The 144179-nt window shown below is 40.9% G+C and overlaps 1 protein-coding gene and 1 non-coding gene across 3 annotated transcripts; both read left to right on the forward strand.

Annotated features, from left to right (window-relative positions):
• The first annotated feature begins 15090 nt into the window (after positions 1–15090).
• On the forward strand, positions 15091–15165 carry Trnal-caa (transfer RNA leucine (anticodon CAA)). Its single transcript has one exon. It is a non-coding gene; the product is annotated as a tRNA-Leu (tRNA).
• Positions 15166–16095: 930 nt separating this feature from the next.
• LOC126486454 (F-box only protein 21-like) lies at positions 16096–118703 on the forward strand. Of its 2 annotated transcripts, XM_050108949.1 has the most exons (11): positions 16096–16333; positions 18780–19025; positions 19604–19769; positions 33100–33369; positions 48468–48601; positions 49224–49377; positions 71421–71630; positions 74692–74787; positions 93087–93143; positions 109939–110161; positions 116524–118703. In XM_050108949.1, exons 1-11 carry the CDS (start codon positions 16164–16166, stop codon positions 116715–116717), a joined length of 1920 nt encoding a protein of 639 aa, XP_049964906.1. In that variant the 5' UTR covers positions 16096–16163; the 3' UTR covers positions 116718–118703. The 2 variants fall into 2 exon arrangements, with proteins under 2 accessions (XP_049964906.1, XP_049964907.1); XM_050108950.1 differs by lacking the exon at positions 93087–93143.
• Positions 118704–144179: the final 25476 nt, after the last annotated feature.

A 144179-nucleotide genomic window follows, 5' to 3' on the forward strand; every position in this document is an offset into this window, starting at 1 on the left:
GGTTACAGCACACAATGTTCATTATCTGAAAAATGAGGCAACTAACCTGCTGTCTGTAGGGGAAATTGTCAAGAAAGGAAATACAGTCACTTTTCACATGCAGGGTGCAAGAGTAATCAGTGAAAGTGGTGAAGTTATAGCTACAGCAAGTAACGAAAGGGGTATTTTTAAGCTGGATACCATTGACAGTAAACATAAAAATTTTAGTGATTCAGTATATTCAGCAGAAAGTTTTTTATGGCACCGGAGGCTTGGACATCTAAATAGAAAGAGTATGTCTATAATAAAGGATATGGTAAAGGGAATACAGAATTTTAGTATGTCCAAGGATCCTTGTGAGACATGTATAAAGGGAAAACAAGCAAGGTTACCCTTCAAGACTAGTAAGAGTAAATCCAGAGAAGTCATACAGTTAATCCACACAGATGTATGTGGCCCGATGGAGAGTGAATCCATAGGTGGGAGTAATTATTTTCTTATGTTTATTGATGATTACTCACGATATACTCATGTTTATTTTCTTAGTTCTAAAGACCAAGTGAGAGATATCTTTGAGGAATATTGCAATATGGTTGAAAGGTGGATGGGAAAGAAGATCAAGATCATCAGGTCTGATAATGGGAAAGAATATATTAACCAGAAATTGAAGAAACTTCTGGCAGAAAAGGGAATCAGTCATCAAACTACCATAAGGTACAGCCCATCTCAAAATGGGGTTGCTGAGAGGGCTAATAGGACCATTGTTGAGAAAGCAAGGAGCACGATGACTGACACTGAATTATCCAAAGATTTTTGGGCAGAGGCAGTGTCAACAGCTGTATATTTGAACAATAGATCACCTACAAAAACATTAAAGAATAGAACCCCTTATGAGATATGGATAGGAAAGAAACATGATCTAAGCAATATAAGGGTTTTTGGGTGTGATGCAATGGCACATATTCCAAAACAGCTAAGAGGAAAATGGGATCCGAAAGCTAAAAAGTATATTTTTGTAGGCTATTGTGAGAATTCAAAGGGCTACCGATTAATGGATCCATTGACTAAAAAGATTGTCACAAGTAGAGATGTAATATTCTTTGAAAATAGAAAGGACTCAAAAGAGAGCAAAACCACTAAGTCAACTGCACCTAGTTCAGAAGGTGAAACCTTGAGTGAGGAAATAGAAAGTGAAGAAGAGGAAGACGACAGCCAAGGACAAATGGATACAATTTATGATGACAATGAGTTAGAGGATGAAAAAAATGAAGAAAACAATGTAAGGCGTTCTTCTCGTGTACCAAAACCGAAGGAATATCCGGATTTTTAGATGTATACAGCACAGTCTTTTAATGATGAGCCAAGGACAGCAGAAGAAGCAATGAGTGGCCCAAACTCTCAAGAATGGAAAGAAGGGATGGAGAGAGAATTAGAATCTTTATATCAGAACGACACATTTGAATGGGTAGATATGCCAGGAGATAAGAAACCACTGCAGGCAAGATGGGTATTCAATTTGAAGAACCCTGAAAGCTCATCACCAAAATACAAAGCAAGACTTGTGGTAAAAGGATATTCACAAAAACAAGGGGTAGTTTACGAAGAAACTTTTTCACCTGTAGTCAAGTATGCATAATTGAGATACCTTTTAGCCTTGGCAGTAAAACGAAATTTAATAATTCATCATATGGATGTTAAAACGGCATATTTAAATGGGAAATTGGAGGAGGAGATATATGTCATTCCACCAAGGGAAGCCATAAAAACCAGATCAGAAAGTAAAAAGATTTGGTGTTTGAGAAAAAGTATTTATGGACTTAAACAAAGTGGACGTTGCTGGAATCGATGTCTACATGAAACTCTAATACGTATATATGAATACGAAGCAATCCAAGGCAGATCCCAGCATTTTTTATAAAGGGAGAAAAGAAGAAATAATAATAATGGCGATATGGGTGGACGATTTTTTTATCCTGACTGAAAGTGAAGGCCAAATGAGAATTTTCAAGAAACAGCTGCAAACCAAGTTTAAGGTGCATGATTTGGGAGAAGTTAAACGTTATTTAGTTATGAAGATTACTAAGGATGAAGAAAGACAAGAATTGAGCATAAGTCAATCATCATACACGGAAAAAATATTAAAGAAATTTGGCATGAGTGATTGCAAACCCATAAGTACTTCAATGGAAGTAGGAGTGAAGTTAAGTGTAAATGAGACTGATGTAGAATGTGACAAGAATGTTCCTTATTTAGAAGCAGTAGGGAGTCTGTTATATTTGTCTCAAACATCACGACCCGACATTGCTTTTGCCACCAATGCAGTGAGAAGATATTGCAGAGACCCAAAGGAAAAGCACTGGAAAGCTGTAAAGAGGATATTCCGATACCTAAGAGGAACCTCAAACTGTGAGTTAAAATACCATAGAGATGGTAACGCAAAACTAGAGGGATATAGCGATGTGGACTGGGGGAGTTAATTGGGAGACAGATACTCCACCACTGGCTGCTGTTTTAAATTAATGGGAGGCCTCACATCATGGTCCTGTCAAAAGGAAAAACTGTTGCATTGAGCACCGTAGAGGCCGAGTATATGACACTATCTTACACCACACAGGAAGCATTATGGCTACGAACATTAATAAGTGAAACAGAACCCAAGCGACAGAAAATTGCCGTGGACTATCTGCGCACAGAAGACATGTTAGCTGACCTTCTGACCAAACCCTTGGAAAGGGAGAAGCTTGAGAAGATTGTGGGACTATTTGGTTTATCTTGTGGAAGCAACACACAAAATATAAGTTCAAGGGGGGGGGGGTGTTGGAATTGTGTGAACAATATGTTTCGTGTGTGACGGCGCAAAGTGCACTGTGTAAAATAGACCTCTTTGGCATTGTCTAACACTCTTTGTGTGCGCTAATTATTCTGTTGTGTTCGCCGTAAATTTCTTTTTGTTCTTGAATGTGCAAATATAGTTATTAGTAAAATGTCCTTTTTTTCTCCTTAATACTTATTCAGCTGCGCAAATTCATATAATTTCGAAGAAAAACTCATGACGAACCATGGAAAGTATGCATTCCAAAGGAACATCTGGAATCATTACTGTGGTATACACATCTGAAGTGGGGACAGTTTGGACCTTTAAAATGCAAAGCCAAAGTTAGCCCAATATTGCTACCATCTGAACTTAGAAACGCTTGGCTAGATTAAATTAGATTGGATTAATTATTCATTCCATAGACCCATAAAAGAGGGAATCCTCCTGGGTGAGATTTGCCAGAAAACTAAACCCATCAACTATTGCCAAAAAAATTGAATTTCATCCAGTCATACCACCCCAACCTTTGACATTGATATCTTGTGATGAGAGTGGACCATGTCTTACTGCTCATGGAAGATTTAAGTATATTCTGGCATTCCACAATATTTTTTGAAGTATGTGAAATTGTATCTACATGTGAATCCTATGTTAGAGAAATTTGTCAATGATTTCAAAACAGAGGTTGGAAAACCAAAGATGATATTAACAGACAATGCTGCCTATTTCACCAGCAGAATCTGGAGAGAGACTACAAAGGAATACAATATTCTACATCTACATCTACATCTACATCTACCTGATTACTCTGCTATTCACAATAACGTGGCTGACAGAGTGTTCAATGAACCACCTTCAGAATGTCTCTCTACCGTTCCACTCTCGAACAGCACATGGGAAAAACGAGCACTTAAATATTTCTGTGCGAGCCCTGATTTCTCTTAATCGTGGTGATCATTTCTCCCTATATAGGTGGGTGCCAACAGAACGTTATCATAATCGGAGGAGAAAACTGGTGATTGAAATTTCATGAGATCTCGTCGTAATGAAAAACGCCTTTGTTTTAATGATTGCCACTCCAATTCACTATCATGTCTGTGACGCTATCTCCCCTCTTTCGCGATAATACAAAACGAGCTGACCTTCTTTGTACTTTTTTCGATGTCATCCGTCAGGCCCACCTGATGCAGTTCCCACAGCATGTAGCAATACTCCAGAATAGGACGTGATGTAAGCAGTCTCTTTAGTAGACCTGTTGCACCTTCTAAGTGTTCTGCCAATAAATCGCAGTCTTTGGTTGGCTCTACCCACAATATTATCTATGTGATCGTTCCAATTTAGGTTATTTGTAATTGTAATCCCTAAGTATTTAGTTGAATTTACAGCCTTCAGATTTGTGTGACTTATCACGTAATCTAAATTTAGCTGATTTATATTAGTACTCATGTGAATAACTTTACACTTTTCCTTATTCAGTGTCAATTGCCACTTTTTGCACCATACAGATATCTTATATAAATCATTTTGCAAGTCGTTTTGATCATCTGATGACTTTACAAGACAGTAAATGACAGCATCATCTGCAAACAATCTAAGACGGCTACTCAGGTTGTCTCCTATGTCATTAATATGGATCAGGAACAATAGAGGGCCTATAACACTTTCTTGGGGAACACTAGGCTGGATACTACTTCTGTTTTACACACACACACACACACACACACACACACACACACACACACACATATATATATATATATATATATATATATATATATATATATATATATATATATATATATATATATATATATATACGTCACGTTTTTATCCCTGCAGGAATCCAATCGCAAGATTGTTCCATGAATTAAATCGATTTCTAAATACCTATGCCACACAGCAACATTACAAATGGATCGAGTGGTTATCAGAATTTGAAAGGATTTATATCGACTTGTCTCATTCTTCTAAAGGATATTCTCCCAACCAAGTGATGTATGGCAAGTATGATTCTCAAGACTGGCTAAAGGTTTGGCCACAAATTGAAGGAGACAATCTCACTAAGAAGGACATTTTGAAGAAAGTTTACTTAAATCTACAACAGCAAGCTCAAGTATGAAAGGCAAAATTCGATAAAAATGTGAAGAAGGTATTAACCTATGTTGATGGAGAAGAAATATTGGTGAAAAAGCATCCAAAGGCCTCGATAAAGAAAAAGTTAAATACGAAACGGCAATATTTACATATGGGACCATACAGAATGATACAAATTCCCCATGAAGGAAGTTATATACTTGCTGACTGTAACTCTGATGTGATAAAAGGTTTATTCCACCACACAGAGATAAAGAAATATTATCAATGAGAAGACATGTACCATTTGTGAAGAGAAAATGGAGGAAAAGAGAATGAGAAGAGTGTTTACTAACAGGACACTGATATTAGACTTGAAACACAGGATGAACTGTAAGATGCATTATTTTCTTCATTGTTTTATATATAGTTATGAGGCTTATTTTATTCAATTATTATTAAATATAATGTATGTGTTATGGCAAACATGCCACAATAATATAATTTTAGAAGATTAAAATGAAAAAGTTTGCAGAAAAGATAATTTCTGAAAAGAGAAAGAAGCAGTTAATAGATTGAAGAAAAAGAGAAAGCAAGATTAACTGATTTCATGATAGTTAGCTAAATTTAAAGGAATGGTACCCTAGAAGCATAAGTATTTTATGTTTATGAATTGTTGAAGAAATTTTATATGTATTAATGATTGAAGTATGTTTCATGTATGAGTAATCGGCATGGTCAAAGCTAAAGGAAATATGAGAAAGGAATGAAAAGAAAGCTGATGTAACTGTCTAATCGATGTTATAATCTGGAAAACATAATAAGAAGAAAACCAGGTGTTGAAGACAATGAAAGTATGATACAAAACATATGGAAATAATTATTTGAATTTCATGATGAACTGATAACCATTATGGTAAGGAAAATGAATACAAATCTAATGAAGGTACAATGGTAGGAAGATGGAAGAACTATTGTCAAACATAAACATAGGACAATTATGTGACGGAAGAAACTTCAATACTGGATGACAATGTATACGACAGAAAAAAGGCACCAAAGCAAGCACAGGTGAACAATACCCACAGTATTTATGATGAAGACGCAAATCTGCACAATAAGGGGAAAACGCATAAGCAAATCTGTACCTCACTTTTATAACAATAAGCCATCACTTGAGGGTTAATGAACGAAACATTTTCAACACAGGAATATATTGCGATACACATATCAACGAGAATATTCCTAACCTGCAGTAAGCAGCTTCAAGCTGTGAAACAGAAAAGAAATGCTTTAATCCAAATTTCAAGGAAATAATCTTTATTAAAACAATTATGAAACACATTCGCCGAATAACTGGAAGAATTTCGCATTCACTTAGTTTTCTTGTTGACAAAACAATTTCAGGCAAAGACACAGCACTTTCTCCAGAGAGAATCGCAAGACACACGGTGGAGAAGCAGAGATGATGTTACCAGCTGATATGTCATGCGACCCAACAATGTACATGGTTCAGCCATCCCAAGAAAGAAGACGACCGAGCCGACTATACCTGTGTATACAGATCGGTGGAGGTCACAGTTGTATCCATTTTCTATCAGAACTGGCTGCAATCCCCTTTTGCAGCCAGTTGAAAGGGTTCAAATGGTTCAAATGGCTCTAAGCACTATGGGACTTAACTTCTGAGATCATCAGTCCCCTAGACTTAGAACTACCTTACACACATCTATGCCCGAGGCAGGATTAGAACCTGCTACCGTTGCAGCCACGTGTTCCGGACTGAAGCGCCTAGAACCACTCGACCTCGGCTGCCGGCAGTTGAAAGGGCTTCTCACCAAATAGTGAATAGCTGTGTGTGTGTTGTGTAGTAAACGTGAAGTGCATTGTGTCAGAAAGTGAAATTCGAACAGATTGATTGACTTTTGAAGATTCATTTAAACGGCAATTTCTGTTAGGCCCCCATTTACAATTATTATTTAAAATTTGATGTAAAGTATATGTTACAACTTGTGGTACGAATCTTGGGATGGCTGAACTAAGGTATAACAGCACAGTACACAACCCTAGTACGCTCCAGTGAATCCTGTAACGTCTTCGATCTTATCGCGACATTACATAATCGGGGGGGGGGGGGGGGGGGAGAAGGCAGTTTAGCAATGCAAGGGGCACCAAATTTGTTATAAAAGTCAGTAAATTACTCAAAGGACATTATTTTTCAGCACAGGTATTTCGTTCATTCCCACCAAGTGTCGATTCGTTATGTCATCGTTCAGACACTAGTTGACTAAAAATAATAATTTCTCTCAGGCAATAAAATTTTATTGATTATGAAATACAAGTTCTTGATGTTTATTCATAATTGGAAATATTTAATTAGTAATTACATGCCATAATTTATTTGTGTACTATAAAGGGTTTTGAATTTTGTATGCAAAAAAGTGTCAATTTATGTGTGGCTTTTACTCTGAGACAAATCATCACTTAGAGTGCTAAAGGTGCACACGTGCAGTTCGCTGACCTATGTGGTGAATTTTATTTGTGATCTTGACCCGAATGGAGTTTCATTTAATCTATACATGAGATAAACACATCATGTTATATCAAAAGAGTCGTTCAGCCCATTAGGAAAAACTGAAACATGCCCGCTCGATTTGAAATACGCTACACACCAGTGCGTGATCGAGTTATCCAGCAAAGTGCGTACAATAATTGCAAATGCGTTTGGACTTAATGCACGAAGTTGGAAATCAATTTTGAGACAAGCGTTGATTTTGACAAAAATTGAACCAGAAGTTTATTCAAAATATCGGGGTCCAGTTTGAACTGAGACATGTATCACCTTGTTGATTACATTGCCTACCAACACTGCACAGCAGCTTAACTAATTCATTAGAACGATTTGCGACGTAGTAAGGCCCTTTACACACACAACAGGAAGAAGAAACAGCCTCAGAAGAAGCATCGGTATAGCAGGTAATAGCTGCTGTAGCCAGCTGTAGACGACTTTAGCTACTAGAAACGTAAACAGCTGTGGTCCTTTTTGTTGTGTGCTTTATTTCTATGTGCGGTGAGTTTGTTTTGCGCTGCAGAATGTCTGAAGCTTGTGTGGCTGCTAAACGGGAAGTTCAGCGATCTACAGATGTTTCGTGTGGTCAGACACGTGAGTTTGTGTGCTTGGTGAGGGCAATATTTCGAAAACGAGAGAGAGAATGGTGTAACTCTATTGCATTTAACAAAGGTAGTCGAAAGAACTGCAGACACCTTGGAGATACACAAAAATACTGTCGTCAAAATTTGTAAGGCGAAATACTGTGCAGAAGGGGAAGAGCCTGGTTCATCGAAACTGCGGACAGCCGGAAAGAAGAGGAGGACAGAACCACATGTAACAAACTTTTACTCTTTTCAATAAAATGCTGTACATATATATACTATTACGAAAGAAAAGAACATCCAACTATAAAAATCTGTGAGTTACTCTTCGTGAGGCAGAGTTATTGAACAGCAGCAAAACGTGCTTTTAACGGTTGTCAGAGCCCTTCCTTTTCGGTACAAAAATATTAATGGACCGAACATTATAATGGAAAGAAGTGATATCGTAGTTTGACGGTGTCGATTTTTAAGAAATATCATTAAAGTGCTATTTGAAGACATTGTGTGGCTCAACGAAACCTTGATAAACTCTGGTCATTCAGTCAGAAAAGACTGGACAGATGATAGCATATGTGGAAGATCTTCTGTTCCAGTGGGAAAGGGCGCAGGAATTATTGTCTTGCGTGCTGGAACTTCATCTGGTTTCGTACCTGTCTCCTTGTTTACAAATCGAGGAAAACAAACGACTGCAATGAGGAGATGAACAACGATAGTTATCTGGAAAACTTAAATCGGATATCTGTCACTGTAATGGATAATGCCCCGCACCATTCAGTTACAAAAGAAAAAGTTCCAGCGATGGCAACGAAAAACTCCGACCTTGTTGAGTGGTTGAAACGCCACAATGTGAAAATTCAGTACGATTTATGTAAGGCGGAGCTCATGGAAATAGTAGAGAATAATAAGCCACAGTTTCGACAGTATGTTGTGGACGAGCTAGCTAAAGAACATGGCCACAGGGCTCTTGGGCTTCCACCATACCACGCCTCTTTAACGCCATCGAAATGATTTGGACACATATTAATAAATTACATGGCAACAAATGTCGAAAGTTTCACTGACACAAAAATTCAAAGACTGTTAGAGGAAGCAGTGCCACAAATAACGCCAGAGAAGTGGAGAAATGTGCGCCACACAGAAACAGTTGTTAAAAAAGCATGGAAAAGTGAAGTGAATGTCGAGAGTAATATGAAGATATAATTGTATCTTTGGACAGTTCCAATGGCTCGTCCAGATAACGACAGGGTTGAGTGAGAAAGTGATTCTAAACTAAGAGGCATTTATCCTTTGCCTTAGCTAGTCTTTATTTTTGTGTTTGTATTCCTTAGTTTTGACTGAATGGTGTGTACAGCAGTTGCACAATAAATCTCATCTAATTATTAAGAAGTACTCCTCTGCACAAACATACACACTACAGTGATTAGTAAGTACTCAAGCAGTTTATATTATTTTATTGTTGTTAGTTACTCTATTACATGAACGATTCAGATCCAGATCGAATACGATAATTGAATGTGATTCATTCTGATTATTGTAAAAACAGTATGCTTCTTGTTGCTTTTTTTTGAGATATACAAACAATAGGAACGTGATATCATTTTATACACAGAAGTATGTTTGTTGAGGGTTAAGGATATAACAGTTCTGTAGAGTGATCTCAATACCACACACTAAAAGGTGTTGTGAGAGGGTAGTTCAGTAAGGAGCTGTACAGCTATTGCTTCTACAGCCATAATGTGCACACACGCACCGGCAAACTGACAGCATCGCCCCCTTCCACGCTCAACTGTGCTTCAGTGTCAATCACTTTTTTATTCCGATCTGGATACAGAGACCTCTGCGAGAAATCATGATGTTCATGTCCCATTCCATTCTGTTAACAGCCTATAGAAACGCTGCCATTTGATATGCAGTATGGATTGTGTTGATGTTCTATTCTTGTAATCAGTCGCAGTACATGAAGGTCCATTACAAGCCTGCTTGCACAGGCTACAGCCATAATGTGCACACATGCACCAGTAAACCGACAACTCGCCCACTTCCACATTCAACTGTGCTTCAGTGTCAATCACTTTGATATTCTGATCTGGGTATAGAGACCTCTGCAAGAAATCATGATGTTCATGTCTCATTCCATTCTGTTAACAGCCTATAGGAATGCTACCATTTGATATGCAGCGTGGACTGTGTTGATGTTCTATTCTTGTAAACAGTCGCAGTACATGAAGGTCCATTATAAGCCTGTTTGCACAGAGTTTATTGAAATGCCAGGTAGTTATGATTAAACTTCCCATATTTAACACTTTATAACATGGAAACTAATTACTGTATGAGTACCAAACTTGGTAACATTAATGTCCAGATTATGGGATGCATGATTTCCATGTGTCACAGTTCCATCGTCCAGTTCCAACTACGGCCACCAGTTGCCGTGATCAGTAATCGTGATTCACAGTCTCATTCAACTGAACAGTTGCAGCTCACTTGTTGATATGTCGACATGAGCTTGGACAATAGGAGCAGGGTACTATTAGTGGAAGTCTGTTATCAAAACAACAGTAATGCTGCAGCTGCGCTTCGAGAACATCACTGACTGAAAGGATTATGGAAGAGTCCTCTTTCTCCACCTGCTATGTGGTGCATGGTGAGGAACTTCGAATCAACTGGAGAAGTGGTCTCGCTCCAGGAAGTACCACAGGTGGTTGATGAAATCGCTGTTGCTATGGCAGACAACGCTGCGCGCAATTCCCGATTGTCAGGCAGTGTGCATGCTGTGTCATGACAGTTGAACATCCTGTAGTCCACTGTATGGAAGATACTTCGAACCATTCTCAAATGGTATATGTACAAGGTCCACATTGTACAGCAGATCGCACCAAAGGACGCGTATTGACTTCGCTCTCCACTTTCTCACAAGGCTTGAAGTTGACAAGCGCTGGTCCTAGACCATCCTATGGACAGAGGAAGCTCATTTTTCTCTGATGGGTGAGGTGAACACAGAATTGCTGAGTGTGAGGCTCTTCACTTCCAGTAAAGGTGCTTGAAGTTTCTGTGTATGGTGAATGTACCACTGTATGGTGTCGCTTCACTGCTATGTTCATCATTGGCCCATTGTTTTTTGAGCAGGTTGACGCTCAGTTACCAAAGATGTGCAATGTGACTGGTCAGCGTTACTGTGATATACTGCACCAGCATGTCATACCTGTACTACAGGAGAGACATTGAACTCAGCAGTTTTCATGTAAGATGGGGCCCCACCGTACATCGCTCATGCAGTTCACCTGCTTCTCCAAAACACATTTGGAAATGATCGTATTATCAGCCGATTGTTTCCAAATGATTGGCCAGCACAATTAACTGATCTCATTCCCTGTGATTTCTGGTTGTGGGGCTACCTGAAGGACAAGGTTTACCAGGGGAACATTCACACATATGCTAATCTCAAGTGCAGCATATCATGAGAGGTAGCCAGCATAACTATGGATATGATTTGTTCTGTTGTGTAAAATGCAATACTGCCTATTCAGACTCTTCTGGACACTGATGGGCGCCATTTGAGCTCGTTTTGTAGCAGTAATGGTACTGGTATGTAATGGTATGATGTACTGTAGTAACACATTGAAAGTGTTTCAATTGAATTGATTCTGCATTATTTCTCTTCCCCATGTCCTTGACATTAATGCTATCAAGTTTGGTCCTCATATGGTTATTAGAGTCCACGTTATAATGTGTTAAATAGGGAAAGTTCAATTATAACTACCCAGTATGAAATAGTTTACACTCAATGGTGGATGACGATGATGCACACAGAGTGTAAAAAAAAGCACCTGACAAATGTAAATTAACACAAACCAAAAGAACATTAACATTGTATCATTAACACCCTCTCTCAATGTTAATTATCGGCGTTACAAAAACAAAATTACAAACTTTAAGCAAGTCCTAACAAGGCTCCAAATTTGTCAGATTTTACTCTTTGTAGTGACTATGTCAGACCATCAACTTGTTGCTCATTTGTGCTAAAGTGCTTTTACATAACTTTCATAGCAAAATCTTTTCCAATCACAAGTAAAATTTTGACTTCTATATGCTTTAGTTTACGATGGAACTGTGGGTTCTTGCAAACATTTGTTACTGGCATATTGTCTTCATAAAGTACAATAGCTATTTGACTGTCAGAAAGACTACAATACAAATTACTCGCTAGCTGCCATGCTTAAGGCTACAAATTCTTATTCTGTTAATGACAGAAGCACTGTGGGTTTCTTCTTAGATAACCATGAAACGCTACAATCCAAAGCTTTGGAAAGATAACCATTTGTGGGCTTTCTATTTACTCTGCTACCAGCCCAGGCACAGTCAACGTAACCAATTATGGGATTGGTACAATTTTTCTCCCAAGCATATAACAGACTAAGTCTTAGGGTTCCCTTAACATAACACATGTTTTGAACGTTATCATAAATCCAGACTTGCACATGATTGGCACCTGTTTAAAATACTTATTACTGCACAAATATCTGGCTGGAACCTAACATGGCATACATCGGTGCAATATTAATTTTTACATCTTTTCTCAACGTCTTCATTTTCAGATTTTTCTCTTTTTGACACTGTGATCAAAATTTTCCTCTATAAGAGCTAAAACGGAGTTACATTCAAATATATCAAACACATTCAACACTTTTTCAAGATAGATAATTTGAAAAATAGTAATAGTACCCTCCTGTAATTTCTGAACAATATTCATGCCCAAATATTTCCGAATCAGACTTAAATCTTTCATTTTAAAGTGTTCACTTGAATTATCAGCTTCAGTCTGGGAATTTGAAGCTATCAGCAGGTCATCAGAGTAAACAAATAGGTATTTTCTATGACTATCTTCTATCTTTATATACAAGCCATACTTAAAATCAGTTCTTACCAATCCTGAGGCAGTTATAACTGTGTTGGATTTAACATCCTAGTTTTAGGTGAGTCCAGAACCTTTCAAGTTCACAAAATTTACCATTCATGTTACTGAAATACCCAGTAGGTAATTCAGCATAAATGTCTCCGGTTATCTCTCCATAGAAAAAAGCACATAGGTGCTAAAGTTATCCTCAATACAAAAAAAAAAAAAAATCGAAAAGAGACTGAGAAATCTCACTGAAGTTAATTTTGATACTGGTTGCATATTTCTGAATAAGTCAATCTTTGATGGAAACTATTAGCTATAAGATGAGCTTTATAAGAAACAAAATTTCGTTTCTCATCTCTTTTTTGCCTAAAACCTCACTTTGTGTCAATAACATTACAATCATTTGGCTTCAATGTATGATCCCACATATTATTTTCTTCCATATTATTTTCCCTTGCTATCTCATCTTTCCCATTTTCATCATCACTATGAGACATCACTTCAATGTAGGTGCTGCAGTCATCCCCTTTCACTGCAATACACAGGCCCAACTCTTTATCCTCTAAGTAATATTTTCAAATCTTCCTAGTGCAATTCTCTGGCATAAAATACTTAAAATGTAGTTTTACCTCTGACACGACTTGGACCAGTTCACTATATACCTATGTCAAAGTTCATAAACTTTAGACTATTATCACACCTTACATGCTTAATATTCAGATTGGTTTCTCTCTGAGCTTTTCCAGTAAAGTTCTTGTTCAAAGCTTTAACTTCATCCTTCTGTTTCTTAAAGAATACTTTGAGGTAAACTGAGTGGTCATCCTTCAAATGCCGAAAGTTTCTCACATCTCCATCAGTCCATAGACTTCTGCATGTACCATTTCAAGTGGAGCATTACCACTGGACGAAAGGCAAGCGATGTTGTTTACCCACCGAACACTCTTAACAAGTGACAAAGTCGATAACGAAGTCCATTCCTATACATGACAAGAAGTCCCTCATATGTATAATGGTCTGAGGGCACATTTTTTTAATGCCAAACATTCAAGTTTTCAACATGTTTACACAAATTCACCAGACCACTATCAATATTGATCAATGGAAGCTCATTATTGTCAACCACAGAGTGTGCGTAACAGCACGCGTGAGAGTAACCATTGACGGTTATGATTGTATTTCAGTTAGGGAAAACAACCTCGATACGTTGTATTGACGTATTTGGATGATGGTAAACTTCACTGTTCAAGAATTCACGTCGTTCCTTGTTTGAAACTAAACACATACTTTTGTCCAACGCAGTACCTGCTTAAACAGATTGAATTTCAGTTCAGGCACAAAAAGTACTCGACTAAGCACTGTTGCCCCATTCCATGCATACAGTTCCACAGTACCATGCCAAATTTTACCACCAAGTTTACTGTTACCCACAGTCACTTTCATTGATCTTTGCACATGATCAGGTTTCTTAACCAGTTCTCTCTTACTGCAATATGCTCTCTAGCTCCTGTATCAATGAACCAATAATCTTCTAGGTTAACTCCTTGACTCACATGCAAAAGGCATTTATATCCTGAGCCTTTTTTGCCATCCTTGGACTTCAACAACCTGCAATATGACTTCAAATGGCCTCTTTGCTTACAATAATTGTAGCTCCCCTTTTCTCTCTTCGCTGTATCTTTGCAATCCTTTACAAATTGGTGCTCCTTGCCACAAACATAACAAGTAATTTTTTTCTGCCCGCTTACACTGTCCAAAGCTGCCTCCTGCTGATCAGACATTGTTTCTCTCTTCTTCGATAAGCAATCTTGAACTTAATTCGTTAAGTGTTTGCTTCTCAAAGGGGACAGACTCCCATGCTGAAGAGAAATATTGATATCTCTCTGGCAATGACATCAACAACTTGGTTATTAAACTTCCTGGCAGATTAAAACTGTGTGCCGGACCGAGACTCGAACTCGGGACCTTTGCCTTTCGCGGGCGAGTGCTCTCCACTATAGAGTGAAAATTTCATTCTAGAAACAACCCCCAGGCTGTGGCTAAGCCATGTCCCCGCAATATCCTTTCTTTCATTAGTGCTAGTTCTGCAAGGTTCGCAGGAGAGCTTCTGTAAAGTTTGGAAGATAGGAGACGAGGTACTAGCGGAATTAAAGCTGTGAAGACGGGGCGTGAGTCGTGCTTGGGTAGCTCAGTTGGTAGAGCACTTGCCCGCAAAAGGCAAAGGTCCCGAGTTCGAGTCTCGGTCCGGCACACAGTTTTAATCTGCCAGGAAGTTTCATATCAGCGCACACTCCGCTGTAGAGTGAAAATTTCATTCTAACTTGGTTATTATTAGTTTCTCTGAAACCCCTGCTATAATTTGGTGTTGATTTCTCATATTTTCGGCATAACTGCAACCACCGAGTTAGCACTTGGAGCAAGAAAATCATTTACGGAAGTAGGTGGATGCTCACGGCTGACTCTTTCTCATACGTTTTTTTAGTTTAGTCCACATGCCAGTGACGTCGTATATGAAATTACATGAGCTACCTTCATCTGCATCACAATAAGTACCTTGCCTTTACGTCTTTATGCAGTAATGTTTTCTCCTCGCATTCTTTCTGTTTCGGAGGCTTAATAGCTATGTCATTGATAATATCTAGAAGGTTTTTTCCTCTGAATGTTACTTCGATTTGGAATTTTCACACAACCCAATTGTCCCTTCCAGACAACTTCAAATACTTACGCGTTAATTGTTCCACTGTGTCATGCCAACACTATGGCGGTAAAGTCAAATTTGCTATTACTAGCGGTATCACCAAAAAACTCTGCCACTACACTACACTTATTCACCTGCGCCTATAACCTGTAATCAGGTGCAGTAAATGCAGCTCTATTGTAAGTCTGTTCGTACAGACTCACTCAAAATTGTAATATGTAAGTCAATGGCAGACGACAATAATGCATACAGAGGGTAAAGAAAATTAAAGAACACTAATATTGTGCCGCTGACACTTACGTCATGTGTAAATCACCTCTAGCGTTTCTGTAAGGTCCCAACATACAATCTGCTGGGGTACATGTATGCCTGCACGAATTGCTTCAGAGGATGCATGTGCAACTTTTCGTTGTCTGTGGGATTACTGCTTCTTAGCCGGATTTAATAAGAGTTACTATGAAATCTTCTTTTGAAGTTCTTTGGTAGGCAGCTTTGACAGGGCGATTGAGAAGGGTAAATATTGGGAAGATGAATGGTTGAAGTCAGTTGACATGGATGGTGCTTTGTCTATAACTTACTTACCCAATGAGATAATAGAACATATCCTAGAAAGTGAATGTTTAACGGCGAAAGATTTATGCAACTTTGAAGCAACATGTACCAAATTCAGAAACCTACTCATCAACAACAATAAGCTGTGGAAAATCAAGTTTCATCAATCGTGAGTACATCGCTTCGGACTGTAATAGATACCAATTTTTGGTAATAAAACTCAAATATTTAGTGAAGCAAAATATACTGTCATTTAATTAAGAAACACGGGTGCTGATTTTCAGTCCTTAAATTAGAACAGGTCTTATTTAAATAGTGTTAAAAGATCTATTTTGTACTTGATTCACAATATTTTTGTTTTCCTGTCCATTGTGTAATGAGTAAATCAAGGGATGATTATATCATTTTCCCCACTTAGTGCAGTATATTTACGTGTTAATATGATTGAATGTGAGTGCAACAATTATACATTTAGTGATTTTATAGTTCCGGCACACAGAATGTATTTAACGGAGACGTATGTCGTGATGTTAATGTATTTTTTGATGAGCTGCAATAATGCAGCAGTTTTTAGTAAAAGCGTTTTCATCATTCGCTGGAATTTAGAGGCGCAGAATAATTTGTATTGCAGAAATCAGTGATACACGTCGTATAGTGGAAGCAGCTAAACTATACGGAAGAGAACTAAAAATGACACCATTCCATCATTTTAGTCACCAAATGGCCACATTGAAGTTGAAGAATCGACAGTGTTTTGAATAATTTGATAAAGTTTTCTTTGGGCTGAACGGGGCTTGTAATTTTATCATAGTGTTCCCACGCATCCTCCTAGTAACATTTAAATTTTATAAGATTGAGTGGTCACAAGTGACAAGCAAAAATTATTTATTTAATGTAGTTTTACCATCGAAATTCCACTCATTATCATTCTTGCACAAATTTTAGAATTTACAAAGACCTCTAGGAAATTGAATATTATCTGCACCATCACAGTTTGTTTTGTGATATTAACATTGTCTTTTTGTTTTGTAGAACTTAGAACACTTTCAGAAATCAAAAGTTCAGCTGATCCGGGATATCGGCTTCATTCTGTGGTGTAACTCCATAGTGTGTGATATCGTAGATATGCAAACAGGAAGAGAACAGAACAGTGACAAATATTTGGCATCCTTTATTTTTTGCTATATATATTTTGATAGCTGGCCGATTTCTAGTGTAGCCAGAGGACTAGGCGAAGTGGTATCAAAGGCTTCAGTTAAAATAACTTCAAGCTATCAGACTGTTTAGGAGAGTTCGAAGTCTGCCCTGAAGAATAAGTTAAGGAATAATGTGACAACACTTGTCAGAGAAGAAAATTTGATCTTGCCAAGCTATACAGCTTGTAATTCAACTCAAGTACTGTCGGATCATCACTGAACTACATCAGATGATGATGTTACTGTTCTGTTTGAGTACTTTAGGATTATCACTGTCATAGCACAGTCCAAACACTAGATGATTTGCTCATATGATTGCTATTGTTGAATGTCTTGAAACAGCAACTGGAAGAACCTATCAATTTTTGGAATAACTCCAGTAAATGCGTTGTGACATACTGAAATATAATTGATGTAGATGCAGTCAGATCTGCAGAAAGGAGAACTAGGTGTCTCAGAACATAATCTAATGGAAGAGGTCAATATCATACTTCTTCGAATTGCAGGATTTGTTATAACCTTCAGTATGCCAAAGAAGCATAAGTATCTTAAGGCAGATTTTATTCGGATAATGACAAGACCTTTCATCCAGTAGATAAGATGCGATTGGGATGTGAATTCTCCATTTGATAAGATTCTGAGAGTGCTGAACCCAGCGGTTAGCTTGGCGTTGAACTGTTACATTACCTGAAAGTAGGTAAGTGAGCAACAACTTTTGTTATGTGAGGCTACAACAGGCTGTGGCATAACTCCATCCAGCTGCATCCATATCGAGTGTATTTCACTGGTTTAAATAGAAACCAGTCTGCCATTTCAGATAATAGTAGAATGAGTGTAGTGTATATTTTTAATATTTATTTTGATCGTACTTCTCCTTAAAATAGAAAGTGAGCAGAGTTTTAACTGTCAGTGATTGGTTGATACCATATTTTGCTTGAGCACTCAACAATGTACTCCTGCATATTTAAGATTCAAGAAACCCCAAATGTGAAACCACATTCCTAATAAAGTCTATGGCACTTGATGTGAAGAAATTTTTGGGTCTGCGCATTTGTTAATCTTGAGCTCTCATAGTGATTGTTCTGAATTTTGGGATAGGTTGTAAATTTATGAAACTAAAATTTTTATAAATTTTACCTTTAAAACATAACATTTAAATATTTAAACTGTATTCGTCCAAAATTATTACCTAAGTACTGATGCTGATTTAAGCTCTCTAATTATGCAACAATTCATAGAGTTGAACTGATAATAAGGTAGCTTCTATTCAGTGATGTTACATTGTTGTCAATATTACTTTCTTCAATGGTAAAAAACATAAGGTTGTAGGATTAAATTATATTTAATGGTATCTGTGAAATTTTATAATGCCTGGTTCTTGTGAATCTTGTGTGTAATTAGTGGTATGTGTGTGTGAAGGTGGCCACGACTTGTCTGCAATTCGAAACGGCACTATGTTGCTGATTGGAGAACGGAGTTTAAAACCAGACTCCACTTTGGGTGGAAGGTTAGACAACTGTTATCACAAATGTCTGCAAAGTTTTACAAAAAGGAGGACATTTCTCATGCACAGCTGTCAGATTTTTGGGCTTTGCTGGAACATCATCCACATGCTTATCCTTTCATGATCAGTGAACTGATGCTGATACTGTATGACCATAGTGTGTAAGTAGAAAAACATTTCTGTAGCTAATGTAGCCATAGTAAATTATTGACATGGTTGATTTATATCATTGTATGCACTATACATTAATGAATTTAAAGTAACGAAAGAAATTGTGCTTTGGAGTTATTGTGCTTGATGTTATACGATTGCCTTGCATATTTCCCACTGATAAGTAACCTTCATATGAGTGACAGAACACACTAAATTAAAAAACAGCCATCATAGACATCTTGGGTCTAGTGTAGCAGGGGATACAACCTGTCGGCTTTGGACAACGACGTCACAAGTCGCCAGAGAGCAGTTTACCATTTTCGCTTTTGCTGTTATGTTTCAGTTTCGTTTTTTTACTGATTGCTTAATAAAGTGGATCTGTTTATTCTATCTCGTGAGATTTTTTTAAAAAAGCCAAAAAAACACTTATCAGCTACTGAAGGGAGCTACAACACTAAGAAGAATCGCTTCTCGTTTGGCGACTTGTGACGTCATTGTCCAAAGCTGACGGGTTGTATCCCCTGCTACACTAGTCCCGACATCTTGCACTTATCGTAAGTTACCGTGTACTGAATTTCTATTACAGTAGCACAGATCTGACTTTGAAGTACTATGCTGAGAAGGTTACTCGCTTGGTACGCCAAGCACATTTGACTAAGAAGTGGAAGAATTTCATTGCATTACCTCCTGAGCGCCAGATCCTGGAGCGTGGGGCAACAATGGTAGCACAATGGTGTCAACCTCTTATAGAGGTCAGTAGTTGAGTTCTTCATTTAATAATATAAATTAACTCGGATATTATTGTGTAAACAGAGGTGGACACAAATGTCTGAACTAATATAAATTTCTGGGAGATGCATTAATTTCCCAAGTTTCTTACTAAGAACAGATGAGCCCTGCAACTGTAAAAACTATATAGAGTTGCACTGACCTAACTTAAAATTGCAGTACCACCCATCGGCTTTGACATGTGACATCATCTGTCTGGCAGACACATCTGTTTCGAGCTTGTACATCCTGGCAATCATGACATCATTCGTTACACATGTGAACATACACAAATAATGCGAAAAATGTTTAATAGCAGAAATAACATGGAACTAATGGGATAACTGTGGGAATTAAGGGGTTTAGACATACTAAATGTATGAGAATCCTTATAATGAAGGTATATTAAAACAAGTAATACAAAAATTGAGATGAAATCCTTAAAAAAAAAAAAAAAAAAAAAAAAAAAAAAAAAAAAAAAAAACTGAATATTGTGAACTTCAACTAAGAAACTCGCCCCCCTCTTGTCCACCCTCCTCCCAGCCTCACACAGTTCACTAAAGGAAACAAACTAACAACTGTTTATTAAATCCGTATCCAGCTAACCCTAGCCCCATAAATACCAACCAAACCACTGGCCTACCAACACAATATCCAAATGAAAATATAATAAATAAAAAAATTAACATTTATAATATTTTTGGCAAAACACACTTACATAATAATTACATAATAATTCTGCTCCATGTACATGTTCTACTACATTAGAGATGCAGCACCTTTTCTCAATGTCATTACTTCACCGTGCCGTTGACACTTAAAAACATTCTGCCGTACCATACAAATGCAGAAAATTGCTTGTAGAGGCCATATTGTTGCCCATAGCAACATAAAAATTATAAATCATGAATTTCATCATAACATCCATAACTAGTAACATAGGAAAAGCAAACAATTAAATTTCCAGCTAATAACCACACAGTGAACTTAACAGTTCTGAAACCAAAAACAAATGAGTAGCCAATAACTAATGACATGAAAGTAACTCTCTGAATAAACCAACAAAAACAAACTTCCAGAACACAGTAATAGACAGTACTAAGTCAATGTTTCACTAACATTATTCACTTAAAAAAACATGATGCGTTTGAATTTGCCACACAAACATTTAGTCATGTAACAAATCGTAGCTAAGTCGTGCATCAAAGCCGATGGAGGGTACTGCGAACTTAGGTTGACCTGTTGCTTCTCTCTTGCTATTCATATTTCTTAATCAAAAGTCCTTATAAAAAAGTTTATTATGTGATTGGTAGAAATACTTGTACGTTGTTACCTGATGTGTGCATGTTCAATTTGTCTTGAAGATTCTCTCTCTCTCTCTCTCTCTCTCTCTCTCTCTCTCTCTCTCTCTCTTTAATAGCTTAATTGGACAAGACTAAGAACTTCAGAAAGTATAGCAACCCAATTTTTTAGCAATCTGCTTGAATTCTTTTATTAATTTCACAGAAAGCCACTACAATGCTAAAAATTTTGTAATCGTGTTGAATAAGAAACATCTGATGCTTCCCCCCCCTCCCCCCTGTTCTGCACCACTTAGGCAGCTCTGTGTTTGAGTACTAGCTAATTGCTTGTTATTTTACGAGATACATCCCTGGCCTCAAAGGTGTTTCTATTTAATGCTGTTGCTTTTTTTTTTTTTTTTTTTTTTTTTTTTTTTTTTTTTTTTTTTTTTTTTTTTTTTTTTTTTTTTTTGTTAATATAAGAAGTCATACTTAGCAATGGTACATGTTTAAAGCCATATTCTCATGACTCTAAAATGCAATCTGAGCTACATCAGTCATTAACACTACTGTGTAACTGCAAACAGCTCGCCTTCTGCCACATGTGGGCAGACCATGAAGTTTCCCAACTTGTGCTACCATTTGTCCGCAAACAACATCCTTACTTTATGAGAATTTATTTAAAAAATATTTAAGCCTTAGATTTTCATAAACATTTTTATAGTTAATTGAGGCTAATTAATGAGAACAGGATACAATGTTTTAGGATTAAGTTAATAGGTAGTATGGGGTGAGGCATGTGTAGAAAGAGATGATAATGTCAAACTTATTTTGTGGTAAATTTGTGTCAGTATTTGAAAATTGCTTTCCTAAAAGTTATTAAAAAAGTCCAACTAAGGGAGTTAAAATCTCATGTAAGAGGAAGAGGGATAAAGACAAGATCCAACATCACTTGCATACTACAAAAAATACTGTAGCATTTAAAGGAAAGTCATCAAAATAACCAGAAGTATGCATGTCATGACAGAAATAAATAATGCAGGTAATAAGATTTAAACTGTATGCGATATTGTCGAATTAGACACAGGACAACCAATCAGTATACAAGATACCATAACAGTTAAGCTAAATGAAAATGTTGTGACTGATAATTCCCAAGTTGAGAGTACTTTTAACAATCACTTTCTAAATGTAGCAGCAAAGATAGAGAAGGTGTTGAGGTTTGGGAGGAATGTAGATAGGGTGTCCCCACCCTCGATACAGATCACAAAAATGTCATCAGTGAATTGAAGCAGCTGCGAGATCTGGAATAATGGGTGGTTAGGACGGATTCCTCTAGGTGGCCCATGAATAGGTTGTCATGGGATGACACCATGTGGGGCCCATAGCTGTATTCTGGAACTGTTTGTAGGTGATGCCTCCAAAGGATAAGTAATTGTGGGTGATGGTGTAGGGCACCTAGCTGCCCTGCACTCTCATCACGTCACCTCCATTTGCTCCCACATACGCAGCACTTCATTATCTCCTACTCCTACTATTCTATCCCTCCCGCTCCATGACCCAGCCTCTTCCTTACCCCCACCACCTGGTTGTTTGTCCCATCATGCACTTCTTCTTGCAGTCTGACTTCAGCAGCCAGAAACTGTGTGTGCATTTTTTGTCTGTTTCCAATGAAGGCCTTGGCTGAAAGCTTACTTTGTGACAACGTTTTTGTTGCGCCTGTCTGCAACTCTGCATCTCCACTATATCCTTTTTGTGATATTCACATCTCATCCTGGATTTTCCATTGTTTGATTTTAACAAGATAGAAGAGGTTGACAGTGTTAAATTTTTGGACAAACCACTTCATAGTAAATTAATTTGGGAGGAGCATACCACAGAACTGCTGGAGTTCCTAAACAAGTCATCATTGGCAGTGCAGGTGTTATCAGACGCAGGGGATTTTTTATAAAAAGAAATACTAACATAATTCACTTACTTTCAGTACATAATGTCTTGCAGGATCATTTTTAGGACAACTCATCATGCCAAGCAATAATTCTCCAAGTCCAAAGACATGTAACACAGATGATTTGTGGTGTGAACTCAGAACTTGCTGCAGTGGTCTGTTAGAGAAACGGGATACTAACAACTCCTTTGCAGTGTATTTATTATGTAATGAAACATATCTTTTTCTTTTTCATACCAACAGGTTAATTAATGGAATTAATACTATAAATTTAAAAGAAGACTTACAAGATTTACATTCATGTTCTTTGGTCCAAAATTGTGTCCATTAGTCAGGAAAACACATTTTCAATAACTTGTCACAGCCATAAGAAGTTAAAATACTTGTAAAGCTCCATTTAAGAGAAGCCTCAAAGATCTAAGGATTTATCAGTGGCCATCTACTCATACTGCTGCGCGCGCCCGCACACACACACACACACACACACACACACACACACACACACACACACACACACACACACACACACACACAAGTGCAACTTGCACAAACATGGTCACTGTCTCTGGCCACAAGAGTGCAGCTGTGACTGGGTCTGACGAAGCAGCGATCTGCTGGGATGGGAGGGGGGGGGGGGTGGTGGTGTTGATAGTACTAAGAAAACGGCAGGATGAGGTGGAGAGGGATGGCTGATATGGATGGAATAAGATACTAGTGCTGCCTGGTGGAGTGTACAGGGACAGGATGGGGCTGTTAGGTGCACCTTCTTCAGTTTTGACCTCAACATCATCAGTACCTCTGTCCACATCAAGCATTACCAACCACTAGCAAATCACCACTTGGCCAGCTGCGATCCGTCTCATACCTAGAAGTCCCCCCTGCGGGTCCGGGGATTAGAATAGGCCCGCGGTATTCCTGCCTGTCGTACGAGGCGACTAAAAGGAGTTTCAACCGTTTCGGCCTTCCATTTGATAGTCCCCCTTGAGGTTTGACCTCCATTTTTCAAAATTCTACAAAAGTATGAGCCTTTTGGGGAAGGACACCTTACATGGTGTACCACTGGTCCTAAGTGCACTAAGACCTTGGCACTCAGCATTGCACTGGCGTTGTAACCATACCCACTATTCCTCAAATTGGGCCTCAACGCGTGATGGGTTGTCCAAGTTACGCCCATCGTGCATCTCCATCTGCACCGGCGATCATGATGGACTTCCCATGGCACCAGAAATCCAGCACGGTAGCCAGCCCGTTGTGGTGGGGTCGTCATGTACCCTCTAGGTTGTAGCCCCCTGACAACACAGGGATCATACTGCCGATACCTGAGCTGCACCCTCCCCACGTCGGCCAAGGAGTAGATGCCCGTCTCCTTGGGGCATCAGGACTCCCGGCAATGGTCATCCTGCCAGGTGGCCCTTGCTGCGGCTGGGTGGCGCCCGTGGGGAGAGCCCCTGGTCGGAGTGGGTGGTATCGGGGCGGACGTTTCGCAGATGAAACGTCAACATGTATCAGGTGTCTCTGCGGCCGAGTCTTTCAAAAGAAAAGGTACCGTTTCTAGTTCTGGTTCTCCTGCCCTTTCCCCCTTGGCCACTCCATGGGAGGAGGGACAAGCCCGCCGGCTTGGGGCGAAGTACTTCCCCCGCTATTTGGTCTGTTCTCGAACCGATGGGGGGGACGTTCGCCACCTCCAAGCCCATGTTCTTTGTTCAGCACATTGAGGACATCTTCGGGGAAATCGAGGCTCTCAGCAAGATGCATTCGGGGTCCGTTCTTCTCAAGACCACCTCCGCCACACAGTCGACGGCGCTCCAGGCGTGCGACCGCCTAGGGGACATCCCAGTATCCATTGTCCCACATCTGGCACTAAATAGGACGCAGGGGGTTATTTTTCATCGTGACCTCCTGCTACAATCTGATGAGGAGCTCAGGGCCAACCTGGAGCGCCGAGGCGTGCATTTCGTCCGGCGAGTCCAGCGCGGCCCCAATGACCGTCGCATCGACACCGGGGCCTTTATCCTCGCCTTCGAGGGGGACGTTCTCCCGGAGAAGGTAAAGATGATGTGCTACCGGTGTGACGTGCGCCCTTACGTCCCGCCTCCTATGCGCTGTTTTAGGTGTTTGCGCTTTGGGCACATGTCATCACGGTGTGAGGCTGAGCCCCTTTGTGGCGATTGTGGACGTCCTCTTCGTGAGGAACATACATGCACCCCACCACCTCGGTGCGTTAATTGTCCTGGCGTCCACTCGCCTAGATCCTCGGACTGCCCGGCATATCAGAAGGAGAAGAAGATACAAGAAATCAAAACTTTGGATCGGCTCTCTTATTCTGAGGCCCGGAAGAAGTACGACCGCCTCCATCCCGTGTCATTGACCACTTCGTTCGCCTCAGTTGTGTCCACTCCTTCTGCGGTATCCTCACCCCTATCCTGTCCCTCCTCCGCCCATCAGGGGGCTCTGCCTCCGCCTCCCAAATCCCTCCCTTCCAAATCCTCCTCCCCCGTGGCCCCCACCCCCTCTGCCCCAGGGGCCACCCTTCCTCCTCCTCCTCCTCCCCCCACGCCACCTGAGAAGCGATCCTCTTCTCAGGTGTCCATCGGGGCAACGTTCCGGACCCCAGCTTCCGAGGTCCGGCGTTCCAAAATGGACCCCGTGCGTGAGGACCTTCTTCGGGTCCAGCCCACCATCCCTGTGCCTCCTCGGCCTTCCAAGAAGAAGTCTCTATCCCCCTCTCCACCCCGGCGCGTTTCGTCTGACGCTCTATCCGTGAGTCGCTGCTCCCGGCCGTCCTCAGTTTCGCCGGGACGCTCTGCTGCCAGGCGCTCCGCCGGCCTTTCGTCGGCAAATGATGCGGCCCCTCCTACACAACCAGGGACAGCGGCCGCGGCTAGCGACGATTCGATGGAACCGGATCCGCCTCTCGTCGGTTGTAGCGTTGTTCCCTCGCAACCTGGCCCTCCGCGGCCGTCGAGGTGACCAGCTCTTCCCCCGTCTCGTTCCCCCAACCTTTCGACTAGCGATGGCGTTGTTTCATTGGAACATAGGAGGTATTCGATCTAATCGGGGGGAATTACAACTGCTCCTCCGCCTGCACTGTCCGCTCATCCTTGGTCTCCAGGAAACCAAGTTGCGCCCCACTGACCGTATTGCTTTTACCCACTATACCTCGGAGCGGTATGACCTCACCCCTGTGGACGGTATCCCAGCTCATGGTGGGGTCATGTTGCTCGTTCGGGACGATGTTTATTACCATCCCATCCCATTGACCACCCCACTCCAAGCAATAGCTGTCCGCATTACTCTTTCTGCTTTTACTTTTTCAGTTTGTACCATCTACACTCCACCGTCATCTGCTGTTAGTCGGGCTGACATGATGCACCTGATCGTTCAGCTTCCCCCGCCGTTCTTATTGTTTGGCGACTTCAATGCCCATCATCCCCTTTGGGGCTCTCCTGCATCCTGTCCAAGAGGCTCACTCTTGGCGGATGTCTTCAACCATCTCAATCTTGTCTGCCTCAATACCGGCGCCCCGACTTTCCTCTCGGACTCTACTCATACCTACTCCCACTTGGACCTCTCGATCTGTTCTACCACTCTTGCCCGTTGGTTCGAGTGGTATGTCCTTTCTGACACCTATTCGAGCGACCACTTCCCCTGTGTCGTTCGTCTCCTGCACCACACCCCATCCCCACGTCCTTCGAGCTGGAACATACTGAAAGCTGACTGGGGACTTTACTCCTCCCTGGCGACCTTTCCAGACCACGATTTTCCCACTTGTGACAGTCAGGTCGAATACCTCACGGCTGTTATCATCAATGCTGCCGAACGTTCCATTCCTCGTACTACTTCTTCTTCACGTCGCGTTTCCGTCCCCTGGTGGAACGAGGCTTGTAGGGACGCTATCCATGCTCGACGACGTGCTTTACGCATCTTTCGCCGCCATCCTACGTTGGCGAATTCTATTGAATACAAACGACTCCAAGCGCAAAGTCGTAGAGTCATCAAAGACAGCAAAAAAGCTTGTTGGGCCTCTTTCACCAGCTCCTTTAACAGTTTTACTCCCTCTTCCGTCGTTTGGGGTAGCCTGCGCCGGCTGTCGGGCATTAAGGCCCACTCCTCAGTACCTGGCCTGACCTCAGGTAATGAGGTCCTTGTTCATCCTGTGGCTGTCTCCAACGCCTTTGGCCGCTTTTTCGCGGAGGTTTCAAGCTCCGCCCATTACCATCCTGCCTTCCTTCCCAGGAAAGAGGTAGAAGAGGCTCGGCAACCTTCCTTCCACTCGCTGAATCTGGAAACTTATAATGCCCCCTTTACTATGCGGGAACTCGAACGTGCGCTTGCACTGTCCCGGTCCTCTGCTCCGGGGCCAGATGCCATTCACGTTCAGATGCTGGCACACCTTTCTCCGGCGGGCAAAAGCTTCATTCTTCGTACCTACAATCGCGTCTGGACCGAAGGTCAAGTCCCCATGCGTTGGCGTGACGCCGTTGTTGTTCCTATACCCAAACCCGGGAAGGATAGAGACCTTCCTTCTAGTTACCGCCCCATTTCTCTTACAAGCTGTGTCTGTAAGGTGATGGAGCGCATGGTTAATGCTCGGTTAGTCTGGATTCTTGAATCTCGACGACTACTTACTAATGTCCAATGCGGCTTTCGTCGCCGCCGCTCCGCTGTTGACCACCTTGTGACCTTATCGACATTCATCATGAACAACTTTTTGCGAAGGCGCCAAACGGTAGCCGTGTTCTTCGACTTGGAGAAGGCTTATGATACCTGTTGGAGAGGAGGTATCCTCCGCACTATGCACAGGTGGGGCCTACGCGGTCGCCTGCCCCTTTTTATTGATTCCTTTTTAACGGAACGAAAGTTTAGGGTACGTGTGGGTTCCATATTGTCCGACGTCTTCCTCAGGGATCCGTCTTGAGTGTAGCCCTTTTTGCCATCGCGATCAATCCAATTACGGATTGCATTCCACCTAATGTCTCGGGCTCTCTCTTTGTCAATGACTTCGCGATCTACTGCAGTGCCCAGAGAACATGCCTTCTGGAGCGCTGCCTTCAGCGTTGTCTAGACAGCCTATACTCATGGAGCGTGGCAAATGGCTTCTGGTTCTCTGAAGAGAAGACGGTTTGTATCAACTTTTGGCGATATAAAGCGTTCCTTCCGCCATCCTTACATCTCGGTCCCATTGCTCTCCCATTCGTGGACACAACTAAGTTTCTAGGGCTCACGTTGGACAGGAAACTGTGTTGGTCTCCACATGTCTCTTATTTGGCGGCCCGTTGTACACGTTCCCTTAATGTCCTCAGAGTTCTTAGCGGTTCATCTTGGGGAGCGGATCGCACTGTCCTGCTTCGCTTGTATCGGTCCATAGTCCGATCGAAGCTGGATTATGGGAGCTTCGTCTACTCGTCCGCTCGGCCATCCCTCTTACGCCGGCTCAACTCCATCCACCATCGGGGGATACGTCTTGCGACCGGAGCCTTCTACACTAGTCCTGTGGAGAGTCTTTATGCTGAAGCTGCCGAATTACCATTGACCTACCGGCGCGACGTACTGCTGTGTCGGTATGCCTGCCGGCTGTTGTCTATGCCCGACCACCCCTCTTACGAGTCCTTCTTCACCGATTCTCTCGACCGTCAGTACGGGTTGTATGTGTCTGCCCTGCTGCCCCCCGGAGTCCGCTTCCGTCGCCTGCTTCGACAATTGAATTTTGCCCTCCCTACCACCTTCAGAGAAGGTGAGAGCCCAACACCACCTTGGCTCCAGGCTCCGGTTCCTATTTATCTCGACCTCAGCTCACTCCCGAAGGAGGGTACTCCGGCTGCAGTGTATTGCTCACGGTTTGTCGAACTTCGTGCTCGACTTGCCGGTCACACCTTAATTTACACTGATGGCTCCAAAACTGTCGACGGTGTCGGCTGTGCCTTTGTCGTCGGGGCCGCCACCTTTAAATACCGGCTCCTCGACCAATGTTCCAGCTTTACGGCCGAGCTTTTTGCTCTCCATCAGGCCGTTCAGTATGCCCGCCGCCACCGCCATTCATCGTATGTACTCTGCTCTGACTCACTCAGTGCTCTTCAGAGCCTTGGAGCTCCCAATCCGGTCCATCCCTTGATTCAACAGATACAGCATTCCCTCCATTCTTTCACTGATAATGGTGGTTCTGTCAGCTTTCTGTGGGTTCCCGGACATGTAGGAGTGCCTGAGAATGAGGCTGCGGATGCTGCAGCCAAGGCTGCAGTCGTCCTGCCTCGGCCAGCCTCCCATTGTGTCCCGTCATCTGACGTTCGTGGGGATGTATGTAAGAGGCTTGTGTCGTCGTGGTGGGATGCTTGGTCATGCCTCCAAGGAAACAAGCTCCGGGCAGTAAAACCGCTCCCAACTGCTTGGACAACATCCTCCCGACCATCTCGGCGCGAGGAGGTCCTTCTGACCAGGTTGCGGATTGGGCATTGCCGGTTTAGCCACCGCTACCTGCTCTCCGGTGACCCAGCCCCGCAGTGCCCTTGTGGTCAGGCATTAACAGTGCGCCCTGTTTTATTGTCGTGTCCCCGTTTTAGTCAATTTCGTGTTATCCTGTCCCTGCCATCTACTTTACCGGATTTTTTAGCTGATGACGCTCGAGCAGCTGCTCGTATTCTGCGTTTTATAACTTTAACTGGCTTGTCCAAAGACATTTAACCTTTTTACTTATTTTATCTGCATCTTTGTCAGGTCCTTCTGATGTCCCCCCATCCCCTTGAGTTTTAGCAGATTCCATGTGCTCTAACACCAGTGACTGGGCGCTAATGACCTCAGCAGTTGAGCGCCCTTAAACCCTACCCAAAAAAAAAAAAAAAAAAAAAAAAAAAGAATCATACCTAGAAGTCCCTTCCATATGGCCTAGCCACCCATGGTTCTTGCATCTAGGGTGATACAGGCCTCTCCATACATGCAAAGGGTTTCGTGAAGGCATTCACAGACCAAAATTTCCCTCCCAATCTTGTCCTGAAACAGACCTCCTATGCCACATCTCTCCAGTCACTGTCTTCCACGTACCCACTGTCTGTCCACAAAGGAGCACTCCTCTCATGACTCAGTACCATCCAGGTCAGGAGCAATTGTATCGCATTCTCCCCCAGGGTTTTGACTACATGTCACTGTGCCCTGGAATGTGGAATATCCTCTACACTATCCTTCCCTCCATTCTCAGAGTGCTATTCTATCATCCACCAAACCTACGCAATATTCTTTACTGTCCCTACTCTGCCTCGGCTTCCAACCCGATGTTTTATGGCTCATATCTTTGCACTAGACCTAAATGCAAGACCTGTCCCTTACATATTCACACTGCCACCAACTCCAATCCTGTCACAGGCATGTCTTACTCATGAGAGGCAGGGACACCTGTGAAAGCAACCATGTGATTGACCAGCTAAGCTGCAACTGCTGTCTCCCTCTCCATTGGCATGACAACCAACAAGCTCTGTCTGCATGAATGCCCACAGACAAATTGTGGCCCAGAGACAGCTGAACTATCTGTTGCTGAACGTGCTGCCAATGTTATATGCTTCACTTTGACTGATTCACAACCCCCACTATCTGGATTCTTCCTACCAACCATAGTTTTTCCAAATTTTGTGCAGATGAGAACTTTCCCTACAGCATATTGTTTGTGAAGCCCCTCTGGCCTAAACCTTTGCTAGTCTGTCCCCACCTATCTGTTTGTTCCCCTTTGAGCTCCCACTCCAGTACTACACGCATCCTCTATCCCACCAACACACTAAAACGCCTTCCCCTTCCCACATTTCTCTCCTTTTTCCTCTCCCCTTTCCTCCTGACTCCCCTCCCTCCCCCCCCCCCCCCCCCCCCCCATGCCCCTCCCGACACAGCATCTAACAGCTCTATCTTGTCCCACCAAGTCCCTGCATGTACCACCAGGCAGTGCTAGTATCTTCCCTTACCCATACCCTGCTATCCCTTCCCCACACATCATGCTGCCTCCCTACCCGCATCACCCAACCCAGCAGATTCCTGCTCAGTCAGATCACACACAGTTGGGCTTTAATGTACAGCTGCCATGTGTGTGTGTGTGTGTGTGTGTGTGTGTGTGTGTGTGTGTGTGTGTGTGTTTTTTGTTTTAAATTTGAAATAAGATGAGTATTAAGTAAAACCTGATTTCCGCACATCTTCTAAGCCTCGCAGACTGCTTTCTGTTTGATATTGTGTTGTTCAAATAGCCTAAGAGTATCATACGAACTATACTGTGTATCTAAAAACAAAGATGATGTGACTTACCAAATGAAAGCGTTGGCACGTCGATAGACACACAAACATACACACAAAATACTAGCTTTCACAACCAACGGTTGCTTCGTCAGGAAAGAGGGAAGGAGAGGGAAAGACGAAAGGATGTGGGTTTTAAGGGAGAGGGTAAGGAGTCATTCCAATCCCGGGAGCGGAAAGACTTACCTTAGGGGGGAAAAAGGACAGGTATACACTCGCGCGCGCGCACACACACACACATATATCTGGATACTTCCCACTAACACCAACCTATCCGAACTCCGGAGATGGGAACTTGCTCTTCAATATATCCTCTCTTCCCGTTATCCACCAGGCCTCAATCTCCGCTAATTTCAAGTTGCCGCCACTCATACCTCACCTGTCATTCAACAACATCTTTGCCTCTGCACTTCCGCCTTGACCGACATTTCTGCCCAAACTCTTTGCCTCTGTATATGTCTGCTTGTGTCTGTATAGGTGTGTGTGTGTGTGTGTGTGTGTGTGTGTGTGTGTGTGTGTGTGTGTGTGTGTGTGTGTGTGTGTGTGTGTGAGAGAGAGAGATTGACCAGCTAAGCTGCAACTGCTGTCTCCCTCTCCATTGGCATGACAACCAACAAGCTCTGTCTGCATGAATGCGCGCGCGAGTGTATACCTGTCCTTTTTTCCCCCTAAGGTAAGTCTTTCCGCTCCCGGGATTGGAATGACTCCTTACCCTCTCCCTTAAAACCCAAATCCTTTTGTCTTTCCCTCTCCTTCCCTCTTTCCTGACGAAGCAACCGTTGGTTGGGAAAGCTAGTATTTTGTGTGTATGTTTGTGTTTGTTTGTGTGTCTATCGACGTGCCAGCGCTTTTGTTTGGTAAGTCACATCATCTTTGTTTTTAGATATATTTTTCCCATGTGTAATGTTTCCCTCTATTAGAACTATACTGTGTTGTACATTTACATATTCTATCACACATTTGTTATTGCTTCTTAAATGAAAATGTTTCAGATTTTTGCCTTTTCCCACAACTGTGAGTTTTATTTCACTTATGGATTGTTTAAGGAATGTTAGGATAACTTTTTCTTTTAAAAGGGTGTTACGTATTCTTGTTTTATGACATGTTCTTTGTCTTTGAGGATCTCCTCATTATGAATGTATGGAGCTAAGTATACTTAATGTAATATGGGCTGAAACGTGATGTGTTGTTGCTATCAAGTTTGTTGATAGTACACTCGGGTGAAAATTTGAAGCATGTTTTTGTGATGTTTTATGTATATTTGAGGATATTGTAAGAGAAAATGACATGGCATGAAATGGTGAGGGATGATCCTAATTAAGGAATGTCCAGGGGTGCCAAGACTTTGTAACCTACTGAATTGTTGATCAAACAGTAAATTTTAGCTAACTGTGGAATAATCATTAAGCACTATGGTAAATGAAAAAGTCATCTGCAGCTACGAAAACTACTGAAGTAAAACTAGAGTTCACATACAACAATATTGGAGTTAGGAATTTCATTTGAGAAATCCTGAGCAAACCTTTATGGTGAAACAAAGTTGGTCCCCTATATTTGTCGCCGCTATTTAAACAAGAAAGAGTTCTCTTTATATTGTACTCCATATGTAAAGTGTGTTTTCATTGTGCACCATGGGAGTGTATTTTAGTGAATGTAAGACCAGGAACATTGCATTATTCTTTTAATAAATGTATTGTAATGTGTAATCTTGAGGACTGTTTTATACACATATATTTTTAGTTGAATTTTTAACTCACTTTAATCAGATAGTTATTTGACTGCATTTTATGTTATTCATGTTCCATGATTTACATTGTAATACAGGTTCCATACCAGTCTATTGCTACACAGCTTGATTCAATAGCTGCTCGTGCTAAAGAAGTATTGCAAGAAGAACACCCGAATCATCCCCTTTTATCAGCATCTGTTGAGGACCTGCACCGTTTCCGGGAGTGCAATATTCCAGATAATCAGTGGAAGCCAAGTGAATCACAAGAAGTCCTCAGTGCTGTATGCCATGTTCTGTTCCAGGAGATGGGATTCCATGGCAACAGTACGATGTATTATTCTGCAGATAATTCGTACATTGACAAGGTAAATATTTGTGGTTTTTCTTCACATGCAGAAGGCTGCAACTCAAAAATTAAAGGTGCAAATTTAGAGACAAGTGGTTTGCTCCAGTTATGATTGGTGAATTTTGTGTGCTCACAGTTACAGTTACTGGTCATTATGAAATATTGAATATTTTGGTTATAAATGTTATTGTGTGTTCCTAGAACCTGTTGAGAGGGGAGAGGACAAAAAAAAATTTTTTTTTAATTGCTCTTTATTCTAAAGCCTTTTCATCTCTAGAATCAAATAACTTGAAATTAACTTGCAAAGTCTATTGGTAAAATGTAGCTCAAATTAATTACCTTCAGCAATTTGCTTAATGATGCTTTGGCTAATTCTCCATTAAAAAAGGAAAAGATTAAGATGTTCTGCTTTATGAACTGAGTCTCTGTTAGACCACCTAGCTCTCAGCCATGTTGCAAAAAAGGCAGCAACTCAGCCATAGAAATTTTGTCATCTGCAATTTGTTGGGAATATTACACAAGAGAGATAAAGACTGCATGCCAAATAATGGTGTAAGTATTTCAGCCTGAAAGCGTACTCATTCGCTCATAGATTCTTTCATATTTTGTGTTCAGTCAGTTTCATTGTGAAAGGTATCTTCAGGGATGTGGACACATTAACTACTAGCTACTTCTATCAAATATAGTAACGACAAATTATGACCAGTGCTGATCTTACACAGTGATAATTATGGGAATTACTGCTAGATTACTTTGTACATGCTTATAAATACTAGGAGAACAGCTTTGAAAGAAATGTACTGCTCTTCTGCCTATTCTGCTCAGCTGTTTTTATCTAACAGTTCAGACAAAGCATTTATGCAACACAGACCTCTACAATCCAGACGCTCCTATGTAGTGCGCAATTGACCACTGCATGTCATGAGGCAGACCGCCCATATAAAAAAGAGGCCGAGAGTATTGTGTTTCCAATAGAGAAGCGGTAATAGAAGATTGGGTCAATTAGGAGGTCTTGGTAACTTTGAATGTAGATTAGTCATTGGATACCATCTGAGCAACAAATCTGTCAGCGAAACATCATCCCTTCTAAAGATGTCAAAATAGACTGTTGGTAATGGGATTGTGAAGTGGAAATGCAAAGGAACAGTTACAGCTAAAAAGAGACCAAGCAGCCCTTATACACTGGTGGACAGGGACTGCCAAGCATTGCATTGGGTGACTGTAAAAAAAATTGCCAAGCATTGCATTGCGTGACTGAAAAAAAAAAAAAAGGCATGTGAAATTGGCTAAAGGAATTGCTTGAGAGTTCCAAAGTGCTACCAGCAATCCAGCTGACACAGAGACTGTAAAGAGCTAAAAGGAATGTGGTACAATAAACCACAAATTTCTATAGTTGGTGCTAAGCAACACATGAGGTGATGTCAAGAATGATGCCACTCGATAGTGGATGACAGGAAAAGTGTGATTTGGAGCGATGAACTGGGCAATACCCTGTGGCAATCGAATGGAAGGGTTTGGATTTGGCAAATGATTGGATAACATTACCTGCAATCGTGTGTAATGTCAGCAGTGAAGTATGGTGGTTTTGGTGTTACTTTATAGGTGTGTTCTTCATGGCTGTGATGTGGTCTGTTTTTAATATTATTAATAAAATGCTAAATGAGGAAGGATAAGAACACATTTTATAATATTGTGTGCTGCATATGGTAAAGAAACAATCCAGAGGTGATGACTGTATCAGCATGACAATGCAGCCTGTAATAAGGCATCTGACCGAGCAAGGTGGCACATTGGTTAGCATTCTGGACTTGCATTCGAGGGAATGATAGTTCAAACAGGCCATCCTGATTTAGGTTTTTCGTGATTTCCCTAAATCGCTTCAGACAAATGCTGCGATGGGGTCTTTGAATGGGCACTGCAAATTTCCTTCCACAGCCTTTCCTAATCCGTGCTTTTTCTCCATCTCTAATGACCTCATTATTGTTGACGGGACATTAAACATTGATCTTCTCCAATAAAGCATCTGTGGAGCAATGGTTTGTGGATAATAACATTCCTGACATGGACTGGCCTCCCCAGAGCCCCGACCTGAACCCAGTGAACCATCTTTGGGATGAGTTAGAACGTCAACTTCGCTTCAGATCCTGGCATTGGGCATCACTACTTTTTCTGGCTTTGGCTGTTGAGGAAGAATGGGATGCCATTCCTCCACGTACATTCAGACACTTAATTGAAATGCTTCCCAGTAGAGTTCAAGCTGTTGTAAAGTTGAAGGGTGGGCACACCCCTTGTTAATGCTTACTAATAGATAGATGTCCAGATTATTTTTATCAAATAGTGTATATACTGGTAAAGTCAAGATCTGCTCAGTACATATCATTATAGTTAAATGAAATTTTACAATCAAGGGGCTAATTATTCTCGTAAATTATAAGGCTGGCTAATCAGATATTCTGTTACTTCTTTTTTCGATTTTTGGGTGTTTCAAACTTCCTGCCTGATGTATACAGCAACCTTTTGTGTATACTCTTGCATCATAATATATAACTGTATTCGGAACACGAAATACAGTTACATGATCTCTGTTTTTATTACTGGTATTTAAGTTCTGAATTGCAGCTTTCAACTTATTCACCAGAGGCCTTGAAGAGACTACATAAACAGTTTGGTTATGAACTTCATGCAATATTCTTACTGCAGATTTCTGTAAAATGGTCTTTGACCTTAATTATAGTGCCCAAGAAGAGTATTCCTGTGGGCAGTGTTGAGTGAAAGTATGCAACCTGTGCTAGCAGTCCTACCAGCAGGCAACAGAATGGGATATTTCTTAGTGGAAACAAATCAGAACTGAGCTTTGTGGTTAACTTATCTACCTGTGGTGCCATCTCATTTTATTATTATCTGTCTTGAAAAAAGGCACTGTTAGCACTGTTAAAAGTAAAACATTCACTGGGGCTTCATGAACATCAGGGAGCTGAAGTGAAGATTGGGAAAACAAGGTTGTGGAGTTTTATGGCTGCTCCATTGTGAAAGTTTCACGGTAATTTCTCCTAAGGTGGACAGCCACTGCCCAAAAAATGGACAGTTAAAATGACAATTGGTTATGATGAGTCACAAAGCTGCTGGCGGGTACGCAGAGGGCAGCTTGTTCATTGGAGAACAAAGATTGTCAGTCTAAATTTAAAGGTCACTGTGAAGATACAGATCACCCTTTCTCGAGAAACTCTAGCATTATTTAGAATAACTATAGCAATGTTTAGAATTATGAGGGTGAGGAAAAATGACTTGCAACAGAAATACTAACAAGGGAAATTAATGATGCTGAATGCTTAAAACCCCTCAAAAATGCACTTAGAATACAAATCACTCATCCCAAAGACACTGGTATGAGCCATTTGCAAGCAAAATGAAGCTGTTGTGTGCTAGTGCCTGTAGGCCAGGCCTGGTTACACTGTGACAAACTTCAGACAGACTGGGTCTGCAGGCCACATGTGGACCTGGCTCAGCCTGTCGGCTTCACTCATTCCTTCCTGGAAATACTTGCTACAGTGCAACATTTTGTTTAGTATTGTGGTATGGGATTTTTCAGGCGAGAAAACACTCTTTGGTCTGGGAGAATTGTCTTATCAGCACCGTTCACTCTCAGCTATTTGTTCATGGAATGATGAAAAGGAAAGTTCCTATGCACCATAGCGGAGATGCTGAGTCGCAGATAAGCACAATAAAGAGTGTCGAGTGCCGCGCCCCCCCCCCCCCCCCCCTTACACACACACACACACACACACACACACACACACACACAGTCTCAGGCAATTGAAACCACACTGCAAGTGGCAGTACCAGTGTATGATGGGAGTGGTGACTGGGTGGGGGTAAGGAGGAGGCAGGTGAGGTGAGGGGAGGGATAGTATGTGGGAGGGGGGGTGGGCAGACAGTGAAGGGCTGCATGTTAGACGAAGGGCAGGGGAGAGGGGGAAGTAGTGGCAAAGGAGTGAAGTAAAAAGACTGAGTGTGATGGTGGAATGATGGCAGTGTAGTGCTGGAATGGGAACAGGGAAGGGGCTGGATGGGTGAGGACAGTGACTAATGAAGGTTGAGGCCAGGAGGGTTACGGGAACATAGAATGCATTGCAGGAAGAGTTCCCACCTGTGCTATTCAGAAAAGCTGGTGTAGGTGGGAAGGTCTATATGGCACACTGTGAAGCACTCATGGAAATGAAGGATGTCATGTTAGGCAGCGTGTTCAGCAACTGGGTGCTGCACTTGTTTCGTGGCCACAGTTTGTCGGTGGCCATTCATGCGGACAGACAGCTTGTTGGTTGTCATGTCCATATCGAATACAGCACAGTGGTTGCAGCTTAGCTTCTAGACCACATGACTGGCTTCACAGGTTAGCCCTGCTTTTGATGGGATAGGTGGTGATTGTGACTGGTCTGGAGTAGGTGGTGGTGGTGGGAGAATGTATGGGACAGGTCTTGCATCTAGGTCTATTACAGGGGTATGAGCCATGAGGTAAGGGGTTGGGAGCAGGGGTTGTGTAAGGATGGACGAGTATATTGTGAAGGTTTGGTGGACAGAGAAATACCACTGTGAGAGGGTTGGAAAGGATAGTGGGCAGGACACTTATCATTTCTGGGCACGGCGAAAGGTAGTAGATACCCTGACAGAGAATGTAATTCACTTGCTCCTTGTTTACCTTTCGTCATGCCCGGAAATGAGATTTTCTGTCCACTATCCTCCCCACCCCGTCCACAGTGGTATTCGCTGTCCACCAAACCTACACCGTCCTTACACAACCCCTTACCTCATGGCTCATACGCCTTTAATGGACCAGATAGAAGACATGTCCCGTATATCCTCCCATCACCACCTATTACAGGCCGGTCACAAACAGCACCCATCCCATCAAAGGGAGGGCTACTTGTGAAACCAGTCATGTCATCTACAAGGTAAGCTGCAACCACTGTGCTGCATTCTATGTGGGCATGACAACCAAAAAACTGTCTATCTGTACAAATGGCCACCGACAAACTGTGGCAAAGAAACAAGTGGCTCACCCTGTAGCTGAACACACTGCTAAACATGATATACTTAATTTCAATGATTGCTTCACAGCCTGTACCATATGGATCCTTCCCACCAACACCAGCGTTTCTGAATTGTGCAGTTGGGAACTCTCCCTGCACCTGCAATACATTCTATGTTCCCTAACCCTCTTGGCCTCGACCTTCATTAGTCACTGTCCTCACCTATCTAGCCTCTTCCCTGTTCCTATTCCAGCACTACACAGCCTTTATTCCACCACCACACCCAGTCTTTTTACTTCTCTCCTTTTCCACTACTTTGTGTTGTTTTGTGTTGTGTTGTCTACATCTATTGTTGATGAAGGCCTTAATGGCCGAAAGCTTTATTTATTTGTGACAGTCTTTTTGTTGTGCCTGTCTGTGACTCAGCATCTCCACTATATGGTGAGCAGCAACTTTCCTTTTCCTAATATTGTTACACTCCATCCGGGATTTTCCATTGTTTGTTTGTGGTATGAAGCATGTTAACAGGTCTGATTACTATTTGCACTAAAAGAGGCAGTCTAGTGATCTGTCATCATAAGGTTTTAAAAAATTTATTTGAATTACGAAATAAAGGGATGAAAATTCTCAGCGTATATAATGCAACTGCATAGGTGACAGGTATTGCGGAGTTGTTATGAAACAATGTTACAATACCAAGTAGAAAGAGTTTAAAGAATTAGCTGACAATGAAAACAGTGTTTGACAAAAAAGATTCATTGTTCTGTACACCAAAAAGCACTTTGTGCTAAATTTGCAGGCATGCAGCACTTGATGAAATTAGTGATATGAATAGTAAAGTTTTCATAATCACACCCATTGTTATACTGTCAGTTGTAGCCATTTTCAGTGGAGTGGAATATGGAGATTTTATATATTACTGAAAAGTATATTGGTCAAGTGAAAGGGCATGTCTCAAATTACTTTTAGATTTAAAATTCGATGTTATTGAATGTATGAACTAGGAAAAGAGTGCAGGAATGAAAAGTAGAATTATTAGAATGGATTGGAAATGTCACATTTCAATTGGACTTGATTGCACACTGCCTATAGTAAGACATTGCAAGGTGAAAAATTTCTTACTGATTTAATGACAGCAAATTTAAAGAGAGAATTCCATTATAGAGCAGACACATACTGGAAAATGCATTCCAGTTCACTTAACTTACTGTCATGAGGTGAAAATGTGATGTTTAAAGGCTTTATTGTGGGCTTGAAAGAATTAAAAGAATAGTTTCGTGAAAATTTTGGGGTCGCTGCCATTCTGATGATGGCTGTTTTCAAGTTTTTTTTGTTTTTTTTTTTTGAGACTGTTTGCTGTTCCACTTGAAGGTGTCCCTGTGGATTGCAGATATAACTGATTGACTTGCTAAGTAATTCCGATTTTAATGGCAAATCCTTTTGCATTAAAACTGTCCACATTGCTTTTCTCAGGTACAGTTTCCAGTTCTCCATAATGAGGTTGCAAATGTGCTACAATATTTTGAGCAACATATTTGTGTGAAAGACCTTTTATCAATTATGAAACCATATTAATCATACATGACAACCTGAGAGAAATTGCCTATGGCTGCCCATATGCCGACAGTTTGTACCACATATAAATTATGTTATGCTTTCAGTGCACTGAAAATAATACTGAAGATCTTTTTGGTTTGTGACCTATGTTGTGGAGGATGTGAAGTATAAAACCAAGTTGTATGCAGTGCGACTGCATTGGCATTTAAATGGTCCTCCCCCCCCCCCCCCCCCTTTTCCTCCTCTGCTCGAGCCCCTCAGGTTCAGACAGCATGATATGATGGTGGGGAAAGTATGCAGCAAGGCTGAGTGCTATGACACTCATTTCAGGGCATGACTCATGAGCCAAATTCATAGCCATGCCAGCTTTAGACAGTGACATATTGTACCTGCAGTGGTGAGTATTTACTTAAGTTGTGTGGATAGTATACCTGCAGTAGGAGGCCATCTTTTGGAGTGCTCAGTTGCGGATTAAGAGTAAAAAGAGTGTATGCCATTAACATGATGTGAATTAATCCCAAGAATGTTATCAGAATTGTAGACACAGAGTTGCAATGTGCTAATTATGGAAATGTAATTGGAATTGGAGTCACAGGCCTGGAGTTCATAGTAGGTTATTAGCATATACAACATACAGCTGAACATCAAATCCTTGATTTCAATGGCTGCTTCACAACCTGGGCCATGTGGGTCCTCACCTCCACTACCAACTTTTCTGATCTTTGCAGATTGGAGTTATCCTTACAACACATTCTCCTCTTCCAGAATCATCGTGGTGTCAACATAAGAGTATTTACTGTCACCACACCTTCCATTCAACAGTTTCCACACCCTTTTTCCTATCAACCCCTCCCAGTTCATGTCTCCTCACTCCCATTGTACACCATTCTCTGCCAATACGCCCACTGGACTCTTCCTGCTGCTTCACTTACACAGTTCATTTCTGGCTGGAGAGAGTGGTCATGGTGCATGATGCTCAATATGTGACAGTGTTACATTGTTTGATTTTGCCTAACAGCTTTCCTTCCATCCCACAACCCAGTGATGTTTATTTTGTTATTACTCACTGTCTGTTCATTATCTTCCTTCCTGTGTATTTTAATTGCTTTGCAAACTGGAATTGCTCTGATGTCCAAGCAACACTGTACCAACAGTCTCGTCTACACTCAACACACCACTGTGTGACAATGTGGATGGTCAGGGCAGTATCTCTGCCAGCTGATGGTCATAATTATTCCTATTGATCACATTTCTTCCCTCGTCTTTCTCTGTTGTTGTGTGTTATTTTCCTCTCCTACCTGTGCCACACTAATTTGCGAATGTTGCCTTAACCAATTTCCCTCACCCCTTCTCTTTCTCCTTACTTATCCCACCCTGCACATATTCCCATACTTCATCTGTTCTGCCACTTTTACTACGTTTTTTACGAATTTGTCTTTTTATGTATCTGTATGTATTTTTACTTGTCGTTTTGTTATTCCGTCTTCCCTCACAACTGCTGCACCTTCATTTGCCCATTTCCTAAATCATTTCCTGTTTCTCCAATGCCATCTCTGCCTCAGTGGATCCCTTTTCTATGTTTCTGCACCAGTTCAGAAGAGTATTCCTTCTCCTAGCTAAAATAATCATAAATCTTGTTCTTTAAATCTGCTTAAAGCATGAATCCCCAATGGCCTAGCTGGACTCCACCCTTCCTTTCACAATGACCTTCACCTTTCCAGTTTCTGCCAACCCTGTCCCTCGCAAACCCGGTTCTGCGAAAACACATCCATGACCCAGGAATCCCATAACTTTTTCTGCTCCCTCTGTAAGATACTGCTGCTCTGTAATCCCTACTACATACATCCCATCTCTGAGTCCCGTGTTCTTCAGCACCTGGAAGAGCATTCTAGATACCACCTCCGTAAGTTATTCAGCCTGCTGACATCCTACTGCTGCCTTGAGGCACCATTATCCAGTCCCTATCCTACCCATAGTGTTCCTCATCATCAACCTCTCATAACACCTGCCTAACTGACGTTTTCAACTTGCTGCTTCCCCAAAACTTTCTACCAATACTTGACTAAATCCAGAGCTGAAACATTCCCAGAATACTGTTGTTAACATCTCCACCAAAATCTTCAGCCCCACAGAAGTTTGTCCTATCCAGAGGCCTAACACTTAGCCTCATACCCAAGGTTAACCATTTTGGACTTATCAAACATCTACTTCCCTTCTCCTAACCCCTGCAATGGAAACGCTTCTCTGCCATTAGTCCCTCCATCCAAAACCAACCCAATTCCAACAATGAACCCTACCTCTTCTAGTTCATACCATCATCCAGCTGTGATCCTCTCCCCTCACCCCCACGTAACCACCCCCTGGTCACGTTCCAGGAATTTCTTACCTCCAACTTGGGTCTCGCTGTCCTTCCTCAGGACCCTTCCTAAAAACACTTAAGCTTCCAGAAGAAGAAAGAACAGCCATACACAGCCTCGGAACAGATACCGACCTGATCATTCTACCTGTAGACAAAGGTTCCACTACTGTCATTATGGATTCCCGTGATTACCTGGCAGAAGACCTTAGCCAGATGTCTGAGTCCACTACCTATAAACTCTGTCATAGTGATCTCATTCCAGAAGTACAACATAAAATTTCCCTCCTCATACAACACAACCCCACATACATGCTTTCTACATGCTCCCCAAAATCTGCAAACCCAACACTCATGGAATTGCTATTGTAGCTGGATATTGTGCTCGTTCTGAAAACATTTCGGCCCTCATTGCCCAATACTTCCAACCAGTTGCCCGAAATGTAGCCTCCCATGTCAAGTATAAGAACCACTTAATTCACAGACTCTCAGCCAACCCCATCCCTTCACCTCCTGTGTCCATACTCGTGCCACTTCCATATACACGAGCATACACTGTGTCCATTGTGTTGCAACTATTGAACACTACCTTTCCCCGCATCGTTGAGGCTACAAACCCAGTTCCTCATGCCTCGTACACCTTAACAACTTAATTGTAACAGAATACTACTACTCCTTTGAAGGCTAGGTATACAAACAAATCTGTGGCACAGCCATGGGCACCCAAATGGTACCCTTGTTGGCCAACCTTTTTATGGGTCATGTAGAGGAAACCTTCCTAGCCTTCCAAAATTCCAAACACCTTGTTTTCATGATCTGATCCTGTTTAACTCAGTGTGCAACATTCCTGGATGTTGACTTTTTCATCTGTGATGGTTCCATCCACACCTCTGCCCGCATTAAATTCACCAGCCGTCAACAGTATCTGCATTTCAACAGCTGCCATCCATTCAATACCAAAAGATTCCTCCCATACAGCCTGGCCATTCAGGTATGTTATATCTGCAGCGACAAGAACTCCCTTGCCCAGTATGCTGAGGGTCTCTCAAAGGCTTTCATAGACAGACACTATCCCCCACTATTAATCCGCAAACAGTTTCCCAAGTCATTCTCACACACTCCCAAATCTCCCACCACCCCCAAGAACCAGCTACGAAGGAGCACTCATCTCGTCACCCTAATACCACTGGGACTGGAACAGTTGGATCACATCCTTTGTCAGGGCATTGATTACCTATCATGATGCCCTAAACTGAGGGACATCCTACACAAAATCCTTCCCACCTCTCATGAAGTGGTGTTTAATCATACACAAGGAAGTATTCTGATAACCTGTGCTTGTTGAACCTGTCTAGTGTCTAGTACAGACCTATGAGTCCGCATTCTGTGAGGTGGTTTCTCTGGAAATAGTTTTCTGTCGTTGTCTGTAAATAACTCGCATGAAACAAAAACTTTTAGAATACATACTCGGGAAGGCCAGTACCAATTTTTATCTGTATCATGTAGGTAGATGCTTTTTGTCATTAAAAAATCACACATTGTTGTCAGAAATGACAAAAAACGAGGTACTGTATTCTCACAGTAAAGAATTATAAATCTATTTTTAATTATACTTCAGATGTTTACCATGATTTTATATGAATTGTTATACCTAACTGCAGCAAAACTTTCATCCAAATTTGGTGTTTCTGAAATGTAGTTATCTCCTAGGTTTTTTCAGTGCGATGAAATGAATATTGTATAGGATGTAGAACATCCAAAATGCACATGAGGTGATGAACTGCAGCTATAGGGGAAGATTCTCATCTGCTCGACGTCTTTGATGTTTGTCTCTCTTGGGTTCCTTTGAGTGTGTGTGATGAGGATTATTGAGAATGTTCCTCTGAACATTCAAATTACCAATTTGCTAAAAATTTTGGTTTTCATTCTTCTAACAGACAAGTTGCACCTGTAAAGCCAACTATTAAGACAATTATTTATGGTGCTACAATCACATTCATGGAGTTAAATGAGCACAATTATTGTGAAAAAGGTTTTGCACTTGTCACCCTTTGGTGTGTAGCACTTTGTCAGTGTCTCTGTGTAAGTTACCCCCCTCCCATTTTAGTACAGGACATTTTAGTCAGGAGTAAAAGATGTATCATAAATTTAATGTAAATACTTCTGGAGCCATGCCCAAATGAGGGCTGCCCTGCTAAAGATCCTCCCACCTTTCCTGAAGGGATATTCCACCATCCACCCAACCTACACAATGTCCTGACCCATTGTGACAGTGACCTGCTTTATTTCTCAATTGATCGTCCTCAGTGTCAATGTACTGCGTTGCTACATTGGCTGACAAATGAGGTTTGTAATTTCGACACTGACTACTGTAAATAATGTAGCAGACAGGTGCACAGTTGCATTTCACGGTTCTTTACTTTCACTGTTCGCAACCCCCCCCCCCCCCCCCCAAAAATAATATACAGTTATATGGCCAGTGTGCTATTGTTTAACTTTCAAAAAGCCTCATTAGTAGATCTCAGGCAAACATCCACATACTGCTACAATAGATTACTGTTGAACACCTACAAGCAGTAAAAACCTAACCACACATTTCACAGTCTGTCATTGGTTTAACACACTGCATAATTGTTAAACTTATTCCACAGTTAAGTTGATGCATCGTTGTTGTTGTTTCAGCCAACACAGGTTCTTGTCTGAAACTTGGCCGTGGACTGACTGACTCGGGACCAGAAATCGGGCCCTTATATAGCCTTACAGTAATAGTTTCTGAAACTACACATTGTTCAAAGTTTAATTTGCAGAAATTACAATTAAAACTTAATTCATTAAATTAACTGAATACATCAAAAAATTGGCTATTTTTTATAGTTTCTTCTACTAAAAGGGTTAAGCTGAATTATTTGTTTAAATCATCAAATTAACATATATAGTTACACAAACGATACTTTTGACAAAACTGTTAATTACTTTGGAATTAAGGGCTGGCTTCGCTAACATGTTTTCAAATAGAGCCAGATAGATCCTTCAAGAATACTGTTAGTTGTTCCTCCAAATGTTTATAATTAGTACAGAATTTATATTTATTTGTAAGTCAGCAATAGACTTTAAGTTACGAAACAATTGCTGATCTCGCTCTGTAATGAAAGATACTAACTAGTAATAGTGCAAATAATTTAGAAGATAAATGACATACATAAAATTAAGCACAAAATTAGACCTGGTGTTATATTCTTTAGAACTGAGGCCCAATCTTTCTCATCTAGGCCCAATCTTTCTCATCTATGAAAATGTAGATTATACTCAGGTACGTTAAGGGTAATTAATTCAAAATGGAAAAAGGAATTTTAAGGAGACAGATGGCAAAACAATAGGGGAAGTAAAAATATCCCAGCTTGTTTAGTCACACTCCCACTCTCAACTCCCAACCACAGGAATCATAGCCTTGTGGAAGACCCAGATGCAAATCCTACCAGATTCACCCACTCTGCACATCCCACTCAAGTCCTGTCGCAGTCATAGCCTATACCATCAAAAGCAAGACCACCTGTGGGAGCTGCCGTGCCATAACTAGCTCTGCTGCAAGTACTGTATAGCATTTTATGTGGACATGACCACCAAGCAACTTTTCACCAGAATGAATGGCTGCTGCCAAATTGGCCAAGGACAAAGTTAACCATGCACTGACACGGCACTCTGCTGAGTATAACATGCCAGAGTTCAGTGATTGTTTCACATCTTTGTCACCTGGATTCTTCTCTACAAAGTTAACCATGCACTGACACGGCACTCTGCTGAGTATAACATGCCAGAGTTCAGTGATTGTTTCACATCTTTGTCACCTGGATTCTTCTCTACAGCACCAGCTTTGCTAGACTACATAGATGAGAGCGATACTTGCAACACACCCTCCACTCCTGTAACACTTCTGGTTTCCATCTCCAGTAACCCACTGTCCCCACACACTCTGCCCAACAGTTTCCCCTTTCTCTGTCCTATTACGCCTTCAAATCCGTGCCTTAGTCATCTCCATAGTGCACACACACACACACACACACACACACACACACACACACACACACACACACTCTCTCTGCCTGGACAAAGGGTATATTCTGAAAGCTAGCTTATCTCATCTGTTGATGACTCATCACTTGTACTATTAGGTAAATCATCATAAATTTAGGTTGATACAGTGTGTAAACACTGGCAGAATACTTGTCTGCCTCATTGATCTGGTAGGATGGAGAGCTTAATGTTTATTGGTAGAATTGTAGGCCATCTATGTGCTTATTATGCATGCAGATAAAAGGCAAACAGTGATATTTCAGATAGTTACCATAATTACAGAGGTAGCAAGGCTGATCATGCTTATCTTCAGTGGTGCAATTACAAACTGGCGGTAGAAATATGGTAGAAATGTTTTAAGTAGAAAGCAATAATTGTAACTTTTTAAGTAGAAAATAATAGTGACTTTCGAAGCTATACATTCCTCCTTTTAGGAGGGGGGGGGGGGGGGGGGGAGAGAGAGAGAGAGAGAGAGAGAGAGAGAGAGAGAGAGAGAGAGAGAGCGAGAGAGAGCGAGCGAGCAGGGGGGGGGGGGTGAGTGAAGTGGGGGGGAAAAGGGGAAGGGCTCTCACACCTTAGTGCGAGGACTGAGTGACCTGAATTCACTCCCCTGTCCAATCCTTTCTGAACTTCAACCAGTCCCCCCTCCTTCCCTGAGGAAGGAGTGTATAGTTCTAATAGCAAGACATACTGCTTCCCATGTTAAGTGTTTCTCTTAGGAATATTGAGAGTTGTGCCTCCTGAAGGTTAAGTACTGACCAGTCTTCCTGTCTCTTTGCAAAATTAAACAATGGAAAATCCAGGCTGGAATGTAACAATACCAGAGAAGGAAAGTTGCTACTCACCATATAGCAGAGATGCTGAGTCCTGATAGGCGCAATGAAAAGATTCACACGCTCTTAGCTTTCAGGCATTAAGGCCTTTGTTAGCAGTACGCGCGCGCGCACACGCACACGCACACGCACACGCACACGCACACGCACACACACACGCACACGCACACACACACGCACACACACACGCACACACACACGCACACACACACGCACACACACACGCACACACACACGCACACACACAAATGCAACTTGCACACACATCTGCAGTCTCAGAGAGCTGAAACTACACTGGGTAAGGAGGAGGCTGGGGCGGGGAGGGGGAGGGATAGAATGGTGGGAGTGGCAGACAGTGAAGTGTTGCAGTTTAGACGGAGGGCACTCCCCCTATTCCTCCCCCTCCCCGCCCCAGTCCTCTCCTTACCCCCACCCAGTCGCCACTCCCATCATGCACTGGTGCTGCTGCTTGCAGTGTAGTTTCAGCTCTCTGAGACTGCAGGTGTGTGTGTGTGTGTGTGTGTGTGTGAGAATCTTTTTATTGTGCCTATCGCGACTCAGCATCTCCGCTATATGGTGAGTAGCAACTTTCCTTCTCTGGTTTTGCAATTTTAACAAGCTTTTTTAATTTAATTTTCAGATTGTATGTGGTGGCTTTCAAATGTACTTACGATTTAATTAAATGTAATACACAGTTCACACAATCAGTATTCTAGAAAATAAAAATTTGTTGTATGGATGCTATTAACATTTAGTTTTGTATCCTGCCTACCCTAGAACCTGGATTATTTATGTAATGAGAAGAGAGTTGTAATTTTTTTGCATAGTTCTGAAAATAATGCACAAAAGTGTATTATTATACATGCATCATTACCAGTGAAAAGAGAAAATCAAAATTCCTCTTCTTTCAGATCCAAATTAGAAGCCTTTATTATTGGGGCCATCCTTTGATTTTCTATTGCAGTCCAGATCTACACAGTTGCATTTAGTGTAAAGGGAATGGAAAATGTGTAAATTGAAATAGGATATTCCTTAAATATCTTCCTATTAAAAGTGCAGGTGATTGATACTATATAACTGCTGCTCAGATCAGCCCATAAGCAGAACTTAAGGTATATTTGTGTTGTTCTATTACTTTTAGGATACTTTTTGCTTGGATCAGGTAATGTGTCCATGTCTTTGAATTACTTATAAATGGTACTCATAATGCTTAGATATTGTAATTGTGTGTTGTCAGTTCTTAATACATAATTATTGCTTTTTCACAAACCAGGTACTGCAGTATCGACGTGGCATACCCATTACTCTGAGTATTCTGTTTGAAAGTATTGCGAGACGCCTGGGTGTGAGGTGTGAACCAGTTAGTTTTCCTGCACATTTCTTATTGCGATGGAGAGATCATTATGGGTCAGTATTGTGTCTTATATTCTGCGACTAGTTAAAATATCATATTAACATCAGTGGTGGTATTACATTGATTATTGTGGAGTCACTTTAATGTGAAGGTTTTGTGTTGCTAGTGTTGGTTGTGTTAGATATCAGTATAAATTGAGCCGGCACTAGATTGTTTGTGGCATTGCAAAACTCAACGAGCAGTTGCTGTAGGCATTACTGAATGCTTTGTATTGGTCATTGCTTGTTCTGTTGTTTTCAAATTAGTGAAAAGGCTGCTGTAGCTATAAGGAACATTGTAAGCAACTCTCTCTCTCTCTCTCTCTCTCTCTGTGTGTGTGTGTGTGTGTGTGTGTGTGTGTGTGTGTGTGTGTGTTTGTGTGTTTGTGTGTGTGTGTGTGTGTGTGTGTGTGTGTGTGTGTGGGGGGGGGGGGGATGATCTAGAATATGTACATGTGAGTGTGCGTATACATAGATGTTGTAGAGTGCCTGCTTAGTCCTCCACTACAGTGTGAGTTTTTCTGACGGAATCTGTTGTTTGTATTCCACTTTGGATATCACAGTACCAAATAATATGAATATGGTTTGACATTCTTGCATTGTGGGTCTGGGATGTTGGTAATTTGGATTTTTACAGAACTGATACTGCACCAGATGGTGGTAGCCCAGTCTATTACATAGATGTCTTCAATGGTGGACAGTTCCTCACAAAGCGCAGCTGCCCTCGGTACTCATCAGACGTCCCCTGTCCCATGGGAGGACTTACCTTTCAAGCTGCTACTGCTCAACAGGTCTGTTAAATCAACTATTGATTATTGCTAGCCATCAGCATACAGGATATAAATGCTGCTGCCTCTGTATAATACAGGCCATAAAATAATAAGAGTGTTCAAAGCAGGTTTCTTTAATACCTGAATTAATTGACATTTCCTGAAGTACTTGATACATTTAGATACACTGGTATGCTCTCCAGGGCTTGCAAATATTCTTTTAGCTGCATTTCATATTCCTGACATTTTAATCTCCAGAATCTTCTTATGTAGTGAACAAGGTGCAAGCTTAGTTTTAAATAAGATCTAGAACATACGACTTCCAGTTTCATTCCTGTCAGCATTTAACATTGTCATTAATTTTCTCATTATGAGAATATTGAAGGGCAATGTATTTTAATTGTTAAAAATCATACAAAAGCAAAGATCTCACAAAATATTTTTTTATTCGTGACAACTGGTTTAAACTGTCATAGCTGTCAACTTCAGGACTTAATTTATTATTATTATTATTTTTTTAGTAGGCCTAAAACATTTTCACTTTATGCTGGACCTCATGAACAAGATGTGAAGTTGATAAAACTCAGCACCAGTCTGTCATTGCTAAAATATTGAAAAACACACAGCACGTTGTCCAGCAGGCCATGTCCATGTACATATTTCTCACAGATGCTTGTACTTGATACAAATATGGTACACAATAGCACATCTGTTTACATATGCTGGACACATACTAAACAGTGCAAACACACTTTAAATGGCCTACAATAGCACATCTGTTTACATACGCAGGACACATACTGAACAGTGCAAATCACTTTAAATGGCGTATAGGCCATTTATTGTGGATTTGCACTGTTTAGTATGTGTCCAGTGTATTTAAACAGATGTGATATTGTGTGCAGTACTTGTATCGTGTGCAGTACTTGTATCGTGTGCAGTACTTGTATCGTGTGCAGTACTTGTATCGTGTGCAGTACTTGTATCGTGTGCAGTACTTGTATCGTGTAACAAGCATCTGTGAGCAATATGTATATGGACATGCCCCTCTGGACAATGTGCTATGTATTTTTAATATTTTAGCAATGACAGACATTTTTAATGTACTGGGTTTTATCCACTTGACTTCTTGTGTATGAGGTTGTGTAAAATGAAAATGTTTTACAAAAAAAAAGTTAAGGCCTGAAGATACAGATAAGACTTTTGAAACCAGTTGTCTTAAATAAAAATATTTTGTGCTATCTTGGCTTTTGAATCGTTTTTTAAGAATTGAACATATTCTGTTCCGTTTATTGATTTTTCTCATGCATTACTTTTACTTGTGGATGAAGCATTTTGCAGTAGTTAGTTTATTTATTTTATTTATATTTATTTATTATCTTTTATTGCATACAGTCACCAACTGGTGACTTTTGCAAATGTCATAGCATTTTTATACAATTTTTGTGCAAACAGTAGGAATCTGCAATTCAGACATCTGAATTGCAAAAGTCTCTTACAGGTGATGCACTTGGCAATATATGGTGCAGTACTTTATAATGCATCATACAGTTGTCACATAGTATAGGTATTTGAATTTACAAGAGTTAGGCCTACATTTAAGAATAGCTACATTTTAATATCAGTATTCATTCAATGAGTACAAACATTTGAGAGTTGAGAATGATTTTAATTCCCTTTTGAATACTTTACCTCTGTAGCGTCTTATAGCACTTGGCAGTTTGTTAAACCACATGTGGCCACTAATCCAAGGACTATGATCTGTTGACTTCAGTTTAGTTCTGTTTCTGAAGAAGCAATCTTTTTGTCTTGTGGTATGGGTATGCACACCAGAGCACTTGGTTTCATTATTTTTATGGTCCACAAAGAATGTTATTAATTTGTACAGATACAAGGAATGTACTGTTAGATATTTATGTTGTACAAAGGTTTCCCTACGTGAATCTCTGTATCCTAGTCGATGCATGGTCCTGATTGCTCTTTTCTGCAGTGTTAGGATTCTGTTCATGTGTCTAACAGCAGCACATTCCCATACCTCTATTCCATAATTAATATGTGCAAATATTGTCCCATAATAAGCAGGCATAAACCCAAAAATTTACATTTGTCAGTGTCTACTTTTTTGATGCCACTTAATAATAATTGATAATAATCAATATAGGTTTGGTATGAATTACCAAGTTTAAATGGTAATAGCAAGAATTTGCTAATGTTAACTTTTAGACCTCGATCATGGTAGTAAGTAGTTATTTGACTTAAGCCATCAGTTGCAGCCAGTGTCAAGTCATTAGTTTGTTTGCAGAACAACAAAAGTGAGGTATTATCTGAATAACTTACTAATTGGCAGTACAGAGGTGCATCTAAATCATTAATGTAGACCAGGAAAAGGAAAGGGCCCAATACGGAGCCCTAAGGTACACCGTGTTTTACTGTTTCGTAGCTGAATTGGAAATGTTTGATCTGATCACTAATTTCATAACTCAGCTTTGTACACTGCTTACAATTGGTTAGATAAGTGATCAGTAGTTGTATGGATGTGGCATTTATATTGTAAGTTTCCAGTTTGCTTAATAGTAGCTCATGGTTCACGGAGTCTAATGCTTTAGTAAGGTCTAGAAATATCCTTATGATCTGCATTCCCTCATTCAGGGCATCATACACCTTATGGAGAAATACAGTAATTGCCGTAATGGTACTGTGATTGCTTTCTGAAGCCATGCTGTGTTTCTGCTAGAAAATTATTCTTTGTGAAATAATCGATAAGTTGTCAACAAAACAATTTCAAATATTTTACTGAAAATCGGTATTAGTGATATGGGCCTGAAGTTTGATAGCTCTTCTTTCGATCCTTTATTAGGCACAGGTGTAACTGTCCTTTTCTTCAATATATTTGGAAATGTGTGCTCCCTGATACTGCTGTTGATCATATGGGTAATTATTCCAACTAATTCCTTATTGCATTTTTTAATTATAATACTACTCAGTCCATCCCAGCCAGATGAGGTCTTATTCTTTAACTTATTTATTATGTTTCCTATTTCGTCCACTCTCACTTCCTTAAAGTCAAAAGCAGTTTTCAGCTTAGGGTAAGGCTTTACCATCTGAGTCAGACTTGTGTTATTATCTGGATTCTCAGCTAAAGATATAAAATAATCATTAAATATATTGCAGATTTTATCTGGATCAATAATATGGTTTCCTTCATGTTGGTTCTGTCAATTTGAGCATCTAACATCAGAGTGACTTTGCAATATCTATTTATTATATTCCGTGAAGTCTTTCCTATATGTGTTGACTGAGCTATTTCCTTATCTAGGATCTGTCTTCTTAAATTTGAGAGCTGTTCCCGAAAATGTTTTTTAGCTTGATTGTACTTATCCTTAAACATTTGCAATTTATTTGACTTATGTAGCACACTTTGATCCTCGATATTTTGCCTGAGTTTAATCATGTAAGCTGGAAGAGTCAGTCTGGTGTTTTTTACATTTTGGTTGTGAGTTACTACTTCCTTAATTTCTTTCACTGGGCAGCAAAAATTAAGATACTGTAAAATAATATTATAAAATTTGGCCCATTTCTATTTGGACCCTTTTTGCTGAAGAACTAGTTCCCATTCCTCAGATGCTAGTTTACTTTTAAAAGCATTGTTTTTCTCTTTAAGCATACTTTTATGTTCTATGACCTGAGTCCTTTCTTGGATGCTTGTGTGTCCATAGTCTACAAATTGACATTTGTGGTCTGAGTAGTGGAAGTCCACATTACAGCATCTAATACTATCTTTTATCTCTTTACTTAGTATTATGTAGTCTGTTCTACTTGAAGTAGACTGAGTTACTCTTGTATCTGAATTTACTGCATCCATAAGATTTTAGGAGTTAAGGGTATCTATTAGCCTCAGTTATGGTTATTGTGAGATGTTGCCTCTATTTTCTGTTTCACCGTGCCCTTTCTGCAACCTTTGATATGGGGTTCAAAGCCTGTCACTTCAGTCAAGTCTTGATTATTATACAGATCTATATGGTTAAATTTATTTACTTTGAGTTGCACTCTAACAAATACTGCTACACCTCCACCTTTAAGATGGTGTCTACAGTAGCTATTTCCTAGGAAATAGCCAACTAGTTTAAAGTAAATAATTTTCTCAGATTTCAGTCCATGCTCGGTTAACACAGCTACATGAGGTGAATGATCATTTACAAAAGGTCTGCAAAACATTGAGCTTATTTCTAAGGTAGTCCACTTGTAGTTAACCAGTGTCGAAATTTCTCAGTTAGACTTGATTATAATGCTTGCTTAGTCAGCAAAGAGAAGTATTTCTGCTTCTTGGATATATGTTGGAAGATCTTAGATGTCGATTACTAAATTAGTCCCCTTTTGCAGTCTTCTCTGTGTATGAGAAGTTCTCGGGAACTATTGCAGGGATATTGATTGTGTGTGTGTGTGTGTGTGTGTGCGCACATAATTTAGTATCATTGCTGTGTGCGCCGCCATATTGGCGGGTGACCTTGAACGAGCTTCGCTTGGCAGCCGCGGCGGATCGCGCTCAAGAAACACTGTTCACACCACATACTGCATTGTCACGCATTTGAGAGGCACTTGGAAAACCGGCAGCACCTAGAAGCTTCTTGCTTGAAGCACTGACACTCGCACTGACTTCACTTTCAATATTATTTTCTGCCCTCTGTTCAAAACTAGCAGTTTTGCGGTTTATTTTTACATATTTATTTCCACGAAACTTAGGCTTATATCCAAACTTCCTTATTCTACCCATTGTGTTATAACGTTTCAAAAAATCAATACATTTGTATCACCAAAACGTAAACAAGAGTCGACAATGCAGACAGGCTGGCAAACATAAGCATAACAATTCTCTCTTGCAACCCAAATAAAGAGTATTTATATCCGTGGAACATAAATGATTGTTGTACTATAGTTAATGCTGACTACTGCGCAAGACACAGCAAAAATGGACGTGGCGCTAGTTACCATGCTTCACGAACAAATTCATAACTCCAAATCTAATAATCATATTTGTATGAAACGAATGGCATTTTGGAACCAAATAATTGGAGCATAGATTAAGACTGAAAAAAAAAATCGATTTTTTTGAGCCTGTTCGCGACTGTGTCCCCTTAAGAGTGGCCCCTGCACGGGTAAGGGTGGTTTCGGCCCACTTATTATGATGAACAGTAGCTGTTTCAACTATTGTTTCTCCATTATAAATTTGCTTGTGTAAGTGAAGCTTGTTATTTGAATTGATGCTTCTCTTGCCTTAAAGACTGCTTATGTAAGAGCAACTTTCTCTTCATTATTACACATCCGGTGAAAGAAGAAGACTGCAGTTTTAATCATCATTCTGACTGTTGCCATATATTGAAATAAATTTGTAATTTTTAAGGAAAACTGATGTGTTTCAAGGAAAAATGATGTGCTCGGGATGGGTTTGTTCTTCCAAGTCTCCTATCCTTTGTCCAACCTATGTTCAGACATTTAAATATAGGTAATGTTTAAAAGGTGTAAAGGTAAATGCAGAGAAAGGTCACACACAAAATATAGCTCACACCAGACTGGTGCTGGACTTGGGCAGCCAGATAGTGGCCATGGCTCACACCAATTCCAACAGTTGGGTGGACTGTGTCATACTGGTGGTGAAGCTGGGCAGGTGGGAAGTCATGGCATGTCATTTCAAATGCCAATTAAATATGGAGCAGGTAACATTCTTGTCCCCTGAGAACTTTCCCTCATACACATTGTGTAAATCATTTAAGTTACATTGCAATGCATTATGCTACCGCTGATTTCTACCTGGAGAGATCAACGAACAGCAATGTTTCTGGTGGGCGAGCACGCAACTATTTAGTACATTTAGTGGCTTGAATACTTGTGCTGGGGCTGGTTGTGTGCCGCTGCTTTGTTCCCTGTACAATACACACAAATAAAGGACTATACTATTGTCTTATTTATAGGTATTATACATCCGGAACAGTGAATGGACAATTTACAGCACAAATATGAAACATCAAATAAGAAACTGGGAAAGGCTTGTGTGGACAATGATGTATCCTGACACAGGTTTTGACTCAAGTTTAGTTTTATTACACTCATCAAACACATTCCCTCAACAAATATGATTATTAGATTCGGAGTTATGAATTTGTTCGTGAAGCATGGTAACTAGCGCCACGTCCATTTTTGCTGTGTCTTGCGCAGTAGTCAGCATTGACTACAGTACAACAATCATTTATGTTCCACGGATATAAATACTCTTTATTTGGGTTGCAAGAGAGAATTGTTATGCTTATGTTTGCCAGCCTGTCTGCATTGTCGACTCTTGTTTACGTTTTGGTGATACAAATGTATTGATTTTGTGAAACGTTATAACACAATGGGTAGAATAAGGAAGTTTGGATATAAGCCTAAGTTTCGTGGAAATAGATATGTAACAATAAACCGCAAAACTGCTAGTTTTGAACAGAGGGCAGAAAATAATATTGAAAGTGAAGTCAGTGCGAATGTCAGTGCTTCAAGCAAGAAGCTTCTAGGTGCTGCCGGTTTTCCAAGTGCCTCTCAAATGCGTGACAATGTGACAATGCAGTATGTGGTGTGAACAGTGTTTCTGTTGTTACTGACACAAACATTCTGATCTCCATGAGGTTATTATGTGAACTTATTGAAAAACACACAAATTGTAAAAACTGTGGTGGAAACGTTACTTTGCACAAAGATGTGGTGAAAACCAAGGGAATTGTTTGTAATTTAGTTTTGACAAGTTTGGAATGTAGCTGTACTGCCAATACAATGTCATCCCACGTAGCAAGAAGCAGATTGTATGAAAACAATATAAGATTAGTGTATGCACTTAGATTTATTGGAAAAGGGCGAAGTGCAGGTGCTGTTCATTGTGCAGTGATAAACATTCCTCCACCTCCAAGAAAGTTTGATGTTTACAACAAGACTATTGGTGCAGTTTTAGCTGAGGTAAGTGAATCTACAATGTTGCAAGCAGCCAAAGAAGCAATTCAGTTGAATGATATGAAATCTGACCCAAGGCAAATTTCTGCTGGTTTTGATGGCAGTTGGCAGAAACATGGGCATACATCCCTAAATGGCATTGTGTCAACAACTTCTTTTGATACTGCGAAGGTTCTGGATATTGAAATTATTACTAAGTTCTGTGACATCTGTAGCAAAAATCCCACTATACAACATGTGTGCAAAAAGGACTATGATGGTTCTAGTGGAGGCATGGAAGTGGCTGGTGTTGCTAACATTTTCAAAAGGTCTGTGCAGTCAAGAGGTATCCTCTATACAGACTATCTTTGGGACGGGGACAGTAAGGCTTATCAGAAAGTGGTAGAAGATAAACCTTATGAGCCTAGCTAGAGTCAAAATTAATAAACTGTAATGCATAGGACATGTACAGAAAAGAATGGGATCACGACTGCTAAATATATGTAAGGAAAAAAAGTTAGGTGGTAAAGGGGGCCTGACAAAGGCTGAAATAGACAGGATCCAGACTTATTATGGTATGGCCATTAGAAATAATTACAACAATGTAGAAGAAATGAGGAGAGCCATCTGGGCTGTATTCTTTCATAAAATTTCAACAGATGAGGAACCACAACATAACCTTTGCCCACAGGGACCTGACAGCTGGTGCAAATTCAACAACCCAGCTACATCTTCCAGCTATAAGCACAAACATTCAATTCCAGAAAAAAATCCTGCTAGCTGTGAAACCAATTTTCAGAGACCTTACCCAACAAGAGCTCTTGAAAAAGTGTCTGCATGGAAAAACTCAAAACCCAAATGAAAATTTGAATTCTGTCATTTAGACAAGGCTACCAAAAACTGTTTTCGTTAGAAAAGAAACACTAAAATTTGGTGTTCATGATGCAGTGATGTGCTTCAGTGCTGGTGTGCCAAAGAAGACCGATGTATTAAGAGTCTTGGGAACAAAGGATGGTATCAATACTGAAAGGGGACTGAAAAAGATTGACATGGACTGTATCCGTTATGCTGATATTTCTGCAGGATAGCCAGAAGATCAAAGAAAAGAAGATAAAGATCAAGAAGCTGAGCCACAGTATAGCCCTGGAATGTTTTAAGTGTGTCTGTATGACATTGTACATTCCTTTCTTGCATGTAAAACTTTAATACCATTTTTCTCAAAACTACATTTTTTGACCTTCTGGTACACTTTTCTCAAAAACTATGACTGCTACAGACATCAGACTTACAGTATCTCTTGTTAATACAACGATGATTAATTAGATAAAAAAAAAATAGACCAATAGTGATAAAAAGAACAGATTTACAAGCTCCAAGGTGTTTAGAAAAGTTTTAATTTTTTGTCTTATAGAACAAAAAAATGATTACTCATGAAATATATAAAATACATTAACCATTTTTTATGTGATTTGAGAATGATGTTTCAGCTGTACACTGTAAAAGTTTCAGGTCTTTATCTCCATTAGTTACTTCAGAAAGTGTACCTGACGTTTGCTCGTTTTAGCATTGATTCCTTGTGGGAGTCCCTCGCGACTGTGTCCCCTTAAAACTCAGTAGACAACAAGTTAGTCACACACAATTTTAAACGGCTGTAAGGCCTTTTAATAAAACCCCCACATGTATAATAGTGGTATTAAGTAAAGATTTCTAAATTAAATTACACATTAACCAAGACCAAAAATCAATCACCTGAGAAGAAGGGCAAATTTACAACCTTAATTCTGGTAATCTTCCAATGGGTTATAAGAGGTGTGCAACTAAGTTACGCCAAGCTGACTATCAAGAGTAGAGGACAGTGAAGTGCAGATGGAATTTAAACATTAAAAAACTTGAGTTGAAGAGCACAGTATATGTTCATTACTGCAAGTACAGAAAACAGATTCTTAGCTTCATTAGTTAGATTCCAAGACAGGGTAAGCTTGAAAAGGCAGTTGCTTAAAACCACCCATCAACTAGAATATCCATAAAACTTATTTTGGTTAGCAGCTGCAGCTGGAATCAAAACTCCATGCGAGAGCTAATGGCCACTGGAGATGCCATCTGGGTACATACAAGAGTACATACATGCGGGTGACTGCTGTGTTGATTAAAATGTCATGGCTCAGAAGCCAAGGCTGCTAACAAATACCACACACATTACAGCACTAAATTAAAGAGCTCTGGCAATAAGCTGTTTAGATCTTTAAAAAATGAATAAAGCCCTTAAAGTAACGTAACATTTGCTAAGCAATTGCTTAACTCTAAGTGAAGTGAATGAGGTTGGAACCTGTTAATTATGAACAGAAATTTCAATTATTTTACCAAAGATGTTAATATAAGAGAAGAAGACGCTTACGATAATCAATAGCAGACTAAGCAACAGACACCGAATGCTCTTCTGAAACTACACAATAGATACAAGCTTGCGTGCCTAACACTGACTTCAGGCTTAGTATTTATAGATAACTTTGAGGTTGCAGATCCTCAAGATTTAAACGCATCTAAAACAAATTTAAAAGAACCAAATGATGTAAAATACGGGATGGAATGTAACAATATTATGAGAATGAAAGTTGTTACTCACCATATAGCAGAAATGCTGAATTGCAGATAGGCACAACAAAAAGACTCTCACAGTTATAGCTTTCGGCCCTTAAGGCCTTTGTGAACAATGCACACGCACGCGCGCGCACACACACACACACACACACACACACACACACACACACACACACACACACACACACACACACACACACAGATTTCAGTCTCAGGCAACTGAAACCACACTGCGAGCAGCAGAGCAGCACCAAAGCGTGATGGGAGTGGCGACTGGGTGGTTGTAAGGAGAAGACTGGGGCAGGTAGGGGGACGGATAGTATGGTGGGGGTGGGAGACAATGAAGTTCTGCAAGTTAGATGGAGGGCAGGGGATAGATTGGAGGGGGAGCGGGAGAATAGTGGAAAAGGAGAGAAATAAAAAGCCTGGGTCTGGTGGTGGAATGACGGCTGTGTAGTGCTGGAATGGGAACAGGGAAGGGGCTGGATGGGTGAGGACAGTGACTAACGAAGGTTGAGGCCAGAAGGGTTACAGGAACATAGGATGTGTTGCAGGGAAAGTTCCCAGCTGCGCAGTTCAGAAAAGCTGGTGGTGGTGGTGGTGGTGGTGGTGGTGGTGGTTGTCATGGTGGGAAGGATCCATACGGCACAGGCTCGTCTTTTGCTATCGAAAGCTGGAGTGACTCCATCAGATTTCATCCTGGTTCCCCATTTTGCATTCATTTCATCCTTTTCTTGAATTTTCACATGCATTTGGATGTATTTCTGCGAAATTTTTTGGATATAATTCTACATTATTTACGTAATTTTTCACATTTTTCCCCCCACCATGGATCCTTGCTCCTTCCATCTGTGCCAATACAGAAAAGTTTCCTTATTCTTAGCCAGACCCATATACTGTTCCTGCATTATTGCCTAGTTCATGGAATCCTCCCAATGACCTCACCATCAAATTAGCCATCTCTGGCTGCTACCCCTACTTCCACAATGACCTCTGCCTGTTTGGGTTTCACTAATCCTTAGCCCTCACAAACATAGCACTGCAAAACCATATCAACCAAGCCCAAACCACCTTGCAGTACCTTCTCTCATTTGCAAAATTCTCCTGCTATTCAATCCCAAATTCCTTGAACTCGTAACGCACATTGAAACTTTTTACCTCCAGCAACATGAGCAACATGCACAATGCCACCTCAAAAAGCTCTCCATCTTGCTCACTTCCTGCTCCCGCCTTGGAGTACCACTGTCCAGCAAATCTACAACAACTTTAAAGGCTCCACCACTGTTGTTTTGAACCGCAAGGATTGCCTGGTAGAAGGACTCAAAGAGCTGTCAGATACTTCCACCTACAAACCTTGCCACAGTGACCCCATTCCAGAAATCCAGCAGCATCTCCAGTCACTCCTCAAATCCTTAGGCCCATCCTAGAACCTCTCCCCAGAGTCCATCTTTCTACTCATCCATACCACTTGCTGCACTCCTACCTCCTACATGCTTCCTAAAGTCCATAAACGAAACCACCCATGATGCCCCATTGTGGCTGGTTACTGTGCCCCCACTGAGAGAATCTCTGCTCTTGTAGACCAACACCTTCAGACTATTACCTGGAACCTGCCCTCCTATATAAAAGATACCAACCATTCCCATCACTGACTCTCCACACTTCATCTTCCTCTACCACACGGTGCCTTGCTTGTCACTATTGATGCCGCCTCCCTGTACACCAACATTCTTAATGCCCCCGGACTTAATGCTATCGAACACTACCTTTCCCAAAGCCCAAAGAATTCCAAACCAACCACCTCATTCCTAGTTGCCATGACCAACTATGTCCTCACCCACAGTTACTTCTCCTTTGAAGGCATTACCTACAAACAAATCTGGGGTACAGCTATTAGCACCCTCATAGCACCATCCTATGCCAACCTATTCATGGGCCATCTAGAGGAATCCTTCCTAAAAACCCAGAATCCCTCACCTGATTCAGATTCATTGATAACATCTTTGCTATATGGATTGAAGTTGAGGGCACCTTATCCACATTCATCCAGAACCTCAGCAACTTCTCCCCCATTTGCTTCACCTGGTCCTCCTCGACCCAACAAGCAACCTTCCTATATGTTGATTTCCACCTCAAAAGATAGCTACGTCAGTACCTCCGTCCATATCAAACCTACTAACCACCAGCAATACCTCCACTTTGACACTGCTACCCATTCCATATCAAGACGTCCCTTCTGTATAGCCTAGCCACACGTGGTCGTCACATCTACAGTGATGAGCAGTCCCTCTCGAAAAATACAGAGGTTCTCACTGAAGTCATCACTGACCATAATTATCCTACCCACCTTGTACAAAAACAAATCTCCCATGCCTTATCTTTCCAGTCTCCCACCACCTTCCAAAGACCCACTGTGTGGCCACAGAGGAGCATTCCCCTCGTAACTCAATACCACCCAGGACTGGAGCAACTGAATTACATTATTCGTCAGGGTTTCGATTACCTCTCATCTTGCCCTGAAATGAGAAATGTCCTGCTCCACTATCCTTCCCAGCCCTCCCACAGTGGTATTCCACTGTCCACTGAACCTACACAATATACTTGTCCATCCTCAAACAACCCCTGCTCCCAATCCCTTACCTCATGGCTCATACCCCTGTAATAGACCTAGATGCAAGACTTGTCCCATACATACCACCACCACGACCACCACCACCACCACCACCACCTCTACATAGTGAGTAGCACATTCCTTCTCATAATACTGTTAAATTTAAAAGAACTTTAGTTTAAACATCAAAAGCTGATTCAGCATTGCTTAAAACTTACAACAGATAATGAATGACTTAAAGCTGAGTAACAATAAATGGAAACACCAGTGCATATTATCGCTGGCAGAATTGGTTAGGATAATTCAAAGACAAATTTACCACTTCAGTCAGTAGCCCATCTAAAACATTCATGTAAGCTGAGACTGACTACGAGGTTCTAATAGACTGGCTGCTTGGACAACACTTCTTACACATACATAAACAGAAATCACTAAGCAATTCAGGAGAGTTACACTTGTGGCTTCAAATAGGTTACAGTAGTTGCGGAAAACCTAATCTTTCAACTCCACAGGCAAGGTTCACTGAGGGAAAAAATACAGTATGTACTGTAACTTCTTTGGTACTCCACATGCTATCGTTCAAAGCACTATTTCGGCCACCAACATCCAAACTGCACGCGGTGCGAACACTCCAGAAGGCAACTTGTTGGTTCTCTCTCTCTCTCTCTCTCTCTCTCTCTCTCTCCTCCCCCCCTCTCTCCCCTCCCCTCTCCCCCCCTCCCTCCCCCCCCCTCTCTTTCTAAAACCCAGAAATCAGCCACAGTGGATGCTATCGTGCATATGGCTCCTAATACAAGAGGCCCCAACAGCCACCATGTCAACAGGTTGGCCCCTCAGTCCGTACCTGCTGCCACCTTGTACCATCATCATCTCACCGTCTGCGGCATGGGGGTAAGAATATGCCCGAGGTATTCCTGCCTGTCGTAAGAGGCGACTAAAAGGAGTTTCAACCGTTTTGGCCTTCCATGTGATGGTCCCCCTTGGGGTTTGACCTCCATTTTTCAAAATTCTACAGAAGTACGAGCCTTTTGGGGAAGGACGCCTTACGTGGTGTACCACTGGTCCTCAGTGCACTAAGACATTGGCACTCAGCATTATACCGGCGTTGTAACCATACCCACTATTCCTCAAATTGGGCCTAAACGCCTGATGGGATGTACAAGTTACGCCCGTAGTGCGTCCCCATCTGCACCTACGATCATGATGGGCTTTCCATGGCACCAGAAATCCAGCACGGTAGCCAGCCCGTTGTGGTGGGGTCGTCATGTACCCTCTAGGTTGTAGCCCCCTGACAACACAGGGATTGTACTGCCGATACGTGCGCTGCACCCTCCCCACATCGGCCAAGGAGTAGATGCCCGTCTCCTTGGGGCATCAGGACTCCCGGCAACGGTCATCCTGCCAGGTGGCCCTTGTTGAGGCTGGGTGGTACCCGTGGGGAGAGCCCCTGGTCGGAGTGGGTGGTATCGGGGCGGACGTTTCGCAGATGAAACGTCAACACGTATCAGGTCGCTCTGCGGCCGAGTCTTTCAAAAGGAAAGGTACTATCTCTAGTTCTGCTTCTCCTGCCCTTTCCCCCTTGGCCACTCCCTGGGAGGAGGGACAGGCCCGCCGGCTTGGGGTGAAGTACTTCCCCCGCTATTTGGTCTGTTCTCGAACCGATGGGGGGACGTTCGCCACCTCCAAGCCCATGTTCTTTGTTCAGCACATTGAGGACATCTTCGGGGAAATCGAGGCTCTCAGCAAGATGCGTTCGGGGTCCGTTCTTATAAAGACCACCTGCGCCACACAGTCGGCGGCGCTCCAGGCGTGCGACCGCCTAGGGGACATCCCAGTGTCCATTGTCCCGCATCTGGCACTAAATAGGACGCAGGGGGTTATTTTCCATCGGGACCTCCTGCTGCAATCTGATGAGGAGCTCAGGGCCAACCTGGAGCGCCGAGGCGTGCATTTCGTCCGGCGAGTCCAGCGCGGCCCCAAAAACCGTCGCATCGACACCGGGGCCTTCATCCTCGCCTTCGAGGGGGACGTTCTCCCGGAGAAGGTAAAGGTGATGTGCTACCGGTGCGACGTGCGACCTTACGTCCCGCCTCCTGTGCGCTGTTTTCGGTGTTTGCGCTTTGGGCACATGTCGTCACGGTGTGAGGCTAAGCCCCTTTGTGGCGACTGTGGACGTCCTCTTCGTGAGGAACATACATGCACCCCACCACCTCAGTGCGTTAATTGTCCTGGCATCCACTCGCCTAGATCCTCAGACTGCCCCGCATATCAGAAGGAGAAGAAGATACAAGAACTGAAAACTTTGGATCGTCTCTCTTATTCTGAGGCCAGGAAGAAGTATGACCGCCTCCATCCCGTGCCGTTGCCCACTTCGTTTGCCTCAGTTGTGTCCACTCCTTCCGCGGTATCCTCACCCCTATCCTGTCCCCCTTCCGCCTCCTCCCCCCATCCGGGGTCTCTGCCTCCGCCTCCCAAATCCCTCCCTTCCAAATCCTCCTCCCCCGTGGCCCCCACCCCCTCTGCCCCAGGGGCCACCCTTCCTCCTCCTCCTCCTCCTCCTCCTCCTCCTCCTCCTCCTCCTCCTCCTCCCCCCCCCCTCACCACGCCGCCTGAGAAGCGATCCTCTTCTCAGGCGTCCATCGGGGAAACGTGCCGGACCCCAGCTTCCGAGGTCCGGCGTTCCAAAATGGACCCCGCGCGTGAGGACCTTCTTCGGGTCCAGCCCACCATCCCTGTGCCTCCTCGGACTTCCAAGAAGGCCTCCAAGAAGGCCTCCAAGAAAAAGTCTCTATCCCCCTCTCCACCCCGGCACATTTCGTCTGACGCTCCATCCGTGAGTCGCTGCTCCCGGCCGTCCTCAGTTTCGCCGGGACACTCTGCTGCCAGGCGCTCAGCTGGCCTCTCGTCTGCAAATGACGCTGCCCCTCCTATACCACCAGGGACAGCGGCCGCAGCTGGCGACGACTCGATGGAACAGGATCCGCCTCCCGCCGGTTGTAGCGTTGTTCCCTCGAAACCTGGCCCTCCGCGGCCGTCGAGGTGACCAGCTCTTCCCCCGTCTCGTTCCCCCTCTTTTTTGACTAGCGATGGCCTTGTTACATTGGAACATAAGAGGTATTCGATCTAATCGGGAGGAATTACAACTGCTCCTCCGCCTAACTCGTCCTTGGTCTCCAGGAAACCAAGTTGCGCCCGACTGACCGTATTGCCTTTACCCACTATACCTCGGAGCGGTATGACCTCACCCCTGTGGACGGTATCCCAGCTCATGTTGGGGTCATGTTGCTTGTTCGGGACGATGTCTATTACCATCCCATCCCATTGACCACCCCACTCCAAGCAATAGCTGTCCGCATTACTCTTTCTGCTTTTACTTTTTCAGTTTGTACCATCTACACTCCACCGTCATCTGCTGTTAGTCGGGCTGACATGATGCACCTGATCGTTCAGCTTCCCCCGCTGTTCTTATTGTTTGGTGACTTCAATGCCCATCATCCCCTTTGGGGCTCTCCTGCATCCTGTCCAAGAGGCTCACTCTTGGCGGATGTCTTCAACCATCTCAATCTTGTCTGCCTCAATACCGGCGCCCCGACTTTCCTCTCGGACTCTACTCATACCTACTCCCACTTGGACCTCTCGATCTGTTCTACCACTCTTGCCCGTTGGTTCGAGTGGTATGTCCTTTCTGACACCTATTCGAGCGACCACTTCCCCTGTGTCGTTCGTCTCCTGCACCACACCCCATCCCCACGTCCTTCGAGCTGGAACATACCAAAAGCTGACTGGGGACTTTACAACTCCCTGGCGACCTTTCCGGACCACGATTTTCTCAGTTGTGACAGTCAGGTTGAATACCTCACGGCTGTTATCATCAATGCTGCCGAACGTTCCATTCATCGTACTACCTCTTCTTCACGTCGCGTTTCCGTCCCCTGGTGGAACGAGGCTTGTAGGGACGCTATCCGTGCTCGACGACATGCTTTACGCACCTTTCGCCGCCATCCTACGTTGGCGAATTGTATTGGATACAAACGACTCCGGGCGCAATGCCGTAGAGTCATCAAAGACAGCAAAAAAGCTTGTTGGGCCTCTTTCACCAGCTCCTTTAACAGTTTTACTCCCTCTTCTGTCGTATGGGGTGGCATGTGCCGGCTGTCGGGCAGTAAGGTCCACTCCTCGGTACCTGGCCTGACCTCAGGTAATGAGGTCCTCGTTGATCCTGTGGCTGTCTCCAACGCCTTCGGCTGGTTTTTCGCGGAGGTTTCAAGCTCCGTCCATTACCACCCTGCCTTCCTTCCCAGGAAAGAGGCAGAAGAGGCTCGGCGACCTTCCTTCCACTCGCTGAATCTGGAAACTTATAATGCCCCCTTTACTATGCGGGAACTCGAACGTGCTCTTGCACTGTCCCGGGGCCAGATGCCATTCATGTTCAGATGCTGGCACACCTTTCTCCGGCGGGCAAAAGCTTCCTTCTTCGTACCTACAATCGCGTCTGGACAGAAGGTCAGGTCCCCATGCGTTGGCGTGACGCCGTTGTTGTTCCTATACCCAAACCCGGGAAGGATAGACACCTTCCTTCTAGTTATCGCCCCATTTCTCTTACAAGCTGTGTCTGTAAGGTGATGGAGCGCATGGTTCATGCTCGGTTAGTTTGGATTCTTGAATCTTGACGGCTACTTACCAATGTCCAACGCGGCTTTTGTCGCCGCCGCTCCGCTGTTGACCACCTTGTGACCTTGTCGACATTCATCATGAACAACTTTTTATGAAGGCGCCGAACGGTAGCCGTATTCTTTGATTTGGAGAAGGCTTATGATACCTGTTGGAGAGGAGGTATCCTCCGCACTATGCACAGGTGGGGCCTACGCGTTCGCCTGCCCCTTTTTATTGATTCCTTTTTAACGGATCGAAAGTTTAGGGTACGTGTGGGTTCCGTATTGTCCGACGTCTTCCTCCAGGAGAACGGAGTGCCTCAGGGCTCCATCTTGAGCGTAGCCCTTTTTGCCATCGCGATCAATCCAATTATGGATTGCGTTCCACCTACTGTCTCAGGCTCTCTCTTTGTCGATGACTTCGCGATCTACTGCAGTGCCCAGAGAACATGCCTCCTGGAGCGCTGCCTTCAGCGTTGTCTAGACAGCCTATACTCATGGAGCGTGGCAAATGGCTTCCGGTTCTCTGAAGAGAAGACGGTTTGTATCAACTTTTGGCGATATAAAGCGTTCCTTCCGCCATCCTTACATCTCGGTCCCGTTGTTCTCCCATTCGTGGACACAACAAAGTTTCTAGGGCTCACGTTGGACAGGAAACTGTGTTGGTCTCCGCATGTCTCTTATTTGGCGGCCCATTGCACACGTTCCCTTAATATCCTCAGAGTTCTTAGTGGTTCATCTTGAGGAGCGGATCGCACTGTCCTGCTTCGCTTGTATCGGTCCATAGTCCGATTGAAGCTGGAATATGGGAGCTTCGTCTACTCGTCTGCTCGGCCATCCCTCTTACGCCGTCTCAACTCCATCCACCATCGGGGGTTACGTCTTGCGACCGGAGCCTTCTACACTAGTCCCGTCGAGAGTCTTTATGCTGAAGCTGCCGAATTACCATTGACCTACCGGCGCGACGTACTTCTGTGGCGGTATGCCTGCCGGCTGTTGTCTATGCCCGACCATCCCTCTTTACCAGTCCTTCTTCGCTGATTCTCTCGACCGTCAGTACGGGTTGTATGTGTCTGCCCTGCTGCCCCCTGGAGTCTGCTTCTGTCGCCTGCTTCGACAATTGGATTTTGCCCTCCCTACCACCTTCAGAGAGGGTGAGAGCTCGACACCACCTTGGCTCCAGGCTCCAGTTCATATTTATCTCGACCTCAGTTCACTCCTGAAGGAGGGTACTCCGGCTGCAGTGTATTGCTCACGGTTTGTCGAACTTCGTGCTCGACTTGCCGGTCACACCTTTATTTACACCGATGGCTCCAAAACTGACGAGCCGGCCGAAGTGGCCGTGCGGTTAAAGGCGCTGCAGTCTGGAACCGCAAGACCGCTACGGTCGCAGGTTCGAATCCTGCCTCGGGCATGGATGTTTGTGATGTCCTTAGGTTAGTTAGGTTTAACTAGTTCTAAGTTCTAGGGGACTAATGACCACAGCAGTTGAGTCCCATAGTGCTCAGAGCCATGTGAGCCAAAACTGACGATGGTGTCGGCTGTGCCTTTGTGGTCGGGGCCGCCACCTTTAAATACCGGCTCCTCGACCAATGTTCCAGCTTTACGGCCGAGCTTTTTGCTCTCCATCAGGCCGTTCAGTATGCCCGCCGCCACCGCCATTCGTCGTATGTACTCTGCTCTGACTCACTCAGTGCTCTTCGGAGCCTTGGAGCTCCCTATCCTGTCCATCCCTTGGTTCAACGGATACAGCAGTCCTTCCATTCTTTCGCTGATAATGGTTCTCCTGTCAGCTTTCTGTGGGTTCCCGGACATGTAGGAGTGCCCGGGAATGAGGCTGCGGATGCTGCAGCCAAGGCTGCAGTCCTCCTGCCTCGGCCAGCCTCCCATTGTGTCCCGTCGTCTGACGTTCGTGGGGATGTTTGTAAGAGGCTTGTGTCATTGTGGTGGGATGCTTGGTCATCCCTCCAAGGAAACAAGCTCAGGGCAGTAAAACCGCTCCCAACTGCTTGGACAACCTCCTCCCGACCATCTCGGCGAGAGGAGGTCCTTCTGACCAGGTTGCGGATTGGGCATTGCCGGTTTAGCCACCGCTACCTGCTCTCCGGTGACCCAGCCCCGCAGTGCCCTTGTGGTCAGGCATTAACAGTGCGCCGTGTTTTATTGTCGTGTCCCCGCTTTAGTCAATCTCGTGTTGTCCTGTCCCTGCCATCTACTTTACCGGATATTTTAGCTGATGACGCTCGAGCAGCTGCTCGTGTTCTGCGTTTTATAACTTTGACTGGCTTGTCCAAAGACATCTAACCTTTTTACTTATTTTATCTGCATCTTTGTCAGGTCTTTCTGGTGTCCCCCCCCTCCCCTTGAGTTTTACTGGATTCCATGTGCTCTAACAACAGTGACTGAGCGCCCTTAAACACCACAAAAAAAAAAAAGTTGGGTAGCGCTACACCTACCTTCTGTGCCCACAATGGTTCCTCATGAATAAGTCTATCTATTACACCAGTTGTGTAAGGTCATCACTTGATAACTGGTTGAAATAAGTTTTTTGCATTCGGTCTGACAGTTCTGGTGTCGCATGTTTCCATAACAAAAAAAAATAATTAAAAAAAATGGTGAATTTTGTTTCTTGATGAATGTGGGAAACTCAAAAATCTTTTTTAATACCTTTCCATAGCTGTTGAATACGCCCACTTGAGATGCGCAGCATATGCAAATGCGGTATTCAAATTGTCCCCACACTGCAGCAAGCATGTCTCGAGTTACAGCTTCCACAACTGCTGTTGTGCAATGTCTCAGGTCACACATTGTTGGTAGCAGAGGCACATAAACTGTCTTTTATAAACCCCCACGAGAAATAATCACATACAGTAGGGTCCAGTGACCTTGTAGGCCAGTAATGTAAAACTGAATCATTTGGTCCAGTGCAACCAATCCAGTGTTCAATAATCCTTTACTCTGAAAATTCCAACAGTTTCAGATGCCAGTGTGGTGGTGCCACATCCTGTTGGTAAATGAAGTGATGTGGATCAGTCTCCAACTGTGGGAAAAGAAAGTTCTCAAGCATATCGAGATATGTACTTTCTGTAACAATGCTCTTGGCAAAGAAAAATGGACCATACACCTTTTCCCATGAAATTGCACAAAACACATTAAATTTTGGAGAGTCCCTCTCATGCTGTACAGCTTCATGTGGATGTTGCGTACTACATATTCTCACATTATGATGGTTCACCTTTCCATTTAAATGGAATGCTGCCTCAAGTGTAGTAGGAAACTGTTGTCCTCCATCTTGCCAAGAACAAAATTACAGAACAACACATTGTTGTTTGTCACCTTCGTGAAGAGCTAGCAGTAGCTGAATTTTGTATGGTTTCATGTGTAAATGTTAATGCAAAACACTCCAGAGGGACATAGAGGCTATGTTGAGCTGCACAGTGAATGGATTTCTGCAGACTCCTTGTGAAACTATGGCAGATGTGTTAGATGTCTGTGTCAGACACTAGGGGACGGCCCCGGTGATTTGCCGTTACATGAGCAACCTGTTTCTCGGAATTATTCATGCCGTCGTCTAATGCTCTGTGCTGTTGGAGGATCTGCACCATACCTAATACAAAAGTCATGCTGAACAGTTATTACTGACCTGCACTGAGCAAAATGTAGAACACTTGCTGTTGACCTGACACTATTTTTACTAGAATTGAAGTGGGCGCACACTGCTGCTACCTAGTGGGAACCATGTAAAACTCAAGAGTTTGCTCTTTCCAACAGTATGTTCATGCACATGTCTCAAATAACAGAATAGTTACAATTTTTTTTAAAATCTGATGATTCTTTTTGATACACCCTATATATAAATACACGTATAATATATATAAAGGGGAAACATTGTTACAGAAAATCTTAAAGTACTTGACTGTTTTACTTCAAATTTTTCACAATACTTCAACATTCAGACATAGGCGGACAGGCTGTGTATTTTTGTAATGTATTACGTATGTACATATATATGTAATTAATATATAAAAGGGAAATGCAGATATCAAAAATTTCAAAAATATCTTGGCTGATTTACTTCACATTTTTACATGATACCTGAACTTTCAGATGGATAGTGAAATAAGAGTGGAACCCAAAATCTACACCTATGGTACATATGTAGTGATTATTTCTGATTCTGAAGATGCTGTTTTATTGCGTACAGTCCCGGGATTTCGTAACACAATATTCTGCATGCTTTTAGTTAGATAGGACATTTCTGATAATATAATATTTTTGGGCTTAACAATGAGTTTACTGTGAACTGCACAATGAATTACTTTCAAGAAGTCAAAGAAAATGTCAGTTGGTAATACTTTGTTTAAATTGTGTGTGTGTGTGTGTGTGTGTGTGTGTGTGTGTGTGTGTGTGTGTAAATATTTAACTGTGCAGCTAACATTACAAGAGATCTTCATGACCTGAATGTGTACTCAAAGCCAAAATTGTTCTCGTACAGGCAAACAATTTTTGCTTGGAGTACAGATCGTGGTTATGAAGATCTCCTGTAATGTTTGTCACAAATCCATCATCTTGGAGTTTGAGAACACTTGCACTTCATTTCCATGAAAAAACTCGTTTCTTGGCAAAGTTCGATGAACTGCTCCAACAGTTTGGCATGGCTCAGCTAGTGAACTTCCCAAAGATATGGTAAATCTCCATATTCACAAATGAGATCTAGAAAAAATCTTGTACTGTAGATGATTAAATGCTTTCACTCAGGTAGCATTAGAAATTTTCACTAATATGCTGACTAATTAATTGTACACTTTTTTTTAAACAAGCATTTTCCTTGTGAATTGTGCAGTGTATAGGAATGCAAAAAGGGGCAAAATATATCTTGCCCTGTTCAGTCCTTCAGTAGGATGAAGAGTAACAGCTCCTCACAAATTTACAATGTTTCATTCACTGTCCTAATCTATTATTTTGTATCTGATAAGTCCAGTGACAGATGCAGTGGCAAAGAAAATACAACAGCGTTGGTTACATTCATTGTTATTTGCAACTGCACATCTGTAATTTTCAGTTAGGCTCATTACATGGCACTTGATTTGTTCTATATAGAAAAAATGTTAGAGTAGTGGATAAATAATTAAAGATTTTACATGTAAAATTCATCCCAATATGATACTTTTTTCAAATTTCTCTAGTGTGAAAAAATATTGCTACCTTATAATACTAGAAACTTTTATAATCCTATCATAAATCTGTTTTAGGTTGTCGAACGAATGGCAAACAACTTAGAAGTGGCTGGCCGTCAACGCACTCACAGCAGTTGCCGCCGCATGCGAATGCGGAGTAACTTGGAGCTGCTTCACTTGGTTAGCCCTAGTGACCTGAGTTGCATTCTGCATCTGGCTCGTTACTATATGTTGTATAATATGGATCTAGGTGATCTAACAGAAACCATTGAAGCTGTTAGAGATGTGAGTAAATTACTTAATTTCTTAGCTTCTAACAGGTTTTCATAGTTGTCTGCAGCACCAGCACAATTCTTGTCTTTCTCCCCATCCCACTTTCTCCCCCATCCCACTTTCTCCCCCATCCCACTTTCTCCCCCATCCCACTTTCTCCCCCATCCCACTTTCTCCCCCATCCCACTTTCTCCCCCATCCCACTTTCTCCCCCATCCCACTTTCTCCCCCATCCCACTTTCTCCCCCATCCCACTTTCTCCCCCATCCCACTTTCTCCCCCATCCCACTTTCTCCCCCATCCCACTTTCTCCCCCATCCCACTTTCTCCCCCATCCCACTTTCTCCCCCATCCCACTTTCTCCCCCCTCCCACTTTCTCCCCCCTCCCACTTTCTCCCCCCTCCCACTTTCTCCCCCCTCCCACTTTCTCCCCCCTCCCACTTTCTCCCCCCCTCCCACTTTCTCCCCCCCTCCCACTTTCTCCCCCCCTCCCACTTTCTCCCCCCTCCCACTTTCTCCCCCCCTCCCACTTTCTCCCCCCCTCCCACTTTCTCCCCCCCTCCCACTTTCTCCCCCCCTCCCACTTTCTCCCCCCCTCCCACTTTCTCCCCCCCTCCCACTTTCTCCCCCCCTCCCACTTTCTCCCCCCCTCCCACTTTCTCCCCCCCTCCCACTTTCTCCCCCCCTCCCACTTTCTCCCCCCTCCCACTTTCTCCCCCCCTCCCACTTTCTCCCCCCCTCCCACTTTCTCCCCCCTCCCACTTTCTCCCCCCTCCCACTTTCTCCCCCCTCCCACTTTCTCCCCCCTCCCACTTTCTCCCCCCTCCCACTTTCTCCCCCCTCCCACTTTCTCCCCCCTCCCACTTTCTCCCCCCTCCCACTTTCTCCCCCCTCCCACTTTCTCCCCCCTCCCACTTTCTCCCCCCTCCCACTTTCTCCCCCCTCCCACTTTCTCCCCCCTCCCACTTTCTCCCCCCTCCCACTTTCTCCCCCCTCCCACTTTCTCCCCCCTCCCACTTTCTCCCCCCTCCCACTTTCTCCCCCCTCCCACTTTCTCCCCCCTCCCACTTTCTCCCCCCTCCCACTTTCTCCCCCCTCCCACTTTCTCCCCCCTCCCACTTTCTCCCCCCTCCCACTTTCTCCCCCCTCCCACTTTCTCCCCCCTCCCACTTTCTCCCCCCTCCCACTTTCTCCCCCCTCCCACTTTCTCCCCCCTCCCACTTTCTCCCCCCTCCCACTTTCTCCCCCCTCCCACTTTCTCCCCCCTCCCACTTTCTCCCCCCTCCCACTTTCTCCCCCCTCCCACTTTCTCCCCCCTCCCACTTTCTCCCCCCTCCCACTTTCTCCCCCCTCCCACTTTCTCCCCCCTCCCACTTTCTCCCCCCTCCCACTTTCTCCCCCCTCCCACTTTCTCCCCCCTCCCACTTTCTCCCCCCTCCCACTTTCTCCCCCCTCCCACTTTCTCCCCCCTCCCACTTTCTCCCCCCTCCCACTTTCTCCCCCCTCCCACTTTCTCCCCCCTCCCACTTTCTCCCCCCTCCCACTTTCTCCCCCCTCCCACTTTCTCCCCCCTCCCACTTTCTCCCCCCTCCCACTTTCTCCCCCCTCCCACTTTCTCCCCCCTCCCACTTTCTCCCCCCTCCCACTTTCTCCCCCCTCCCACTTTCTCCCCTTTCTCCTCCCTCTCCCCATTTTCCTTTGGGAAACTGAATACTGAATTTTTCATGCTCAGTTATATGATTGATGTTTATTACTTTCAGTCCATTAATTCAGCTGATATTTTAAAACTATTGTCATATGTAGAAGTTATTTAAAAAATTTTGCTGAATGATCATTCTTATTTAAATAATTTGGGTGAAACCATTGAAAGTATCAGTGAACCATACCAGTTCCTGTAATCAAGTGGAGTTCAAAGTCTAATTTCTCCCTGAGCCAAGTTGCTTTATCTGGAAGACTCCAAATTTGTACTCAATGTTGGTGAGGCTGCATGATAACACCAATAGTGATGAAGGGAAACAGCTTTGTGAATGTGAAGATGTGCCACCACTTCTGTCATCTGGACATGGGTTAAAAGTGGTAGTGGTAGTGAAGATCAGTACTCAAACTGTAGTCCCCCAGCACAATATACTTCAAAGGCCACTTGTCCACAAGGACTGTACTACAGTGACAGGGTAGCCAGGCAGCTACCAGTCCAGATTCAGACACGCATCCCGTCTGGTAGTTGAATGCCTTGAGGTGGTAATCACCCAGTAGACAACTCGGCAGTGTGAAGACGCCACGTAGTCTGTGTAGAATGTTCTGCTCACGCAGGTGACTGCAGTTCTGGAGCAGAGGTCCAGAGTAGGTGATGGGCTGCACGCAGTCTTAGTCTTGAAGTTTGAGGTTGGCACAGTGTCGTAGCTCGGCATCATGCACACACCTGGATACTGTCTGAGAACATCTGAGCACAATGAATGAGCATATCTGACTCAAGTGCTAACTATGCGAATCCAGCTGGCTAATGTTGTTCTCTTTTCTTCAGCATTTTAGCCCAGAAACCTTTTTAAGTTAGCGTCCCCATTTGTCACTATGGCCTGCTTTTCTCCTTCAATCAGTTCTTCATGCTGCTTTGCCATAGCTGAAAGGTGTCTTAATTTTGCTTTTCAGAAGTGGTAGCAGATGTATTTCGCAGTGTTGGCGTACTGAATAAGTACACTTGCACTCTGAATATATCTTCTTAAATCGTAATGTGTGGTCACCATAATCACGGCACCTCTTTTCCTATGACAGTTTTGCTTCATTGGTGCCAGGCAGTTCTACGCTCCAAACTAGATTGTGGTGCAGTAGTATTTTCCTGTAGCCATTTTGATCAAATAAAAACAGTGAAATTCGGTACTTTGCTGTGCTAGAAGGTCATATCAGGAAAAAGTGACAAAATTGTGTTACTGATAGGTGTGGGTGATAGATATATTGCAAACTAGAAAATGTGTACAGTCCAGCAAGACAAGATTTTTAATAATGGAAAGTAGACATTGCGTTTTAGTCTTTGTGCCTAAAAGAGTTCATACTTCAACAAACCCTTCCTTTTTACAGAATATGGAACGTCGCCTAAGGGATCAAGCTGAACACATAATGCAGATGTTGCAAGTTTATGAAACACACAGAACTTATGTCCAAAGTTCTCCTGAGGTATGTAATTTATGATCAGAAAGTATTCTTTATTACATTGCTTTTCTGCCAAAGTGGAGAAAAATAGTTTAATATTGTGTAGACATAATTCATGCACCAAAACAAATTTTTTTTTTTCCGATTGATATCCACATGGTGAATTTTGTTGTGGTAATTCTTATTGAGAGCTGTGTAAAATGGCATACCAATCAGTAGGAACATGCAATGAGAATAATTAAATAGTTCAGACTTTATGGCAGTGTCCACATTTAAATGAGACTGAACAGATTAATCTAGTCAGTGAGTCCTTTTGACTGGCGGGCTAGGAGTAGTTCAGAGAAGTGTGCTTCCTGTGGTATTTCCAGTACTGCCATGGGAGCTGTTGAGCAGTCTGAGTATGGTCATTTGACCAAGAAGGGGGGAGGGGGGGGGGGGGAGAGACAGGTATATAGCAGAGCCCTCTAATGGGTGAGTAAATCTGTTTTTCCGACTAGTGTGCTCCCTCCAGTTGTTGACAGTGCTGTTGCAAGAGATGATTGAAGTGTGAGAATGAAAGCTTGTAAGTTAAAAAGCTTCTGAAGAATTTACAAAAACTCCCATTAAGAACAAGAACATACTTTATGTATATAATATTTTTATACATGTTCACATGTATACATGGTTTAAGTGATAACTGTTCACAATGTACCACTGTGGTGTGTGTGGAATAAAAATGAACTGTTTGATAAAGGGCACTTCTATCAAGGTGGGAAATTGCCACAAATTGACCAACAAAAGCAACCTAAGCTGCAGTGCTAGTGTGCCACACAAGATATGAGCTAAAATTGCCCACAAATATTAAAAACATGTTCTTTCACTTACAAAATGTGAAACAGACTTTCATGTAAATTTTGCCCCAAAATACTATGCATTATAATGGCATGAATTTAATAAGAAGTTTTGTATGTCTGGCCATTTTACTACAAAACTAATGTGCGTATAAGGATTAAGTCTAGATCAAATTATAACTGCAATTAGTTTTTACATAATGTTTACAGAAGTCTTTTTTATTTCATTACCCTCACAGGAAAGTTTTAATTGATAATAGTAATGAAACAGCCAACTAAGCTGGTGGCATAAGGGAATGAAAGGATATTGAAAATATCAAATTGTTCAGCTAGACTTCCCCTATACCACTGTGTATGTTGTAAACAATCATCTTTTACACCCTGTATATGTAATTCAATGATATAACAATTTCATAGATGTGAGAGTACATTATGTAGTACAAATGTGTTCAAAACTGTTTTTCCTCATATTTCTGTGGTGGGTTGAATATGCCTTACTCGAACTTTTATGCTTCTCTTAACATTGACATGCTTCAAGATGGGATACACTAGATTATGCACCGACCTTTCTGAAGAAGTGAATGAATTATAGTGGAATCAGTCTCCGTATTGGGACATTTGCCAAAGTTTATTTAATTTATGCTGACAATAAAATATTGATGCCTGAAATGATTTTTAATAGCAAAGAATTTACTATGTTCGAACTTACAGCCAATGCATAAAGAGCCTTAGAACTCATCTAGAACTCCTGTTCCAGAGCTAAAAATCTGCATTGCTTAATGAGACAAAACTAATTTGATAATTGTATCTAGGCGGTTAATAAATACACAGTAACACTGAATAGTAACAGTGGCCTCATAAAATGGCAAAATGAAAATAAATTATCAATATCGTAGCTTATCTAAAGTGAAATAGGTGTCTGACCCTATGTGTTGGGTTCAAGGAAGCAGTGCTGTCATGAGACTGTCCAGGCAAACTGTTGAAATCCTCACCATATTCAGCTGGAGCACCTCTGAGCCTCTGATGTGGTGTGAAAGCTTCAGTTCTGGAAAGAACACTCCATGAATGTTACCACTACAGGGCACACACATTTCCTCTCTTCACAGTCCATTTCTTTAATTGCTTCGTTGATTTGATATTTACTCCAAAAACCAAGAATCAATGCATAGGGTGGACTGGTGGCTCATATTCAGTCAGTCAATAAAGTGTCACAATATTGTAGCAACGTGTCTCAGGCCTTTGCATCATTAAAAACTAGTGGATTTGTGTTACCATATTGAGTCCCACTACCAGAAATTTAACAGGATTTATTGTTATAACTTTGTTAGTATCAACTAGTTGCAGTGTTTTCTTATGTTACAGTATATTGTTAGTTATGATTGTAGGTGGAAGCATAATATTAAGGACATCTTTCATGCCACAATTCCCTCCTTCCTTACTAAATCAAATCAAATAGCTAGAAAAAAATCTTGCTCAATTGAAAAGCATTTCTGGGTTACTCTGCATTAGCTTTATGAACATTTACCATTCAAGAGTGGTGCTACTGATTGGATAAAATTCTTTTTGACCACATCATCTAAAAAAATGGAAACAGTGTTTGTTTCGCCTGAGTGGATTTTGGCATTCTACACTTACTTCAAACCAGTATTGCTTCCTTTGTATAGTACTTAATGTTTGTACATAACTTGTATCTCATCACGTTTTAGTCTGTTCAGATGTATGCTTGTGTGTGTATGGGTCGCTGGTTTAATTTTTTACTTGGAGTTTTTTTTTTCCTTTTTTATGCCTATGTCTGTAAGTGCCCTTGACACTAGGAAGTCACTTTAATATTTTTATCTTATGACTCACTCTCTGTTATCAGGTGGGTTGTACTAATAGAACTTGTCATTACTTTCTTTTTACGAAAATGTTCACATTTAGTGCATGTTTTGATTCTTGTAGCATGTTTCACATGCCATACTTTGCGTATGTTTATTTTGACACTTAAAGTTTGCTACTTTGCATCATAGTTTAGGATGTCATTTCTTTCACCTGACAGGCAACTTAAATTTTTCTGTTTGACTTACTTCATGCTAGAAGCATATGTACTTATGTTTACTTCCTTTTATACAAAATGTCAGTGTTAGTTGTCAACTTGATTTAACACATTTTTTCATCATTTCTGTTCCTTTCTGTGTACATGTTCGTAAATGTATACTATCGACTCCGACTAGCATCTTTGCACTCTCAGGTTTATCCTTGGAGCATACGAGATCTTTGTCACTTTTCCAACATTTGTGTTTCTTCCACCATACTGGTTACATGGGACTTGTTTTATGTGTCTATTGTGAACATTGGTTTTATCATTATGTCAAGTGTTTTGTCACTTTTTAACCTTAGGTAATATGTGCTCTGGCATGGTGTTCAGAAGAATGGAGGGATTTATACCACCATATGTTGTTTTTATAATGTTTGGTACCGTGTTGCCGTACATGATAAATTTGTTGTTAAGTGAATACAACTGCCCCACGTAAGTAATTATAAATTCTTATTTTTCTTTGTGGTCAAATTTGTAATTTTCGTGTTTTGTGGGACTGATTGCTTCCAGACCACCTGATGATGACCAAATGTTGAAATTGAAATTGTGATGTAAGAAAAATAAAAGTTTTGGTACAGCCAAAGCGGAATGATTACAATCTCTCAACAGACACTGCAGGATACTTTATTATGACCCATGAAACATAAATACCTACCAGAATAGATGTAAACCATTAAACTTAGATTCCTTTATTTTTATATGCAAAATGGTGTATTAAATATTGCAGGATTACTTGAAAGTGGGCAAATTAGAAAAATGAGATTTGTCATGTGTAAGTTACCATAGAAGCATCTAGAACTGACCTGCGGGTCTAGATTCAACCACTGTGTACCCTCGTGTTTATGCCAACACAATTAGCTACTAGCCACTACTGTTGGCTTCTAGCTGAGTAATAAGGTCTACCCTTTTACTTCGCAATGCAGCATGGAACATATTGTGTTGATGATTTCTAACTCTGTTGCCAACAACAAAAAGTAGTGTTTCTAACTTTTCTCAGCTGAGCCCTTTCAAACTGCACTAAAATACAAAATAATCATATTTCTAAGATTTTCAGCTTAGCAAAATACCACAACAAAAATATTTTTTCATGTTATTGAAAGTAGTCACAAATTGAAATGGTAATCCAGTACAGGATCAACCACGCAGAACAGCTGTTCTGGCAGAACAGTTTCACTGGTTACTGATTTCGTTCTGCGACAAAAGCCATTGTTGTCATTAAGCCAAGACCAGGGAAGGGTGATTGCCTGAGCTCTTATCTTCTCTCTGTTTGGAGTATGGAAAGTGTGATCTGAGGTGTGAACAGTTACCTAAGGCCGGTGTGCTCCCCTCTGTGGGGCCCCCCGGAAGGAAGGAGTGCACCATTAGAGATGCTGTCAGTCATGGGGGATTCGCCCACGATGAGTACATAAACTCATCAACACAACCTCCATCTAATAAATGGAAATGGAATGGGGCCAGAGACACAGCGAATCTCCCAGTTGCACCTGGATACCTTACGATGTTGTGCGTAGGGGGAGGTCAGAACTTCCTACAGTGAACCAGTTCATTGTTTAGAAAGCTGTGGATACAGTTGCAGGTGCATTAAAGTCTTGCACTTGCTTACTCAGTGCAACTTTGATTCTAGAGACACAGTGCTTTTCAAGCCCAAAAATGGCTTAAAGCTACATTCTTCCATGGATATGCTGTTTGTATAGAGGCTCATTGAACACTGGATTCTTCAGGTGGTGTCATATACACTCAGCTACGTGATGGTATGATAGAGGGAGGCATATGACGTTATCTCTCTGATCAGGCTGTAAACACAGTCCATCGGGCTTCGAAGAAGGTGTATGCAGAATTAGTGCCTACCCGCATCCGTTTCCTAGCGTTCGAGCAAGTGGACCTTGGGCTATGAAGTCATCATCAGACCCTACATACCGAACCCAATTTGTTGCTACCAATGACTGTGTATAACCACACTTGCATGTCCTGTAAAAACTTGGCCAAATGAGTAACTTGTGAAAGGGATGTTCATGAGGGAGATTGCAAACCTCCCTCTACCTGCTGCATCAGCTGCAGTGACGAATATGCTGCTTCATCCTGTGAACCTTGATTAGTGAGCTGCTCAGAAGATCCAGGTGAAGGAAAAGGTACCCATCAATGTTGCTCATTAAATGTTAGCAGCCAAAAGCCTTGTATACCACTGTCTGGCAGTTACAGTACCGTTGTTATTACATCACGATCCATGAAAGATATGGCTGTGCAAACTTGTGACTTCCACTTCAGTGCTACAGTTGTGAAATCGTGTCGTGCTAAGGTGATGTCACTACCTCTGCCCACTACAGTTGGTCAACACACCATAAAACCTTCACCCACACTGTTGAAGTCACTTGTGACACGACCAGAAGAATGGAAATTCATAAATGAATACTCCTGAAATGACTTTTAGTGCACCTAAAAGGCGTCTGGGTCCACATCTGATAAATGTGAAGGTACTAAGAAGTCGAAAACACAAAAGTTCTTCCCCTTCTTCCACTCGGAGGTCCTCTGCAACAGTGACACCACACAACACCTCTGTGTGGCTGATCTACATTTCACAGGTGCTATTCACCAACAGATTCTGCAGCGTGGAGTCAGCTGACCCGACCCAAGGAGGTTACTGATACCTCTGAAGAAATAATGGAACAGGCTCCTCCAGCCTCAGAACCCTGTGGTAGTATGCAGCTGAAATCTGACAGGGTGATGGAACGCATGATCGATGGTCGGCTGGTATGGTAGCTTGAGTCTTAGAATTTGCTAACAAAATGCACAATGTGGATTTCATGAGCAGCGCTCTACAGTTGATCATCTTGTTCCCCTGTCAACCCATATTATGAAAAAGTTTCTGCTGCAAGTGCCAGACTGTAGCTGTGTTTTTTGATTTGAAGACGACTTGCAATATCTGTCGGAGGGTGGGCATTCTTTGAACAATGCACATGAGGGACTTCAGATTCTGGCTTCCCCATTATATCTGGGATATTTTAAAAGACAAGTTTTCAAAGTACGTGTGAGTTCGGTTTTGTTGAACACTTTTATTTAGGATAACTAGGTGCCTCTGGCACTGTTGTGACTTACGGTGGTGGAAGAAGTTTCTTCCACTGTCCCTACATCTCAGTTCTGTTGCTCTTCTCTTCGTTGAAACAGCACAAGTCTTGGAGCAGATGTTCAATAGAAAACTCCGTTGGTCCTGCCACATCTGTTATCTAGTAGCACGCTGTACCTGATCTCTGAATATCTGCATGTTTCAAACTGTACTTCTTGAGATGCAGATCAGAAAATCGTCCTTCGCTTGTACCGATCCCTTGTCCGATCAAAAATGGACTATGGTTGTCTCGTTTACTCATTGGCATGACTGCCTATTTTATGCCATCTCAATGCAGTCCACCATCGACACATTTGACTGGCCATGGGAAGTTTCTACACTATCCCAGTTATAAGTCTCTATCCACATGCTGCCAAACTACTACTGTCATACCGACTTAATCTTCTCCTTAGCAGACATGTGTACCATCTGTTCTCTATGCTCAACCACCCATCCTATGCGCACTTTCTTGATAACTTCCTGACTGCCAGTACATAGTAAGTGCAACATCTTTGCTGCCTCCTGTTTGGTTACTGCTTCAGAAGCTTAACCTCACATTATCTACCATGTTCCTGAAGGATGAGACCCCTTCATCACCTTGCCTTTGTGCAGAGGTTGGACTTTTCCAAGGAACGCTAATGTAAATTTGACTTAATTCGCTGAAAGATTCTCAAACTTTGCGCGCAACTTGCAGATAGCACCTTAGTCTACACTGATGGCTCTGAAACCGGCCATGGTGTTGGATGCACCTTTGCCATTAGCAATAAACATTTTAGATACTTTCTTCAATAACAGTGCACGATTTTTGACTGCAGTGCTTTCTGTCCTCTATCGGGCCACCCAGTACATCCGACAACTCAGGCTTCTCAATTGTGTATTATGTTCAGATTCAGTTAGTGCCCTCCAGAGCCTCTGTGTGCTATACACATATTACTCCTAGAAATTGTGCAAGATTCCAGTTCAGATATACTGAGACAGTGAATGAGAGTCGCATTGACTATCACCAAATAGAAAGAAAACTAAGTATTCCTGTTTCTATGGATAAAAGGGAATTTTAAAATTTGCTGTAAATTTCTAGAACTATGATATTACTTAGAAATTTTGCGGAGTTGTAAACCATGCTTATTATATTTATCAGGACTATTTTATTAGTTCATCAATAACTGATAATATTGTGCATAGCCTGATAAAATTTTATATCAGGGAATTAATGGAATATTTTCTATTAAATTTATGAGAATGAACCTTTATAATGTATGCACTTAACATTCTCCAATCCTAAAATCCCTTTTTAAAAAAATTAAGAAATATTTAAATGCAAATAAATAACAAAATAATCCAGTATGGTGCTCAGTATCTACTGGAATGTGTGTGAATATTAGTTTGTGTCTGCTTTTAATATAGTAGAGAACTGGGTTGAGTTGACTGATGCTTAAAGTATGTTTCATCAGTGACTGCAGATGTTAACAGAAAGAAAATAACAGGAAGCAATCCCTTAGTTGAGAGTTATAAGATATTATTTTCAGTGAAAATGCAGCTCACTTTGTCTGTAAGTAGCATCAAAAATAGGAAAAAAAAGTGGTTGACACTAGAGGGGTTGATGGTAATAAAATTACTGTGCGGCAGAAAACGCTAATTGAGAATACTGTGAACAAATGGAGATAGTCACAATGGGCAGCCCACTGTTGCCCATGGTTATGAATGTATATATGGCATACTTGCAGGAAGAAGCCCAGAATTCATCCAAATATAAACTTAGGTGCTTTTTCCATTCTGCAGATGGCATATTCATCTGGCCACATGGAAGAGGTAAACTCGGTGACTTCCTCATGCACCTATACCCTATACTCCCCAACATCAGATTTATTTACTCTATACTCACCAACATCAGATTCATTATAGAGACTGAAGCAGAGGAAGAGCACTGTTCTGAACATAGTGTCAAGTGAAGAGCAGATGGCATTTAAAGTTGCAGTGTATTTCAAAACAAACGCACACTGATATCTATTAGCGTGCAGACAGCTGCCATCAACTTGTGCAGAGGAATGTGCTGCCAAAATATTAGTACACAGTGTGTGCGTGGCAGATTAGTATGCTCTATGCCAACCACTACAGTGCAACCTGTGGAGATGGACGAAGTTATGGAGGAAGAGGCAGTCGCTGCTTTTATATCGCACTCTGGTGTGCTATTAGGTAAACTCACACATATACTGAAAGAGCCCTGGTAAGATCTGTCTTCTGCCCACCCAATATAACACGAGTGTAATTGAGGAGAGTAAAAGATGACACTTGTTTATGGAAGGTGTGGTATACCAGATTCTCTGCCAGTGAGGCAACACACGTTGTGCAAATAATGTGCACCATCGAAAATTGCAATTGAGAACACTAATGACCCACATCAGTTGATGTATTCCGACAAATCAGCACTTGCATTACATTGTTTGTCTGAGGCAGTGGAAGACGGATGATCCTGGACTTCAGCACCAGCGTGGGAATACTGGGACAATGTCATTAGAGGCCATCAAAGTATGTACCAGGAACAATCTCATCAACTGGGACTGCAACTGTAGTCCCAGCAAGAACCAGCACTTGATCTAATTACAAATACACTCAGCAAACTCGCTGAGCTGGTGGAGAGAGCAGATGGAGTACCCAAATCCATGATACCCTAGCCGGGGTGTCCTGCTGGGCGTCGCCAACTGCAGAAGCAGATGCTCTTGCTTCTTAGCCACTGTCACGGGCTCTCAGGCATAGACTGCATACAGAGTAGCCCACAGGCAACGTGGATACAAGACATCCTGGGGTGATAAAATAGTGCGCCTGATAATAGGAAGAGGTCTGATCATGAAATATTGTGCCTGTTGGACACAATGAACTGGCAGTACATGCGTGGACTTTTAAACTTCTTTTTTTATTTCACATTTTTGAGAAGTGTTTTCTCATATGCTTTGTTTGCCAATGATGCTTTCCAGTTTTTGGGTAATTTTGTCATAAATTTTTGGACTGTCAGATAATACATACATAATATAAACGTACATATGCGTGTGTGTGTGTGTGTGTGTGTGTGTGTGTGTGTGTGTGTGTGTGTGTGTGTGTCTTCTTCTTCTTCTTCTTCTTCTTCTTTTTTTTTTTGTGCTCCACATCTCCTCCTATACCACTGGACTGATTTCACCTAGACTTGGTACATGTATCACTTCCTGTCTGGAAAGAACCACCCTTCCAGTCAAAGGTGTTAGGGTGGAGGTGGAAAACAAGTGTAGCCCAAGATGCAGGAATAACCAAATTTTTCATCTAATATTTGAGAATGAGAGCACTTGGTGACTTGCAAAAAATTTTACACATAATTTCAAAACTTTACATAACTTTTCCTCGCTGAAGGCTCCCACACAATGATTAAAGGAAAAAAGCGTTTCTCTTACCGCATTTTTGCTGATGGTACAGTAAAACTGCCGCATCAGGCACAATGCTGAACATACCCACAAAATTATATCGTTGCACAACACATAATTCAGGAGGTACAACTTAAAAAATGTTGAGCCACGGAGGAGGTGGATAGAGAGTGTGATTTGGAGGAGGTAGACAGAGAGGGAGGGGGGTTTTTCGGAGGAGGTGGACAGAGAGGTACGGGGGGGGGGGGGGGGGTTAATTGTTTATCATTTAGAAACAGCTGCCATTTTTGTTTCGGGCTGCAAGTGGGTTTTTGCATTTCAAGCATCTGCAGTTTTTTAAATTATTCAGTAATGGATTGCCCCAGGCCTTTCAAATAAGAAGTCTTTAGTTCAACACACTGGACTATAAATTAAAACCATGGTTGCCTAGCTGAATGTATTCCTTGATATATTTTTAATGGTACAGTTAATGGTCACAGAATTTTAAAAAAATGCAATTTTTGAACAGTATTTTTCCAAAACACCAAAAAAAAGTATTTTCAAATATGGATTTTTGAATTTTTTCATCCTTTGCCCAGCAATATCTTTGTTAGGGAACCAAAATAAAAAATCTGATATCATAACAGTATATTAAGTGTGTAATTTTCAGACTTCAGAATAAATTTCATCTTTGAGATTCAGTGGCAAGTTACCAAGAAAACACACACACAAAAAAAACACATTTCTTAATATCTGCAACATCTAGACTAGTGGAATAGAGTATATCAATTACGTAATTTAAATGCATGAAAAACACATGAAATTAAAGTATGAGTAGGTGTTGAAACAATCCTCTGTGTGTTGTCTGCCCCTTCCACCAACATCTGTTCACTCACACTCAGTTAACAATGTGCTCTTGAAGTGTGCTGTTTAATAATGGAGTCTCAATGTCCTGGTGTTTGTATTAATGAAGCTTGCCATAAAAGAGTGAATGGAGTGTTTCCTAAAGACTTCACTTTAATTGAAGAGTACTCTGAAGAGGAATGTGTTGGTTTATTTAAGAGTTGTCTCAGAGGTCATCTCAGCTTGCAGATACCATGAAATTAAATACTTTAATTTCAGCACATATTTGACCAGTCTTGCTTTGGACCCTTTTCAGAAACGTAAAAAGCCTATTACAAAAGGTCTGAGAGAAATAATGTTTGATCAGTGTTCTAAAAATAAAATCCCTTTTATCAGTGTAATACTAGGAAAGTCATTGTGTCCAACACGTTATTGTAAAATCTTTGTCTTTAACAAAGAAAGGGTTGGTGATATTTAGATGAAGAGTTTTTCGACTCATCAGAGACTATAAAAAAGTGGACTTAGCTTCTGAAATCCTAGTATATGGCCTGCTACTAAAATTAGAAGACTCAGCACAGAAAATACTTTTTGCATTGAATGCAAAAATTGAGAAAGTGGCAACTGCTATCAAAAGCAAAGTTGCACTACACCAAATGGAAGATCTAAAAATTCTCTGACAAAATATGATGGTTTGATGGAAAAGCTAAAAATTAAAGGTTGTATTTCAAGGAAAGAGGATAAAGTTAAGATTTGTTACCAAATTGTTGGAGTCGAGCAAAAGTTAGTGATGAATTTAATATGTCAGAATGTTTGATTAAATTAACAATGCAATTAGTAAAAGAGCTGGGAATTTTCCCTCCATTACAAAAGAAATATGCGTCTAATTTCATAAATGTAAAGATGTCCAAAAAGGTTATTAGGTTTTATGAAGATGACAATAACCAGCGTCTGATTCCTCGCAAAAAAGATTTTCTGTGAAAGAAAATTGTACTAAGATTCAGACATAAGAGGTTAATATTGCGTAATTTAAATGAACTATTCACTGAATTCAAAAAAGAAAATCCTGACAATAAAATTGGGAGGTTAAAATTTTGCAAGTTGAGACTGTAATGGCGTATTGTTGCGGGGGCATCTGACACCTGTGATGTTTGCATTTGTTTCTATCACCATAATGTAAAGTTGATGATAGATGAGGCTAATCTTGTAGTTGATTATAAAGACCTTTTGGAAGTGGTGGTTTGCAATATTGATAGTTACAATTGTATGATCATGGAAAAATGTCAGGATTGTCCAAACAAGGTTTACTTGACATGTTGGAAGAATTGGAAGAAGACGATTTGCTGCTTGACAATATAAAATACAAACAATGGGTGACACAAGACAGAATGGAAATTGTGACAATTACAAAACCACAAGAAGAGTTTCATGAAGTGTTGGTAGCTAACCTTGAAAACCAGAAAATGTATCATTTTATTACCAAAACTCAGGGCAAATTTCTGAAAGAGAAAAGCAAGCCTTTTCAGTTGATGAATGCTTAGTTCTTAAGACTTCAGAGATGAAGTTTAAGGGCAGCAATGGGTAAACAAATGGACCACAGCTAATCCAATTGTTCTGTTATAAAGATCAAGATTAAGTGTCTCAGTTACTGTGTCATAAGTGACTACCTTGAACACAATGCTACAGTAGTGCTTGCTTTTCAACTGAAATTGACAAACTACGCAAAACAGCACCATCCTCCTTCCATAAAAAAACTTATTACTTCCCTGGTGGTGCTGCAAATACACACACACTTCCTTTCACAAAGAAGATCGTGGACTTGATGCAGAATGGCACTTTTTTTTTGCATCATGTCATGGGAAGAATGTGTGAGATAGTGTCACATGTACAATGAAGCAAGCTGTCACGAAAGTTTGAAAGCTAGTCTGCAGCGGACCTGAGAGAACTGGATCTTGACACCTAAATAAATGTTTGAATTCTGTAAAGAACAGGGAAAATATAAGGAAATACAAGAACTTTATGCCAGTTCCTTGGAGAAGATGTTGAACACTCGTTAGAAGATTAAAGGCACCCGATCTTTGCATTGTTTTATACCTCAGTCGCACAACTCTTCCAAGTGTGAGTTCACATCAACATCCCATGACAGTGAACTTCCACAATGTGGAAAACGTGTACCACTGACAATTCAAAAAAAGAGGACATAGTGGTTTGTGTTTGTGGTGAACAGTGGTGGGTTGCCAAGTTGATAATATTGATTGTCAAAACAAAGATGTGCGTGTTACAATTTACCACCCACCAGGACCGAGGACCTTGTTTAAAAATGTGGAAAAGTATCAAGTCTGGATGCTTGTTACAATGTACTGAAGAAGTTTTCTCCCATGGAATATACAGCTGTAACTGGGCGAACTTTTAACCTAATGATGAAACTGAGTGAAGGTATTCCTCTGTTGTTCAATAAACAATGTGGTAAAAACAAATAAGATAAGAACAAGACAATGTAAGTAGTTGGTTTATTTTTTAAGAAAATTATCATAGATATATTTAAATTATGTAACTGATACACTGTATTCATTAGCCCAGATATTGCAGATATTAAGAAACAAATTTTCGACTCGCACCGGTAATTTCTTTTCATAACTTCTCATTGAATCTCAAAGTGGAAATTTATACTAAAGTTTGATAACATAAAGGTTTATTAAGTGTGTAATTTTCAGATTTTTATCTGGTGCCCTAAACAAAGAAATTGCAGACCAGGGAATGAAAAAATTCAAAAACTCTGTTATTTAAAAAAGTATATCTTTTTAAGTGTAAGCTTCTCACCATTGGTACTTTATAAAAAGTAACTATATTGTGTAATGTAATAGCACAGAAAATATTACTGCTGAGCAATTATTCCTTCTTTGGAGAAATACTCTTCAAAAGTTGAGTTACTTTAATTTGCGACCAGTAATTTTGAGCCATTAGAAATATATTATGGAATACTTCCAGCTACGTGAGCTTGGTTTTAATTTATAGTCTATGTGGACTGAACTAAATGCTTCTTATCTGAACTGGGGCAACCCATTACTGAATAATTTAAAAACAGCAGATGATTGTAAATGTGAAAGAATGTTTGTGGCTGAAGCAAAAGTAGCTGCTGTTTCTAAATGATAACCAATAAAAAAAATCTTATAAATATTTTTGAGTTAACCAAACGTGAGGGAATTCACACAACTAAGATCAATTTTTTTTCTGAGATGGTCATGCAACCAGTGCTGGGACCACACTGTCATATAACCACAGTCACTTCCAATATTGTATTCCATGTATCTATCTGAAGAATTTTTCTTTTGGTTTTCACCCAGATTTATGTTAGACTGCCACTCCCCCTGTTCATATAAAACATCTTGTAGTGAGATTTCCTGTCATTTCAGTTTCTGTAACTCTTCGTGTGTACCTTCTACATCTTTACCAGAATGTGAACATGTTGAATAATTTCCACGGGAAAAAAAGGCACCATGAAGGAATTATCCAAATGGGATGCAAATGGGTAGTGCTCTACATGAAGAGACAAGAAAATGATGAATGTTTTAGAAATATTGGACAATTTATTCAAGAGAGAGAGCTTCACAAACTGAGCAAGTCAGATAAGGCTTTGGTCCACCTCTGCCCTAATATAATTCGTTATTCGATTTGGCATTGGTTGATCATCGTTGGATGTTCTCGTGAGGGATGTTGTGCCAAGTTATCTCCAATTGACATGTTAGATTGTCAAAATCTTGAGTTGGTTTGGAAGCCCCTGCCCATTAGCAAGCAAAAAGACAAGCAGTAGAAACCCATGCCATGTGTGAGTTGGCACTATCTTGCTGAAGTGTAAGCCCTGGCTGGCTTGCAATGAAGAGCAACAAAACAGTGTGTAGAATATTGTAAATATACCAAGAGTGCTGCTGATGAGAACCAAAGTGGTCCTGCTATGAAAAGAAATGACCCCCCCGGACCATCATTCCTGGTTGTCAGTCCATATTATATATATTTAGAACAAGTCTTGCTGTTGTGCCTGAAGTCTCAACGGGGTCTGCTATGTATCCTCCATAATTTATTTTTCTGCAACTAGCTATAGATATGAAATTTCTTTCTACTCTCTCTGTAATGAAATATGTTCTGCTTCTAATGCTATTTGATCACCTTTGTCACATCTCATTTGATCTTACTTAATTCCTCTTCCAACTCATTTAACCTATCTTATGATCCTATTGAAATTTATTGTTTCCAAGTAAAAATTAGGAAAAGCTTTAGGGTTTTTAAGGGTAACATTGTTGTCTATTATCAAAGATTTGTGTAGCAAGGTGGAGGTGTAGTAGTAACTGGCCAAGCTTCATGGACACAGCTGTCGCCCATACTCAGTCAACTATTCTCAATATTCTTCCTCCTGCATTCAATTACTGGATCTTGCACATCTGCTGTGGCCTGACTCACTTTGTAAGGCATGTGAACATTGTTGCCCGTTCTTTGTATGGAAGTTAAAACTTGCGTAGCCTGTACAAAAACAGTTTTTTTCCCCTTCTTTGATTGAATTCATAATGGGGTACTATTGCAACTGTATTCCTAATCCATAGAAATCCTATGGGAGGTGGCTAGACAGGGATCTTTCTCCCTCAGTAAATATATAAGTGTTTGTTATCTAAAGAGTGAGTGTGACACAACTTAGAGGTATGATACCTCAGCTCTGCAATCGGATTTTTTGTGGACATCTCCTTGTTTTACTTCTGTCCTTCCTTTATGAAGCGAGTGATGTAATAGATGCTGAATAGCTTCTCAGATAATTTTATATGAAGAGAATGGTGCCCTCACTGAAATATTTAAAGTGATATCATTTTCATTGTTGCTTTTAATAGTGTTTCCTCCAGTGTGAAAAGTCCTGTTAAGTTTCCTTTGTAAGTGGGTGATATTTATTCTTCTGCTCTTTCTCTAACCTTGTGACCACAACTTACAAACTTCAGCTGACACTCAAGAGGTTGGCGCAAAACTTCAGTTTTAAATTTTATGCAAACACCCCTTCTGGTCATGTTTCTTAACCCTTTATTTTGATGCAAGGTTTCTACAAAAATATGTACCCATTTTCATAGTATACTTTGCACACTTGGCTTCATGTTATGGACTAAATAATTAATTATGAAATATTATCTATTGTAATAAATAAAATGATCATTCAACAATTACCATGCAAAAGACAATAACAGTACCAGGTGGACTGTGGTGAACCATGTATTCTGGTGGTCATGAACTGCTGTGCGCTGCTGACGTTTTCATAGTGATGCCTGCAGTTGACAGCACTTGGACATGATGGAAGGGCTGAACATCTGCCCCAAGTTTCCACTGGGGAAAAATATTTCTGTTCCAGCTAACACACAGTAAAAGTTGACGTGCACAGTTATAGTCAGAGATTCTGAATGCGTAACATACCTGACTGGCATGTAAGGGACATAAATTAGCTTTTAAGAATTTGAAGAGGCGTTAAATTTTGTGAGACTCACTTGGTTGTCACATGTAAGAGTATTTACAGTAACAGTGATGAGACTGCTGAAAAATATTTAAGTGTCTCATTGCTAAAAAAATAGCGAAGTATTGGTGGTGGTAACACCCAGTCCTCAAGTAAGGAAAATCTCCAACCCAGCCGGGATTCGACCCTGTGCCCCTCACATGAAATTCAGCCGTGCTGATCACTTGTCTGTGGAAATTTATAAATGTGCCACAAATCTAGATATTGTGTGATTCTACCAGACAGGCAAATATAGACCCACAATGGAGTCCTTTGCAAGATTTGTTAGGTGCTGAGAACACTGGCTCAAAAGAGTGCTCAGCATCTCCTTGTCCTTCGGTTCTCTCAACATCCGATACTGTTTCTGCCCCTCATATATCCTACCAGGCCTACTGACAACAATAGCTCACTGTGGTAGCTGTTCAATCTGTTGCAGAGAATTGAGAGTCTAACCACTTGCATATCTGCTGATGGATTGGATGTGTTTGCGGGTGCAGCTGCCACCTGAGTGCTTAACGTTTTTTGTCAGGTGCTTCATTTACCTGTAAAATGTCTCCTATTTCTGTATGTGAACTTCGCTTTTGTCTCCAAATTTTTTGCTCTACCCCCTAACTTGCATTTCAAAGAAGAGTCAACAGTTCGAAGAGTAAACACCTTTCATGAGCCAAATCAGCAATATGTGTTGAGCAGACACAGATGTTTGCAACTGAAAAAGAATCTGCACATTTATAAGCATTTATCAATTTTGATTTCTTCTCATTGATCTTAGGAGTAACATGATATTTAATTTCTAACTTTTTTCAATATCTTTAGTGGTTAACACAAGAGTTCCCTGTCCAATGTACTGATAATGGTAGCTTAACTCTACACTTAATCATCAGTTATGGATGATGCTGTGATATACAGAGAAGTCTCAATGCTGGAAAACTGCAGCAGAATACAGGAAGACTTGTGGAGGATCGATGCTTGGTGCAGGGATTGCCAGTTGACCCTCAACATATATAAATGTAATATATTTTGCTGCACAAATAGGCAGATATACTCATTATTGTATGATTACATGATTTCCAACAGACAGTGGATGCAGGTGCATCCATTAAGCAACTTTGTAGTCACTCAAAAATGCAATGACAGCACAATAAATTATGGCTGGCAGTTGAGCAGTGGCAGCATTTGCTGTGACATCAGTGTTACATCTTGTAACTGCGCACACCCCATGTCCTATTGACTGCGTATTAAGTAAGAAATTCTGTTGGATGGTGGTTTAATATGGTGGTAAATTTTAATAAATGTAAGGATGGTGATAGTTCAGCGAAGTTTTGAGTGTCACGTAACATTGGCATTGTGGCTGACAGAAAGGTTAGCTTGTAAAACAAAATTTTGCCCCTACTCCAGCTTGCCTGAGTTTTAAACTTTTTCAGGCTGCTGTATAAACTTATAATTAATTATTAATTGTAGAAAATTGGTGCATTTGCCATGAATTTATTTGCTCATCGCAAATGCTATGGAGATTCTGAATAAACTCAAATAACTTACAATAAAAGAGAAGTGCTGTGTATTATGGAGAAGCTTACTCTTAAAACCTCAAAATTGATTGTTTCAATAAGGATTGAATGCCATACTGACTCACCCCATATAAGTCTCAAAATCACTATGGCAGTAAAATCTGAGAAACTTTTTTTATGCATCATTTGCTATTTTTCTGTTGTATGTGTGAATTCGTTTGAATTTACATTCTACAATCCTGTTAATTGCATTTTCACTTTGGCTCACAATAAGTAGAACTCTGTCATCCCTTATGGTAGTTCCTGTAAGAAAATAATTTTCAACGTCCTCATGCTGTTTGAAGACTGTTCTTACTATCAGTTGATTCTTTCTCCTCTTTAAACAGCTCTGGATTCCCCACTGTCCCAGATACACACTTCCTAATTCACAGTGTCAATGGCTGCAAGATTATCCTACAAACAATATTATGAACATAGTTTGCATTTGGATATTTCTGCTGCATTTCATGATGTGCAGTTGACTGGAGGATACTAAATGTTTCCGTGACAACCTTCACCAGATAACCTGATAACCTACATACCCATGTACTGAACTGTACTGCTGTGGCCACCATTGTTTCTCAACAAATGTCTCAAGCTCTGGTCTCTCATTGTCACAACACCGCACCAAACAAATGACACATTACTTTCAAAGAATGTAAATTGCAGCAACAATTCTGATAGGCTGGTTTGTCAACAGCACTCACAACTTGGTTGATGTAGAGTTGAATAGAAGCGAGTATGATGCATCTATTTGGCTTGTAAGTATTAATGGTGTAGAAAAACTTTTTAAAAAAATAGTTGTAAATACCTTTTAGTACTATATTTGTATGTTATTGCCGTGGAACATTGGAATATTCATTAATGAAGCTGCATGCATGCATGCAAGCACATTGGGAAGCAGCCAGAACAATTCACAACTGAAACAATGAGGCTTTATAGACTAGTGCATGTACTTCTAGTATTGCTTCGAACATGAACTGTATTTTCTTCTAATGAGAATTTTAGAAAGAAACATTTAAAATAAAGTATGAAAATTGTTGCAGACCACTGATGATGCTTTGACAAAATGCAAAGCAAACTGCATCTGGGGCAAGAATAAGGCAAGTAATAACAATTGCATATAGACTGTCTTTTTTTTCCTTTACCAACATGATTACATTCAAAAACGATTATATTTGAGAAATTACATCATAGACGGGACGCCACATAGTCCTCAAAAGCTGCTGATTGTTGTATCACTGTATTCGGGGTAGTATTTTAATCAGTGTGTTAGTGGTCTGATTTAATTTTTTAGTTTCACAGGATTTGATTCACCATTATTTTGCTTCCTCATTTTTAATAAGATGCAATTTGTGTTCTTTATATTAATATTTGAAGTATTTTTAGTTCACTGTACATAGAACTGAATTCATTATTTTTCTTTAATTTGCATCATATGTTTATTGATTCATCTTGTTGTTGAAGTCCATTAATACAAATATTGTGTAATTATTATTATTAATATTATTATTATTATTAGCATCATGGCATATGAAAAGTTATGTTAGCAATGTGTTTCCATGTGTTTGTATCTTTGTATACTATGTCATATAAATTAAAAATTTGGTATCTTATTTTTAATATATTAGGCTGGTGTATAAGTTCTTAGCATTTCTGTTTTGCCTGTTGGTGTTCCAGTTGATATGGGTTTATTGATAGATTCTCATTTTTATTTGTAGTACAGTGTTGCTATTTGAGTTCACATACTGTCCTTTTGTCATTTGGAGATAGTAAGTGAAGCTGTGGACATTAGAAAAGTTCCAAGTGGAGAAATTAGAACGTTTCCCACTTACTCTTCTCTTTGAGTCCGATAGAGAGGTGACAGCTTTGGAGGCAGTCAGAAACATTTGTGTCATGATGGTACCTGTGGTCTAGGGGTAGCGTCTTTGATTCATAATCAAAACGTCTTCGGTCCCGGATTTGATCCCTGCCACTGCCTAAATTTTGATAAATAATCAGCATTAGTGGCCGAAGACTTCCGGCATAAGAAGTCAGCCTCATTCTGCCAACGACCTTGTCAAAGAGGGCAGAGGAGCGGATAGAGGTTCAGGGCACTCTCTTGTCCTAGGGGTGGGAAATTACACCTGGAAGAATCAGCAATGATCAACGACATGAGGATGCAGAAGGCAATGGAAACCACTGCATTAAAGACACGTAACGTGTATCCACAGGACATGTGGCCTGTATTTGAAGAAGTGTCATGATGATCTCTCCATTGGCAAAAGATTCCGGAATAGGCCCCCATTCGGATCTCCGGGAGGGGACTGCCAGGGGGGAGGTTACCATGAGAAAAAGACTGATTAATCAACGAAAGGATAACGTTCTACGAGTCGGGGCGTGGAATGTCAGAAGCTTGAACGTGGTAGGGAAACTAGAAAATCTGAAAAGGGAAATGCAAAGGCTCAATCTAGATATAGTAGGGGTCAGTGAAGTGAAGTGAAGTGGAAGGAAGACAAGGATTTCTGGTCAGATGAGTATCGGGTAATATCAACAGTAGCAGAAAATGGTATAACAGGTGTAGGATTCGTTATGAATAAGAAGGTAGAGCAGAGGGTGTGTTACTGTGAACAGTTCAGTGACCGGGTTGTTCTAATCAGAATCGACAGCAGACCAACACCGACAACGATAGTTCAGGTATACATGCCGACGTCGCAAGCTGAAGATGAACAGATAGAGAAAGTGTATGAGGATATTGAAAGGGTAATGCAGTATGTAAAGGGAGATGAAAATCTAATAGTCATGGGCGACTGGAATGCAGTTGTAGGGGAAGGAGTAGAAGAAAAGGTTACAGGAGAATATGGGCTTGGGACAAGGAATGAAAGAGGAGAAAGACTGATTGAGTTCTGTAACAAGTTTCAGCTAGTAATAGCGAATACCCTGTTCAAGAATCACAAGAGGAGGAGGTATACGTGGAAAAGGCCGGCAGATACGGGAAGATTTCAATTAGATTACATTATGGTCAGACAGATTCCGAAATCAGATACTGGATTGTAAGGCGTACCCAGGAGCAGATATAGACTCAGATCACAATATAGTAGTGATGAAGAGTAGGTTGAAGTTCAAGACATTAGTCAGGAAGAACCAATACGCAAAGAAGTGGGATACGGAAGTACTAAGGAATGACGAGATACGTTTGAAGTTCTCTAACGCTATAGATACAGCAATAAGGAATAGCGCAGTGGGCAGTACAGTTGAAGAGGAATGGACATCTCTAAAAAGGGCCATCACAGAAGTTGGGAAGGAAAACATAGGTACAAAGAAGGTAGCTGCGAAGAAACCATGGGTAACAGAAGAAATACTTCAGTTGATTGATGAAAGGAGGAAGAACAAACATGTTCGGGGAAAATCAGGAATACAGAAATGCAAGTCGCTTAGGAATGAAATAAATAGGAAGTGCGGGGAAGCTAAGATGAAATGGCTGCAGGAAAAATGTGAAGACATCGAAAAAGATATGATTGTCGGAAAGACAGACTCAGCATGCAGGAAAGTCAAAACAACCTTTGGTGACATTAAAAGCAATGGTGGTAACATTAAGAGTGCAACGGGAATTCCAGTGTTAAATGCAGACTAGAGAGCAGGTAGGTGGAAATAATACATTGAAAGCCTCTATGAGGGTGAAGATTTGTCTGATGTAATAGAAGAAGAAAGAGGAGTCGATTTAGAAGAAATAGGGGATCCAGTATTAGAATCGGAATTTAAAAGAGCTTTTGAGGACTTATGGACAAATAAGGCAGAAGAGATAGATAACATTCCATCAGAATTTCTAAAAGCATTGGGGGAAGTGGCAACAAAACGACTATTCACGTTGGTGTGTAGAATATGAGTCTGGGTATATACCATCTGACTTTCGGAAAAGCATCATCCACACAATTCCGAAGATGGTAAAAGCTGACAAGTGCGAGAATTATCGCACAATCACCTTAACAGCTCATGCATCGAAGCTGCTTACAAGAATAATATACAGAAGAATGGAAAAGAAAATTGAGAATGCGCTAGGTGACGATCAGTTTGGTTTTAGGAAAAGTAAAGGGACGAGAGAGGCAATTCTGACGTTACGGCTAATAATGGAAGCAAGGCTAAAGAAAAATCAAGACACTTTCATAGGATTTGTCGACATGGAAAAAGCGTTCGACAATATGAAATGGTGCAAGCTGTTCGAGATTCTGAAAAAAGTAGGGGTAAGCTATAGGGAAGAGACGGGTCATATACAATATGTACAACAACCAAGAGGGAATAATAAGAGTGGACGATCAAGAACGAAGTGCTCGTATTAAGAAGGATGTAAGACAAGGCTGTAGCCTTTCGCTCCTACTCTTCAATCTGTACATCGAAGAAGCAATGATGGAAATAAAAGAAAGGTTCAGGAGTGGAATTAAAATACAAGGTGAAAGGAGATCAATGATATGATTCGCTGATGACATTGCTATCCTGAGTGAAAGTGAAGAAGAATTAAATGATCTGCTGAACGGAACGAACAGTCTAATGAGTACACAGTATGGTTTGAGTGTAAATCGGAGAAAGACGAAGGTAATGAGAAGTAGTAGAAATGAGAACAGCGAGAAACTTATCAGGATTGATGGTCACGAAGTCAATGAAGTTAAGAAATTCTGCTACCTAGGCAGTAAAATAACCAATGACGGACGGAGCAAGAAGGACATCAAAAGCAGATTCGCTATGGCAAAAAAGGCATTTCTGGCCAAGAGAAGTCTACTAATATCAAATACCGGGCTTAATTTGAGGAATAAATTTCTGAGGATGTACGTCTGGAGTACAGCATTGTATGGTAGTGAAACATGGGCTGTGGGAAAACTGGAACAGAAGAGAATCGAAGCATTTGAGATGTGTTGCTATAGACGAATGTTGAAAATTAGGTGGACTGATAAGGTAAGGAATGAGGAGGTTCTACGCAGAATCGGAGAGGAAAGGAATATGTGGAAAACACTGATAAGGAGAAGGGACAGGATGATAGGACAGCTGCTAAGACATGAGGGAATGACTTCCATGGTAGTAGAGGGAGCTGTAGAGGGCAAAAACTGTAGAGGAAGGTAGAGATTGGAATACGTCAAGCAAATAATTGAGGACGTAGGTTGCAAGTGCTACTCTGAGATGAAGAGGTTAGCACAGGAAGGGAATTCGTGGCGGGCCGCATCAAACCAGTCAGTGGACTGATTGGGGGGGGGGGGGGGGGGGGGGGAAGATAATGCCATTGAGCACGACTTCCTCATTTTGAGCGAGGGGGATCGTTTTCACATAAGTGACATTCCACATTCAGGAAGACGTACAGGATTTGTTGAAGATTGTTTAAACATGTTAGTCCATAATAATACACATCAGTGTACTTGAAAAGTGGCAAATGTGATGACCTGTGATCATTCCACCACTGTGCAACATTTGCATGTGCTGGGGAAGGTTGAAAAATTATGGTTATGGGTACCACATGCTCTAAGCCAAAATTACAAAAATCAGTAGGTGACCATATGTGCACCTTGCTTCCTCATCAACAATTGGCTTGCGAACACCACCAACCATTCCTCTCCTGTATTGTTACTATTGACAAGAAACGTGAGGGATTTGAAAAATATGCCTCCCTGGCATGTGAATATCTTTTGTGTTGCTATGGGCAACTATGGACGATGTGTTTTATTTTATTCCGTGTATTGAGCTTTGTGTGTGTAATTCGTGTAGCTTCCTTAATGTATTAATAAATTGTTCCAATCAGAAACTGCCCGTACATTACTCTACTAACAGGATTATAAATCAGCATAATATTCTAAAAAATTACGAGATCACCGGCTCAGGAAAATTAGCAGCAGCGCGCGGTAATTTGGAACGATGTAATCGCTAAAATCATGGTGCCAGTAAATACCAGTTTATAGCCTACAATTGAAAAGCTGATGGGAAGAGGAAACTACAGTACCTGGCAATTCACTATGTGAACATATTTAGAACACGAGCAATTGTGGGGGTGTGTCAGTGGTGAAGTACAGGATGGAACTAAAATTTGTACAGCAAGAGCCAAAATTATACTCTCTGTTCATCCGTTTATATATGTTCACTTGCAAGATACATCTACAGCAAAAGGAGCGTGGGACAAGCTAAAGAAAGTCTACGAAGATTCTGGTCTCTTCAGAAGGGTAGGGTTATTAAAAATGTTACTGTCAACCAGACTGGAGAATTGTTTGTCAGTAGAATATGTGTCAAAGATAATTTCCACGTCACAAAAATTAAATGGCTTGAATTTTGAAGTTAAAGAGCAATGGATTGGGTGAATTCTGCTTGCAGGATTACCAGACGAATATAAGTCTATGGTTATGAGCATAGAAAATTCAAATGTGCCGATCAGAGGAGACTCCATTAAAATAAATTACTACAAGAAATAAACGATGAAGCTTGTAATAAACAATCGATTAGTGATGCTGCTCTGCGAATCGACAAGGAAAAAAGCGATGTAATACTCAGAAAGGGTCCCAGGTGCTATTATTGCAACAAGTGCAGGCATCTGGATAAAAACTGTTGCAGCAAGAAGAAAAACAATGAAAAATCTTCGACCAAGACAGCCAGATACCAGACATTTCTCACAACAGTAGCTGCAGGTAGAGATACACAGACAGAATGGTACGCAGACTCGGGCACATCAGCGCATGAGTCTAAATGTCCTTGTAATGAAAGTAGTGTTGAAGCATTGACAGGCTCACGAGTTTTAATAGCAAATAAGGAAAACTCACCCCTAAAAAGCGTAGGATCTTCATTTGTAGATGTTCTTACTGGTAACAAGAAAGCTAGAATCAAAGTAGAGGATATTCTATATTAACCTCAGCTAAGCACAAATCTACTGTCTGTCAGTAAAATAGTAGAAAAAGGTCATTCAATTTTATTTGACAAACAAGGTTGTCATATTTACGATGCATGGTTGCTAATGCGTCATTAGCAAATGGAATGTACTGACTAGACCAACCATATGATCGAATTTTTGAGGCAAAATCCATATTGCAGGCAAATAGTGCAGACTTGTGGCATAAAAGGCTAGGTCATCTACATTCTGAAGCTATGGATGCACTTTGTAAAGGCCTGGCTAGTGGAATTTCATACAAGGGAGCAGTAAATACACCCTGTGCAATTTGCTTAGAGGGAAAACAAACAGGACCACCTTTTCCACAATGTAGCTCAAGAGTCAGAAATTCTCGAGGTAGTTCACTCAGATTTGTGTGGGCCGATGGAAACTAGATCAGTTGGAAGAGCCAAATACTTCCTCACTCTAATGTATGATTATTCTAGGAAAGTATTTGTATATTTCCTCAGAAATAAAAATAAAGTAGCACAACCGATACGAGACTTCAAAAATCTAGTAGAAAGCAAACTGGAAAAATGATCTGCACTCCATGCACCAATAATCGTACAGAATATGCAAATGATAATCTGATAAAATTTTTCAGAAAGGAAGGAATCCAACATCAGACTACAGCGCCATATACACCAGAACAAAACAGAGTACCGAGCGAGGTGGCGCAGTGGTTAGCACACTGGACTCGCCTTCGGGAGGACGACGGTTCAATCCCGTCTCCGGCCATCCTGATTTAGGTTTTCCGTGATTTCCCTAAATCGTTTCAGGCAAATGCCGGGATGATTCCTTTGAAAGGGCACGGCCGATTTCCTTCCCAATCCTTCCCTAACCCGAGCTTGCGCTCCGTCTCTAATGACCTCGTTGTCGACGGGGCGTTAAACACTACCCACCACCACCACCAAAACAGAGTGGCTGAGTGTTACAACCGTTCAACAGTAGAAAAAGCAAGATGCCTGCTCTTTGAAGAAAATTTGCCAAATAAATTCTGGGCAGAAGCAGTCTCCACTGCAGTTTATTTAATTAAGAGGTCCTCGACTGATGCGCTAAAGAACAAGACCCCTGAGAAAGATTGGACAAACAAGAAGCCGAATAGTAAGCGTCTTAGAATATTTGGAAGTAAGGCATATGCTCACATTCCAAGAGCCAACAGAGGAAAATGGACAAAAGAAGTGTTGAATGTATTTTAGAAGGATACTGTGAAGATTCAAAAGCATACAGACTTTTTGAACCTAACTGTCAGAGAATCATAAAAACGAGAGATCTGATTTTTGATGAAGATACTTCAAAACAGTGTAAAGAGGGAACTGAAAGAGGAAAAAGCAAGATGAAGTAACTGCAACTGAATTAGAAGAAATTGAACCTGAACCTGAGAGTGTAACATCAAGTAGTAGTTCAGTGAATACTAGCAGCAATGACGAAACAAGTCCAGACGATCCAATAAATGATAATGAGCAACTGCAGCAAATACGAAGGTCATCAAGAGTTCCAAAACCAGAGAAACTGCATGACTTTGAAAACTTATCAGTCTAAACAGTCAACTGACTGCAATCCTTTGACATTGGAAGAAGCGATGATGTCAGACAATACTGAAAACTGGCTGAAGACAATACAAGAGGAGTTACAATCTCACAAAGAGAACCACACATGGAATCTGCTGATTTACCTACAGATAGAAAGCCATTAAAAGCAAAATGGGTATTTAAAAGAAACAAAGATATGAAAGGTCTCATTGTATGCTCTAAAGCACGGCTAGCGATAAAAGGTTGTGCTCAGAAGCGAGGCCTGGACTATGATGAAACATATGTGCCAGTCATAAATATAACTCATTAAGATATTTATTTGCTATGGGTGCTAAATATGATCTTGACATTGATCACGTAGATGTTGTCACAGCTCTCTTACAAGTTGGACTTACATGAAAAGATTTATGTGAAAGTTCCAGAAGTAGATCCAGTTACAAAGGCAGTGAAAGATAATGGTGTAAAAAGACTGAAAAAGGCAGTATATGGATTGAAACAAGGTGTTCGCTGATGGAACATGAAATTAGATGGCACACTATTGAATCTAAACTTCAAAAGGTCAACAGCTGATCCTTGTGTTTATTATAAAAATCAAGGTTGAGACATTTTAATAGTTGCTGTTTATGTGGTTGATATGTTCATTTTTAGTAACAATTCACAAGACAGATGCTTTTAAAAACAAATTCAGAGAAAAATTTAAGCTGAAAGATCTTGGTGAAGTTACAAACTGTTTAGGCATCCGAATTACTAGGAACTGCAAAGAAGGTTATTTGTGGATGAATCAGACACACGATATGGAACAAATTCTCTACAGATTAAATATGAAAGATTGTAACCCAATATGTACAACACTGGACAGTAATCAGATGCTCACTCATGATGTGTGTCCGAAAACAGAACAAGAGCAAGAAGCTATAAATAGGAACAAGGCCGGACCTAGCCTTTCCAATAGGAATTGTTAGCTGTTTTTGTAATAATCCAGGCATACTGCACTGGCAAGCAGTCAAAAGAGTCTTCAGATATCTAAAAGGTACTAAAGATATGAAACTTCTGTTTTATAAATCAGAGGACTGCCGCATAGTAGGTTACTGTGATGCAGATTGGGCCAGAGATTCTGAAGACAGGAAGTCAACAACTGGATATCTCTTTAAATCTCAGGAGTAGTGATATCTTGGCAGTGTAAGAAACAGCCAACAGTGGTCTTATCTACATCTGAGGCAGGATATATGGCTCTGACCTCAGCATGTCAAGAGGCTCTATGGCTTCAAAGACTATGCAATGAAGTATCACCAGATCCCAAAAAAGACCCCGTCAAACTATCATGTGACAACAGGGCAGCAATTGACCTGTTTGAGACTAGCGGCTATAAGAGTCGAACCAGGCATAATTCTAGTGGGGATGTGGGATTTTAGAATCTACGCCTCCATGCTGTGTGAATATCTTTTGTTTTGCTATGGCCAATTACGGACGCTGTGTTTTATTTTATTCTGTGTATTGAGCTTTATGTGTATAACTCGTGTAGCTTACTGAATGTATCAATAAATTGTTCCAATCAGAAACTGTCCATAAATTACTCTGCTAACAAAATGGTACCTTTAATGTAAGGAAAAGAAAGGAACGGTTGAGCCCAAACAAAGCAGCAACTCCCTGTACAAAGACATGCACGCATGTACAACAGATAATGTTATGTATCTGGCACAACAGTGACAATATGCTGTACTAAGAATTGCTTCTCTGAGGTGTAACTGTGACTGCTGAAATTTAGTGTCAACAACTGAAATGTCTTGTAGATGCAATCCAAGAACAACCACCAGGAGGACTGTGCAAAGTGGTGCTACTCCACGATAATGCCTGCCTGCATTCTAATAGACTGACAAAAAAACACTTTACAGAAGTTGGGCTGCGGTGTAATTCCATGCCCAATTTACTCACTTGATCTTGAGCCCTCAGATTTTCATCTTTTCCGCTCTATCAAACAAGTTTCAAGGAACTTTGTTTCTGGATGAAAATGTGCTCTGAACATGGCTTGATGAGTTCTTCGCCTGAAACCAAAGTGATTTCCACAGTTGCAGAATTGAGAAGTTACCCCAGTATCAGCAGACTGTTGTAAATAGTGAAGGAGAATATATTGATGATGACTGTTAAGTCTCTTTTATTGGTTCTACTGTGTTTATTAAACCAATAGAAAATGCTACAAACTTATTCACCAACCTAATAGTTTTGTCATTTAATCATTTGGTACTTGCAACTGCGCTCACATCTGTTCTAAAATAGCAGAGGTCTGTATGATCAGTGTTTTACACACACATTCTTTTGTCATAACATCATTGTATTCTGTGAACAGGAAGCAATATTGTGCTTAAATATAACTATTTCAAATGTGACAAACAAAATCCAACATGAAAGCCACAAGGTTAAGTAGAGTTAGGTAAATGTTCAAAGAGTAAAAAACTGAATTTATGATTGAACTGATAGAAGCCTTTATTTTATGTATTTGAAATGGCCTATAAATGTGAAAATAATGAGCTTGTCCATAAAATAATTTTCTCCACAGCAAGTTACTGGCATCAGAAATTTATTTAAAACAAACCCATAGATAGAAGCTTGAATATCATACTTAATTGCAAACATTTGAATCCAAAGTGTGTCCCTCTTAAACCTCAGAGAAATAGGTTGAAGGTATATGTAGGAAATATGATGGGAGGATCAGTTTTCAGAATTTAAGATCTGAGAATGAGTACCTGCATGGAAAGAAAGATTACAACAATGGTGGCATTAATATGTGGGGAGTAAAACATAGATATTGGCCACCATAAACAGTGTGTTAGTGAGAAAATGTGGTTGGGAAACAGTGCCAGAGAAAGATTTGTATGAAAAGGTGGGGATGGGGTTGTCACACCTAAACCTACTGTGAACAGAAGTAAGGGGGAGATTAGTTGTAGGGAACAAAGTGATGTAAGCTTGTAAGTGTTGTACTTACATTGTCTGATGCCTGAAAAGGGACTAGAAGCAAGAGATAATAGGGAGACTGAGAGGATAATGGGTATCAAAACATAGTTACTTTGTTTTCATAATATTGGAATTCTTAAGTGCAACTAGCTTGTACACAATCAGACATTACAAACAAAAATGTAAAAATAGTTTTGCAAGACCTTTAATTGAAGGGCTTTAAATACAGGGGTTTGACAAAACTATGGAAACACTGCAAGAAATGCATGCTAGAACACACATGCAGTTGCTGATGAAGCGTGCAAGTTGTGTTGTTGTATTTAATCATGAACGATACCTGTGAAATGTCCTCAATACGTTGCAAGTGTCAGTCATTGTCAGAACAGCGTTCTATGTAGTTGTGAGTGCATTATGTCAGGGCTAAGCAAATTAAAATGTACCAGTTTGCTTTTGTTCTACAATATTACTTTTATTGTAAACCAGTTTTTGGCTTACAAGGCCATCCTCAGACATTTGTAGAACAAAAGCAAACTGGTGCTTTTCATTTATTATAATGTTGTTCTACCAAGAACCGACGGAAGATTCTGTTAATATGAAATTCAAATGTGGGGAAATTGTTGGTGCTTGTATGGTGAGTGCTTCTGTAACCAAGGCACCCAAAATGTTTCATGTATTAAGAGGCACCGTATTGAAGATTTATACCATGTACAGGAAAATTGGAAAAATGTCTTCCAATAAGTGACAGATGGCTATTTAAGGGGATTGTGGCGAAAAATAAGGGGGGAATACAACTGTAAAAGTCACTGCAGAACTAAGTCTCACTCAAAAACCCTCTCGGCACCAAAGCGACATGAAGGGAACTCTACCAGTCGGGAATTACAGTGTGAGCTGGAGTTTCAAATCCACCCGGACTAATGCATATGCACATATGTGGAAAACGTGGTGCCAAACCAAATGCTGGACCATGGAGCAATGGCAGAAAGTCATTTGAGGAAAGAATCTTGTTTCATACTGATTTGAAATTCTGTCAAGAGTGTAGAGCATTAGATGGAACATGGCGGAGGTTCGGTGACGATTGGTGCATCGTATTTGTGCAGGGTTGTATTGCTGCCAAGTATTATGTGACCATTTTGGTTGATTAGGTCCATCCCATTGTATAATGCTTCTTCCCCATTGGTGATGCTGTGTTCTAAAATGACAGGGCACCTGTTCACAAACTTGCACCATCCAGAACCGATTTTTGTGAGCACAAGGATGAAATGTTGTCCTCTAGTCACTACTGTTACCAGATCTCAGTATTGTTGAGCCTTTGTGATCTGCTTTGGAGAGAAGGGTGTATGATAGCTATCAGCCTCTACTACCATTTGTACCTGAACTTCCCACTACTTTGCAGGAAGAATGGCATACGATTCCCTTGAAAGTCATACAGGACCCGTGTTTATCATTCTGAGATAACTTCTAGTTGTTTTGAATGCCATTGGTTTTTCTGCACCATATTAGGCATGGTAATGTGTCTTGTTCTTGGTAGTTTACATATTTTTGCCGAGCCCCGTAGTTAACTCCGAAGTCGTCTCTGCAACTAAAAGTTACAGATGGTTCTGGTGATACCAACCTAGTTTATAGTTGGCTTATTGGTTCAGTACAGTTTTGTAAAGAAATTGTGATGAAATCAAATTAAACGATATAAGGGAAAAAAGAAGACATTTTACCTGAATCTGTAAGCTGTTCGCCTTGTGTTACATTTTGTGGATTCCCCCTCCGCAGTTCTAACAGAATACTGTAACAAATGGTGCTTCTCATTTGTTCCACCTCTTACTATTGAGGCAAACTTCACATATTAAAAAAACAAAATAAAGTAAAAAACCATATATTTCATTCCAATTCAAGGTGGAGACAAACTAATCAGCGGGGCAATTTATCATTTCTATTTTATGAGAAATCTGTTAGTTTGAAGCTATTACAAGTTGTTGGTAGTGTTCAAGTGCCTGGGTACTGCAAAATCAAAAACAGAAAAAGAACCTCTCGGATAAAAGCTACTTCATTTCACCAGTGTTGGCCACACATGCTGCAGCAACTTTCATGCATTAGTCCTTATTTGTATTTCTTGTGATAAAACTTGTTTATAGTAAATACGATAGAGTGCTGAACTACTACGAGTTCTGTGTCTTGGAAAATAATTATTCTGAGAATATTACATTTGGTTTCCATACTTCCTTCCACTTTCAATGTATAAAAGATTATTGTTCAGAAAAAAGGTCCTATAATATAATACAAAGCTCTCATGTAGCCTCATAATCTCATTGACATTAATCGTTGCAGAAGCACAACTCCAGTAACTCTGCATTTAAAGCTTTGTACTAACTAAAAGGGGGGATTTCTTTATATTATCTTCAGGCAGTAACTGTGCTTGGTTCTTGTGACAAGTATTTCTGCACACATTTTTAATTATTTAATTTATGTTCCATTTTTATGCCATATCTTTAGTCTTGACTTGGTCCATTACTTTCTGTGCTATACATCACTGTCAGCTGTAATTTTTGAAGCTATTTGTGGTTGTATAATTGCTAATGCTTCTTCCAAGTAAATTTTCTCACAAAATTTTGGTTTTTACCTGCACAAATTGCAGAAACAATATTTTGATAATAAAAAACTGCAACATTGACTAATCTCATGTTACATGGACAACAATTAAGAAATACGATGCCATGTCAGTGTGATCCTCTCTAGATCTCCTACCATTAGTTTCTGTGAGTTGCAGATCTATCTGCCGTTAACGTGTCATCAAATCACAACCAGTAGTGCATTTTAAAAACACTAACTTTTTCTAAGTAGATTGATTTATTGACAATATTATAAGGTGTACAACCTTGCTTCCGCTGTTTGCCGATAGGTGGAGACAACGGTAAGTAGCGGTCAAAAGAAACAGATCGCAGATGTCAGGCAGTTAGCTTGGACCTCGGTCAATATAACCTCATTCAAACATTAGGTGATTTGTGTCTGCATGATAAAGTTGTTCTTGATTGAAAATGTCAGTTTACAAGCTTTCAAGTATGTATGGTAAGGATGCTATTAGTGGAAGAACTTGTTGTGAGTGGTTTCAACGCTTCAAGAACGTTAAAAATGACCGTTGTCGACTGGCATAGTGGTGGAAGACAGATGTTTTTGAAGATGCAGTATTGGAGACATTGCTGAGTGAAGACGTGGGTCAAACTCAAGAAGAATTGGCACGATTAGTGGGAGTGACACAGTAAGCCATTTCAAAATGTCTCAAGGCTATGGGCATGATTCAGAAAGAAGGAACTTGGGTCCCTTGTGAGTTGAAACCAAGAGACGTTGAACAGCGTTTGCATGTCTGTGAACAGTTGCGTCAGAGGCAAAAAACGGAAGGGATTTCTGCATCGTATTGTGACAGAGGTTAAAAAATGGGTTCATTACGATAACCCTAAATGCAAAAAATCATGGGGATATCCCGACCATGCTTCCACGTCGATGGCCAAACCAAATATTTGCGGCTCAAAGATCATGCTCTGCATTTGGTGGGACCAGCTCAGTGTTGTGTACTATGAGGATTTAAATCAAAGTGAAACTATCACAGGTTCTCGTTATCGACTGCAATTAATGCGTTTGAGTAGAGCATTAAAAGACAAATGGCTGCCATACAGCGAGAAGTACGATAGTGGTTTTGCAGCACGACAGTGCATGACCCCACATTGTGAAAGACGTCAAAATGTACTTGGAAACGTTAAAATGGGAAGTCCTACCTTACCCCTGTATTCTCCAGACATTGGTCCCTCTGAGTATCACCTGTTTAGATCAACGGCACATGGCCTGGCTGACCGACACTTCCGATCTCATAAAGTCACAAATTGTATCGATTCGTGGATCGCTTCAAGAGATGAAAAATTTCTTCGACACGGGATTCGTACCCTGCCCGAAAAGATGGGAGAAAGTAGTGGCCAGCAATGGAAAATACTTTGAATGATACATGTGTAACCAATTTGTTTCATTAAAGCCTCAAATGTTGGGGAAAAAACGGCGGAAGCAAAGTTGTACACCTTGTATGGAAAGTATAGTTCCTACTCACCATATAGCGAAGATACTGAGTCACAGATAGGAACAATGTAAAGACTGTTAGACAAGGCTTTTGGCCAAATGCCTTCATCAGAATAGCGTGTGCGCGCGCGCGCGTGCCCACACACACACACACACACACACACACACACACACACACACACACATACATATGTTCATAGCAAGACTGATTATTTAGATTCAGTTTGGAGGAAAAAAGGAGAGAGGTGAAGATGAAGAGGCAGAAAGGGAGGGGGAGGGAAGGGAGAGGAGATGAAAAAAGGGGAGAGAGAGAGAGAGAGAGAGAGAGAGAGAGAGAGAGACTGACCATATCAGAGGTGGGGGGGGGGGGGGGGGAGTCAGAAGAAGGTGGTGCACAGTCTGAACGGAGGGGAAGAAATGTGTGGTGGGAGTGAGAATCCAAATGGCCCACATAGTGACAGTTATTGTGGTCATTTGTGTTATGGTGAGCTACATGTTCGGCAACTGGATGGCTAAGTTTGTGGTTTGCCACAGTTTCGCCTCGGTCAGTCATGCAAATAGACAGTTCAGGTACTTATAATACCCAGACAAACTGCTATACATAACAAAGCTGCTTTCACATGTGGCCCTGCCTTTTATTGGGCAGGAAATGCCTGTGACTGAACTGTGGTGGGAGGTATCGGGTGGATGTGCAGGACAAGTCTTGCACCTGGGCTGACCACAAGGGAACGCCCCATGGGGTGCAGAATTGGAAATAGGATGAGATAGGGATGGACAAAATCGTTCTGTAGGTTGGCTAGGTGACAGAACACTACATTGGGGATGTGGAAAGTAGATCCCTCATCTCGGGGCAAGATGAGAAGCAGTTGTAGCCGTTGTGGAGGATGTGGTTGAGCTTTTCAAGGCTAGAGAGATACTGGGTAATCAGAAGAGTACTGGTCAGTGGCTGGTTAGCAGTTTTACTGTTATCAGAGGAAGCAGATGACATGGGAGATCTGTTTATGGATGAGCTGGATAGGATATTGTGATTCAGTAAAGGTCCTGATAATGCTGTCAGTATAATTGGATAACTCTTCTTGTCCACTGCAGATATGTTGTCCATGGATGGTGGGGCTGTAAGGAAGAGACTTCCAGAAGTGGAATGGATGACAGTTGTCAGAGTGGAGGTACAATTGGTGGTTTGTGTACCTTGATATGGACAGACTTACTTAAGGAGCCATCTGAGAGTTGGAGATAGACATCTAGGAAGGTGGCTCGTTGAGTTGAGAAGGATCAGGTGAAGTGCAGTTTCGGAGTAGGTGCTGAGGTTTATGGAGGTTTCCCTGCCACGAGTTTAGATTTCGAAAATATCATAATTGAATCTGAATCAGACCAGAAGTTTCAGGTATTGACTGGATAGGAAGAATAAGTTGGCATAGGATGGTGTCATTAGTTGTATTTTTGATGTTTCTCGTCTGTGGACTTCATTTTATTCATTTCTTCCTGTTTCTGTTCATTAATTCAGTGGTTGTAACACGGAATGGTTTTAAGTATTATATTTGTATTCAAGGAGAAAAGTAAAAAATCATAAACTAGCATTACTGTATTAGGTCAGGAACCCACCACTTCTGAATTATTTCAGACGAATGCCTTACGCAAGGATGTAGCTGTTGTCAACTGCTATCCTTGGCCATCTAATGCTGCAGCTCCGTATCTGTTCATGTGTTGACCTCACTACCAACATTATGCTAAATCCAGTCAAAAATAGGCCAGAACACTTTTGTTAAACAATTTTTGATGCTTAATGTGTGTGGCAGTGTTGTTTGTTAAAAATATTGCTGGCAACAGTTAAGCGTAAAATTTTTTCATACGATTGTCAGTTTTCCTGTGCATTTGTGTATCAAGTAGTGCTGTTTCTATCGTTGGTTGGTTGTGAAGAGGGGAACAAACAGCAAGGTCATTGGTCTCATTGGATTAAGGAAGTATGGGGAAGGTAGTCGGCCATGCCCTTTCAGAGGAACCGTCCTGGCATTGGCCCAAAGCGGTTTAGGGAAATCACGAAAAACCTAAATCACGATGGCCAGACACAGGTTTTAACCATTGTTCTACTAGGTGCGAGTCCAGTCTGCTAACCACTTTGCCACCTCAGCGTTTCTATCATTGAGTCAGCTCTTATGTAGCCCCTCCTACATAGTCTTCAAGATGTGTATGTAGAGTGTCACATTTTTGTTCTCAAATTCTAGTGAGTGTACCATTTTAATCATAAGCATTTGTGGAACTTGACAGTGAACACATAAACAAAAGTCTGTAAATATAATAATTTGTTTAACAAGCACATAAATCATCATTTTGTTCACACGTGGGCCATAATGTCAGTGCAACTTTTCTTTAGATACTATGAACAATCTAGGGTTGGTCTTTCCCATACTCATTGTTACTAATACTTAGAAGCTTTCATTTGCTAATATAATTGATGTTCACATGAGATTTGTTATTTGATGATTTGGTTTTCAGATTGAACCAAAATTACGTGACCCCACTGTACAATTTGCCGTTGGAATGATCATGAAGCATCGACTCTTCAACTACAGATGTGTAATCTATGGATGGGACCTGTTATGTATGGAATCAAAGGAGTGGATTACGCAGATGGGTGTTGATAACCTCAGCAAAAAAGCAGATCAACCATTTTATAATGTTCTTGTAGAGGATGGATCAACAAGATATGCAGCCCAAGGTAAGACATCTTGAAACAGCAAATTTATCTGTTCATAAGAGAATTTTATAAGGTATAGTCCATATCAATTCAGGCAAGCTAAGAAAAATAATACCTTCATAGCCTCAGATGTTATTGAATTCAGCATGTGTTAAAATGAAGGACTAAGTAAGGAGCACTCCCCCCACCCCCCCCCCCACCCCCCCCCCCAAAAAAAAAAAAAAAATATCTGCTCAGAGATACTGCTCCGAAGATCACACTGCGCATACTGTTTTGAAGATGTGAATAGTGTAAAAAAATTTAAAATGCTGTGTCTCTGGAACAGTTCTAGATATTTTGTTGGTTTTTTTATTTGAAAGATAATTGCTTTATGATTACAAAGAAATCCTCAATTTGGACTCGCATGCCACTTTTTATAATTTATGGAAAATTTTTTTCAAAAATGCCAATCCCACATTATCACATAATGGGGTCATAAAAATCAAAACCTAGCCTTATTTAACATAATTTTAGTTTTGAAAGATGAGTAAGACGCTCGTTTTTCAATCATTTTAAATGGTTCCAAGATGTATGTGAAAGGTCCAAAGACTTAAATGTTTCAGTTTATACAACCTCTGTGATCTCTGTTTTGTACTGAAATTAGCCAGTCATTGAATTAAAAATGTGGTCCTCTGCTTCAATATCTTCCTTTGATATAGAATGATGCCTTCCTGTTCAACCAATAAGAACTGGAGCACTTACAATTTTCAAAACATTGTTAACAGGAAGTGAGCACTGATGACATTGTTGCTGTCCTTCAGCTGGAAAACTATATCCAGCAGTTGGTCCATGTTCAACATAAAGTTCACTACAATTTTGCTTAACTCATAACTGATGTCTGTAATCTCTGCAATCCATCAGTCAGAGTCATACACACATGTTACAAACATCCCTTTTTCAGGTTGTGAATCTGAATATTATCCTGCTATTTCTGAGGTGTTGGCCAAATGCTCTTGCTCTTTAAAGTGCATGCAGTATGAATCTGTCCATCACTTTGAGTCCAAAAATGTGTCTTCTGAATTTCTTCCACAGGGATAGTTTGTTTGGACCATTCTTCTTTTTTCTGCTCACGAAATTCTTTGATTTCCCCTTTGGATGAACAAATGAGGGCTGGGGATGTGTAAGATTTCATGACTCTCGTAAAATCCCGAACATTCTGAATTGCAGCTGTATTTGGTCTGGAAAGTTTGTTTTGTAGCATGGTGCTTCAGCAGGCCGCCTCCACTATCACGAGGCCCCTTCCCGTGACCAGTAGCACTTATACCCATTTGGCGCAGGCGACTTAATTCAAACATCTGGTAATGAGTTTTAAAATGCCTAGGCGCACCATCAGAAAGAACGATTATCTTCTCTGCCCCTGTTTGCAGTTCAAGGATTTTGTGCATTGCTAGCAAAGCACGCGCTGAATCATGTACTTTGTCATCACTTATAACTGCAACACTTGTGGTCTTGTTTTGAAAATATGTCACTCCTGTAAAAATTGAAACGTGGTCTCCAATGATACCTTTGTTCTCAGCAAAATCACAGTGAAGCAGTAAACATAGTTCTTCAGCTTGTACACACTCTTTCACTTCTGCAATGTGTTGCTGTTGCAATTTCTTCAGATGCTGGTGTGTTATTGCTTTCACTGACAATTTACCAAGTTTGCCAATGAAACTGTCAAAGGCAACAGTTTTTTTTTTTTAATTAGTTTATTTTCCTCCTATGTCTCGTGTAATTTTTGCTATGTCTTCCAGGCCAAATGTCTGTAAAGACAGTCCTTCCTTTCCAGGGCAGTCACCACATTCTTGAAACTACAATTCTTTCACTTTACATCACAGGCTACTAATTACTTCACACACCTGATCAAGGTGTCATATGTCACGTGCTCCAGGAAGTTCTTCCAAGTTACCACATAAAGTTCAAAATTCGTGCTGTACACACATAAACAGACACCTCTAGGTGGGCACAGAGCTACCCACTTAGGTTGTAGTGCATATAGTTTTGATCTTTCAATATGTGAAGTTGTATAGGTGCTCCTATAAACTGCTAGAGTTTCTTTAATACTGTGAGTCGTGTACCTCTTCACTTTCACAACTCCAGCTATGACTGTTATAGTATCCTTCTTGTTGACACTCTGGCAAGAACAGTTCCATTTATCTTCCAGATAAAGTGACAGCAGTTTTTGAATCTGATCTGCTTCTACAGGATGACCATAATAGGGATCTGGTCTTTCAAAGACTCCTTTTACAGACCATACATTTCTTGATATGTCTACCATGTACTTTGATACTGATGGAACGTAGTTCAAAATTATTTTCTTTGAAAAAGTCTCTGGAATAAAAGTTAAAACTTGCAGCTTTTCACTGTAGGATGCACAATATTCAAGAGTGCTTTGGTTCATTTTCTTCTGAAGATAGAATTTCTACTTTGAAGAGTGTGGTCAGTTTTGCTGTAGTGTATTCATTTATAGCTTTAGTAATTTCTCTGCGCATTCTTGATGCATAGAGCTTACGACTCAACTTCACTGACCATGGTTTCTTAACAGGACTAACACCTACCTCTGTAGTTGACTGGCTCAGGGTATTTAATTCTTCCTCTATTGATGCAGAATCTGAACCACAGGAGGCTTCATCTTGTTCAAATACCATCATTGTTGTTGTTCTGCCTAAACATGTAGAACACAAAAAGTCATAATCGGAAACATCTCCATCTCGGGGCAGGAATTTTTTTTGGAGAAAACAAAAAATGTGTGTTTCTTATTACTCCTTAATTTGAACATATGCTAAATTCAATAACATCAGATACTATGAAGGTAACATCCCCTTCCCCCGCCTAAAGATTAGATTAGATTAGATTTACTTTCATTCCAATTGATCCGTAGTGAGGAGGTCCTCCAGGATGTGGAACATGTCAGAAAAACAACAATACATGTCAAATATTTAAACTAAAACAAATAAGCTAATGTACCATTCCACAGGTCCCAAGTGGAATGATCGTCATTTTTTAATGAACACTAAGAGTCATTTTACAAATACTATTGCACTGAATTTAAAATAAAAAAGTTTTATATTTATTTATAAGGTAAGAAACATGTAATACAACTACTGTAATACTTATTTACAATGAACACATTACTGCACTGAAATGGTGCAGAAGTTAGATTATACTTACACACACACACACACACACACACACACACACACACACACAAATTTTCAGTGAACACATTACTGCACTGAAATTGTGCAGAAGTTATGTTGTACTTATATACAAATCAGTTGGTTTTCCTCAGAAATTCATCAATGGAGTAGAAGGAGTTGGCCACCAATAAATCCTTTAGGCTTCTCTTAAACTGAATTTCATTGGTTGTTAAGCTTTTTATGGCTGCTGGCAAGTTATTGAAAATGTGTGTTCCTGAATAATGCACACCTTTTTGTACAAGACTAAGTGACTTTAAATCCTTGTGAAGATTATTCTTATTTCTAGTATTGATTCCATGAATTGAGCTGTTGGTTTGAAAAAGTGATATATTTTTAATGACAAATTTCATTAAGGAATAAATATATTGGGAAGCTGTAGTTAGTATCCCTAGTTCCCTAAACAGGCTTCTGCAGGATGTTCTTGAGTTCACACCACATATAATTCTTACTGCACGTTTTTGTGCCCGGAAAACTTTAGCTTGGCTTGATGAATTACCCCAGAAAATAATCCCATATGACATTATGGAATGAAAGTAAGCATAGTATGCCAGCTTTTTCATTTTTATATCCCCTATGTCTGACAAAATTCGCATTGCAAACAGAGATTTGTTAAGACGCTTCAGCAGTTTTGTGGTGTGCTCCTCCCAGTTGAATTTATTATCAAGCTGTAATCCCAAAGTGGTACGGATTATGCCATAAGGTGTTTCAATATATGTTAGTTGTTCTTGTTGTTGTTTTTGTTGTTGGTTAAGTATTTGTAACCTTAGATTGAAATGGTTGCTTACTGAAAATGCCACCCTCTGTCAACAATGACAAAATTGAATGTTTGTGATATGGCAACCCAAATTGACATTTGTACTTCTTAACAAATATGTTGCTTTGAAAAATTTTTGTGAAAGAGAATATTTAGCCACTCTCTTCCAAAAATTTTATTTGCAGTAAGGTAGACTGTTTTACATCAAATTAGTTTATTGAGGACTTTGAGGGAAATGCTCCTGAATTTTGTAGAATACAATCCACAGTATTTTGGAGAAATGTTGACACCTCTGGAGTGTGATCCCATGGTGAGAATGAGTTATGTCAATTTTTGAATATTGTAAATTCCATCCATTGACATATTCAGTTTACAGTAAAAATCAAAAAGGAGAGCTGCCTTCTGTTCTAGGGTGTTTTGGTTCTATGTAAAGATGATGGACCTTGGAACATACAGTTTTCACAAGTACGCTGATAAGGTCTTGTGTTTACATGCAAATAACAGCAGCCTCTCCCACCAGATGACGGCTGTTTTTAAAACTTTTGTTCATAGGGCATATAGCATTACTCACAAGAACACTCTACAGTTTGAGTTTTTACACTTGGAAGAGTTTTATAAGCATATGGGTACACTCAACAGATACGCAAGGCACGATAGCTAAAACCTAAGGTGGATGAAAGGATCGAGGAAGACATAGTTCAGATGATTAAATCCGTGGCTTTCCTACCATACTTTGGAAGTGAGTTAACAAAAATAGCTCAGATTCTCACCAATTATGAAGATAATTCATTTGCCCTCCACTGAAGACAGCTGGACTTCGGGACTGTGACAAAGAGACCAAATGCTATGTTTTACAAAGTTACCTTTAAGTGTGGCCTTTCTGACATCAGGCAACTGATGTGTATAGTTCATGAGATGCAACGAACACCAGCTCTTACAATGCAACAGATTGGTAGTAAGAGAGCAATACATTGGCACTGACCACTCTAAGCTGTGAGAGTTGGGGTTGCGTGTGCAACCTGACAATAAAGGATAGTACTCTATTTGCATGTGCTGGATAAACAAACATCGACACATTTTAAACAAGACAGAAGCGCGTGTGTGTGTGTGTGTGTGTGTGTGTGTGTGTGTGTGTGTGTGGTCATCTGTTGTTGACAAAGGTCTTGTTGGCCGAAAACTTATTCCGTGAGAGTCTTTTTGTTGTGCCTATCTGTGACTCAGCATCTCCACTATATGGTTAGTAGCAACTTTCCTTTCCGTAATATTGTTAAATTTCATCCGGGATTTTCCATTGTTTGAATTAACAGAGATAGCGTTTTCACCCTGGACAAAGCCTGAAATGTGGCAATGCCTTTGATCAACCCACAAATATGTTGCTACAGTGCAACGCCTATTGATGCATTAATATTCCAGTGTGGATGGAATATCTAACCACTGATTCAGTTAATACAAAGCTCTTTGCCACCAAGCATCACCTCTGGACTTTGTGTATTCTGTGGCTACAAGATTAATGACATGGCTCTTACATTTAAAGTATGGAACTGATTGCTGTATCTTCAGTTCACCAGCTCAGTCAGAAGATAGCCAAAAGGTATATAGCTGAAATATCAGTTGAAGAATGTTGTTTTGGCTGCACATCTGAAATTTGATGGATTAGTCAATACCTCCACAAAAATATGAAGACACACAAAAATTGTGTGTTAGTTTGCTGTTTGTCTTGAGTGAAGGTTACTTCTCTAGCTTTTTGTTTATTGTCAACGAACATCATTGCCACCTGTGTGAGAAGAGAAACAAATCATTGAATTTTCATATGTGAAACAAGAGTTTAAAAAATAAAAATGCAGAGATAACACTTAAATCAAAATATTGGTTGGTGGTGGTAAGTGGTATTAGTACTTCATTAAATAAAATGTAATTAATTGAAATACTGTTGTTAATTTTACTGTAAGGAAGCCCAAGGGTGGTGTTACAAAAGGCACCCTGACAATAAAGAATAGCACTTGATTTGTATATGCTGGATAAGCACATTTCAAATGAGGCAGAAGTGTGTGTAATGAAAAACATTTATGTACAATATTATTCTTACAACTTCTGTCAGTTATTAGCGCACTTAGTTTTGGCTATTGGCAATTTTTTGAACCGGTCTTACATATAAACTATTGCTGTATGCAATGTTAACTCATCCCTCCCTTTCCTCACTTCCTTCTTTAAGCAGCCTCAAAATTAGATCGCTTAATAGTTGAATGAAGAAAATAATAAATTAATATTGAAGTACATTTTCATTGCGAATTTTCTTGTACATTCTAAACCACTCACTTTTATATTGAGCAGCTTTATACTTGAAATGTTAATTTTTAGAGAGTTACGTTATTAGTCTACAAATTTTCATGTAATGATTCCCTTTACAGAAAATCTTGAGATCTGTATGGAGCCAGCCTACATTCCCCACTCAGAAGTTGGCCGGTACTTCGATCGTTTTTGTGTGACATACTTCCAACCAAACACAGAGAAGGAAGAGGAATATCCACAAGATTCGGAGGTCCGCATGCGTTTGTTGAGGGAAGTGGGTATTCCCTGCTTGGAGCAGGCACGTGAAATGTGAGAGAACAAAATTCTGCAATAGTACAATTGTCACAAACTCACACTCTATTTATTATGCAGAAGTCAGTTGTAAGGATTTTCAACTGAATTGGATTTTTTGATCACAAGATTGGTGATTTTAAGAGTGTGCAACCAAATGAAGTTATATGCACTGTGCAATAAAGTCAGCTTTTCATACTTAGATTATAGTAAGTACTGCTTTGTGACTGGTCATCTAAATGTGAAAATGAATATACTATTGAAAATGTTAAAAGTTATGCCTCTTAGAAAATCTACTTCCAGATTTCAGAATTTGATTAGTGGTACACAGAAATTGGAAGATGGCTCTAGGCACGTTCCCTCATTCTTTCATCTTGTCCCTGCTTCTTCGTTAAATGCAAAAATAGCATATCCATATCAATATTTATACACAACAAGGGTTTAGTCATCTAAATGCTGAAGTACTTGTCTTAAATTTCATAAATATATTCTCCTCTTATTTAATGTTTATCTTTGTGTATTAATTATTCATGTGAGAATATCTCCAGTGCTGTTTATTTGCCAAAATCATCTATTACAATTCATTAAAAATGGTTTTCTTAATTGGTGGTATAATTATTAAACGAGCTATTCCTGGCAGCATAATTTCATTTCACTATTCTATGAAGACTTCCACAATGTTTAAAAGTGGAACAGAAGTGTTTGTCCTTCAATAATGTTCTTTTCCTCTTTGCAAATTGTGTGGTATGTGAATGGAACACTGTATTGATTGCAAAATATCTGTGAAGTTTATTGCTCAAGGGCTTTCATGATGTGATACATGAAGACACCATTTGTCAAAATCAAATTTCAAAAACAAAGATTTCCTTGTAATATATTCTAATAGAAAAACATGTACAGAGAACTTCATGTAATGAAGTGAAACAGAAGTCTGGAAAAAGCCAGGAAATACTGCATTGTTATGGTTTAGTACTGCTATGGAACCGGGTAAAACAGCAGTGTGTGTGTTTGTGTGTTGCTAAAGATTTCCATTTTGTTTTGAAATTTAAATGGTGTTGCTTAATATATTACTAGCTTTTTCTTGTGAAATATTAAACAGTAAATAAAGCTTGTTTTGGTATAAGTTAAAAGGAATTGGGTAGAAATGAAGGACCTGATTCCACTGAATACCTCATAGTTGCTTGGATAACTGTAAATATTATTGTATAACTTTATTAGCTGACTGGTTTGTGTTTGAGAAGTTATGAATGCACAGGACAGATATTTTCATTTTGTCAGTTATATTAACTAATTACACTGAAGATGTGGCATTGAAGCCAAACTTAACTAAGAGGCCATAGTTATTTAATGTTAAATTTATGGTTGCCAGAATTTATAAATAATGCAACAGTGATTACTTTGTGTGATTATTTTGATAATAGTCAGTGCTCAAGTACAGACTATCATGTTCACATAGCACACCTGTTTAAATTCTGCGTGTATCTATCTAGGGTAAATAACAATTTACATTCTGGAAATCTTAATAGATCAAAGAAATTTTGATACCATTAAGTGATTCAGTATAGTTGTTGCTGATGTTAAATTTGTTTCTTTCTTTGTGTGTTAAAAAGCTGCTTGCTCATGATTATGCACCACATGGAACATGGTGGCTCACTTATTATCAAGACTCACTGAACGGCAGCATTTAATTTTTGTTAGTTACACTACTTTGGTTCCTTAAAAAAAGACTGAAAGATTGTGTGGAAATTCAACCATAGGGAAGAAATTTACAGAAGTTTTGTTAATGTACAAAAAAATATGATGGCTCTGTACATGTGTATGCAATTTATGAACTTCCTCTGCAATTTTCTGTTGTCTGAAATAATGTAACTGGTTAAACAAGCAGATCATTCATATCTTTGAAATAATGGAATTTTATTACAATTGTTATAAAGTTATTGATGTATGGGAGTTACTACATGTAAGTGTACAAAATAAAACCAGTAATAAATTTGTCATTACAAATGGAGTGCATATTATTCTTTCAAAATATAACAGTACATACAAACTTAATATTGGAAGCATGTATGTCCGCAGCTCGTGGTCGTGCAGTAGCGTTCTCGCTTCCCACGCCCGGGTTCCCGGGTTCGATTCCCGGCGGGGTCAGGGATTTTCTCTGCCTCGTGATGACTGGGTGTTGTGTGATGTCCTTAGGTTAGTTAGGTTTAAGTAGTTCTAAGTTCTAGGGGACTGATGACCATAGCTGTTAAGTCCCATAGTGCTCAGAGCCATTTGAACCATTGTGAAGCATATATCCCATGCATATGGGGGAAAAATTGCTTTTGCTCCAGTAACCATCTCTTTCCTCACCTGCCCATCCCACCTCTTGGCTCACCCTCACCCCCACCTCCACACGAACTGTGACACTCCGCCTCAGCCCTGCCGGCTTCGCCTCCGCCCCGGCCCTGCCAATTCTCGTGCAATTTGTCTGCTACTGATGTGCGGATTAGCCACGACAGTAGCTAAAACACCTACTAGGGCATCATCATTTGTTGCAGGTTGTGGTTGACATTTCACATGTGGCTGAACACTTCCTGTTTCCTTAAATAACATAATCATCCGGTGAATGGTCCAGACACTTGGCTGATGTTGTCCAGGACACCGAGCAGCATACATAGCACACGCCCGTTGGGCATTTTGATCACAATAGCCATACATCAATACGATATCGACCTTTTCCGCAATTGGTAAACGGTCTATTTCAACACGGGTAATGTATCATGAATCGCATACTGTCCACACTGGCAGAATGTTACGTGATACCACGTACTTATACATTTATGACTATTACAGCACCATCTGCCACAAAGTGAAAAAAGTGGTCTAACTAAAACATTCATATTTCTTTACGTACTACACGAATATGTAATAAAAAATGGAGGTTCCTATTTTTAAAAAATGCAGTTGATATCCCTTTGAGCTATGGCAGCACCATCTAGTGGGCCAACCATAGCGCCATCTGGTTTCCCCCTTAAAGCCAGACGAGTTTTGTTCTTTGTAGTTTTTTCGTTTTATTCTTATTTCATGAGATATTTGGCCTGGTCACTATCAATGGACCACCCTGTATAAGGCCACCACAGAAACTGTGAAGACAGTCAGTTGCTCGTGACGATGATGATGGAGGCTTTCGTCGAAAGCTCAAGATTTTATCCTAAATTGACGTGGCAAGAAAACTGAGAATGTTTTGTGTATCAGTGCCATTGCAAAAGACTTCATTTTAACATTTCTTGCTTACTATTTTTCCACTTTCCGTGCAGTAAAAGTACCGCATGAGGGATGACATAATTTTTTACTTATTTGCTACTAACTGTATTCCCAATAGATTTTGCAGACAGTATGCACATATATCTCTGAATGTAAGTGCCAAGTTATGTCGTTGTATGATACAGTTCAGGAGATAGGAACATCATAGCCCCATTCAGCACAAAACCATATGCTCCATGCTACAGGTGTGGTTGCACAGCTATAAATAAATAAATACCTGGATAATGCTGGATTTCTCTACTAGAAAATTATAATGTTAAACACTGGAAAATCCAGGATGGAATGTAACAAATTATGAAAAGGAAAGTTACAACTCGGCATATAGCGGAGATGCTGAGTCACATATAGGCACAAGAAAAAGTTTGTCACAGAAGAATCTTTCGGCCAACAAGGTCTTTGTCAAAAATAGGCGGCGCACACACACCCACACATCTGCAGTCTCTGGCAGATGAAGCCACTCTGAGCAGCAGCTGGCTGGGGATAAGGAGGTGGCCTGGGCGAGGAGGAGGAGGGATAGTAGGGTAGGGGTGAGGGACAGTGAAGTGCTGTTGGGATGTGTGCAGGGACAAAGGTGGATAGAGGGTAGGGGAGGGGGGGGGGGGGAGTATCGAGAAAGGAGAGAAGTGAAATGACTGGGTGTGATTGTGGAATGTGGGCTGTGTGGTGTTGGGATGGGTGAGGACGATGACTAACGAAGGTTGAGGCCAGGGGAGTTAAGGGAACATAGGATATATTGCAGGGAGAGTTCCTTCCTGAGCAATTCAGAAAAGCTGGTGTTGGTGGGAAGCATCCATATGACAAATGCTATGAAGCAGTCATCGAAATGAAGGATGTTATGCTGGGCAGTGTGTTCAGCAAGAGAGTGGTCCACTTGTTTTGTTGGTGGCCATTCATGCAGACAGACAGCTTGTTGGTTGTCATGCTCACATAGAATGCAGCACAGTGGTTGCAGCTTAGCTTGTAGATCACTTGACTGGTTTCACGGGAGGGGGGATAGATGTTTGTGACCGGAATGGAGTAGGTGGTAGTGGGAGGATGTATGGGACAGGTCTTGCATTTAAGTCTATTTCAGGGGTATGAACCATCAGGTAAGTGGTTGGGAGCAAGGGTTGTGCAGGGATGAACGAGTATATTGTGTAGATTTGGTTTGACGGTGGAATATCACTGTGGGAGGAGTGAGGATAGTGGGCAGGACATTTCTCATTTCTGGGTATGATGAGAGGTAGTCGAAACTCTGGCAGAGAAAGTGATTCTGTTGCTTCAGTCCTGGGTGGTACTGAGTTATGAGGGGAATGCTCCTCTGTGTCTGGATGGTGAGAGAGAGAGAGAGAGAGAGAGAGAGAGAGAGAGAGAGAGAGAGAGAGAGACTGGAAAGATAAGGTGTGGGAAATTTGTTTTTGTACAAGGTTGGAGGATAATTACAGTTTGTGAAGGGACTGTTGATGTTACCTCCCTATATGTCAACATCCCTTGTGCCCATGGCCTTGCCACTATTTAACACTCACTCTCTCCCTCCCCGCCCCCCCCCCCCTTTCCCCTCTTTCCGCCCTTCCCCCACCCCTAACGTCCTTCAGACTCCAAACCCACCATCTCACGTCTCTTACACCATACCAACAATATCCCGACTCACAACTGCTTTTCCTTTGAAGGGAAGGTATACAAATAAATCTGCAGCGCAGCCATGGACACCCGCAATGCACCCTCCTATACCAACCTATCGAGAGGAAATTTTTCTAGCCTCATGAAACTCCCAACCCCTAGTCTAGTTCAAGTTCATTGATGATAGCTCTTATACCAGATCATGGAGATAAGACATCCGAACCCCATTCCTTCACAACCTCAACACCTTCTCTCCCATCCACTTCACCCAGTCCTCCTAAGCCCAACGTGCCACATTCTTGAACGTTGACGTCCACCTCTCTCAAGGTTCCATCCATACCTCTGTCCATATTAAACCCACCAGCCACCAACAGTACCCGCATTTCGACAGTTGCCATCCCTTCCACAGCAAAAATTCCCTATTGTACTGCCTAGCCACCTGTAGACAAAGTATCTGCTGTGACGAGAAAGCCCTTTTCCAATATGCTGAAAGTCTCACGAAGGCCATCATGGACAGGCACTAGCCCCCCACCCCCCAAGAAAAAAAAAAACCTCATCCCATGCCATATCACACACACACACACACACACACACACACACACAATCCCAAGGTATAACTACTAAGGAGCACCCTCCTTGTCACCCAATATCACCCTAGACTGGAACAACTGAACTATCTCCTTCATCAGGGCTTTGATTATACTTTCATCCCTGACTGTGACATCCCTGTGGCAGACCAAGCATCCTCCATTACTGATTGAAGCTCTCAGGAATGCTGCCATTGAGGAGTGGAGCGATATGTTAAAGAGATCTGCAGTGAGTTGGTACGGATGATGCCCCGTCGCATTCAGGAGTGCCTGTGGGTTTGTGGAGGACCTATACATTACTGAACAGTGCACTGAACACTTCATTTTATGATTTTTGATGTTGTGGGACATTACAACATTTTTGTTTTTTCAAATAAAGTTCCTTTTTCATTTCACAGTCAGCTGAAAGAGAACATATAATGTAGTTTTCCTTTGCATAACCTTCTGTATTGTCAACAGAATATACAGTATATGATGTCTATCTTGTTTTAAGATATGAGAAACAAATATATGCTTAACTTTTTTTGATGTGTTCACTATTGAAAGATAAGGAACCCAGAATCTATTGTGCTCTCATAAAAAACTATATGTTTTAAAATTATTTCTTGTAATTATCCCCCCAAACCAAGGACCTTACCGCTGATGGGGAGTATTGCATGCCTCAGTGATACATATAGCCATACCATAGGTGCAATAACAACGGAGGGATATCTATTGACATTCCGGATGAACATGTGGTTCCTGAAGAGTGTCAGCAGCCTTTCCAGTAGTTGCAGGGGCAACAGTATGGATGACTGACTGATCTGACCTGGTTAGATCAATCAAAATGGTCTTGCTGTGATGGTATTGCGAACGGTTGAAAACACCGGAAACTACAGCTGTAATTTTTCCCAAGGACATACAACTGTACTGCATGACTAAATGATGATGGCATCATATAGGGTAAAACATTCCAGATGTAAAATAGTCCCCCCATTCGGATCTCCAGGTGGTGATTACTCAGGATGATGTCATCATCCAGAGAAACAAAAATGGCATTCTACGGATTGGAGCATGGAATGTCAGTTCCCTTAATTGGGCAGGTACATTAGAAAATTGAAAGGGAAATCGATAGGTTAAAGTTAAATATAGTGGGATTTAGTGAAGTTAGGTGGTGGGAAAAACAGGACATCTCGTCATGTGAGTACAGTGTTATAAATACAAAAATCAAATAGGGGTAATGTAGGAATAAGTTTAATAATAATAATAATAATAATAAATAGGAATGCAGATAAGCTGCTATGAACAGCATAGTGAATACATTATTGTTGCCACGATAGATACAAATGCCACACCTACCACAGTAATACAAGTTTATATACCAACTAGGTCTGCAGATATGGAAGAGATTAAAGAAATGTATGATCAGATAAAAGAAATTATTCAGATAGTTAAGAGAGACAAAAATTTAACAGTCATAAGAGACTGGAATTTGATAGTAGGAAAAGGAAGAGAAGGGAAAGTAGTAGGTGATTATGGACTGAGGGAAAGGAGTGAAAGAGGAAGCAACCTGATAGAATTCTGCACAGAGCATAATTTGATCATAGCTAGCACTTGGTTTAAGAATCACGAAAGGATGACGTAGATGTGGAAGAGACCTGGAGATACGGAAGATTCCACATTGGTTACGTAATGGTTACAGAGAGATTTCGGAACCAGATTTTAAACCGGAAGACATTTCTAGGGGCAGGTGTGGACTTGACCACAATTTAAGGGTTATTAACTGTAGATTAAAACTGAAGAAACTGCAAAAAGATAAGTAATTAAGGAGACAGAACCTGGATAAACTGGAAGAACCAGAGGTTGTAGGGAGTTTAAGAGGGAGCATTAGGCAACTGATGACTAGAACAGGGGAAAGGGAAACAGTAGAAAAGGAATGGGTAGCTTTGAAAGATGAAATAGTGAAGGCAGCAGAGCATCAAGTATGTAAAAATACAAGGGGTAGTAGAAATCCTTGGGTAACGCGAGAAATACTGAATTTAACTGACGAAATGAGAAAATATAAAAATGCAGTAAATGAAGCAGGCAAAAGGGAATACAAATGTCTAAAAAATGAGGACAACAGGAAGAGCAAAATGGCTAAGCAGGAATGGCTACAGGACGAATGTGAGGATGTAGAAGCATATATCACTATGGATAAGACAGATGTCGCCTACAGGAATATTACTGAAACCTTTAGAGAAAAGAGAACCAACTGTAAGAATATCAACAGCTCAAATGGAAAACCAGTCCTAAGCAAAGAAGGGAAACCAGAAATGTGGAAGGGGTATACAAAGGTCTATACAAGGGAGATGAAGTAAGGGCAACATCATGGAAAAAGAAGAGGACAAAGATGATGATATGGGAGATACGATACTGCATGAAGAATTGGACAGAGCCCTGAAAGACCTAAGTCGGGACAAAGCCTTGAGAGCAGACAACATTCTGTTAGAACTACTGATAGCCTTGGGAGAGCCGGCTATGACAAAACTCTTCCATCTGGTGAGCAAGATGTATGAGACAGGCGCAAAATACCCTCAGACTTCAAGAAGAATTAATAATTGCAATTCCAAAGAAAGCAAGTGCTGACGGGTGTGAAAATTACCTATTTATCAGTTTGGATTCTGGAGAAATGTAGGAACAGGCAAGGCAATACTGACTCTATGACTTGTGATAGAAAACAGGTTAAGGAAAGACAAACCTATATTTAAAGCATTTGTAGAATTAGTAAAAGCTTTTGACAATGTCGACTGGAATACTCTTTCAAATTCTGAAGGTAGCAGGGGTAAAATACAGGGAGCAAAAGGTTACTCACAACTTGCAAAGAAACAAGATGGTAATTACAAGGCTCGAGGGGCAGAGAAGGGGGTCAGACAGGGGTGTAGTCTATTGCCGATATTATTCAATCTGTATATTGAGCAAGCAGTAAAGGGGACAAAAGAAAAATTTGGAGTATGAATTAAAGTCCAAGGAGAAGAAACAAAACTCTGAGGTTTGCCGATGACATTGTAATTCTGTCAGACAGAGCAAAGGACTTGGGAGAGCAGCAGAACAGAATGGACAGTGTCCTGAAGGGAGGATATAAGATGATCATCAAGAAAAGCAAAGTGAGGATAATGTAATGTAATTGAATTAAGTCAGATGATGACAAGGAAATTGCATTAGTAAATGAGACGCGTAATGTAGCAGATGAGTTTTGCTATTTGGGGAGCAAAATAAATGATGATGGTCAAAGTAGAGATGATATAAAATGTAGACTGACTATGACAAGGAAAGCATTCCTGAAGAAGAGAAATTTGTTAAGATCGAGTATAAATTTAAATGTCAGGAAATCTTTCTGAAAGTATTTGTGTGGAATGTTACTGTGTATGGAAGTGAAACAGCGCCAATAAATAGTTTAGAAGAGAATAAAAGCTCTTGAAATGAGGTGCTACAGGAGAATGTTGAAGATTAGATGAGTAGATTATGTAATTAATGGGGACATTCTGAATAGAATTGGAGAAAAGTGAAATCTGTAGCACAACCCGACTAGAAGAAGGGATCAGTTGGTGGAACATGTTCTGAGGCATCAAGGGATCTCTGGTTTAGTACTAGGTGGAAGTGTGGGAGTTACATATCCTAGAGGGAAACCAAGAAATAAACACGGTAAGCAGATTCAGAAGGATGTAGGTTGCAGTAGTTACTTGGAGATGAAGAGCTTGCACAGGATAGAGCAGCATGGACAGTTGCATCAAATCAGTCTTTGGACTGAAGACCACAACAACAACAACTACAACAACAACTACTACTACTACTATGCCTTTTAAGAATTTTATTACAATTTTACTGCAGTGCTATTAAGAGGCCTATAATTTATTGACAGAGCAGTATTAGGAGGGAAAAAAGTACAGGCACATTAAAATAAGTATATTGTAGTGGGATAGATGTCTGAATATTTATCATATGTGCAACTGTAAAAGCATGTTCCTTCTTCTATTAAAATTAAACTATGATTATTAGTGTGTTGTCAATCATGATGAGACAACAATAAGTGCAAAACTAGAAGCACATAATTATACTTCCACAAGAATGGGTATATTTACAAATTCAGTCATACAGGACTTGTTAAAGACCTTCTCTCCTTCTCCCGGTCCCTTCAGTGGAAACACCTTTTCACCACCAACCGTACTAATCAGATTCAACCAAAGACCAATGTTGAACCCTGCCTAACTCAGTTCCCCCCTCTGTCCAACCATGATCTACCTGCAGTGCCCCCAGATCACCCCCTGTTAACTTTCCAAAATTTCTTAACCTTGAACCTTGCCTCACCATCATTCCCCAAATCCTGCAGCATGCAAAATAACCTTACATCCATGGAAAGAACCACAGTCCACCATCTAAAAACTGATTCCAACCTGCAGACAAAGGCCACATCACTGTTGTTTAGAACTGCAAGGATTACGTGGCAGAAGGACTCCACCAGCTGTCAGATACATCAACCTACAAACCGTGCCACAGTGACCCCATTCCAGAAATCCAGCAGGATCTCAAGTCCCTCCTCAAATCCTTAGGCCCATCCCAGAACCTTTCCCTAGAGTCCATCTCTGTGCTCATGCCTACCACTCCCTGCACTCCTACCTTCTACATGCTTCCTAAGGTCCATAAACCCAACCACCCAGGGTGTCTCATTGTGGCTGCTTACTGTGTCCCTTCATCTTATACATGGAACCTATGCTGCTATATAAAAAACACCAACCATTTCCTCCACCAACTCTCCACAGTTCCTGTCCCTTTACCACACGATGCCTCGCTCGTCACTATTGGTGCCACTTCCCTTTACACTAACATCCCTAATGCCTATGGCCTTACTGCTATTGAACACTACCTTTCCCAACGCTTGACGGATTCCAGACTAACAGCCTTCTTCCTAGTTGCCATGATCAACTATATCCTCACCCACAATTACTTCTCCTTTGAAGGCATTACCCACAAACAAATGTGGGATACAGCTCAGGGCACCCACATGGCACCATCCTATGGCAACCTATTCATAAGCCATCTAGAGGAATCCTTCCTAAACATCCAGAATCCTAAACCCCTCACCTGATTCAGTTTCATTGATGACATCTTTGCAGTCTGGATTGTAGGTGAGGACACGCTATCCACATTTCTCCAGAACCTCAATGGCTTTTCCCCCATTTGCTTCACTTCCCGCACCATATCTTTCCAGTCTCTCACCACCTCCCAAAGTTTCACCGTCTAGACACAGAGGAGCATTACCCTTGTAACTTGGTACCACCAAGGGCTCGAGCAGCTGAATTGCATTCCCCACCAGGGTTTAGACTGCCTCTCGTCATGCCCTGAAATGAGAAATGTCCTGCCCACAATCCTTACCACCCCTCCCACAGTGGTATTCCACCGTCAAACTGAACCTACACTATATACTCATACATCCCTACACAGCCCCTGCTCCCACCCCCTTACCTCATGGTTCATACCCCTGTAATAAACCTAAATGCAAGACATGTCCCATGCATCCTCCCACTACCACCCACTCCAGTCCGGTCACAATCACCCCCCCCCCCCTCCCCCATGAAACAAGTCATGTGATCTACAAGCTAACAAGGTTACCCTCCATACTGTAAATCACGGATTTTGATGTGCTTCAAATATGTTGTAGAGGCACTTACCCAGAGTACATGGCTATCCGGTTTTTTTGTGACGGGTCTTAGTTTTTGAGAAAATCAATTTTGAAGTTCATTGCGCACTTTGTATACCACAAAATAACTTATATTTGGAGCAAGTCAGTGTAGCGCAGCGGTAAAAGTTCATAGCAACTGTGCTGGAGGTACTGTGTTCGAATCCTGCTTATGTACTATTTTTTTTTTTTTTTTTCAAAATCGACTGAATTTTTCAGTTTTATTTCAAAGAATATCAACAGTGTAAGGTGCGTGAAATTATAAAGATATATTCAGTTATTACTTTTTTCAAATATTCATTCCATTTGTGGTTCACAGTTTGAGTTCCAAATGTACGTACAACAGTTGCTTCTTGCATTGCCTGAAATCGATCTCCGCCCATTATCATTGCCTCTCCCACGAATACAGTTAGCCGTAATGGGAACCCCAGCTCCTTGGCCAATGAGGAAGCGAGTTGCATTCCTTTACATTTGCATCTAACTACATCAGTTGCTCACAAAGCGTTTCTAGTGCTAGAAAAAATTCTGTGAAATAGAAGAACTAAGTGTTCCTGCAGTAGTGCAGCTAGAAGAAGATCCACAAGTAGAGGAGTTGAATGAAGAATCATTAAATACGCTGAAAATCTACTGTGCGATTTGTATCTCATAACGAATACACCGCCCAGCATGATCTCTACCAATTCCGATGCAATTGTTGATGAGATATGTATCACAATACAGGATCTCTTGGCCGAAAGACAGGTCATTATTGATGATGAATTGATAGATTCCAGCAAAGAAGATGAATTGGGAGAATATGATGTGAACCACAAACGGAATGGATATTTGAAAAAATTAATGACTGAATATATCTTTATAATTTAGCATGCCTTACACTGTTTGTTGATATTCTTTGAAATAAAATTGAATAATTCGGTAGATTTTTGAAAAAGAAAAAAAAGAGTACACTAGTAGAAATTGAACACTCTACCTCCATTGCGGTAGCCATGAACCTTTCCTGCTGCTCTACGCTGACTTGCTCATAATATATGTAATGTTACGGGTATACACAGTACACAATGAACTCAAAAATCGATTATCTCAAAAACCAACGCCCGTCGCAATTAAACCAGATAGCCAGGCACTCAGCGTAAGTGCCTCTACAACACATTTGAAGTGCATCATAATCCGTGATTTACAGTATGGAGGGTCCCCTTGTAAGCTGCAATCACTGTGCTGGATTCTATGTAATCATGGCAACCAACATGCTGTCTGCATTAAAGGCCACCGACAAACTGTGACCAAGAAACAAGTGGACCACTCTCATGCTGAGCATGCTATTCAACATGACATCCTTCATTTAACTGACTGCTTCATAGCCTTTGCCATATGGGTCCTTCCAACCTACACCAGCTTTTCTGAATTGCTCAGGTAGGAACTTTCCCTGCAATATATCCTACATTCCCTTAACCCTCCTGGCCTCAGCCTTCGTTATTCATCGTCCTCATCCATCCAGCCCCTTCCCTGTTCCTGTTCCAGCACCACACAGCCCTCATTCCACCATTGCATCCAGTCCCCTTAGTTTTCTTTGACACTTCATGAAGTTGCGAAGCCCAGCTACTACTACTACTAGATAGTCAGCAGATTCCCAAGCCAGCATGAAGGCAAACACTAGCTTCACTGCTTTGCACTTTTTGGGTTTCAAATGTCAGTCATGCATGAACTGGTGGTCCTGTTGCTATCAGTATGTGATGTACTGTATTATGTTGCTCTGGTGCAAGCTTGGGTGACTGTCAAGTAATTTCTATAAAGTGCCTAAGAAGTTTAATGCATGGTGAATCTCCTGTTATTACTTGTTCTCAAGCACAGACACTGTGATGAGATCGATCCTGGCTGCTTAGGCTGGGAAGAAGTTGAGCACATAGTTAGAGAATCAACTCATGGGGGTGACGTCTTAAGACCTCCTGGCAACAAACAGACCTGAAGTTGTCCAGTCAGTTAATGTAGAGGAAGGCATCAGTGACCATAATGCTGTGATAGCATCTATGACAATGGGTCTGACAAAGAATGTTAAGAAAGTTAGGGAGCCATTCTTTCTTAGCAAGAGTGAAAGGATGGAAATTTCAGAGTACTCGAGTAGTCAGCATCAAATATTCAGTGACAAGGATGAAGATGTGGAACACAAATGGAAAAAATTCAAAGGAACTTTATAATATCCCTAGACAAATATGTTCAGAGTATAGTCTTAAGGAACAGGAAAGACTCACCATGGTTTAGTAACTATGTTAGAAAACTGCTACAAAGACAAAGAGAGCTTCATCTCAGATTGTCTTGCTGACAAACAAAAGCTGAATGAAGCAAAAGTGAGTGTAAGGAGAACAATGAGAGAAGTGTTCAATGACTTTGAAAGTAAAACTTTATCAACTCATCTAAGTAAAAAGCCTAAGAGATTTTAGTCGTATGTAAAATCAGTAAGTGGGTCAAGATCATCTATTCATTTGCTCAGTGACCATACTGGCACCAAAATGGAAGATAACAGAGAGAAGGTCAAAATACTGAATTCAGTCTTCTGAAATTGTTTCAACATGGAAGATTGTAATATGGTTGCTCCTTTCAATCATCATACGAACAATGAAATGGCGGATATTGAGATAACCGATTGCAGAACAGAAAAACAACTACAGTAATTAGTTGTGGAAAGGTGTCAGGACCAGATGAGATATCTATAAGATTCTACAAAGATTATGAGAAAGAACTTGCTACCCCTGTAGCAGCAATTTATTGTAGATTGCTTGAGCAACAAAATGTATCTAGTGACTGGAAGAAAGAGCAAGTCATTTTCATTTTTAAGAAGGGCCGTAGAACAGATGTAAGCAATTAAAGAACTATATTGTTGACATCAGTAGGTTGTAGAATTATGGAACATGTTCTATGCTCAGGAATTATGACTTCCTTGGAGAAGGAAAAATCTTCTCTATAAAAATCAACATGGATTCTGGAAACAGAAATCTTGCAAAACTCAGCTTGCTCTGTTCTTCCATGAGATCTACAGTGCATAGACAATGCACTAAGGTTGATGCCATGTTCCTTGACTTCAGGGAGGCATCTGACCTCATCCCGCACTGCTTTTTAGTGAAAGTAATAAGAGCTTATCGAGTGTAGAGTGGACCTGCAACTGGATTCAAGACTTCCTTGCAGACAAAACTCAATACATTGGAACAAACTTGACAGATGTAAAGGTAATTTCCGGACTATCCCAAGGAAGTGTGATAGTACCGTTAATGTTTACAATACATATAAATGATCTAGTAAAAAGCGTCAGATGCTCTCTGAGGCTGATCGCAGATGACAGTTGTCTATAACAAAGTAGCAGTACCAGAAGATAACAATCTGCAGAATGACCTGATAAATGGTGCAGGCTCTGGCAGTTGACCCAATTGTAAATAAATAAAATTGCACATACATAGTAAAATTAACCCACTACCGTATAGCTACACTATTGATCACAAACTGCTGTAAACTGTATCTGCCATAAAATATCGAGGATTAACTATCAAGAACAACCTTAAGTGGAATGACCACGTAAAACAAATAACGGGAAAAGCAGATGTCAGGATAGTGGCTTATAAGGCGCTTGTTCGGCCGATTCTTGAGTATTGTCCATTTATCTGGGAACCCTACATAGAATTGATAGAAGAGATCCAACAAAGAGTGGCACATTTTGTCACAGGATCATTTAGTCAGCTCGAGAGTATTACAGGGATGTTCAACAAACTCCATTGGCAGGCATTACAAGAGAGTTGTGTGCATCTCTTATAGAAATTTTGAGAGAACACATTCTGGGAAGAGTCAGATAACATATTATTTCACCCCACATATGTCTCAGGTAATGACCATGAGAAGAAAATTCGAGAAATTATATCCAGTACAGAGGCTTCTTGACAATCATTCTTCCCACACGCTATTCGTGAGTGTAACAGGGATGAAGGGCTCAGTTAGTGGTACAAAAAGTATCCTCCACCATACACCATACACCATTAGACGGCTTGTGAAGTATGATACAGGTACAATGAGGCAGGTGGATCCCGGGTAAAACAACACGTCCACTCCTATGTCCAATAAGAACAGTTATTTCGTGCATCATCCAGTAACAAAAAGTCAACGGCTCTTATTCAGAGAGTCAGTTGCTCTCATTACTGTCTTCATCACATTTCACAAGGCAGGTTGCGCTTCCTTGCCTCTTTACTGAACTGCCTATGATACCAGCATAATTTTATAGCCTATGGCGAGTATCTGCAAGTTCCTGTAGCGTGATAGCACTGTGGTTGGCTGGTACTCAAGTACAAAGCTGCGAGTTTTGTAGTAAGTTCCGCCAGCTGTACTTGAAGCAAAGCGAATTTTGACTTGGTGGTATGACTTGATTAGGGTGCAACTGCTACCATACTTGCAGTGCATACGTTTCAACAATGTGGTCAGCCATATGTGCAAGTACATCCAATTCTCCCATGCACACTATACGTTTTGTGTGTGTGATGGCAGGCATGACAACCAAATGTTTCTCAGAATGTCATCACTGACTGCACTATTTGCCAATGTTTGCAGACAATGTAGCAACTGTAATAGTGTGTGATCACCTAGTTCTTCCACCCACAGCAACTTCCTTAATATATTGATGTCTGTCTGTGACATGTGTTTGAACAGTGCATTTTCAAGTGCTGCATATCAATCTGTAGCTGGTGGCGCAACTAGAATTCCCTGCACTCACTTCAGTGGCCATCTCCTCATTAAGAGCTGCTCTGACCTAACTATATTTGGTCTCATTGGTAGTAACGTACCAGCACAGACTGGCTCTCCAAATGTGTGAACTGAAGTACCATATTTTGTTGCCAGAACAGAGGTGGCTGCACTGCAATGCAGCCGACTATCATGCTCATCGGATCCTCATCTGCAGTTGTTGGTGTTACCATTGGTAACATCTAGTATTTCATGTAAATCACAGAACATGATATAGCTGACACAATTGCTTAAACTCAGTCAGGCGACACTGTTGAGTTTTGATTGCATTGTGCAATGTGGTTATTTCTTACTAATCATGTTGTATATGGTACGATTATATTATCATGATGTTAGGGCCACCAATAAATAATGGGTCTTACAACAAGATTTTTATTTCAAAAATTTAACAAGCATAGCAAACATAAATGTGAGTGATACCTCTGGCTACACCATAGCAATCAAGGAAAACCAAAGAATTAACAACCCTAGCAGTCACGCTAACACCAGATAATGTGCATTACATCTTCTCTGAATTTGAACACTTTGTGTCATTATAATTTATCACTATGTACACTGTCACTACAGAACCACTGTTTATACAATAAACTAGAATTTTCTGGAGATGGCAATAGAGAAATGACGACCTGCAGTGATGCAGACAGGGGAAATAAAATCAGTGGAAGATACTCTATAACTGGTTCATGAATAAAAATGCAAAACTCTTCTATTTTGTGCTCTAGCAGAAAGCAATAAAACTATTAAAATTTCTACTTCTGAAGCTGAATATACGGCTCTGGTGATAATTGTTAACATTTACTGTGTTTAAGACAACTTACGTCTGAGGAACATGCAAGTAGTGTGACAAAGTCACTTAAAGTATATTGTGATAACAAAGGAGCCATTCAGTCAGCCAAGAATTTAGTGACAAATTCTAGATCCAAGCATAGAGGTATAAAATATCATTTTGTAAGAAGGTATGTTGAGTCAGATGTTATTGTTATTGGCTACCTGCCTTTTAAAGAAATGTTAGTTGATGTTTCTGCTAAATCCTTAAATAATACAAGAAATTGTGACCATGTGAAATAAGTGAATAAGTGACAGTACATTTGAATTTCAATATTGTGTGACAATGATAATTTAATGGTACATGTTTGAATATGTAAATAGATATCAATAGCTTTCTGTTTACTCCTTCTTGTTACTATTACTTTGTGGTTGTCAGGTATTCACATGTGAATAGTATTAACAGTGCATGTACTGATTTTCATTAAGTAAGACATTCCTTCACAAAATTTTCACACTAATTACATTAAATGTGCTCAAAAGATATATTTGTAGTGTATCTTGAGAGTTTACTTTTCTTCTTAGCTGTTTGATAGTGTGACTGTTTGTACATGTGCTCTGCTATTCTATGAGTACTATTCATACTTTATATGCAACATCCAGTATTGATTTAAGTGTCAGGAAGTCATTTCTGAAAGTATTCGTATGGAGTGTAGCCATGTATGGAAGTGAAACATGGACGATAAATAGTTTGGACAAGAAGAGAATAGAAGCTTTCGAAATGTGGTGCTACAGAAGAATGCTGAAGATTAGATGGGTAGATCACATGACTAATGAGTAAGTATTGAATAGGATTGGGGAGAAGAGAAGTTTGTGGCACAACTTGACCAGAAGAAGGGATCGGTTGGTAGGACATGTTCTGAGGCATCAAGGGATCACCAATTTAGTATTGGAGGGCAGTGTGGAGGGTAAAAATCGTAGAGGGAGACCAAGAGGTGAATACACTAAGCAGATTCAGAAGGATGTAGGTTGCAGTAGGTACTGGGAGATGAAAAAGCTTGCACAGGATAGAGTAGCATGGAGAGCTGCATCAAACCAGTCTCAGGACTGAAGACCACAACAACAACAACATGCAACCAATGCCACTATCATTGCTGTTATCAGCCTACATGGAATTTCTATATATATTCTGCCCATCTCTAGCCCCAGGGCAACTTGTAAAATCAGTTTGTTCATGTAGGTGGCTCTTCCTTTGATAGCATATGCTAGCATATGTTTTTCCAGTTACAGAGCTGATACAGGTGATGGCAGGAGGGTTCATAGGTGGAATCTTACAGTGATGAAGGTCACAGGGGTAGGCAACATAGAGTAGGGAAATGGTTGCAGAAGCAGTATAGTGCCTGAACAGGATATAGCAGGGATGGAAAGGGAGTGGGGGTGGGGTGGCGGAGAGAAGCTATCCTGGATGTGGTGCAAAAAGTGTCAGATAGAATGGACTACATTTCAGAGCGTGGTTTTGGGAATTTATAGCAACAACTGCAACAACAGGCCAGGATTCACCTCAGAAAGCTGTCCTACCATCTCCTAAACTATATTAACAGCACTGGTTCCCTTCCTTTCCAGCTCCCTAAACAGCCAAACAGCCACACCCTCAAGCACCACTCCTCTCCAACAAACTGACCTTGGCCAACCTTCCTATCATCCCTCATTCTTCACCACTGCCTCCCAGAGCAGGGAAATGGTTGCAAAAGTGTCAGATAGAATGGACCACATTTCAGAGAGTGGTTTTAGGAAGTTATAGCAACAACTGCAATAATAGGCCCCCATGGGGTATCATATTACACTGGATAAAATGACTTCAGAAATCAGCGAATATATTACTCCAACAGATTCAATAATTTTTTAAAATAATTATGTAGCAGTATAGGTTGCAATGTATTCCAAACACATTTTAACTAAAGAATAAGAGTTGCAAACAGCTTACTACCTAAACTAATAAATATCATTTAAATTAAAATAGGCATCTTATTATTTATTAATACACTTTTTTACCCTCAACTCCAAAACAGTTATGAAAAGTACTTTAAGCAACTCCCAATTTTACCAATTTGTCGGTAGAGGACCCCATCTATCCTTTTGTTAAGCCATATTCCATTCCCCCAACTCCCCTCCCCCTTTAGCACCCCCCCCCCCCCCTCCCCATGACTGACTTCTAGAATTGCCCCTGCCTGTATTATCCAAGGGTCTCACTTCCAGACCCAGTCCCAACACTTTTCCAACAGGAAACCTGGAATAGAACCCTGCCTACAACAGATCAAACTATGATCCCAACTTAACCCATCACCACTACCTCAAAATCATCCTTTACAAGACTTACAGGAATTCTTAAAATCCAGCATAGCTTCACAGTCCTTTCTCAGGACCCTACAACATGACCCTAACCGGTCCTCTGCAGAACTTTTCATTCCCTAAAAATTGATGACTCCATCATTATCCTCCTGGCTGACAAGAAATCTACCACTTGGTGCCAGTGTCTGACCATCAGAAAAATGTAAGTGAGAGTCTATGCCAGCTGTCTGACACCTCTACATAAAACATCAGCCATCAAGAACCCATCCCTACGATACAAATGGACTTACAGTCCCTCCTTAAAACCTCACGAGGACTAGTACCTCAATCCAATTCTTACCACACCCAAACTACTCGCTTTTTACCATCTACCTAAGACCCACAAACCCAATTACCCTGGCCTTCCAATAGCTGCTGGCTTCAAGGAACTCACCAAATATATATCTGCCTTGTGAATTTTAAAATTTTCCCAGCAAATTGACTGTTCAAACAAATTTCAGGCTTGCAGCCGGTCGTCATTCCATACTTCACACGATATTTCAACTGGGCACCTGCCAGTCATCTTCAGGTGAGCCGTCGCAGACTGGCGAAAACGTCCTCCGTTCCGCAATATATAGCGTACTGTAACTATTGTGCACATGCGTTGGAAACTTGATAGATGAACCACACTGCCGAATGGCAGCGCCCTTGCTGGTGGAATAGCAGAACTCAGTCGCCCTCTGCGTTGCTGTTTGCCGCGGCTGTCGACGCACTCTGTCGTCTTCGATTAGAGCAAATCGTGGAGATGACAGGATTCCACGCACTGTCCAGCTGGTAGTCGCTGTCACGATTTAACAGATTTGCTGCCAGTCGTGTTTCTATGGATTCTTTATTAATGGAGTTCCAGAAAGATGTTGCTGTGGACAAAATCATTGTTCTCTCATACTCCATTGAATGTCCAGTAGAAATACAATGTTCAGCAATAGCGGACGGACTTGCTTGGCTGCAAAAGGCGGGCGTAACGCTGATGTTCAGTCCAGCGTTCTTTCACGGTGCATGTGGTTTGACCTATGTAAGCCATACCACATTGGCACGGTATCTTGTAAATTCCGGCCTTCAAAGAGAGGATTTGCTATACAAGACGAAGGTTAGATGATATTTCAGCAGAACTTTACCAGTTACATCTGAAGGTTACAAGGTATCTTTCTCCTGTATCATGGGACTGGGTTGATGGAGTGACTTCGCCAAAGTTTGAGTGGATCCACAAGGATGCTAACTGTTGGCAGATATCAAAATTTGACTGCCTGTTGCCACAGAAGCCGTCACCAGAAGGGATAATGATACAACGTTCCATTGTCAATCTCACGGAGAAGAATTTGGACAACGCAACACTGTCTGTATTAAGCAAGGGACTCAATTTTGCACCTACACCTACAGCACCATCATTAATAAGTTTTTTGAGTGGTGTTGAAGAAGCTGTACGATGTCTTCCTTTGGATGCTGCAGACGAAATAAGAAGGGAACTTGCCATGCTCTGTTGAAGGCTGCTACTCAGTGCAGTAATTTAACCTCTGCAGAAAGGGCTGCATTACGATATCTGAGAGAGGACCCTGATGTAGTGGTACTGAAAGCTGACAAAGGTAATGCAACTGTTTTGTTACCTCGTGGTGTGTGTAAAGATAAGATGTATGGTCTGCTAAGTGACTCTACCTATAGGAGGATTGATTATGATCCTACAGGACGTGTGCAACGGAAAACTTCAGTACTATTAAATTTGTTGTGTCTAGGCAAGACAGCCTAGACACAATGAGAGGAAGCCGAAAGGCACGCGCTTAAACTCACGCAGGCTGGCGTGAGGTCTGAAACAGGATACGTAATGAATGCTATAAAGAAAAGTACGTAGCTGCTGGAATACTTAACTTTAATCTACATTTGTAGAACATCGCTCTTGATGATACATGCTTCACAATATTAATTATCAAAGCTATGGCGCCTTGCTAGGTCGTAGGCAATGACTTAGCTGAAGGCTATGCTAACTATCGTCTCAGCAAATGAGAGCGTATTGGTCAGTGAACTGTAGCTAGCTACGTCGGCTGTACAACTGTGCGAGTGCTAGTAAGTCTCTCTAGACCTGCCGTGTGGTGGCGCTCGGTCTGCTATCACTGACAGTGGCGACACGCGGGTCCGACGTATACTAACGGACCGGGGCCGATTTAAAGGCTACCACCTAGCAAGTGTGGTGTCTGGCAGTGACACCACAAAATTCATCCTCCTTACCGCAAGAGACCATCAAGAGGTTAAGATCGCATGGTTGTGTACCTCCAAGACTGTATGGCCTTCCAAAAGTTCATAAGGAGGGTCTTCCTCTGCGTCCAATAGTGAGCAACATTGGAGCTCCTACATATGATTTAGCTAAACATCTCGCTTCCTTACTGAGACCTTTCGTGGACAAGCGCTCACATCACATACAAAACTCAGCTGATTTTATCAATAGACTGGGGGATATTCGTCTTAGCAGTTTAGACCTTCTAGTAAGTTTTGGTGTTGTCTCACTTTTTACAAAAGTTCCTCTTGCAGATTCTTTGACACTGATTGATAACATGTTTCCTGTTGATATTACTGCTTTGTTCAAGCATGCTCTTTCCTCGACATATTTTATATTTAATCAACAATATTTCGAACAGACTGATTGTGTCACCATGGGCAGCCCCCTGTCTCCTTTGGTGGCCAACCTTTTTATGGAGGATTTTGAGGAGAGAGCGCTTGAATCAGCTGCCCTGAAACCAACAGTTTTTTGGAGGTATGTGGATGACACTTTCATAGTGTGGTCTCATGGATAAGATAAATTAATAGAGTTTCTACACCACCTCAACTCCATTCATAGCAACATCCGGTTCACCATGGAAACAGAGAAAGATGGTTGTTTGCCTTTCTTGGATGTCCTGGTTCGAAGGAAGAATGATGGTTCTCTAGGGCACTCAGTTTACCGGAAACCCACTCATACTGATTTGTACCTGCAAGCGTCGAGTTACTATCACCCATTGCAAACCATGAGTTTGCTTAAAACACTTGTTCATAGAGCTCATACTGTCTCAGATCTAGATAGCTTACCTCAAGAACTCCCCCATCTAAAGACAGTATTCAGCGAAAATGGGTATTCCATCCGGCAGATTAACAGGGCACTAAACCACACGCACCATGAAAGAACGCTGCACTGAACATCAACGTTACACCCACCTTTTGCAGCCAAGCAAGTCCGCTTTTGCTGAACATTGTATTTCTACTGGACATTCAATGGAGTATGAGAAAACAATGATTTTGTCCACAGCAACGTCTTTCTGGGACTCCATTATTAAAGAATCCATAGAAATATGGCTGGTGGAAAATCTGTTAAACCATGACAGTGGCTACCAGCTGGACAGTGCGTGGAATCCCATCATCTCCACGATTTGCTCCAATCGAAGACGACAGAGTGTGTCGACGGCCGCGGCAAACAGCAATGCAGAGGGCGACTGAGTTCTGCTATTCCACCAGCAAGGGCGCTGCCATTCGGCAGTGTGGTTCATCTATCAATTTTTTGACGCATGCACACAATAGTTACAGTACGCTATATATTGTGGAATGGAGGACGTTTTCGCCAGTCTGCGATGGCTCACCTGAAGATGACTGGCAGGTGCCCAGTTGAAATATCGTCCAAAGTATTGAACGACGACCGGCTGCAAGCCCAAAATTTGTTTGAACATATCTGCCTTGTTTGATCAACACCTGCAACATACAGTACAAAGACTTCTCTATTAAATTAAAGACACCAACTATTTCCTAGATCATCTGAAATCCATGCGCATCTCCCTCCCACCCACACCTTATTGTTACCACTGATGCCGTCTCCCTCTATTCCAACTTCCCCCATATACATAGTCTGTCTGTGCTGAACATTATCTCGACCAGCACCCACCTGATTCTAAACCTGTGACACACTTCCTGTTCACCTTAATCAACTTTATATTTATGAATAGCTACTTTACTTTTGAGGGGCAGACATACAAATGGTCAGGAACATCACCATGTGGACCACAGTGGCTTCTTCCTGTGCCATAATTTTCATGGGCCTGTTGGAAGACAGATATCCTGGAATCCATTACCCTTAAGCCCCTGATTCAGCTTAGATACACTGATGCCGTATGGACTCACAGTGAGGTGACCTGTTAAAATTTTTGGAAACTGTACGTATATTCTCCCAATTAAATTTCACATGATTTCTATTCTGAATCTCATGCTAAATTCTTTAATGTTGACTTCATTCTCACCAAGGATCAGCTACACACTTCTGCTCAGATTAAACTTAGTAACACAAAACATAACTACACACTTGTGCTCAGATTAAACTTAGTAACATAAAACATAACTACATTTTGACAGTTGTCATCCTTTCTATGTCAAATATTGCCTCCCGTATAACCTTGGCATTCAAGGCAAATATATTTGTTTAGATATAGCCTCAGCCTTCACTGGACACAATTATACCACCAGCCTAGTTCAAAAGAAGATTTCCCATGTCATGACATCCAGTTGTGGTACTGCTGATCCCTCCATAAACAATTTAGGAGTACATCTCTTGTCACTCAGTACTATTCTGGTATTGAATGTATTAATCTAATACATTGTCAAGACAAAGTTTTGCTAAAATCATGCCCTGAAATTGGGTCCATTCTATCTGACATTTTGCCCACTGCACCTAGAATAGCTTTTTGTTGCCCCCCCCCCTCTCCCAAACTCTGGAGTATACAGGCCAGGCCTAATTCTGTGCTCTATAATTCCTATCCCTGTGACTGTACCTGCTGTAAGACTAGCTCTGTGCACCCTCCTACACTATCTATCCTAGTCCCATGACTGGCAAAAGGTTTACTACTAAGGGAAAGCCATCTGTGAAACATCATGTCTTGTACCAGCTGTAATGTAAACATTGTTCAGTCATCTCCATTGGTATGACTGCCACTGAGCCATCGATTAGGATGAGTGGGCATTGGTAGAGGGTGTATACTGGCAACACATAATATCTTGTTTCAGAGAATTCTCTACAACACGATGGTTGTAACCTCAGTGCCTATTCCACTTCTTCACTCCCTTTTAGCTTCCTGTATCTTATATTTTCTGACCTGTGTCCAACATTGCCTTCCTTCAACAGAAGTTATCAATAATGAAAATACTTTCTACCATTTAAACAGGTTAATATTATCTCAGCTGTTTTTCTAAAAGAATTTCATATGATTTTGTATATGATGTGGTATATTCCAGTCTATAATCCAGAAAAAGAAATTAATCAATTTTTGTTGTTACAGTCGACATGTACTAACTCTGTATGTACAGTTAATCATACTTTTATTTTGGAAACATTTGAAATTAAGAAATATCTGGCACACTTAAAATTCCTATCATTAATTATGCAATCTGACAATAATTATTAAATTTATTTCTGAATTCATTTATAAAATAATGATATAACTTGGTGAAGATTCTTCTTTTGTCAAGAAAATTTGTAAACACTGGGAATATTGTTAGTACCACATAATGAGTTAATAGTGGACATGCCTCCGATGATGTGATCGGATGTGTTTTTAATTTTGGCAACAACAATGTAATTTTTTATTTAAAAGTGGAGAATGTAAAGATGGTGTGATATTGAAAAATGTGACAAAATAAAAATCAAGATTAAAAACAGGCAATTCTTCAGTATTAGTATGTCATGTGGAACCTACGAAGTCAGAAATTTCATTCTCGAGAATCAACCTCAAAACGTGGCAAACTGAACTGGGGGCAATTATGAGAAGGGAAGATAAGTAAAAAAGTTATTTGTAATACTCCTCTTGAAGCTTATTAAAAGAGTCAATTATTTGGAAGAGTGAAAATCAACAAATGAAATGTGGCCAGAAGGGGGGGGGAGATTAAAATTGGTGGTGTCGTCCAGGATCAATTGACTGATAATGAAGTTTTATCTGTTGCAGAAGAAGGGGCAATGATTTGTGTCATTTGCAGTTTATATGTAAATGAATTCCGATCACACCCAACAAAGTCATATCAACAGTGATGAGGTAGTATTAACAATGATGGATCGGATCAATTGAAAGAGGACTTTACAAGAACAACATGGGACATCAAAGATGGAAAGATAAGTACAAGCTATTTGTGAAATTTGTTTGTGGACTTGGTCAATTGTTAACAAAATGGGTAAATTTAATTTTGAGTCAGTGGGAAACATATCAAAGTTTTGAAAAAAAGTTTTTAAATAAATTTTGGTCGGAAGCTGAACACGGGAGAATTAAAAGTGGATTTTTGAGCGGTCCTAATTATAAGAATAGGGATGGTACTCTGAAAGAGTTTTGTAAGAATCAACTTTAGTAACACCTTGACAAAGCATTTGATGATATGACATTTATTGATGCACTTAAAAGGAGATTACCAGAAAGATTGTAGTGGGATTCAGTACATGGACCTGATGAATGTCTTGAACAATTTTTACGATATGTTGACAGGCTGGATAGGGCAGTAGAAAGAAGTATGTACAATAAGAATTGAAATGATATAAAATCACAATGGGAATAACTACAGAAACAGAGGAAACGGTAACTTCCATCATGATCAAAATGTTAATAGAGAGAGAAATTTTAGACATCAGCAAGATAGGCATAATGAGGATAACTATGGCCAATTTAATATGAGAAACAATCATAGAAGTAACTATTCAGGAAACCACAATCCGCCTCAATAAAGGTCCACAGTTTTGGGGCGCAGAAACACGACAAGTACAGGATCCTCAATTTACACTTGCAATTAGACAATAATAACAATATTAATGATGTGGTACAGGTATCTGAAATTGAACACAAACTATATCACATTTCTCATTTACATTTTGATCAAATACAGAACTGGAAATCCACACATACAATGAGGCAACTCCCATCACCTTAACAGAAACAGAAGCAACCTTAAAATCTATGCCTAAAGGAAAATCTTCTGGTGAAGATGAAGTGAACATAGACATGATAAATGCAGCAGGTATCCAAGGCATACAATGGCTGCACCGAATACTCAATGCCTTATGGGCAGATAAGAAAATACCTGTGGATTGGAGCAAGGGTGTAATAATTCCTCTGTTTAAGAAATGTAGCAGGCAGAAACACACCAACTATAGAGGAATATCCCTATTGTCTCATGGGCTGAAAATACTTGAGAAGATAATAGAAAAGAGACTGACAACTATCCAAGAACCACAGCTGGAGAAGTAACAGATCAAAATAGATCAAATTTTTAGCACCTGCATGTTCACGGAAAAGTACTGGGAGAAAGGCAAGAACCTGGTCACAGGTTTAGAATCAGGTGGGTGCTGGTCGAGATCCCTAGTCTAGAAGAAAATATTCATTAAGTTTGTAGATTCATAGGACTATAAAGTGTGTTTTGTTTGTCATGAATTTAGAATGTAATATGATGTGATTTCTAAGGTTCTGTCTTATCTATTGACTGAGTTATAATCTATTATACACTATATAATTATGTTTTGTAATAGTTTTGTGCTTTAGAATTTGATACATACATGCCATGAGAATAAATGAGTAGATCCTTTTGCAATTTTGACATGGGCCTATGTTATAATTTGTACTGTAAAATTTAGGAATAGTATCTTAGTATATCTGTAAGTATCTCCTTGTTAGTTCCTTTTTTCATTGCATTTAACTCTCTTTATTAAAGTTCAATATGTCAAAACTTTTTAATCTTATTTGGCATAAATCCTACATAATAGCTTTTGGAATGTAAATAGGGAGAGCATATGCCGTGTGATGTGAAGAAGGTATTGGACAGCATATTTACTAAACAAAACAATGTTTCAGAATTTGATGTGAATGCTATTCCATTCTATTCTATTCTGTTCTATTCTATTCTAAAAGAAGTTACCTATCTGCTGGAGGGTGTGACGAGAACTCTAGGGTGGAAACTGAAAGATGGGGGGCAGGTGCCAGGAGCCAATTCACGGAGTTTGGAGGAAGCCGAAAGGCACACGTTTAAGCTCACGCAGGCTGGCGTGAGGTCTGGAAAATGACAAGGAATTATAGTAGCCAAAAATAGTACATAGCTTCTGGAATACTTAACTTGAATCCATAATTGGAGAACATCACTCTTGATGATACATAATTACAATCTCAATATAAACTGGTAATGGCGCCTTGCTAGGTTGTAGCAAATGACGTAGCTGAAGGCTATGCTAACTATCGTCTCGGCAAATGAGAGCGTAGTTTGTCAGTATAGCATCGCTAGCAAAGTCGTCTGTACAACTGGGGCGAGTGCTAGGAAGTCTCTCTAGACCTGCCGTGTGGCGGCGCTCGGTCTGCAATCACTGACAGTGGCGACACGTGGGTCCGACGTATACTAATGGACCGCG

Source organism: Schistocerca serialis, chromosome 1 (genome assembly GCF_023864345.2).
Source record: "Schistocerca serialis cubense isolate TAMUIC-IGC-003099 chromosome 1, iqSchSeri2.2, whole genome shotgun sequence".
NCBI lineage: Eukaryota > Metazoa > Arthropoda > Insecta > Orthoptera > Acrididae > Schistocerca > Schistocerca serialis.

What these genes read in the sequence shown, in the direction of transcription:
- LOC126486454 (XM_050108949.1), top strand. Translation starts at nt 16,164, where the DNA reads ATGGATGGTGCTTTGTCTATAACTTACTTACCCAATGAGATAATAGAA. An exon ending in GGTGTCAACCTCTTATAGAG is followed by an intron (nt 19,770 to 33,099) that starts GTCAGTAGTTGA and finishes ATTGTAATACAG; the next exon opens with GTTCCATACCAGTCTATTGC. An exon ending in ATGTCCAAAGTTCTCCTGAG is followed by an intron (nt 74,788 to 93,086) that starts GTATGTAATTTA and finishes AAATTGTTGCAG; the next exon opens with ACCACTGATGATGCTTTGAC.